General features: G+C 47.7%; 5 protein-coding genes across 19 annotated transcripts; 2 read left to right on the forward strand and 3 right to left on the reverse strand.

The window, feature by feature from the left end:
* Positions 1-31,908: 31,908 nt before the first annotated feature.
* ccdc28a (coiled-coil domain containing 28A) lies at positions 31,909-33,683 on the forward strand. Of its 2 annotated transcripts, none has more exons than XM_068309406.1 (6): positions 31,909-32,407; positions 32,516-32,697; positions 32,793-32,947; positions 33,038-33,060; positions 33,150-33,247; positions 33,285-33,683. In XM_068309406.1, the coding sequence occupies exons 1-5, from the start codon at positions 32,253-32,255 to the stop codon at positions 33,202-33,204; spliced, it is 570 nt and encodes a 189-aa protein (XP_068165507.1). In that variant the 5' UTR covers positions 31,909-32,252; the 3' UTR covers positions 33,205-33,247; positions 33,285-33,683. The 2 variants fall into 2 exon arrangements, with proteins under 2 accessions (XP_068165507.1, XP_068165508.1); XM_068309407.1 differs by having other exon boundaries at positions 31,909-32,136; positions 32,224-32,407; positions 33,150-33,683.
* A 390-nt stretch (positions 33,684-34,073) lies between these two features.
* Positions 34,074-39,330, forward strand: LOC137591508 (epithelial cell-transforming sequence 2 oncogene-like). 2 transcript variants are annotated; one of them, XM_068309560.1, is made up of 18 exons: positions 34,074-34,262; positions 34,703-34,815; positions 34,916-35,078; positions 35,144-35,512; positions 35,589-35,754; positions 35,828-35,956; positions 36,034-36,126; positions 36,207-36,410; positions 36,477-36,685; positions 36,761-36,847; positions 36,924-37,033; positions 37,122-37,269; positions 37,981-38,054; positions 38,235-38,391; positions 38,461-38,526; positions 38,638-38,726; positions 38,890-39,062; positions 39,152-39,330. In XM_068309560.1, exons 1-18 carry the CDS (start codon positions 34,140-34,142, stop codon positions 39,283-39,285), a joined length of 2,607 nt encoding a protein of 868 aa, XP_068165661.1. In that variant the 5' UTR covers positions 34,074-34,139; the 3' UTR covers positions 39,286-39,330. The 2 variants fall into 2 exon arrangements, with proteins under 2 accessions (XP_068165661.1, XP_068165660.1); XM_068309559.1 differs by having other exon boundaries at positions 36,477-36,847.
* Positions 39,331-42,841: 3,511 nt separating this feature from the next.
* On the reverse strand, positions 42,842-74,451 carry filip1l (filamin A interacting protein 1-like). 2 transcript variants are annotated; one of them, XM_068309452.1, is made up of 5 exons: positions 74,306-74,451; positions 65,060-65,369; positions 64,804-64,977; positions 64,535-64,713; positions 42,842-46,562 (listed from the first exon to the last, which is right to left on the reverse strand). In XM_068309452.1, exons 2-5 carry the CDS (start codon positions 65,357-65,359, stop codon positions 43,724-43,726), a joined length of 3,492 nt encoding a protein of 1,163 aa, XP_068165553.1. In that variant the 5' UTR covers positions 65,360-65,369; positions 74,306-74,451; the 3' UTR covers positions 42,842-43,723. The 2 variants fall into 2 exon arrangements, with proteins under 2 accessions (XP_068165553.1, XP_068165554.1); XM_068309453.1 differs by lacking the exon at positions 74,306-74,451 and having other exon boundaries at positions 65,060-65,374.
* A 6,113-nt stretch (positions 74,452-80,564) lies between these two features.
* On the reverse strand, positions 80,565-84,106 carry ftcd (formimidoyltransferase cyclodeaminase). Its single transcript, XM_068309521.1, has 14 exons — positions 83,849-84,106; positions 83,578-83,761; positions 83,366-83,494; positions 83,190-83,278; positions 82,789-82,968; positions 82,571-82,708; positions 82,343-82,474; positions 82,208-82,269; positions 81,638-81,764; positions 81,407-81,568; positions 81,275-81,318; positions 81,003-81,141; positions 80,829-80,924; positions 80,565-80,748 (listed from the first exon to the last, which is right to left on the reverse strand). Exons 1-14 carry the CDS (start codon positions 83,900-83,902, stop codon positions 80,665-80,667), a joined length of 1,620 nt encoding a protein of 539 aa, XP_068165622.1. The 5' UTR covers positions 83,903-84,106; the 3' UTR covers positions 80,565-80,664.
* Positions 84,107-98,429: 14,323 nt separating this feature from the next.
* abi3bpb (ABI family, member 3 (NESH) binding protein b) lies at positions 98,430-119,998 on the reverse strand. Of its 12 annotated transcripts, none has more exons than XM_068309086.1 (22): positions 119,865-119,998; positions 115,715-115,894; positions 112,057-112,125; positions 111,844-111,976; positions 110,310-110,491; positions 110,158-110,210; positions 109,496-109,535; positions 108,911-108,982; positions 108,301-108,375; positions 107,284-107,484; positions 106,689-106,763; positions 105,662-105,727; positions 103,484-103,552; positions 103,281-103,406; positions 102,724-102,813; positions 102,425-102,634; positions 102,234-102,339; positions 101,271-101,350; positions 101,112-101,141; positions 100,875-101,033; positions 100,675-100,797; positions 98,430-100,305 (listed from the first exon to the last, which is right to left on the reverse strand). In XM_068309086.1, the coding sequence occupies exons 1-22, from the start codon at positions 119,953-119,955 to the stop codon at positions 100,190-100,192; spliced, it is 2,346 nt and encodes a 781-aa protein (XP_068165187.1). In that variant the 5' UTR covers positions 119,956-119,998; the 3' UTR covers positions 98,430-100,189. The 12 variants fall into 12 exon arrangements, with proteins under 12 accessions (XP_068165187.1, XP_068165186.1, XP_068165190.1 ...); XM_068309085.1 differs by having other exon boundaries at positions 108,286-108,375; XM_068309089.1 differs by lacking the exon at positions 108,301-108,375.
* Positions 119,999-125,831: the final 5,833 nt, after the last annotated feature.

Here is a 125,831-nt window from a genome sequence, read left to right on the forward strand (position 1 = left end):
CGTTTGGTTGCGGCCCTCCCATCAGAATAGCGTCTTTAAAGTAGCATCATGATCAGGGCTTTTCTAAAGAGGAAAATTTTGTCCATTTTTTTACGTGTTAAAGATTTTGGGCTTAAAAATAGCTGTAAGGCATTTAATTTAGTGTTTAATCTAAACATATTGACTTATTATGGTTGAAAAAAATATTAAAAATTTGATCATAATATTATATATTACTATATTTGTATTATAAATGTTATAAATATGACATGGGGGTGTTTAGTTTGACGTATTTGAACATTTTAACGCCGGTGGAGTTGAAGTTTGAGGCCTTTGGGTAAATAAATCCACCCGACTGACGTCTCAGACACACCAAACGAACCAACAGCACCGCCGTAAAGCTGTCCATTCAGACCGCTGTCACCGCCAAGGCCAATGCAGTGAGTGTGTCTGGGGGGGGGGGGGTCAGTATTGTTGGTAATGGATGTGAAGGGCTTGAAATTGGATGTTATTAGGGCTACAAAGCTTTACGACATATTTACATGGACACAATGGAGGGGAGGGAGAAGGGGAGGGGCCAGTGGGAACATGGGAAGGGGGAGACCTTAAAATCTGTGTGTGTGTGTGTGTGTGTGTAAGACTATACCAAGAAAAAACTTAAAAAAGGGGACATCGGAACAGTTCGTTCATTATCAAACGTGGCGTTTGTCGCTAGCTGATGTAGCGTACGTCCTGATCTCGTAGCTTCGGCCAGAGTCGGGTCAGCTGATCACTTCCTGATGCTTTTCTTTACATTTAAACACTTCCTGCACACCAAAACCAGAAGAAGAGCCAGCTAATGAGGAGGGATGGAGCAACTAGTGGTTAGCACGGTACGGTACGGTAGTGCGCTGCGTGTTCCGTGAGTCTCGGATTTCCGTGAGACACAAAAGTGCTTTAAACAGTCGATAAGAGTGTGGGCAAAGGAAATACCGATTAAATACCTTTAAATTACCGTAAATAATAAGATAAAAAGTTTGTCGTTCTATTGCGGAATTCGTTAATCGCGTGTGGTTCCTGCGAGTAATGAGGGATTACCGTACTTTATATCCAATATGCATTAACAAGGAGCGGGTAACCCCCCTCAACCCCCCCGGGGGTCAGGGACGCAAACTAGGGTGTTATCTTCCGATATTCTACGTCTTGGAACAATATGTTTGCCAAAAATGAGGGTTTTTTTTTTAAGATGTGACAAAAGAAAAACAGAAAGCCAGGAGTAACGGGAGGCGGGAGATGCTGATAAAAAAGAGAGATGGGGGGGGCAGAGATGAATGAATGAGGAGGTGATGGAGATGGGGGGAGAATAAAAAAAAAGTTTTGTTAACAGACTTGAATAAAGGAGAAGGTGCACAGTAGTTATAATACCTCTGCAGATCAGGGCCCGGTCACTCCTTTGGAATAAATGAATAGTAATTGATTGGAGCAGGAGCAGCACATAATGCCCAGCGTGGCTCCTTCACCACCCACTAATCCTGGCGAGGAGGTGATGAGTGCTCCGTACGTAGGTGTGTGTTTTTGTGTCTTAAGTATCAGTCTCAGGCGGCTCGCCCGCTTGAATGGCGCTTGTTTGACAGGCAGACATTAGGCCGTCACGGCCGGCGTGAATAAAAGAGGCTCGGAGAGCAAGAAACATAAAACAGTCATTAATGTTGGCGGCCGGCTTTCCTCTGGAAGAGACAAAGACACGCGTGTGCTCAGCGGCACGCCTGTAGCCAAAGGCGCAGCCTGACAGACAGACGGGCGCTAGAGGTCGGAGGTCACCGGGGCGTCTTTTCTATCCGCCGCATAATAGCACGAGAGAAAAGGTAAATTACAGGGGAGGAAATTAATCCTTAAGATATGCACAGATCCTCAGCGGCGAGACGCGTCTGACAGGAAGCGGCGGGCTAAATTAGCGCTTGTAGCTTCCCACGGCTGATTGCGTTTCGTATTTAGCCACAAATGACAGCGATTACGATGCGTCGTACGCCACCGCCGCGGCTAGGAGTAGCATCGCTCGCTAACGAGAGCTAATTGTGTTGTCCATCAACAGCATGCCTCTGCAGGATTTGGACGTCGTTACGATTTAATATGTCTTGAGGCGGTCGCCGGTCGGTTGCACCTGATGCGGTGAATGATGCATGCTGGGAGCCGGGGTGTGTCGTCCAGGAGAATCCATCATCCATGAAGATGAAGTCGGACGGCAGACAGAAAGAGATAAAACTAGATTTCAGTTGAGCGCAAATCCCACCAATCGTAAGGTGCCTGCCCCAAGCCCCGCCCCTCTGCGACTTCATCTGTCAGTCATTTTTAGTAGTTCTGTTTTCTGTTGGGTTGGTTTCTCTCTTCGACATCCTTCCGTAGGATTTCCAGAAAGTCCAAACGGTTTATTGGTGTCGTCCTAATGAGAGCCGTGTTTGTCCCTTCAGGGGACCCGTAGTCTCCTGTGTGGGCGCTTCTGTCGCCAACAGCGTTAGAAAAAGTTGAGCAGAGCTTTTAGAAAGCTGATGAAAGTGTCCAAGATCTTGTATTCTTTAACTGTAATGGGTGTAATCTTCATTCTAATCATATTTATCCTGGATTTGATCCCAGATCTGGTTTCCTGTCGTTGCGAGGAATTCCAGGAAGTCAACTTCTAATCCCCGCAAAAAAAGATGGGCGCCTCATCCTCACGCTGACATTTTCACAACTCTGCTTTCTTGAGAATTGAAGGCGAGCACTCTGGTAGTCAATTTGTGCTAATCAAACCCGTTTTTTTTTGGCTGATAATCTGTCCTGCGGTGATTCGGTGCAGGTGCCGGGAAACACGTTGGCAGGACTTAAACCTGACGCACATCATCCAAACCGAGGAGCAACTCTGTAGAATATATTCTCCCCGAATCAAAACGGGAGGCTGGGAAACAGACGGGTAATTATGGCAGGAAGCCTTTTATTTAATCTGCACATCAGAACTGAGACGGTAGATTTTGTGCGCCGTATTAATGCAAACCTTTGGGAGTCGCTCCACTTACAGATGCCTGATTAAAAAAAAAAAAAAAAAAAACAGCAATGAAGGATATAAATTATGTTCATCCACAAACTGAACCAGAGTGGCTTTATTCTCCCTTAAAATAACTTTTATTGCATTAAATTACTTATTAAAGCTTTATTTCTACACGTGAAGGAGTCTAAGAAGGAGCGGCTGTGGCTACGTAGCGTAGCCACACGTGCTAAATGATGTTAGAATAAAGACAAGGTGTTTAAATGATTATAAATCATCGTAAATCATAAATAAAGTGAAGATATTTTTTTTTCTGTCCCTTTTTTGTAATAAAAATGACATTTAACAGCTAACCCGAACAAACATGGAGCTTTTAAATAAAGTTTGTCTCCGACACGCGTCGCTCGCCACATTCCGCCCTTTTAGCGTCCGACCTCACAAACGCACGCCGTCTATCTGACCATCGCTGAATAAAGGGCATATCTGAAGGGGGCGGTGGGTACTTAAGGCTATCTGCAGCTAATTCAAGATATGTGAAATTGAAGGGAGATATGGTGGGAGGGGGGGTGGGGGAGGGAAGGGGTGGGGGGTGGAAAAACATCTTGGAAAAGCTTTTAGTTAAATGTAGAAATAGAAACATACGAGAAAACGTACAGGTGTGTGTTTTAGGCGCTTGTGTGTGTGTGTGTGTGTGTGTGTGTGTGTGTGTGTGTGTGTGTGTGTGTGTGTGTGTGTGTTGTGTGTGTGTGTGTGTGTGTGTGACTTTGAGGTGCAGTCCTTGGCACACTGATGCCCCTCCATTATCTGTCTGTCTTCGTCCCTCGGCCTCCTCTGCCTCGGGCTGCTCCCTACTTTAAAGAGCCGTCCAACGGACACACACACATACACACACACACACACACACACACACACACACACACACACACACACACACACACACACACACATTTCCTCTCCTCGCAATCCGGCGGGCCAGGCCGGTTTGGCACGCGGCGTTTGGCTAACAGCTTGCAACAGTGAGGTGACATTTCTGTGTGCAGAGCCGCTCGTGTGTGTGTGTGTTCTTGTGCGTGTGTGTGTGTGTGTGTGTGTGTGTGTGTTCTTGTGCGTGTGTGTGTGTGTGTGTGTTCTTGTGCGTGTGTGTGTGTGCACATGTGTGTTCGGAGGACGTCTGGATTGAACAGACGTTTAATCCTCTTCTCTCTCTTCATGTCTCATTTTATTCTCACAGAAGAAGGACTGATTTTTTTTATCCTGCAGAAAACCCAAATTCTACTTCCTCTCCCCACATTTATTTTGAAAGGGCAAAGGAAGCGTGTGCTTCCGGGTCGAACAGAGCAGGTGATTCTGATCCCAGAGCAGCTTTGACGATTATCTGATCGTTGTGGTTAATGTAGCTCCGTATGGTTCTGTGTGTGTAACATCTGTACAGGACAGCCTGTGTGTGTGTGTGTGTGTGTGTTTGCGTGTGCGTGTGTGTGCATGTGTGTGTGTGCGTGTGTGTGTGTGTATCGACCCTTCCACACCTTGAAGACGCAGCAGATCAGCGAGCCGATTGCCTCACCTTGAGACACGCGGGACGTGGACGTCTCCACCCGCCTAGCTGCTCTCCTCTCCGACCCGCGGGCCGTTTCAAACGCTCCTCTTTCTCTTTAATAACCTCGGCGTGACAAAACGCCGTCACTTGGGTGTGTGTGTGTGTGTGTGTGTGTGTGCGCTGAATGGATTAATTAGAAAACACACAAAGGGCGCTCAACCTCTGGCTCCTCTCCAGCTTCTCTCCATTGATGAAAGACAAGGAGGTTGACTTCGGCGTTCAGGCACCGGTTACTGGTGAGGAATCAGAAGCACTTACCGAACGGCGCCGAAACAAAGCCGCCAAAAGAGTGAGACGCGACATAAAAGGGTTTATAACACGACTTAACCGTTTGAGCGCCAAGAGATTCACCGAGATGGGATGAAGCCTCGTTAGAACCCAAACCGCATCCAGAGATGACTTTACCTGGTTCTCCTGCTCTGTGTGGCGTCAGCGTGTGTGTGTGTGTGTGTGTGTGTGTGTGTGTGTGTGTGTGTGTGTGTGTGTGTGTGTGTGTGTGTGTGTGTGTGTGTGTGTGGTGCTTATGTGAGCTATTTGCTGCTAAGTGGCAACAGCGTCTGGCGGTTTGCCCGGCCGGTTCCCTCCGGAGGGGAGGAGAACATCTTAAGACCGGGAGAAGGAGCGGCGTTCTGTCAATGTTTGGTTTACGCTAAGTGTGTGTGTGAGTGTGTGTGTGTGTGTGTGTGTGAGTGTGTGCAGAGGAAGATGGTTTTCCCAGTCTTTTTGATATTAATATCTTCATTCTGAGCCCAGATCATTTAAATTTCTGCGTTAATCCCTAAGGCGGTCTTGGATCCGCCCACATCCGGACCATGATGCATCAGGGTTGGTTCTGATCCGAGGTCCGTCCTGAGCGTTAGTTTTTGTGTGATCATTCTCATCCATCACACAGACGGATGAGAAGGATCACGCAAAGATGAAGGTGAAGAAGGAGCGCTAAAGCGTTTAGCTCAGGCGCTATCAGCAGCGTCTCCTCTGGTGCATTCAGGGTCCTCAGGAATTCTGGTTTGAAGGTCCGTGAGGCGTTCGGAGACAAGTTCTCGTGTTCTTCAGCAGGTCGTGACGCCGATGGCGGCAATTAAACCTTCAAATCATCTCCGGACAAAATCGCCGCCGCCGCTTCCTGCAGCGACACACAACATGCACACACACCAACAACCTCAGAGCAGAGATGTGACCTTGGTCCAGCCTGGGGGGGCTTCAGCAGATGGAGAGAGGGGCAGAGGGCTCTGGCACGATAGTCTGCGCGCGCGCACACACACACACACACACACACACACAAGCTGGTGGGGTGACATTGTGCGTCGCTCCGACACAATAGCAGAAGGAAATCCAGATTTGGGAACGTCATGATGTTCACGTCTACATTATGTTCTGGAAATATGGACACACACACACACACACACACACACACACACACACACACACACACACACACACACGTTTATATCCTTCAACAGATGCACATCGCAGAGGAAATAAAGGCGGTTGTTTGAAGGCGACAGAAGAATTCATAAAAGGCCATTTGCTCTCGTTCTCCCGTTTATGTGAGGCGAGTTCTTCACCGCCCAAACAAGGTGGGGGTGTCCGGATGGGGTGGAGGGGGGGGGGGGCTACGTGGCTGCATATGTCCCTCCAGGTTGGGGCGGTGCTTTAAAAAAATTTTTAAAACCATCTAACGAGACCTGTCTGCACGCCGACACAGAGACAGGCGCTAAAGCGCTAGCCATCGTTAGCCTCGGAGGCTAGCAAGCGCACTGTTACTCAGCTGCTCTCTCATTGGCTGGAAGTGCTGATGTCATCAATCAGATTTGAAATCAAACGATTGATGTTCGGGTCACGTTAATCCCAACAGCGATACCAAATAAGGTCGTGGGAGTTTCTTATTTTTGACCCGCCTTACGTACAATATTTCGATTAAACCGACCAATCGGGTTACTTATGAGCTCAACGATGGGATTTAAATGATATCATTAATGCTCATAAACTTCCTGTCCTCCGATCCAAACCGTAAACATAATCAGATGTAAATGCGGCGTCTCGTCCTCCTCCGCCGTCCTTGACCGTCGATGTCTCTGAGTGGCTTTTTTGTTCTTCATATTCAATGCTTCAATAGCGGCAGGTCCGAACCGGCCAATGGGAGACCTTGTGCTGAGAACGCTCGCATTTGTCATGCTAAAGGGGCTAATTAGCGGCGCAACCTTCAAAGTAAGAGCGCGGAGATGCACTGGAGGTCAAAGGACTGGAAAAAGAGCAGGAAAAGTAGATGAAGTCAAAAAGAAGGACCTACATTAACGCACGCACACGCGTGTTACGGTGTTAACGTGTGCACGCTCACGCATGTGTGTGTGTCTGTGCATGTGTGTGTGCGTGTGTGTGCTTCCACCACGGGACGGTTGGAGCGGCTGAGATCTGTGCTGGGACGTCTTCCAGATGAATAGATGGCAACGAGCGTGAAGTGGAACCAATTCCTCCTCCTCCTCCTCCTCCTCCTCCTCCTCCTCCTCCTCCTCCTCGGGGCTCAGGTGCTAACACATGGCGTCTCTGCCTCCATGTCTCTTTTCCCTGCTGCACTGCTGCAGGAGCTTCTGATTGGCCGTCGGTCTGAATAGCGATGAATCACTCACGGTGTTCCGAACACCGGAGCTTGCACGCCTACGACCCACCAAGACTGAACGGCCTACCACGCCGTCCGCCCGTGTTCGCATAAAAGCCACCCTGGCTTATTCAAATCTTCTTTTTTTTTATGCTCCTCGGCATTCACACAAGACCCCGGGAATAAATACGAGACATAAACGACCACAACAATGGCGGCAGCTCAAGGAGCATTCAGAGTTTGACTGCAAAGATGGGTCAGTTGACGCAGGCATGAAAGGAGACATGATAACACGCCGCGTGCCGAGGCCGATGGGAGGCGGCTACGTAAATGGGCCCCTTTACAATCGTCAAAGGTTGGCCTGATAATTGTCTCACGGCTAGCTTCCATTCACGGTCCCGGTAATGGCGGCACTGAGCTGGCGTGCACAATCCCAGCAGCTCCTGAAGGCAACACGACCTCCTGGTACACCTGTTGGCTCCACCGCCAGGAAGCCACGCCCACCGGAGGTGAAGACCATCAGCATAACGACCAATCCAGCACGAGCGGACGCCGCAGCGTGGCGAGCGGGAGGCACTTCCTGTGTGTGAGCGGTTAGAGAGAAGTCACGTCCAATGGCGGGGCAGGGATTCCTCAGTGGGTGTGGCTAAACGGTGCAGCCTGACCACAGTGCCTATGGATCCATATGCTCATGTTTCTTCATTATCACACACACACACACACACACACACACACACACACACACACACACACACACACACACACACACACACACAATCGGTCCCGTCCGGGCAGGTCCTGGGGGACGAACCCACTTGAAGGAGTGACTGCCTAATGAGGGAGAAAATCTGTTTTACCGTGGGACGGGGGGGGGGGGGACCAGGGGGCCGGGGTGGGGGGGGGGGGAGCAATCACACAGACTGTATTTACATTACACACGCACTAATTAAAGATGTAATTGACATGAACACGGAATCCTCGGCGCCCCGTTTAATCGCTAACATTTATTTCTCAGCGGTGCCGAGATGAGGAGGAAGTGTTTCACCAGGTCAGAGCAGATTAATTAATGTGATATAAATTTTTTTTTTTCCTTATTTTTTAAATTTTATATTACATGTATTATTAATCTGTACTTGTATTTTATTTGACTTCATTATTAAATCCTATATTTTATAAACTATCAGGGAGGAGGAATTCTGGATATAATTTAGTTTTAAACACACACACACACACACATTATCGGCCTCCAATCAAAAGTATTGATCGTCTTCCCAGCCGATTTATGGCCTTAAATGTTTCCAGACACTTCCAGATGAAGGGGATGTCTCTGTCTTTATTTGAAGCGGGTTTCTTCCCGTGTTGTTTCACGTCAGACGAGTGAAACTCACACCTGGTGAAGTGTCGGTCGTGTCACGCACGAGGATTACGAGCGAGTGTGTCCTCCGATAAATGATCTGTGTTTGAGTTTGGGATCCGTCACTGGGAGAAGAGAGGGAAAACTCCAGGAAAACCCGTCAGTAATCCGGTTCCCAGTGGATTAATGGTGGACTGAACTGGTTCTGGTTGGTCCGTCCAGGCTGAGTCTCACCCAAAACTGCAGGATGGAGGAAGAGATTTATGGTAATGGGATGGAGGGATGCTGTGGAGGTGGACGTGTTTGGGTTTGGGATCAGAGTTGAGACTGATGTGTGAACAGCACTCTATAAAACACACAGATTATCAGGTCAGCACACACAGACACACTCACTGGGCTGAATAAAAGAGGAAGTCCTCACACACAGGAAGAGATGCGTCCGATAACACAAATTAAACGCCCCCCAGGAGGCCAGAGGAGGAGAAAACATTTTTATTGGCTCAACCAGAAGGCGTTTATCCTCCGGAATCATCTCCGCTGCTCCTGTCAACGTGAGCATTTGTTCTGAACGCAGGAAATAGAGTCAAAGTTGCACCTTAATGAAGAAGAGTCAGTGTGGAAGTGGAGTTTCTGTCCCCACCTACTGGTCGGACAGGGAACTACACCGAGCAAAAAACACTTCATCAGGCAGGGTGCAGAGAAACAGGAAAAAGATGATGAAGATGAGGGTCTGAAATCAAATTTGAGGTGACGCTCAGCCTCTAGTGATGTCATATCATCCCAGCGAAATGATTGGCTTAAAAGTGACGTCATGTGTCGACACACTTTTTTAAGCAGTGGCAGGGAAATAGTTGCAAAGTTCACTTTTTTAAGTACAAGTGCATGTGTATGTGTGTGTGTGTGTGTGTGTGTGTGCGTGTGTGTGGAAACAGATGGATGTGATGCTGGCACAGAATCACAGGGAACATCAACAAAGAGATGAACACACACACTGATGCACAAACACACACTCACAACTCCATTGTGCTTATGTGTGCTCCTGCCCGGTTGGGTATTTATATGTTAAACCCTTTTACAGCTGAGGTGTGTGTGTGTGTGTGTGTGTGTGTGTGTGTGTGTCAGTGTGTGTGTGTGTGTCAGTGTGTGTGTGTACGCTACCTGAGGGTGTTTTCGTCATCCCATCATGTCAGCCCTGTGATGACAGGCGACCCCCCCCCACCCCCCCGAGAAGCACGCACACGTCACGCTGGAACCAAATCAAACTGCGTGCTTTTGTGTTTTTATTGTCTGCATTTTTTTTGTTGTTGCATTTTTAAAATTGCCCAACAATCCAAACAGCTTCCTGTCGCCTCTCTGCCTCGGCGGCGGCGGAGAGGAGCATCACATGCAATTAGTCCTTTGTGCTAAAAGCAGCGCGATAAGGCGACTCATTAGCCACCGCTAGGCTTTTACCGGCGGCCGCGCGGACAATGAGCCCCGCCCCCCGGACGACCTCGATGCTAATCACAGGATGAAAACGCCTCGACATTTAAGAGGAGGCAGGAGAGAAGCAGAATAAAGGGATGGAGGGGAGGGGAGGGCAGAAAGGGCAGAAAACAGGTGCAAAAAGAGCAGCGCGGAAATCTGTCGTTACACCTCCAGATTTCTGATGGATCAGGTATCAGCTGAAAGACGTGGCTTTTGATTTATGTGGTTAACCACAACCTGTGATTTACGTCCATCACACACACTTTTATTCTGTTTATAATGTAAAATGTATATAAAAACATTTACAGTCTGGTGCATACATTTATTTATTTAGTCGTGAAAAGAAGAAGTTTATATCTGTGGCTGTTTTTGATTTAGATGTACATGTGTTGTATCGGTTAGCATAATGCTAAGCTAGCCATCAGAGCAGTCTTTAAAAATCAATCAATCAATCAATCAATCAATCAATCAATCAATCAATCAATCAATCGGTCAATCAAGTTTTATTTATATAGCTTGTTTATGTCCTTCAGATACCTGTAGCTAATGTTAGCATGCTTTAGATGTACTTGGGTTGTGTTGTTAGCAAAATGCTAAGCTAACCATCAGTGCAATTTAAAAAAAAAAAGCCTGCTTATGTCCTGCAGATAGCTGTAGCTAATGTTAGCATGCTTTAGATGTACTAGTGTTGTGTTGGTTAGCATAATGCTAAGCTAACCATCAGTGCAGGTTTTTAAAAAAATCAATCAAGTTTTATTTATATAGGTTGTTTATGTCCTTCAGATAGCTGTAGCTAATGTTAGCATGATTTAGATGTACTTGGGTTGTGTTGGTTAGCAAAATGCTAACCATCAGTGCAATTATTTTAAAAAAAACCCTGTTTATGTCCTGCAGATAGCTGTAGCTAATGTTAGCATGCTTTTAGTAGCATCCGGAGACATTGTGTTGCATCCAGAGACGTAGCCACACCTACAGGAATAGGTTTTCATCACTTCCTGTCTTTGCTACCTGTGCCTTCATAACTGGGTCATTTTAATTTTTATTTTATTTAACGTGTGCTTACCCGACTAGCATGTTTTGAGCCCTCGCCGCCCCTGGTCTTGCCGTGACCTGGTAATTTAGCGCTGATCTGATCCCGGGTCAGCGCTAGCAGCTTATGGATTCATGCAAATGGGAATAAATAGCTGCAGCGAGCGTGATTGCTACACGTGTTGTCACCTCGGCGACCCTCACCTCCCCGCTTTCCCGCCGCACATAGCTGGAGTGAGGCGTGATCGCCGGCACACGCGTGTCGGCCTCACGCGTGTCGGCCTCACGCTGTGGCGTTAGCATCGCCGCTGATTAAACACAATGTGGAGACATATGCAAATCACACCACAGCAATTTAGACAAACAAAGCTGGCACTCCTGTCACAAGGAGTCAGCGGGGGGGTGGGGGGCCGTGCATTCCACACACTCAGCTACGTGTGTGTCATCGTCTCCTTTGTGTGTTTTCATTTGTTACACATCACAAATGTGCTCATTTCCACCCAGTCAGTCTTTTTCCAGTTCATTATGGAAACAGTCTCCTCCCCCTCCTCTCCTATTGGTTGATTATTTCCCACCACAGACAAATGGCGGGAAATAGATCGGCGGTTCGATTCCTGCTCCCGCCCAAAAAGACCCGGAGTGTGAGCTGACAGTGGCAGGTGTCAGCTCTGCCGAGGCGCCCTTGAGCAAGGCGCCATCCCCCTTTACAAGTTGCTCATTTCGGCATACCCCTGGTGTGTGTGTGTGTGTGTGTGTGTGTGTGTGTGTGTGTGTGTGTGTGTGTGTGTGTGTGTGTGTGTGTGTGTGTGTGTGTGTGTGTGTTCAGGGCCTGTACACACTAATATATGAATGTGTGAATTACTAACACCAGAGTGTGAAACTAATTTTCCTTTAGGGATTAATTGAGTATATAAAATTAAAAAATAATAATAAATCATTACCTGATCTGTTTCCATGGTTACAAGAATGTATCCCAAAAAAAACTGATAACGGTTCATTCATAAAAATTTATTATCAACTAATGTTAAATTTTTCCTCATGTTTAAGTAACGGAATTAAAATAACGTCTGACTTTCATTCATCATTTAATTCCTGATGTCAGATGGAAGGAAGGGTGGAGAAAGAGGGAAGGAGGTGAAGAAGGAAGGGTGGAGAAAGAGGGAAGGAGGTGAAGAAGGAAGAATGGAGGGCGATGGGAGGAGAGATGGAGGGAGAACTTGGCAGGAAAGGTGAGAATGGTGGGAAAGGCTAAACATGAAAAACGGAGAGCTAGAAGGTCACCCAGCAGACATTTACAGCTGTAACAAGACCGTATGCACACACAGACACACACACACACACACACACACACACACACACACACACACACACACACACACACACACACACACACACACACACACACACACACACACACACAAATTAAACACATCTGAGCCAATGTCTTTGCTGGAATAATTGCACGAGCGATCACATCTGGTGCACTTTGAGATTGAGTTCTGGCTCAATGCAGCGATGGTAATGAGTGTGTGTGTGTGTGTGTGTGTGTGTGTGTGTGTGTGTCCGTCCACTCCAAATGCCACTGCGTTGCTTCACGGGGTTCATCTCTTCATCCGTTTCCTTTTCATCCGCTTATTTGGATTGTTTTGGAACCTGTTTATTTTATTAATATTGTTTGTTTATTTTATTAATATTATTTGTTTATTTCATTAAAACTGTTTATTTTATTACTATTGTTTATGAATCTGTTGTTTGTGCGGACCGATCCACACACAGCTCACGTGACCAGCCTTCTTAAGCAACTCGTGTTTCCTTGCAGGCCGGTTTAGCGCCGATGCTAACGGGTTTGCTCACTCGCCCGTTTAGCGCTGATGCAAACGAGTTAGCTCGCGCACCCATCCAGCGCCGATGCTAACAACTGGTGCGCGGCGGCGCCTGAGGCGTCTTAAGCGCAGCCATTAGCGCCACTTTGTAGGTGTTCTTGCAAGAAATCTTGCAGGCAGATACCTGCTGTCTAATTAGACAGGCAGTACACACACGTCTGCTCAAGGGGAAGCGGTGTGTGTGTGTGTGTGTGTGTGTGTGTGTGTGTGTGTGTGTGTGTGTGTGTGTGTGTGTGTGCAGCGAGCGGGACGGCGCTCCCAGCTAATCATGACCGGAGGCTCAACCTGCTGTTGAAGCACTAACTTGTGACTCGATGGCTTTGTTCACCCCGAAACATCTGGCCTGACCGAAGGCTGTGCGCGTGTGTTTGAAACGCATTCAAGCCGAATGGGCCATTGCTCAAAGAGTGTGTGAGTGTGTGTGTGTGTGTGTGTGTGTGTGTGTGTGTGTGTGTGTAAAGCAGAGGGCTAAGGCGCGAGGAGTTGAACAGCGTCGTGGAAACCTCTGAGGGGAGGCAGGCCTGGAAGCCCCTTCTGTCAGCTGGGCTCTGCAGCGCTTCCCCTCGACTGCCTTCACACACACACACACACACACACACACACACACATACACACACACACACACCCATACACACACACGGTCCCTCCGGACCACCAGATTAAGGCCTGAGTGAGTGTGTGCAAAACAATACCCCAGTGTGTGTTTGTGCAGCCGTGGCTAATTGTGTTCATTTGCTGCTCAAGTTGAGACGGGAGGACACTGAAGGTGTGTATGTGTGTGTGTGTGTGTGTGTGTGTGTGTATGTGTGTGTGTGTGTGTGTGTGTGTGTGTGTGGGACAAGAAGAAAGCATGCTGGGGGAGGAGCAGATGAGCGACCACACAGCCATGTGAGGCCATGCAGGTAATCATGTTGTGTTCGTCCCGTTACACAACGCCGCCGCTTCCTGGACAGGAACACATGCTTTGTCCCACTTAGAGAAGCGAACCCGCGCTGATGTCTTCACACACACACACACACACACACACACATATGCAAATGCCAGCGTGCACACGGGTCGCTTCCCGTCCTGTTGGAACTCATTAGGAGGCACCGTCGGTGAAATGAGACCCTTTGACTCCTGAGTCAGGGTTTGGACGTCGAAGACGTTCCTTTACTTTGTCTTCACCTGTTGGGGTGCGTCCCAATTCGGATTATAATCTAGATGCAAACAGGTTCTGGTTCATATACAGGCTCAAAAAGCTAGATATTTTTCCACAGCAAAAGTTCCTCCATCGTCTCAGGGGTCCATAAAATTAACATTTAGGCTTTTTAAAAACTCGCCGGTTGTGTTTTGGGTCGGAGCTGGAACAATGGATGAATGAGTCCGGTTTAAATCTGCAGTTTTAATTTGGGGCTTTGACCAGAAACAAAACAGCTTCACCTTTTTCACGAGTGGCTGTTTGTCTTCAAACGGCGAACAATGGAGGCCGATTGTTGGTCCAGTAGCCCCAGTGAGACAAAATAGGAAGCAGGGGCCGATCAATGGCAAATAATGTCATCTTAGAAGGTCATACCTGGACCTTTGCGCGCCGTCGATACCAACACTCACACACATACTATCATTACAAAACACAGGGAGAATGCATGCAGGACCTCCTGACATCTTTACAGGTTCTCTAATGATAAAACGACACACACTCAGCGATAGCCTCACACACACCCGGCGCTCGGCTCCTCCCGGCGAAGGAGAAAATAAACAGCTGGGGAGACAAACAGCGAGAGCCACTTAGAGCCACTTAAAGCCAAGGCTCCTTCCCACGGAGAAGCCCCTCCCCCTGGGGCGACGGCGTCCCACCGCCTCCCAGAAGGAGAGAGAGAGGAGAACAGGAGTCGGGGAAGGAAGGGAGGAAGAGAAATACCGCCAGTGAGGAAAGGTCGCCAAACAAGAAGGTCCTGAGGGAGACCGAGGCTTCCTGAGGAGATCCGCCTCCTCCTGGGGGGGGGAGACATCGACCTGAAGACGAGTGACGACACACACTCCATCCCGCTGGGGACGACAACTTCTGATTGTATGCTGCTTGGAGTGGATGAGCTTCAACCAATCCAACGCCAGGGTTTATTTAGGAAGCATCATTGAGATGCGTTCAGGTTCTGTGGGACGTTGGATTCCGATTGTTTCTCTTCAATCTAGTCTTCTTCTCGTTTTGGCTTTTCCCTTCAGGGGTCGCCACAGCAAATCAATTGCCTCCATCTGACCCTGTCGTCTACATCCTCTTCTCTCACACCAACTACCTTCATGTCTTCCCTCACTACATCCATAAACCTCCTCTTTGGTCTTCCTCTAGGCCTCCTGCCTGGGAGTTTGAAACTTTTTTCTTTTCTTTTTATATACTGATTATAATCCCCGCAGGGAAATTAGTGGCGCACTCTAGTTAGTTCAAATCATGCATATATACTGTATACGTGCAGGGCCTGAACACACAAAGACACACACATGGGGCTTGCAGAAGAGGTAGAGTGGCGGGCAGCTCCTTTGTGGTGCGCCCCAAATTAGCAACTTGTAAGGGGGACAGCGCCTTGCTCAAGGGCGCCTCGCTCAAGGGCGCCTCAGCAGTGCTCCGGAGGGGAGCTGACACCTCCAGCTGTCAGCTAACCTCTTTTTGGGTGGGAGCGGGAATCGAACCACTGATCTTTGAAACATTGGACGAACCGCGCTACCGCGCGCTCTACCACTGAGCCACTGCCACCCAAACCCAGCATCCTTCTACCAATATATTCACTATCTCTCCTCTGGACATGTCCAAACCATCTCAGTCTGGCCTCTCTGACTTTATCTCCAGAACCTCTAACATGTGCTGTCCCTCTGATGTACTCATTCCTGATCCTATCCTTCCTGGTCACTCCCAAAGAGAACCTCAGCATCTTCATCTCTGCTACCTCCAGCTCTGTCTCCTGTCTTTTCCTCAGTGACACTGTCTCTAGACCAAACAACATCGCTGGTCTCACCAGTTTTGTACACCTCTCCTTTCATTTTAGCTGAAACTCTTCTATCACACATCACACCTGACACTTTTCTCCACCCATTCCATCCTGCCTGTACACGCTTCTTCACCTCTTTTCCAGACTCTCTATTGCTCTGGACTGTTGAGCCTAAGTACTTAAAATCCTCCACCTTCTTGATCTCTTCTCCCTGTAACCTCACTCTTCCACTTGGGTCCCTCTCATTCACACACATGTACTCTGTCTTACTGCGGCTAACCTTCATTCCTCTCCTTTCCAGGACAAACCTCCACCTCTCTAGCTTCTCCTCCACCTGTTCCCTGCTCTCACTGCAGATCACAATGTCATCTGCAAACATCATAGTCCATGGAGATTCCTGTCTAACCTCGTCTGTCAGCCTGTCCATCACCATAGCGAACAAGAAGGGGCTCAGAGCTGATCCCTGATGCAGTCCCACCTCCACCTTGAACTCCTCTGTCACACCTACAGCACACCTCACCACTGTCTTACAGTCTTCATACATGTCCTGCACTGCTCTAACATACTTCTCTGCCACTCCAGACTTCCTCATACAATACCACAGTTCCTCTCTGGGCACCCTGTCATAAGCTTTCTCCAGATCTACAAAAACACAATACAGCTCCCTCTGGCCTTCTCTGTACTTCTCTATCAACATCCTCAGAGCAAATACTGCATCTGTAGTACTCTTTTTTGGCATGAAACCATACTGCTGCTCACAAATGTTCACTTCTGCCCTTAGTCTAGCTTCCACTACTCTCTCCCATAACTTCATTGTATGGCTAATCGGCTTTATTCCTCTGTATCAGAATCAGAAATTAGTTTATTGCCAGCTACATTAAAGTTTACCACACAAGCAACTTAAGGAACTTGACGCAGTGTCGGGTACATTAAAAGGTGGCAAGACATTGTCACAACTCTGCACATCTCCCTTGTTCTTAAAAATGGGCACCAGCACACTTCTCCTCCATTCCTCAGGCATCTTCTCACTATCTAAGATCCTGTTGAACAACACAGTCAGAAACTCTACTACCACCTCTCCTAGACACTTCCATACCTCTACAGGTATATCATCAGGACCAACTGCCTTTCCATTCTTCATCCTTTTCAATGCCCTCCTCACTTCATCCTGACTAATCTTTGCTACTTCCTGGTCCTCAACAGCCACCCCTTCTAGTCTTCTCTCTCATTTTCCCTGTTCATCAACTCTTCAAAGTACTCTTTCCATCTTCCCATCACACTACTGCAGGTCTTGCCAACCTGTATAGATCAGTCTCCCCCTTACTGTCCAACCTATCTAGGAAGTCATGATGAGACCCTTGTTTGGCCTTTGCTCCCTCTACCTTCACCTTACGCTGCATCTCCCTGTACTCCTGTCTACTCTCCTCAGTCCTCTCAGTGTCCCACTTCTTCTTAGCTAACCTCTTTCTCTGTATACACTCCTGTAACTCTTCATTCCACCACCAAGTCTCCTTATCTACTTTCCTTCCAGATGACACACCAAGTACTGTCCTACCTGTCTCCCTGATCACATTAGCTGTAGTTTTCCAGTCATCTGGAAGCACCTCCTGACCACCCAGAGCCTGTCTTAACTCCTTCCTAAAAGTCATGCAACACTCTTCCTTTTTAAGCTTCCACCATTTTGTCTGCTCTGCCTTCGCCCTCTTAATCTTCCTCACCACCAGAGTCATCCTACACACCATCATCCTATGCTGTTTTGCCTACCAGTACTTTGCAGTCACTGATCTCCTTCAGGTTACACCGTCTACACAAGATGTAGTCTACCCGTGTCCTCCTACCTCCACTCTCATAGGTCACCCTATGTTCCTGCCTCTTCTGGAAGAAAGTATTCACTACAGCCATTTCCATCCTTTTTGCAAAGTCAACTACCATCTGTCCTTCTGCATTCCTCTCCTGGATACCAAACCTGCCCATCACCTCCTCATCACCTCTGTTTCCTGCACCAACATGTCCATTGAAGTCTGCACCAATGACAACTCTCTCACTTCTAGGTATGCTCTGCATCACTTCATCAAAGTCCAACCAGAATTTCTCCTTCTCCTCCAGCTCACATCCTACCTGTGGAGCATACCCACTAACAACATTGAACATCACACCTTCTATTTCTAGCTTCAGACTCACCACTCTATCCGACACGCTTTTTACCTCCAGGACATTCCTAACAAACTCCTCCTTCAAGATAACTCCTCCTCCATTTCTCTTCCTATCTACACCATGATAGAACAACTTGAACCCTGCTCCTAAACTTCTAGCCTTGCTACCTTTCCACCTGGTCTCCTGGACATACTTTCCTCCTCTTTTCCTGTCATAGTTCCAACATTCTCTTCACTCTAATGATTGCATTAGCTTGGAGCGTAGCGTCAGCTCGATGCTAACAGACAAGCTGCTAAACCATGCTAAATGGTGTGTATTTATGTCGGCCCACAGAGCCTCCCCACCTGGTGGGTGGGGTCAATAGACAAATCTACACACATACACACCCCTGCCGCTCCACGGAGGCCAACTGTTAGCATCCATCACCAGGAGGCACGTTCGCCTCGTTTGCACGGATACACACTTCCATGCTGCAAAGTGACAATGTTTTTATGCTCAACATGTAGAAATGCACACACGAGGCCTCAAGCAGTGTGTGTGTGTGTGTGTGTGTGTGTGTGAGCAGGCACACACACACATACACACACACACACACGCAAACACACAAACCCACACACACGACACACACCTTCCCAGCAGACAGGTGCGGGCTAAACGGTTATGAACCTGGCGATCCAAGTTTTTACGGTCAGTAATGTCGTTTTAATGGAAACATCAGGAGCAGCAGGCCGATCCATCTGTGAGGGAGGGGGGGAGGCCATAAAGAGAGGGGGGGACGTAAAAGGGAGATGATTCAGACGGAGGCTGGAACACCAGGAAGGAGGAAAGAGGAGGACGGAGGCGTCACGCTGCCTCCGCCGCTCTGGAGGCGTCTGGTGGATCAGCTGTGGTCGCTAACAAGCCACGCCCCCAACGGCCAATTATCTGGAGCATGGCAGCCAGCCCATACCTGCAAGGTGTGTGTGTGTGTGAGTGTGTGTGATTCAGAGCGTGGCAGCTGTGTCATACCTGCGAGCGTCTTCAGGATGAAGCAGAGGAGAGCGACGGGACGGATGAAGGACGAAGAAGATATCTTCTCCTTCCGCCTCCTCGGAGGGCGGGTGCTGGAGTCCTTGTGACACACACACACACACACGCACACACACACACACACACACACACACACACGCACACACACACACACACACACACACACACACACACACACACACAAGATGATTCCATCTTCCTCCATCCCCTCCTTTCCTCTCACCGTGACCAGAAGAAGTTCTTCTGCACTGGTGCTCCTCCATCCACCCTTCCAAGCAGAAAACCAACACACACACACACACACACACACACACACACAGACACAGACACACACACACACACACACACACACACACACACACACACACACACACACACACACACACACACACACACACACACACACACACACACACACACACACACCAGCAGCGGCCGTAGGGTTCGTCCATCTGCCACCCACCCAGCCCATCTCCCCTCCTGCCCAACATATGCAGCTCTTGCCCTGGGTGGGGCGATGGGGGCACCGGGCCTCGTCCCGGGCCAAGAGACTGGGGGGTTGGAGGGGTGGGGGGGCTGCCCAGACGGTGTGTGTGGGAGAGAGACAAGACGTCTCTGCGTCTCACCACCCATATGGTCGGGCGAGTTTGTTCACACCGGCTCGGTGACCAGCAAGGTCACACCCAGCAAAGGGCGAGCGAGTCCTCGAGCGGGGCGACCGAGGGAGGGAGGGGGGTTGTCACTGAGACACCTCCCTTTATAGTGTCCTCTTTTTCCATCCTTCACTTCCTGCCTCTCTCTCGGCTGAATCTGGCCTCAGGGCATCCTCCGAAAAAAAACCCACGTGCCACTTTCATCCTTCCATCACCCCCCAATCATATAGATAGGTGTGTGTGTGTGTGTGTGTGTGTGTGTGTGTGTGTGTGTGTGTGTGTGTGTGTGTGTGTGTGTGTGTGTGTGTGTGTGTGTGTGTGTGTGTGTGTGTGTGTGTGTGTGTGTGTGAGATGCAGGCTGGACGTTTTGTTCCAGCACCAGCATTAATTACATTAGCGATTCCGTCCATATTTCATGAGTTCTTTCTCGATTCTCTTTCGTCGTCCTCGTCAGGCGTTCCAGGGAAACGCGACGCTCCTGTCAGCATCGGCTCGGATCAGGAATCCCACCTGGGAATACGTCCAGATCCGCAGCGGAAAAGTTCACAGGATGTTTGTGGTTACAGTCGGGAGTTACAGTCGACTTGTGGAGCGAAGTTCAGGAGAATAAAAGAGTTTTAAATCGACAGAAAAAGTGACATGATTTCACAAAAAATATTTTTTTTATCGGTCAGTTTGTCCTAATTCATTTAGACAAAGTTTAAACAACAGTCCCGCTGCAATAATTATAAATAAAAATATTTTACACTTTAAAACAGAGAAACATCAGAAGCTTTTCTTCTGGATCAGCGCTGCAGGTCATGTGACCGATGATGTCACACTGAGAGAAAATTCTCACAGTTTTGTAAAAGGATTCATCTATATATTTATTTTTCTACGTAGAGTCGATCAGAATTATTCCAACCTGAATATTTTATATTTGTTCACTCCGTTCTGATATTGATTATCAACTGATAATCAATGACATATGATGAAGAGTTTGCTCCTCTTCTGTTCTTTTTAATCCGACTGAAGATAAATTGTCACACACACCTGATGTGTGTGCGTGTGTGTGCGTGTGTATGTGTGTGTGTGTGTGTGCTGCGTCTGATGGATCAGTGATTAAATAAATAATGGTAACCTTTCCTGTGACCTTTCCCCCCCTCCTCAACAGCCCCCACCTGACCTTACAAGACCCACATTAAAGACTCTTCCTTCATCTCACCCCACCCTCCTCTTTCTTCATCTCTTTCGCACGACTGTCGTTCTTTCTCTCCTTTTTTTTTTTTTTTAGACTTCAAAGACACTTCAAACTTTCACTTAAATAAAATGGGATTGATGTTATTCTGACTGATGGTCACATGACCCTTGTCAGCTGACTGAGTTAATAAAACCACTCATCTCCTTTCCACCGATGCGTCCGTTGGAGCCCATTTAGCAAAATTAGCTCGAGTTGTCCCCCCCCCCCTTAGCATTAGGCGTGTCAGCGTGTGTGTGTGATCTTTAAGATCTGCAAGTTCAAACGGCCCCTCCCACCACGCCTCGCCACTGAACTCCCCAAGAGGTCGCTGAGACGCCACAATGAGGCTTCGTGTGTGAGTGTGTGTGAGCTGCCACCCTGATCTCCAGCTCTAATACCCCCAGGACCTTTGGTTCTTTAACTGTGGGGGGTCCTGAGCGACACACACACACACCTACACACAGACACACACACACACACACACACACACACACACGCACACACACACACATCTTCATAGGATATCAAAGATTAGACTTCAATCGCTTTTGCCTCTTGAAGTCTTGAAGAACGAACAGCTCAGGCAAAAGGTCAACGCCAACCCGGAGCGCCGCGACGAACCCAGTACGCGACGATAAAGGCGGTGATGAGGAAGAGCAGGCGGGGATGATGATGGGTAAAAAAACGAAGCAGTCAGCCTCATTCCTTGAAGCTATGGCGGCCTGCAGCGGACACATTTAGATGGAACGGAATCCTTTATGCAGACGATGCTGTGCTTTATCTACATTGACCCCAGCTGAGTTGTCAACATTAATCATCCAGGTTTTCACACTCCGACAGTCCATTCTGCACCTCAAACCTTTAAGTAAACTTGCGTATTTCTGCTGGAAGGAAATGGCAACTTTCATAATTGGCAGGTGCAGCAATAATGGAGCGATTTCTCTTCTGCTGCTTTGCTGCAGTTCTGCGCCGCTGAACTTGGTTTGGCCGGCGTTGCCGAGTAACTGATTGAGATAGGAGCAGGAGGCTTATCTCTGAACGCTCGGTGTTTGGATACGTATGATGTCAGACCAGTTCCCATAATGCTCTCGATGCTGCGTGAGCAGATAAGCTCTGGGATCTGGAGGAGGTAGAGTCGTATGCAGGTAGCAAACAAGACACAATTGAAATTGGAGCAAGAGAAAGGGCCGCTTTGCGTTTTGTTTGTTCAAGTGTGTGTTTGTGCGAGTGTGTGATGTTCTTCTACAGCGAGCCTACTTTCGCTTCGCCGGAGTCCCCGAGCAGTGACCGGAGCAGCGAGCGCCGGTCCAAGCACTTGGAAACTGGAACGAGGCGAGGAGGAAGAGAGCATGGATGGGAAAGAAAGGGAGCGGTGCGATGGGGGAGAAAAGAGATGGAGCGCAAAGAAAGGGAGGAGAGGAGGAGAGCGGCGGCAGAGACAGACAGACAGAGCAGCAGCAGATGGAACGGCTCGAAACGGAAAGAACTGACGAACGAGTGGAACCCAACGAAAGGAGGAGAAGTGTTGGACTGAGCGATGAGAGGGAAGGCGAGGCCACCTCTTCTTCAGCACTCCTCCTCCTCTCCCCGTGAGGATGCAGCGTGTGTGTGTGTGTGTGTGTGTGTGTGTGTGTGTGTGTGTGTGTGTGTGTGTGTGTGTGTGTGTGTGTGTGTGTGTTCCTCGTCAGATCTGCCGCGCTTTCATTCGCACACAAAGACGGGACGTGGACGTACCTGGCACCGGGGGGCGTGAAGGAGCTGGCAGAAGTGTGTGTGTGTGTGTGTGTGTGTGTGTGTGTGTGTGTGTGTGTGTGTGTGTGTGTGTGTGTGTGTGTGTGTGTGTGTGTGTGTGTGTGTGTGTAATGAGACACTCGCTCACCTGCCTGGCAGACAAAGGTGCTGAGAGGACGTCCCACTTGACACATTTAACACATGATGGTCTCCTTCCCTCTTTCTTTGTTTCAAATTCCAGTTTATTATAAGGGCAATTAAATAAATATTCTTCATCACACACACAGAGGAGGAAGAGGAGGAGGAGAATGGAGACACATATTATCGTAAAACTCAACCTTAAAACCCCAAGTCTCTTCAATTTCAATGTCTCCACCCGGCTCACCTGTCCCCTGTGGCCGCTGCTTCATCTCTGGCTGCATCACAGGAGGTGAGGAAGAGGAAGGAGATTATTCTAGTTGGAATAAAACCAGGTGAACCTCAAAGGTTCCGTTAGGATCAGCATGGCAACCACCGCAAACAGCTATAAGCCCCACCCCATCATGTTTAGAATAAAGAATAAATAACAATAAATAGAAGAATACAAGAATAAATAACTTTTTTTTGAGTCAGTTTTAATTAAAAAAAAAAACTTTTTTAGTGTTAAGCTGAATAAAACTTTCAGCTTGTTCAAAATGCTTTTTAAACTTTAGAACAAAATACAGATTTCGAGCAGCGTGACCAGACGATGACGTCATTTGCGACATAAAGACGTTAGAAGCGAGTCGATGCTTTTTTTTGTGTTTGGTTTGAAATCAATTTATTTCCACATAATTCCTCCTCTTTGTGGAGGCGGAGCCTAATGAGTGAAATGACTGCGGAGTTTTGACACTGTGGTGAAAATGTGTTCACACTAAAGAAATTGGAGGGGTCTGCAATGCGACACAAACAAACAATAAACAAGGAGGCAAACACACACATGCACACGCACACACACACACGCACACACACACACACACGCACACACACAGCAATCCGCTATGCTGCAATTAGCTTGTTTTAAAGGAAACAAATAACAGTAATTTCAACAGAAGAGCATCCATAACAATTCACCCCTGGAGGGGATCACACACACACACACACACACACACACACACACACACACACACACACACACACACACACACACACACACACACACACGGACACACAAACCTCCATTAAGTGTACTTGAGAGCAGCAGAGAGGGTCAGCTCAGTGTCTGAGTTATTACGCTACTTTGTTCTGCCTCACTGGGGCGGCTGTACCCCCCCCCCCTCACACACACACACACACACACACACACACATGGACACACAAAGAATTTTTATCACCTATCAACACTCAAGGTGCAAATATAAAAGCGCTGGTTAGATAATGGATTGAAAGTGATGAATAAAGGGATGGTGGAGGGATGATGGGGGGGAGGGTCGCTGTCGCTTTGGCTAAAGTTTGCCGCTGTCTCTCTCCCTTGTCGTCCCCCCTCCCTGTGTGGACCTACAACAATGGTGTGAAACATCTGCAGCAGGTAATTACGGTCGAGTCCACGCGCCATCCCCGCAATTAGCCCCGCATCTCCATCTCCCCGATGACCAGTGCATTATCCTCCCTGAGGGGAGTGGGGGAGACAAGATGGGTGAGTAATCTGAGAGGGGCGTAAGTGGTGGGAGATGAGGACACAACGCAATGCGCCTTAACCAAATGCAGCGCGGAGGCGCAGCGGAAAGATGCGTGAAGTGTTGGTAACTCGCAGACACGCTCTGCGGGAACGTTTGGGAACAGACAGGATGAGGGAACGTTTGGGAACAGACAGGATGAGGGAACGTTTGGGAACAGACAGGATGAGGGAACATTTGGGAACAGACAGGATGAAGGAACGTTTGGGAACAGACAGGATGAAGGAACTTTTGGGAACAGACAGGATGAAGGAACGTTTGGGAACAGACAGGATGAAGGAACGTTTGGGAAAAGACAAGATGATGGAATATTTGGGAACAGTCAGAATGAGGGAACATTTGGGAACAGACAGGATGAGGGAACGTTTGGGAACAGACCAGATGAGGGAACGTTTGGGGACAGACAGGATGAGGGAACATTTGGGGACAGACAGGATGAGGGAACGTTTGGGAACAGACCGGATGAGGGAACATTTGGGAACAGACAGGATGAGAGAACGTTTGGGAACAGAAAGGATGAGGGAACATTTGGGAACAGGATGATGGAACGTTTGGGAACAGATGGGTGTTAGTTCACATGAAGTATTTTTCCTTCCTGTCCTTTTTGTGTCCAGCTAAATTTAATCATGTCTACTTCCGGCGATGAACAGCTGAAAGCAGACGACTGAAGCTCCAGACTGACGTCCCCGTTAATTCAGTTTTCGAAACTTTTCCATGGGGGCAGCTTCGCTCCTCTTCGTCCACTGTGTCTTCATTACACGCGTTTGATTGGCGGACACATGAATCTGTGTGCAAGCATGTTTACGTGTGTGTGTGTGTGTGTGTGTGTGTGTGTTTCTGTCTGCGGGTGCATTTTATGATGTGGACTCTTTTTCTCTTCCCGGTCCAGGAGTCCCCGTCAGGACCCTTAGGCGTCCCTGTGCCTGCCTGCCAAAAACGTCTGCATCTCCTGGAGCCCCTGGAGGCGTGTGGACAGCCAAATGTCAGTTGGAGCCTCTACAGAGTGGAGGGGGGAGGTGGGGGAGGAAGGAGGGGAGGAGGAAGAGGAGGAGACAGTGAATTAAATGGGAGACAGAAGTTAAGGAAATGTTGATTCCACTTTGATTGGCTGATTGAGATTCAGTGATTGTTTTGGCAAATTCTGACACAGATGTTGTTCAAGAACCATTTTGGGCCCAAATGGTTCTGTTTAGTTTAGTGTTTTAGATTAGAGAGACAAAATGAGGAAAGATAGGAAGAAATGAGATCTGACAGGATGAGATGAGAACTGACAGAAGAAAGAGTGAGTTGAGATCTGACAGGATAAGTTCTCATAGAAGATAGGATGAGATGAGGTCTGATTCAAGATAGGATGAGAGGAGATCTGATAGGATTAGATGAGAACTGATAGAAGATAGGATGAGATGAGATCTGATAGTAGATAGGTTGAAATCTGATAAATGACAGGATGAGATGAGGTCTCATAGAAGATAGGATGAGATGAGACTTAATGGGATGTATGATAAGATCTACTAAAAGATAGGATGAGATGAGATGAGATGAGATGAGATGAGATGAGATGAGTCAGTCACAAAGAGAATGGACCAATGTGAACAAGGACCTCTCCAGACTAGTTTCTACTGGCTGGTTTCTTCTGACTGGTTCCTACTGACTGGTCAAACATCATATTTTGAAAGATGTAAATTGTGGACGACCAGCGTTTCATTCCAGTCTGGTTTATAGATAGATAGATACTTTATTAATCCCGAAGGAAATTGTACATATCCACTGCTCAGGCATTACGTAACGAATAAATACTAGATTAAACACCAGGAGAAAAAGAAACACTGACATCACAGGACATACCACAAGACATACACTACACTAACAGACACATGCAGCACCAACAGGACTTATATACTAAACTATAACTAAACTATAAACAGTATAAAATTTAAATATAAACAGTTTAAAATTTTAAAAAATTAAAATTAAAAATATAACAGTATTAAATTAAAACATAAACAGTATAAAATTAAAATATAAACAGTATAAAATTAAAATATAAACAGTATAGAATAAAATTAAATCCATTCAACCTCATGCTGACCTCGCCACCTCCCCCCCGCTCCTCCTGAGAGAGTCATTGTACCCCCTGATGGCACGGGGCACGAAGGAGGACCTCAGCCTCTCTGTGGAGGCGCTGTGTGACAGCAGTCTGCCACTGAAGGTGCTCCTCTGCTGGGAGAAGGTGGTGTGCAGGGGGTGGCTGGTGTTGTTCATGATAGCCTTAACTTTAGACATGGTCCTGCTCTCCAGAAGCGTCTCCACAGAGTCCAGGCTCAGCCCGACCACTGAGCCCGCTCTGCGGATGAGTCTGTTCAGACAGTCCATATCTCTTTTCCTGGCCTCGCCACCCCAACACACAATGGCATATGACAGCACAGTGGAGACTACGGATTGATAGAACATGAGAAGGCGCTTAGGACAGATGTTGAAGGAGGCCAGCCTCCTCAGGAAGTACATCCTGCTCTGCCCCTTCTTGTACACATAGTTGGAGTTGAGTGACCAGTCCAGTCTGCTGTCTAGCTGCAGTCCCAGGTACTTATAGTTTCCTACCACCTCCACCTCACTGCCCTCGATAATCACTGGCTGTGGAGAGGGAGGTGCCCGCCGGAAATCCAGCACTATCTCCTTGGTCTTGGAGACGTTGAGCTGGAGCTGGTTCTGTTGGCACCACTCCACAAAATCAGCCCCCAATGCCCTGTATGCCCCCTCATCACCCTCCCGGATACATGCCACTATCGCAGTGTCATCGGAGTACTTCTGTATGTGGCATGTATCCGAGTCGTGATTGAAGTCCGATGTGTAGAGGGTGAAGAGAATGGGGGAGAGAACGGTCCCCTGTGGCACCCCTGTGCTGCTGGTCACCATAGAAGACAAACAGTCCCCCATACGGACGTACTGGGGTCTGTCCGTTAGGTAGTCCGTAATCCAGCTCATGAGGTAGGGGTCCACAGCCATGGAGGTCAGTTTGTCCTGCAGGAGCCGGGGCTGGATGGTGTTGAAGGCTCTTGAAAAGTAAAAGAAGAGCACCCTGACGGCACAGTCTCCGGCGTCCAGGTAGGAGAGCACACAGTGGAGGAGGTACAAGACAGCGTCGTCAACCCCAATCTTGGCCTGATAGGCGAACTGGAGAGGGTCCATAGCACCCTGCACCTGTGGACGCATGAGCTCCAGGACCAGTCGCTCTAGGGTCTTCATTACGTGGGAGGTAAGAGCGACCAGTCGGTGGTCGTTGAGCTCAGTAGGGCGTCCTTTCTTGGGTACAGGGACGATGCAGGAGGTATTCCACAGCGACGGGACCCTCCCCAGCCGCAGACTGAGGTTAAACAATCGCTGCAGAGGGTCCCCCAGTTCCGAAGCACAGGCTCGGAGGAGTCTGGGAAGACCTTATCCGGTCCACCCACCTTATAGGGACGGAGCCTCCTCAGCGTTGTAGACATGTATGTCTTATGTAGACACAGGTCTAAATGTGTTTTAGGTATGTTTGAACATCTAAGTGTGTTTTAGGTATGTGTGAACGTTGAAGTGTGTAGGAGCCAAAATGAATGTTTGTTTGCATTAACTCATATACTGTATGTTCTGTTTGAGCCATATCCCAGATTCACCCCCATCTAGTGGCTGGACTGGAGCATAAAGGTCCAGTCATCCTACCTGGAGGGCGTGGCCGGAGCAGGAAGACATAGTCTTTGACACTCAATGCATAACCCCCAAGCTTTAGATTAGACTGCTCCTCCTTTGTAAAATCTAACTTTATCAGTGCAATCCTTATTTGAATTTAACATTTGATCTTCTGGGCTTTTGTATTAATTTTAGTTTGTAATAAATCTTGGTAAATTTTTTGCTACAAACCTTTGTGGAACTTGGATCATTTTGGACTGCTAGAGAGTCAGACATTTTTGCTCGGCCACCAATGGTTATCAATAAGCCCAAGAAATAACCATTACACAAGTCAAAGACTTTTTCCATCAAGAAAAGAAGAACTGCTTTCAACAAACAAAGAAAGGACTCCATTCGACTAGGAAGTAAAGAACTCCAAGACCAAACGCTGGACTGGACATGGAGAGCTGGATGAATGGATCAGCACATGGCTGCATTGTTTGAGGTGATGTACTCCCTCTATGAATTTCAAAAGCATGCTTTGATACTGGAAAGGAATTAGGGAAATCTGCTATTGGGGTGCATTATACTGTGGATCTGTTCAAATATCAAGAGTCTAATATAGGAGTGGATTGTTTGGATAATCAATACAGTAACAGTTAAAATACAAGTATGTCAGATGAAACAAAGAGAAGTGAAGAGGAGGAAAGCATGGTCTCATACAAAAAGACAGAAATGGAAGAGAGGGAACGTACTGTACGTACAACTAAACTCAGACTTGCCAGACAAGGAAAATTGGCACATATTACTACAAGGAAGAATATAATGGTAGAACTCCATGGAGGATGCAACATGTGTGCAAGAAGTCAAAGAAAATCTTCTTAAGTTTAAACAACTGTGGGATGACTTTAAAACTATACATGAAGCCTATCATGAAGTTTCGACAGAAGAGGAAGCAATTAAGGATGATTGTGAATGGGCCGAAGCCAAATGGGCTTATAATAACAGTTTTCTTTCTTTTGTGCATGAGTGGTTACGTGGGGCCTCCCAACCTGAAACTCAGAAGGAAGTTGCTCCTGAGACAGCTGCTGAGGAACCCAAGTGTGATGAGGAATCCAAGCCTGAGGTTTGCCCTGAAGACAGTGTGTCACAAGTTTCTAATCGTAAGTCCAAAGTAAGCTTCTTTACATCCGCAAGGGTGTTGGCAGAAGCGGAAAGAGCAGCCATCATGACAAAGGTGGCAGCAATGAAAGTACAGCATGACATAAATAAATACAAGCACTGCAGGAGAAACGTGAAGCCTTGGAACTGGAAATGCAGCTAGCTGCCGCAGCATCCAGGCTGTTTTAGGGTTGTTTGATAGTCTAAGAATGTTTTAGGTAGGCTTAAACATCTAACCATGTTTTAGGTATGTCTGAATGTCTAAGCGTGTATTTAGGTATGCCTGAACGTCTTAAGCGTGTTTTAGGTATGTTTGAAAGTTTAAGCGTGTTTTAGGTATGTTTGAATGTGTAAGTGTGTTTTTGGTATGTTTGAATGTGTAAGTGTGTTTTTGGTATGTTTGGATGTCTAAGCGTGTTTTAGGTATGTTGAAGCCCCTCGATGACCCGCTAGTTGTTTTTAACCCTTTCCACTCTGACAGATGAATTGAACCTGACACATAAATCTACTGTCACTTTCTACGATGAAGTGACAGCTGCTCTAACCCCCAGCTTATCCATAATTCCCAGTAGAGCTGCGCACACACCCTAAGCGAACGTCACACGTGTGTGTGTGTGTGGGGGGGGGTCACCATATCGAACAGGGAGGAATCAAATAACATGGATTTGTGCTCCGACTGAGAGAAGCTTTCAGTTGCTGGAAGTATTTTTACACTGAAATCACGATGACTGCGTTAAAATGCGGGAACGCCTCCGTTGGAGAGGCGCGTGAAGACGGAGCGTGTAATTACACGAGTCGCCACTCATTTACAAACCGATGCGAGACTCAAGCAGCCGTGAACAAGAGAGAAGGATGAACAGGGTATAACTAGTATTTAGCTCTCCAAACAGCAGCTACACAGCAATTACCTGTGAGAGATACATGTGTGTGTGTGTGTGTGTGTGTGTGTGTGTGTGTGTGTGTGTGTGTGTGTGTGTGTGTGTGTGTGTGTGTGTGTGTGTGTGTGTGTGTGTGCATCCTCAAACTTCATGGCTGCACCTTCTAAATGTGTTCATCTGCAGTGTTTTATCCTGGTTCACCTCCCTCACGCAGCAAACACACACTCCGACACACACGAGTTCAGGAAGCTGGAAAGAGGGGGGGGGGGAGCATGTGAGACAGAAAAATAATCTGATGTCCCGAGCGGAAGGGTTTCCCAAACATTTCCGGAGTTTGGGAAGTTATTTCCCTACATTTAAATTGTATTCACAATTGGGGGTTTTTTGTTTGGTTTTTTTAAAAAGGTAAAGGATTAAAGAAGGTTTGAGCTTCATAGATTTTCAGACGAGAGAACGGAAGTCGTAAAAATTCTTTGAAAGCATCCCAGTGAAGCAAAGCAGCTGCTGAAGCCGGACTTCTTGGGTGTAGTTTGATCAGATTTAACTGAAAGAGGCCTTAAACATGAACAATCATTCCTGTCGTCTGATTGGGATTTATTTATAGGTGTGATCACTTGATTCCATCAGTAAAAAGAGAAACAAAATGTAGGTGATGTCAGGTCAGGGTTGTGCCACCAGAGCCTGAAATAAAACTAAAAGTCAAAACTAAACCAAAAGAATCCAACAGGTCGATTTGTTGCAAACTGTGATTAATTTTCTATCGCTGATGAAGCATATCTCACACTGTTTTCTTTCCATCTTATAATCACTAACAAGGGACAGAATAATAAAATAAAGTGCAAGATGAAAAGGAGAGCATTTTCCCGTCAAAAGGAATAAAATCAGCTCTTTGTTCCTCGATTCCAGAGTAGAATAGCGTCACCTACAGACCTCCAACACAAACTTCCATCTCCATTCAGTGCAAAGTGTTCAGTGTGCACTAATTAAGGCATGAATGGTGCTGAGGAATTCAATCAAAATTTTGAATGTAGTTTATGTTTGTGAAGGCATACACAGTTAATTAAAATGCAAGAAGTGTCCCTTTTCAGCGCCTTTGTCGCCTGTAAATATTCCGTTAATTAAGATATGAATCAGGATTGGGTGTTCGCTTTGCGCCCCCTTGTGGTCACTGCGGGACACTACACCATGAAGGGGACGATGAGTTTGAGCTGACTCGTTTTAGATATTATAGCTGATTTATGTCCATATGGGAGAGTAAAATAATTTAACATTAATTTTACCACTTGTCTTAAAAATTTAATTCAATATATCCGATAATATTTGAACTGCTAATCCATCCAAGTGCAAAGGTTTGGATTCACCTGTTGATCTATGAAGAAAATACAGAGATGATTGAGAATTATTCTAGTTACAAAGATGACATAAAACTATGCCAAAACGTGTGCAACAGAGAGCTAACAATTTATAACTGGTTTTCTTCTTTGTAAATCAAGTGGGCTTAGTTTTTAGTAATTAAAATGTTAATAGCCAACGTCTTAATATTGCTAAAATAAGATGATGATAAGATTATCTGGGAAAAACTCATTATTTATGAATTCATCAGCGTTTATTCTGCATTAATATGAAAATAGTCCAATATTTCACTTTGAAAAGAAAGTCCGATGTTGAAACGAGTTCCAATTCTAAATCGGAGCAACCTCGACAGCACACTAAGAGAAATGAAAAACTTTTATTACGAACCCATAAACTTTAATGACACAGATAAACTTTTTTTTAATATTAATTTTGTTTGGTTTTATCCAAAAAGTCAAACTTGTTTTTCTATCATCCCCTTTAACTCACTGCGCAGTGAACAACCCTCCACTAATTGGTATGCAGCCATGAGGGCGGTGACGTCACACCAAAACAGGAAGTTTTGGGAGTTGTCAGGCTACAGAACTAGCTTGCGTTACAGACGCAGTGTTCTGTATGTTACGTGTTTGAATGGTGGTGGCTACCTGTCGGTGCTAACGCCGGCTAGCGGTTAGCTTAGCAGCGGCCGTGTTTATCCGGTTTATTTGCGGGTTTTCAACTTTAAACCGAAGTCTTGAGGATTAGCAGACAGGCTAGCAGGTGAGCTAAATGTAGCCCGGTCACGAGCTGAGTTGTCGGTCCGTGACGTCGTTACCTGTCTTCTGGTTACGTCATCCTCCCTTTTAGCTAACCCGACGTTAGCGTAAGATGAAGTCATGGAGGAGCGGAAGCTGAAGAGAAAGAACCCCCGGACCTCCAGCGGCTCGGCGCCTCCGGCTGCGGGCTGCGGCCAGAAGACAGGCGCCTCCTGCGGGGGAGGACAGGGCGGCTCCAGCCACGACCCCGGGACCCAGAAGACCCGGAGCAGGAGGTGCCAGCCGGGACCCTGAAGGAGTCCACCATCCCCCCCCAGGAGGGAAGAGTAGGTATTTAAGATCACATGCAAACATCTGGAGGTGTTTCTGTTTCTTTCTTTCAGGGGGGTGAGGGATAAACCCAGACATCACCTGGGTTTTGGAGCTAAAACCAACCAGAACCAGGGTCCGGCAGCCCCCATCGTCCAGCACTCCTTCCTCACCGACGTGTCGGACGTGCAGGAGATGGAGAACGGCCTCCTGGGGCTCCTCAATGACTTCCACTCAGGGAAACTCCAAGCATTTGGTAAACAAAAAGAACCCGATGGGCTCCAGCGAGGAACCGGGTCGGACCCCCTGCTGATGCCTCTCTCCAACCCCCCCCCCACCTCCTCCTGACAGGGAACGAGTGCTCCATCGGCCAGATGGAGCAGGTGAGGGAGATGCAGGAGAAGCTGGCCCGTCTGCAGTTCGAGCTCTACGGCGAGGTGGACGAGATGCCGGCGGACCGGAAGAAGGCGGCGTCCGACAGCAACATGGACAAACTGCTCCTGAACGTAACCACGCTGTTTTGTTTGTTAGTTCTTTACGAGCTGATTGGTGGAATGGCTTCCATGTTGGGTCACACACACGTTCTCTCTCCACAGCTCGAGGACCTCAGTTCCTCCATGTATCCTTCAGATGTTTCCCCACTTTGCCTCCGGACCAATCAGAACCTCAGATTTCCCCATTTCCTGTTCCTTGACTCTCCTCCTCCAGTCAGAAGCTGAATCTCACCGACTCCCAGGAGATCCCTCGAACCACCAGCGTCTGACCCCCCCCCCCGCCACCTCTGATGAACGGATGGAAGCTTGAGACTGGTGTTCACCAGCGCCCCCTGCTGCACGGGAGGCGCTGGTGAACACTAGTACTGAGTAGAATGTTCTAATTCTAATGAGAACCTTTAGAGGTCAGATTGAATGTCGTATTCTAGTCATAGTACAGACGTTAGATCAACTGTTTGTTTCCTCCGGACCTCATGTCATCCACACGCATACATCCGACATGACAACCGCTCCTTATTGGCGCTTTGGTCCTGATGGAACAATTAAAATATTCACGAACATGCCTTAATTTTTGACTACTTTGCCTTCTGGGTTCTCGACTCGTTGACCTTCAGTTGTGAATCTGATATAATCATCTGATGTTGCAGGAAGTGGTTTGGTCACTTTCCTGTTGGAAAAGAAGCATAATTCCTGTAAAGTGTTTTAAGTGATTTATTTTTTTTGTCTTAATAAATGTATTGTCTCTGAATCTGTTGTCCGTGATTTATAAACCGTCATAAAGGAAATGAGTTTTCATCATCGGATGATAACAGGATGAAACCAGTATTTTTTAAAGCTCCCTAAAATATATTAAATCCTAGTATTTCTTATTTTGCTTCCACAGAAAACACATTTTCTTCTTCTATGGTAGGTCAACTGAACTTTAGATTGGAGTTTAATTTATTTACTAAAATATCTGAGTTTCTTTTACTCATGAAATTATTATAAATAGAACTGTTTTACTGAATGAATTTAGATCCACGCCCCGTGAAGCTGCTTTCTCCTGCTGCACCTGAACGCCTCGCCGCTGTTCAGGAATGTCCATCCGTGTGTTGATGCGTCTCCATGGTAACGGGGACCGGAAAGCGGCTCGACAGCGACCGTTGTCCTCACGAACCGTGACTCCCAGGCTGAAGCAGAAGTCGGTGTTCGCGTGGAGAGGATTATGACGTCAGCGCCGCACTCGGTGAAGCGGTGGCAGCTGAGCGGGACGGACTATGACGTCACGCGGTCCCAGACCCTGTTCAGCACTTGGACCCCCCTGAACCACGAATCCAGCAACCGGCAGGTCAGACCCCCCCCCCCCACTGAATTCGGAACCGACTTTAAATGACAGAAATCCCCCCCACCCCCACCCCAGGTGTCGGGAACGACCAATCAACGACACCGTCTGAGATTTTCACAATAAAACTCCAACGCGACGAAACTTGTTCACCTGTTTTAACTCTTTCCGCTTTTCCAACGAGACGCGGGAGCTGCAGCGGAAGTAAACTTGATTCATTTCCTTTTGATCGATGCATCAAGTTGATTGGCTGAGACCTTTTTTTTGCGCAAGCCCAGGTCACGTGACTGGCGTCCGGTAAAATAGATGTTTGTAGAAGGAAGAGAGGATTGAGGGCAGAAACTGACGTCATTCCAGGCTGGGTTAGAACCAGACACCTGCCTGTGAACCTTCAGGTCACGTTCCTCCCTCAGGTATAAACGTCCCCCCCCCCATCTCTCCCCCAGCTGTTCCAGGAGAGGATGACCCTGGTGCTCCGCTGGTTCGACCTTTGGAATGGAGGTCAGAGGAAACACTTCCTGCGCTTGCTGCTGACGCGCTGCTCTGGGTCGCAGCTCAGGTGAGGCTCCCGTTGGGTTCTGCCCCCACCCCCCCTCCCCCCGCCTCACCTGCTGACCCCGGGGCGTGAGTGAATGTGGGTTTACTTTCCCCTGAAACAGGTACTGCAGGGATTTGCTGACGGAGACACTTCCTGTGACCCGGGTGGACTTCACGGCGGTGCTGCCGCGCTTCCTGTCCCTCTACGTGATGTCCTTCCTGCCCCCCCGCGACCTCTGCGCCGCCGCCCAGGTCAGCTGGCACTGGAGGACCCTTGCCGAGCAGGTGAGGACACAGGAATGCTGGGAGTTGTGAAGGCGTGGCCTGTTTCTGAGGGTGGGTCCCCCCAGGACTGTCTGTGGAGCGGTCGCTGTGTCCGCAGGGGGTGGTTCCTCCCCTACGCCCCCTCCCAGAGGGAGGTGGGGGCGTGGAAGAGCCACTACGTCTCCTGCGTCTCCACGCTGGACTGGCTCACGCCGCGGGAGGCGGCGGAGCGGTACCGATGGGCCCCGAGGCCGGGGGCCGCCACAGGAGCCCAGATGGGGCCCCCAGCCACTTCCTGGTCGTCCAGCGTAGAGATGACCCCGCCTCTTTCCACGCCCGGCGGAGCGCTGGCCTCCTTCACCTACCGGCCCCCCAAGCCCCACGCTGCCGCTCGCGTCCATCAACCCGCCCCCACCCTCCTCCTCCTGCTGTCCAATCGGGTTCCTGCCTACGAGGTAAAGGGCGGGGTCGTCTGGGTGTGACGGGGAGACGCCCGGATGCTGAGTGTACTTCCTGTCGGGTGTTTTCCAGCTGCTGCTGGGCGGAGCCACGGCGGGGGCGACGGTGGTTCTCTACGACCACCGGGGGACGCAGTCGGCGCTGCTCGCCCAGGCGCGGAGGGCTCTCTCTGGGCAGAGGGCCCGGCGGGTGGGGCTCCTGGCTCCAGGAGGGACGGAGGAGATCCAGCTGCTCCACGGTGAGATCCTCAACGGTCCGTCTGAACGCCCAACGCCGCCGGACGCCACTGACGTCTGCTGCTCCACCCTCAGACCGCAGCCTGTCAGAGACCACCCTCCTGACCCCCGATCACAAAGGATTCTGGGAGACGCTGGCTGGATGGGTGGAGCCGGCAGAGGAAGGGGGAGGGATCGACCTCTTCTCCCCTCTGGCTGCGTCAGGTGAGTCGACGGTAGTTGTAGACCACGCCCCCTCCTCGTTGGAGCCTCACCTAAGCCCCGCCTCTTCCTCCTCCCAGCGCCGGGCGTGGCTCTCATCCAGACTCTCTCCACCCTGACCGGTCTGGAGGTTCGGGCGCCGGCGGGTCTCGCCACAGGAAGCTTCCAGAACAGTGAGCCCCCCTCACCCCCCCAGAAGAACCGAACCTGATTGTGTCATGCGCCGGCGTCACGGTTGTTCTCGTCCCGTTAGTCCTGAGTGAGTGGTCGGACGGCGGCGTGGGCGGCGGCCTCCGCAACCGCCCGGCAGCCCCGGCGCTCCGGTTCGTGCGCGAGGACGTCCTGCAGGCCTGGTGCCGACAGGCCCGGTGGATGGAGGGGGCCCTGGAGGAGCTGAGGGCCCTCCTGGAGCCCCACCTGCAGCGGCTCCGCCTCCAGACCAGGGGGCGGGCTCTGGGTGAGCGTGGCGTGAATCTAAATGAACACGTGTATGCTGCCAACTGAGACAGGCCGCTCCGTCTAGGTCACTTCCTGTGGGAGGGGCTCCACCTGGAGGACCTGTGCGTGTCCGCAGACGTGGGCGGGGCTTTGATCGACGGTCTGTCCGCCCTCGCCCAACACGACGAACTCCAAGGCAGGCCACTGGAGTTTCTCGCCAACTTTCTGTCAAGATGGCCCCAGAAGGAGGGCGGAGATGGGCGGAGCCTCCGCCAGACACCTGAGCCGCCGCAGGTGCGAGCTTCATCAGCTCAGGCGGGTGCTGACGGAGGTCATTTCCTGTCGAAGCTCACATCTTTGCATCTCCAGGTGGCGTCGGACTGGAGGGGCGCCGTCGCCCGAGAGCTGCTCCACAGCGAGGGCGTTTACGTGGGGATGCTGACCTCGGTGATGAAGGTGCGACTCCCTCAGGACGTTCACGCCTCAGGAGCCGGGACGCGAGCCGAGTGTGTGTTCTGTGGGCGTGTTGCAGGTGTACCAGGAGCCTCTGACGGCGGCGCTGACCTCCAGCAGGGCCATCCTGGGCGTGGCCGACCTCCACCTCATCTTCACCCCTGTCACACGGATCCTGGAGCTCAACAAGTGAACACACTCGTCTTATCACACCGTCCTGTGTGAGGCCGACATGTGTGTCTGGATACGTGTGTGTGTGTGTGTGTGTGTGTTGTAGGGAGTTTCAGGCGGATTTACGCACCAGGCTGCTGCAGTGGGGTGGACAGCAGTGTGTCGGAGACGTGGTCCTGAAGCTGTGCTCTAATCTCAGAGTTTACAGCAGCTACCTGGACAACTACACCACTGCCCTGCACGCTGTCGACAAGGTCGCAAAGGGAATCATTTCATTTTATTTTATTTTATTTTTATTTTTATTTGTATTTGTATTTTTATTTATTTTATTTATTTATTTATTTATTTATTTATTTATTTATTTATTTATTTATTCATTTATTTATTCATTTATTTGTATATTTATTTATTTAATTTTATTTTAAATTTATTTAATTTAATTCATAATTTGAATTTAATTTATTAAATCAAAATGGTAACATCTATGATTTTGTTTTTAATATCGTTAATTTCATGTAAGTGATTAATTTAATCTGATTTAGTTTTGTTCAATTTCTATTTCCATATCCATACTGGGTTTTTTTTTACATGTCTGATCCATAAAATAATTTTCTTTTTTAAATTTTTTATTTATATTTGTCCTGAACAAACATTTACAGTATGTCTAAAAGTTAATAATTTTTCTGTTAGTTTATTTATTGATTTATTGATTAATGATAACTACTCTGATTACAGATCTTTTTTTATCTGTAATAATTTTGATCAATAACTTGTCTGTTTGCTTGAAGGACTTTAGTTCTGATCATAATCCCAGAGGGGAACGTCTAAAAGCCCAGATGGAATCCTGCCTCATTAAATTTAATTCAAAGTGCTCCATTGAGGCTCCTCCTACTTTTAATTAATGCTCTCCTCCCAGCCAATCAGGAGCCGGTCTGTCCGCTGATACACCTCCACCTGTGTTTCAGTGCCGGGAGGCGAAGCCAGCGTTCCGGGCTTTCCTGAAGAGGGCTGACAGAACACTGGCAACCCACATGCTGAGGTGACCACACACACACACACACACACACACACACACACACACACACACACACACACACACACACACACACACACACACACACACACACACACACACACACACACACACACACACACACACACACACACACACACACACACACACACACACACACACACATCTCTGTACGTGTGTGTGCAGCCTGCAGGAGCTGCTGCTGTGTCCGGTGTGGAGGATCCAGGAGTACGTCACTCTGCTCCAGGCGCTGTCTCTGCACACGCCCCCCGCTCACCCTGACCACGCCCACCTCGCCTCCGCCCTCGACACCCTGCTGCGATTCAAAGACTTTGTGCAGAAGGTGCAGCCCCGCCCCCATAGTGATAATTTCAAATTTGGCCGCCGTCACTTCAGTTGTCTTCTGTTTCAGCTGAAGCGTAACTCGGAGCGAGAGCGTCTGATGGAGGAGACGCAGCAAGCGATCCAAGGCTGTCCGGTGAGACCACGCCCCCAAACATGCTCACCTGAGCCTGGTGTGTCCATGACATCATGCTGCATGTTCATTACATCACACCCTGTGTTCATGACATCACATGTGTTCCCGCAGAACCTCAGAGAGGGGAACCGGCGGCTCGTCACCACTCAGGAGGCGGCGCTGCTCAGGAGCCCAGATGAGGAGATCCCAGACTCACTCAGGTACCCCAAGTCCAGGTTCACACAGAGAAACAGTCCAGGTTCACGCAGTGAAACAGTCCAGGTTCACGCAGTGAAACAGTCCAGGTTGATGTTAGACTCACCTTTGTTCGGATGTGTAAAACATTTTTGTATAGCGATGAAACTACCTGAAGCCTGTTTTCAGGATCTATGAACACGTGTCGGACGTCGGCCTCTTCCTGTTTAACGATGCTTTGGTGCTGACGCGGCGAAACGTGCATCACACACCTTTCACGCTGGCTCACCGGAGCACACACACCTTCCTGGCCTCCGTGGCGCTCACCAGCCTGGTTGTCAGGGAGATCACACACTCACGTTGTAAGTTCTCAACACATGAAAACCACACCGCTGTTCCACGTCGTCCTGCCTCCCGGAGCGTGACACGACTGCTACTTCCTGTCCTTTAGATGTGAGCCACGCCTTCGTCCTAGTGGGTCCTCGCCGCTCTTGGGTTTGCTCCATGGACACCGAAGAAGAGAAAGACCATTTCCTGTCTGTGCTGCGTTCAGCTATCGATTTTGCTTTGACCGGAGGTCAGTGAAGGCACCACGACACACCAGCAGGAGGACAGGAGGTCGGGACGACACTGTTGACTCTTTTTATGTGTAATAAAATACAATTTTTCCATTTCCGAATTTGACTGCGTGAGTCTTTTTTGCCCCAATATGTCAATATAATAAGTAATACGGAAATAATAACTATCTCTTCAGCTGAAGTTGTGCTGAAGATAAACATACCAGGCATGGGTATGTTAAATCCTTTTTAATGTGGAATATAGAGACAAACATCAAAGATACAAAAAAAAAAAAAAACCCAGCCAAAATAGGTCAGGGGTCTAAAAGTTTAAGTGAAAAACTGCTGCAGTGGTTCAATCAACTTTTGCTGATTTGTTAGCTGTGTACTGAATGCTACATGTGGAAATCCATTAAAATCCAGTTTACTAGTTACAAAATTCGGGAATTTTTTTAAAGATATTTTTAATACAAACATTAAACTACATTTAAATAATTTTTTAAAATCATACAGGGAACATTTCTCACATTTCAAGTAGAAAAGAGTCTTTATTGATAACCAAAAAATAGCACAAATGTCACATTTTAAAGGTGATCTCTATGAAGGAGCGTTATAACAGGTGACTTTAACATTTATATACATCATTTTAAAAAAAATAGCTTTCATGTCTAGAAGTCGGAGAAACGCCCGTTTACTCGTGTCCTGGTGAAACAACAGGTTCGCATGTTCACAGCGACGAATTACAACAATCACACAGGAAGTGAACATCAGTGCTAGTTTTAAAACGCTTCATGTGTTTATTTACACCTATTGCATCATCTAAACAACAACATTCACACAAACAACATGTGCAGTCTGCAGAGCACCAAAGAGATAACTGAAGCTACCTCCAAATTTATTTTTATTGTGTTTTATTTTTAGTGTCTCCAAACGTCTCTGTGGGGTTAAAACCACCCTCCTGACTCATCACAGTCTGCGGTTGACTAGGTTTGGGTTGTTGTTGTTGTTGTTGTTTGCTGCGGGCATGCATGTGGGCTGCTCTTTCCCCGGCGCCGGGTGAATCTTGTTCTGCAGTCCCACGTTTGTGCTGTTTGTCCCTCTCAGGCAGCCGTAGCCCTTCGGTTTGGGGATTCTGGTGGGTCCCGGTCGTCGGAATGCTTCTACAGGTATCTAGAGGGAAAAAAACAACAAATAAACAAACAAATAATGAAGCCTGTCTTAAAGACCAGTTGTATGTATGAGCTTTGATCTGATGCAGTACCGGAAACGACCACTAGGTGAGGTCAGAGCCTCTTTTATGAGTAGGGCATGATGTCACATTTCAGTCATTTGACCCAAAGTTCTGTTTTAGAACTGATTTCTGTTGTCATGGAGATAAAACTTCATGTTCTGACATGTTCAGCATCACCTCAGGAACAACACGAGTATTTTAGCTTCTTTAGTACTTAATTCAGCAAACCATTAAAATATAAACGACGACAACTCATTTTCTTCAGTTACATGAAGCTAACATTGGTAAACGAATAAACCAGTATTTAGACTGATATTGATGCCCATTATTAACATGTTATTATTATTATTATTAACATGTTATTATTAACATTTAATTATTATTAACATGTTATTATTATTAACATGTTATTAACATGTTATTCCTGCATGGCCTCCAGGTAGAGAATTGTGTAGATTGGAATTAACTGCTGGGAATTTTCTACTGGACTGGCCCTCATCCTGTTTACTGTAGGTCTGATAAGACATTTCCACAGCTCCTCATTCATTCCCAGCATGCCTTTGGAACTCATGAACAATGATCTGTATAAACAGCCCATACATGACCTGATGTGAACAATTACCCACAGTGCTTTGTGCGTGTAACGGCACTCAGATGTCACCTAATGATGCTTCTTGGATGTCCGCAGACCATGCTCCTCAGTGGTGCGAGTCAGCAGGCGGGCATTTCCTTCTAGACTAAATGTGGTCGGCACGTTTTCAACGTCTTGGTTCATCCTCATCCAAACTGAATATTCCTGCAGCATTCCTGATATCTGTGTCTCCCGACTTTGTATACAAGTCATTTCTGCACCGCAATTTCCCTCCCTGGGTGATGGGGCTGGTATTAATGTCAGAATAAATGGCGCTGACACTTCAAACGGTCCAGAAAACCTGAATGGCTCTGCGTCACGGACCCGAGGTGGAAAGAGGCCCTAATGTGCAGCTTTGTTCTCTCGTATATCAGCAGTGCAGCAGGAGTCCAGCTAAGTACTTCCTCTACCCGGCTCTCCACAATGAAGTCTGTCTCCACAGCAACCAAACACAGCGTTTGTTTTGGTGTGTGAGCCGGGCAGCTTTCCACAGCAGTGTGAAGCCTTTTGTTGGGCGACGGCTCTTTATCTTCCTGCTCCTGCTTTTATTTTGTCTGCCGGTCAAGGTGAGAGAATTCCTCGCCGACTGTTCCCGAGGAAATCCGGCCGATGGCGGTCCAGTCGATGCGTGACGGTTCCAGGCCGGTTTAGTCCTTCTCCTGATGATCCGCTGCGTTCTTGTGAGTCTGCCGCGCTTTGCCATAACAGGAGAGCATCACTTCAGGCTTTTCGATGAAATCCTGTTTGGCTCCCTCTGTGCTCGTTTGATCAGCCTGGCAGCGGCCCGGGCCTGCGGATGCGTCTTGAGTGGGATGGGTAAAGTGAGTCAGGGGGTAATTGAGGTCGCAGACAACAATCCCAGCTGCCGGCTCTTCTCTCCGGTGACGCCTGAATGAATAGCATGTTGTTTGGCGTCTCATCGCGCCCCGACTGCCTGGATCCGGTTCCTCCAGCTGCGCTCCTTCACACCCGTTCAATTTAACGCTCAATTTAATCACCTCCTCGTCAAACACACACTGCTGTGTGTGTGTGTTGGACTTGGGCTGGAATTTGCTACGTTGTCTGAATGACGCACCGAGGCGGTTGTGTCTCCACCAGCATCTGTTTGTTCGTTAGCAGGATTGCCATTGTTTTAAATTCTAAAGTCGATCCAGAAAAGAGATGATTTTTTTGTTTCACTTACTTTACTACGACATTTCCTGTCCCAATCAAGCTCCTCTGATGTTCAGAAAAGCGTCAATATTCAGTTTACACAACTGTAACCGATGCTCAAACCGACCCGTGATGTAACGTTACTGCAGCGGGTCAGATCTCCCCACATCCTCTCCCACATCCCTTCCACTCCTGTTGCACGGCCTCCATCCCCTTGTTAACTCGTTCTGACCCTCAGATTTAATCTATGGCTGACATCCATTCATTAGAGGAAGCAGAATTCAATTTAAATTATAATGGAGCCACGCAACTCCTTCTGCTGAGACTGCTGTCAGTAAATTTGAGCGTTTCTCAGGTTGTCTTGAAGCATTTCTGGGTTTTTATAGTGTATTTTCTGTTGATTTCAGCACCAATCATCTGATTTTCTTTCCCGTACTGAGTCAGTCTCAGACGGATGAGCGATGTAATGTTCAGGGCAATGCCTCGGGGGTTGAGTGTCCCGCTCACGGCCGCCTCAGAGCAGTGGATGGCGGCCAAAGAAAACATAAAGTATGACCTCAGTAAGCTCAGTCTCAGTCCGCTGGAGCCGGGGGAAGATCAGCTCGTCTGTCTTTATTGTATGAGTTCAGTGTCGTGATGTAATCGTGTTCTTAAGCCGTAAACAATCATCTGTTGTTCCACATTTTTATTTATAGACCACTCTAAGTTTTAAAACCGTTCAAGCTGGGTTAATGTTTCGTGGTCTTACATAAGAAGAAATATGACGTCAGTCAACAATTTCAGCTCAAACAATCATTCCCAGAGGGCGTCAAGCATGAACCCAATGGCTGTTCAGACAACTCTGATACAATTAGGTCTAAAACTTGTTGACAGTCTTCATGTTCAAATATCTGATGGGTGATATTTTTACGACACATACATGTTAAAGAGTTTCCACGCATGCACCAAAAATCACCAGCTTTCAGTCTAACCCCAGATTATATTTAAATCATGCTGGATTTAGCGAACAAATTAGCAAACATGGAGGACAAACTGTTCAACGTCACACTTCTTTTTAGCACACTTTAATTCTCAGACAGCTGAACAACTTAATCATAATGCAGAATGCGTAATATAAAGTATAAAAACTGGCGTGATACATCAGTGTGAAGAGTCAGACTACATTACAGTAAGTGCACATGGGTTCACACCTGGTGTTAGGTCCAGTTCAATGTTCTAGTGCTTTGGGTCGGTTCTGTCGTCTCATGCAGGCAAACAGTTGATTCAACATAGAATCAGACAAACGAAGACGGAACCCATTCGGACCCGGTTTGAGCTGGTGAGTTGGGTAACAGCAGACGTGTCAATGCAATGGAGGTGGGGGTGGGTGGGCGGCGCAGGGCTGAGGTTGGGTCAGGTCTCATGGCGGGAACCAGTAGGGATGGGATGGAGGGTTTTGTGGGGTGATGGGGGTCAGTCGTAGGCATTACTTACTGTAATCTGTGACGGCCGTTGGACTGGGGTGGAGGTGGGCTTAATCATGATGCTACTGGTGATTTTGCTGTTGCTCTTGACCGTTGCTGCGCTGCAGTTAGCTAGCGCCGAGGGCCTTTCCTGGAGGTCAGGTGTGTGGCACGGGCTCAGCTTTGGCGACGGCGTGCTGATGCTCTGAATGAAGGGGCTCCCTAAGTGGATGTGGATCTTGTTGTCCTCCGTCGTGATGACGTTGGGCCCAGAGCTGTTGGACCTCTGGACCTGCCAGCTGCTTTGACGTTCCGGGGTGACGCGGAACACCGCGTGGCCTCCGACCACTTCCACTGGCTCCGTGGACAGGGAGCGATCAGGCGTGCCGGTCGTGACCGACACTATTTGTATCGGTGACATGGCCCGTTCTGGTGCTACGGAAGAGTCCGGTGTCATTGCCCTTGAGTATGTAGCCATGGTGAAAGGTGAGATGGCCCGATCCGGGGAGCACGGCTCGTGGGATACCGGGGAACCTTTGGACTTGGTTGTTGGAGAAATGGATTTTGCCGTCGGGGATATGGATGCATTCTGGATGATGGTGATTCTCTGTTTGGGTGGACCTCCACTTGTGGGTATGACGGCGGTGCTGGTGAAGGACGGGGTGTTGTCTGTGGTTGGGCTGGTGATCTCCAGCATGGCCGTGTTGTGCCCGTGGTCAGGAGTCACTTTAATGTGCAGAGGCTGTCCCGGACTGTGGGTCAACACAACGTCTCCCGGCTGGATGTGGTTGCCGTTCTGCCGCGTTGGCACTTTGCCGTTCACCTGATGGGGGAGGTCTTTGTTTTTCAGGAACGGGACACGGGCTCGCCTCATGCTGTTGTTCAGATTGTTCACGTTATTGATGAGCGACGGGCTGCATTTGGTGAGCTGGATCTCGTTGCTGTAGTTGGCGTTCTCTTCCGGTTCACTCTCATACAGTTTCCCGTTCACCACGGCGCGTTCCAGCGGCATTTTGCAGCTTGGAGACAAGAGGTCCAGCGGCTCTGTTTGAACCTCCTTGGTGGAAACGTGGAGATCTGAAAAGCGCCTTCCGTTCATGCCAGGTCGAAGACTTTTGCTGAAGCGTCGGTATCTCTCCAGCTCTCTGGTGAGTGTCTCCATTTCTCTGGCCAGCTCCTTGTTACGGACCTCCTGCTGGGTCAGCTTTCTTTGCAGTGTAGAATGGTCCGTCTTCATGCGACAGATGGACTCTTCTGTCCCCATGTATTCATGGATTTTCTCTTTGAGAGCTGCTACTTCTCTGGTCAGATGACTGGACTTGGCCTCCTCCTCCTTCAGACGTTTATACAGAACATGCTCTTGGTTGCACTCTTTCTTTTCTGCTAGCTGGTACTTGGAAAGCTCTTTCCTGGATATCTCCAGCTCCTCCATCAAGGCCTTGGCCTTTTCTTGCTCATTGGTGAATCTTTTCTCCAGTGATTCAAACTCCTCTGTTTTTAAGAGGTCCCCTTCCACGACCTTCATGTCCTTTAGTTTGCGTCTGAGGCGTTCCACCTCTTGTGTCAAGTCTTTTACTTTATTGTCTTCGTGTTGGAAGAGGTTAGCGACGGGTGTTTTAATGTGCTCCTCTTTGGCTTTGCTTCTCAAGTGTTCTCGTTCAACATTCTCAAGCGATTGCAACCGTTTTCTCATCATATTGATCTTAGACTCCAAGTCAGTGTTCTTGTCTTCTTCGTCCTTCAGCTTGGCCTTCAGCTCATCCCTTTCCTTTGTAGCGCTGCACATTTTCTCCTCCAGCTCGGCCTTTGACCTCAGGGCTTTCTTGCTTTCCTCGATGAGCTTCTCTGTGACAGATGTGACCTTGTCCTGCTCAGCCTGAAGCTTTCCAGTGCTGTTCTGGACCTTGTTCTCCATTTGCTTCAGCTTGTCAGCCATGGCCTTCCTCTCGTCCACCAGCATGACTGTCAGAGTCTTTAATTTGGTGAGATCTTCCTTCAGAGTCAGCTCCGTCTTACCGAGTTGGCTTTCAGCAGCCTCCAGTCCTTTGACTCTCTCTTTCAAGACTTCCAGCTCGCTCGCCAGAACCTTTGAGACCGTCCTTTCCTTTTCCAGGTTACTTTTGAGGGAACTGCATTCCTGCTTGCTCTTGCTGAACGCATCCTCTAATTTCTCCAAGTCTGTAATTCTGTGGTTCAGTTTATCGACTTCGGCCTTCAGGCTCCGGCTCTGCCCGGACTCTTTCTCCAGTTTCTTGTTGAGGTCCCTGCAGTGGTCCTCCATCCGGATCAACTCCTCGTCCTTCCCCTCCATTTCGAGCACCCTTTTCCGTAACTCTTCCAGCTCAGACATGAGGCTCGAGTTTCCACACTCGCCACGGCTAATTTTGTCCCTCAGCTCCTGTAGCTCCTCATCAGCTCTGCGTAGGGTTTTGTTGGTCTCCTCCAGCTCGTCCAGCTGCCTGCTGAGACTGGATAGTTTCTGGCGCAGCTGCCGATTTTGGCCAACCTCGCTGGTCAGTTTGGCAGTCATGGCCTCTTGCTCCTGATGATATCGACAGTTTTGGTTGCGCAGCTCGCCGTCCAATCGTAGCACCTTTTGCTCTTCTTCCTGCAGAAGAGCATTCACTGAGCTCAGCTCCTCCTGGGCTTGCGTAGCGGCGGCGCGCACTTCCTGGACCTTGGCTGTTTCCTGCTTGAGCTGCTCAGCGAGACGTTGCTGTTCATCCACGACCAGCAACGCAAAGGACTTGAGTTTCGTCAGCTCCTCCTTCAGGCTCGTGATCTTTTTACTGTTCTCTTCGTCTTTTCTTTCCTGGTGTGCTTTTTCTTGATCGATTAGGACCTTCAACCTGGAAAAAAAAATAAAAAGAGACCAAATTATCTTCAAGCCAAGACTTAACTTTTACACGTAATTAAATTTTTTATGAATTTTCCAATGAATTTTGCAGCTTTTTTTTTACGTTCCTATGTCAGAGGTGTTTCAAAAACTCTCCACACTTTCTGTCATTACCATGACACGCCATAAACACAATTATTTTCCCTGCTTGTCTGAGGAGGACCAAAGTTTTAATGTCACACAATATTTAACACATCATAAAAAGCAGTAATTTAACTGTCTCAGGTTGGTAGAGTCGAATAGCAGTGGTAACGTCCCCGGTTGCCAGCTAATCCTCCCAGGGGTTGGAAACCTGAGTTACTGCTGTAAATATCGGGCATTGAGTTTAACAATCAGTCATGTTGGAAGAGTTTCCACAGTTATTTGAGGGCGAACCATATGGCCCATTAATTCCTCTGGGAAATAATGGGAACAGACTGGCAGCCAAACGTGGATGTTGACCTCTGGAAATGATCTCATGCTGATGCTGAATAAATAGAATAAAGGAGTTGCCACACAAGGACGCGCTAGTTCCCTTTTAAATGAGGCGCAAACATTCTAATAATAGCTCCTGGTCCTGCTAATAAAACCCACGGCAGGTCCTGGAGAGCCCGGGTTGGTGTTCCTCGGTCTTCATGCCCCACTGGCGCCTCCAGCCCCGGGGGAAGGTATGGCATGACGGCTGCCAGCGTGGAACAATCCTTTAATTAAGGGGTTCCTCCCCCCCATCCCCGTCGTATCTTATACATTTAAAGGAATTCCCCCCGCTCCTAAAGGTAATTACAGAGGCACTAATTCCACAGGAACGCTCCGGTTGCTCGCGTGATGTAAGAGAGGCACGGCAGCCGTTACATAGCGGAGTCGTTTCGCTCTCCCGGAGCGGGTAACGCCAGCAAACGCTAACGCTAGTGTAGGGCTAGGCACCAATAAAGTATTATAAGGCCTTGAAGAAGAAGTCATCATTTGTGTGGGTTCCTTCAGTCAAATGTTTTATCTTTAAATTTAGTGCATTTCACAACTTTAAATAACATTCCTTTTATTCCACTTTAAAGTGAGCCAGCCTCATGATTTGCAGATTTAAGCAGTTGGGTGTTTTCTGATAAGGCTCAAAAGGTTTTCATTTAATGAAATAATAACTTTATTTTTCATCATTTTTAAAGCTTTTTTTTTTTTTTTTTTTTACCAGAAGTTGTTGATTTAAATTTTGTCCTTCCTCCACTTTGGCTGCTATAATAGCTGATAAAACTTTACTCGTCCTTCAGGCTCTTCTCAGTGTGTTGAAAAATAGACTTTTTCCTCAGATGGAAAGCGTGTTTTAAAGTTTCTAAGTGAAACGAGCAGCCAACTAGCCTCTGACCCGTAATCAGTGTTTATTCAATCTGTTATCTGGGCCTGCTGTTGTTCTAGTGATGTCATCAGCAGAAATAGAAAGAGAAATACACTTTGTTCCCGGGCGGGACTGGAAACTCTGTCAATCACTACATTTAAAAATACTTCCAAGTCCTAAACTGAGATTTATTGCCGAGGAACCCAAATATCCCCAAACCCCCGGCGGTGAAATCGTCTCAGGCTCTTCCAGACGCCGTCTGCAGCTCGCTTTGTGGCACATGAGGAAATGTTGATGCTAATCCTCCTCATCCTGGACACACACATTCATTAGGCTTCATTCCTGCAGCTGACCCCCCCCCCCCGAGTATTCATGAGCAGCAGGAGCATTTGTCCTCTGGTATAAATCAGTTGAAGCTACGCATAAATATTCCTGATTTCCATCCAGCTTGGAAAAACATCATTATAAAGGAAGGGGTTGTAAAGTGCTGCACATGAAGCGATGACATAACCGTTTATTACGGGTCACCTTACCACCCACTCTGAACCGGGGTCCCCAGGCCGTCTGCTTCCCCTTTGGAAACGGATGCGTGACCCCCGCCGGGGGTCGTTAAAGCGTCGCGGGGAAAAAAAACGCTGAAGTGCAACTTCACAGAATAGTTTCTCACTTAGAATCCAACGCCGTTAAGAGAGTAAAAGAAACGTTCGGTTGGGAGTCGCACCAGCTGGAAACACATTCCATCAGTCCATGTGCCCCGCCCCCACCGCCGACCACGAGTCATCAGGTATGTGGCTCGTATGGATGTGCGATGTGTCCGTCACACGCGGTGTGGATGTGGGTCGGGGGATTCGTAGGGAGGACGCTGATTGATGCAGCACACAGACTAGATTTAAAGTCCACACTGGCCGAGGGATTTGCCCCAAGAGGGCAATTAATGTGTAAAAAATGCAGCTCTGATATTTATGGACTTCCTGCTGGTTGTAATAAGTTGGGAACAGGGAAAGACATGAGATGCTGACAGCATGCAGTACGTCTAAAAGCCTGAAATACACAGGGATAATCATTGAAGCTGCACTGAACTCCAATTTCCATTTTTATGTTGACCAGGAAAGAATTAATGTGATCAAACACAGCTCAGTAAGTCTCTGAATGAGCTTCGGACTGATAAAAACCGACTGTTGGATGTTGGTTTTAGCCTCATTTTGTGATAAAACATGTAAAAATGTCCCATCAGTCAGTCACATCACAATCACATCAGTCTGATAACGCCAAACCACTCTGAAACCTTTCATTCACACACTTTCTGCCCATAATAATGTTGTCTGAACACTTTAATGCAAATAATTTAAAGCGCTTTAACTTTAACAGAAGCTGGAAGTTGGCGTTGAAGAACACTGGTGAGAGATGGTGCTGCCGGGAACATCTGGACGAGCCCCTCACGACGTTTGAATGTGCCCACCACCCCCAGATGTTTGAAGGTTCCTACCTGTGCTGGAGGTTTTCCTTTATCCCATTACCCCCCGAAACAAAAGCCGACACTCCACTCGTCCTCTCTGCGCCTCTCTCTCTCTCAGTAGCTGGAATGAAGGCATTCCTGCAGCCAGACCCAACAATAAGGGATGTGCTCCCAGCCCGTGGACCATTACATCATCAGCATGTCCTTATATGGGGCTTTGCATGAAGGGGGCGTGGCTGTCTGCATGTCTGAGGGAGCTGTTGGAGCTGAGAGGCGTTTTTCCTCACGTAGGGAACGTGTGAAGGATCTCTGCTCCGACCGGGAGGGCGCCGTGGAGGACGCGACCGTATCTCCTCCTGGCTAACGTCAACACCGATCGCTCAGCGGAGAGAGGAACCGGTTCCCAGAACTTTGGATGAGGCCACACTGATCTGACTCGACATCTAGCTTCACACACCTCACACACACACACCGACATGTTGTCTACACTGGTTTGGATGGATGTGCTCCAGCTGCTGGGATGCTAACATAGCTAAAATGCTAATGAACCTGAGCTACGTTATTGTTATTCTACGCGCTGGAGGGTTTTTTTTTTGTGAGTCACATGACCACAGAGATGCTAGCTATTTAAAAAGAAAGGCTAGCAGCTCATATGAAATTCAGTCCATATATTTTATCCTCACACATTGTTTTCCGGTCTTTATGCTAATTTAAGCTAATGTATTTGCATTAGGTAACTGTTAATAAACGAATTTCGCGATAGAGCGACAAACTATTTATCATATTATTTACGGTGATTTAAACATTTATGAACCCTCCACATACTGATATAAAACCACCTTCTATCTGTATTACCTTTTCCCACACTCTTTTTGACTGTTTAAAGCACTTTTGTGTCTCACATAAGTCCGAGACTCACGAAATGGATGCCGTCAGCCAATAGAAAGCGCGTACAGTATCTCGTGACTGCCTACCAAAAATGCGCGATGAGGTTAAGTCGTGAGCGTTGATGCGCGAATGCGCAAGGGCGCACTGTACATCTCCTACTACAGTGATTACTAGCTGACGTAGCCTACCTGCTAATGGCTACACAAACAGTCTAATGGATTTGTGCTCCGGCGTTCAGCTCTTTATCGGCGGCGTATTGTTCTCACAAAGCCTCAGTGTTGACCTTCATTATCAAACAACTCCTACGTTTCTCACGCGGCGGCTGATGACTAACCGGAGCGTTGTGCTCCGTCTCCCAACGTGTGATTGGATCAAATCCCCTTTTAGGGAGTTTTCAGCTCGGCTGTCAGGGCGTCTCGTTCGTTTCGCACACTGTTTGGCCTCACGTTTGGCGCTAGCTCACGTTGAGTTGCCCAATATGGTGTATTGTTCGTATAAACGTGAAAACGGGAGTCTATTCCATCGCTACATGCCTTGAGGCGCTTCAGATTGAGACTCTTCCTGTCTGCTGCCCATGAAGTAAAAGACATTGTGGGTTAACACACATTTAGACAGTTAGAGGCAGATAGAGACTGACCGGATTGTCCGACCCATCCCCGGTTGCCCCATTGGCGTAAAGGATGTGATTGGACAGACTTGAAATGACAGGAAGCCATCACTATGAGTGACTGGTCTGGTTCCGCCGGCGTCGCGACTTCAGTCCGTTCTTTAAATGCTGACAAACACAGCGTGGGCCAATACGGGTCCGTTTGGCGGTGCACGGAGTCACTGACACAACCCAGGAGGTCAACTAGAAACATGTGGTCTGATGTAAGAAAACAAAACGAGGAGGGGGGGGCAATTAATCTGCCTGTTTCCAGTCGGAGAGTAACGCATGAGGTCAGACGGCTTGTTCACACTGAAAGCACAGATTAATTTCTGGTCAGGATGTTGACATGTTGTGCGCTGGATTGCAGTCGGGGATTGGTTCAACACTCCGGCTGGTGATGGGTTCGCGCTGGATGGTAATTGCCCCATCTGTTATTGATCTCCGAGGGCCGGGGGCCAGAATGACATGGCTCAGCTCCCCGCTGAGACTCAACCCCCGACTCTTTTACGTCTCTTTGGACGGAATGCAGCGAGGTGTCTTCTGTCGTGCTTCTTCGTGAGGGCTTTGGACCCGGCGAACCGCGGTGGTGAGGCGGGATTGATCCCAGACCGTTTCAAACATTTCACAACGTCCAGCTCCAAACCATCCAACCATGATGTATTATATTTCTGTGCTCTCTCCCGTTTCTTTGCAGCAAACTGTTTGCTCCTTGGAACAAACAATTGGGTCATCATCAATCCGATTCTATTTCTAGTCCTGGACGTCTTTGCGTGCGTACTGTACACATGAACCAGATGTCACGGATCAAACACTAAGCCGGCCGCAGAAACGCGTTTGCCGCGACGAGCCTGTGCCAGATGACGGAGTGGTGGCGAGCGTTACGTAACCGCCACGGGATGACGATACCAGCAGGAATGTGGAGATTTGGGCTCGGGTTAGCGTGTGCGGTTCAGGGTCTTCCGGTGTGTCGACATGCTGGCGTGTTCTCTGGAGATGACATTCCAGAAGTGCAGATGGGGGGCTGATCTAAGATGGGGGGGGGTCGGTCAAACCGACTTGATGACTTTAAAGCAGAATCTGGGCCTCGGGGCGTTTGTCAGGGTTAAAGATACCCCACTTATCATCAGAGAGTGATTCCATCCTCGTCTCTTCCTGCCAATGAGGGCAGAAAACCTCGTTTGCCTTCACCTGCCTTTACCCAGCAGCTCCAATCACAGCCCAGCTTTAATGATGGGGGCTTCTTGATCAGAAATAGGTGTGTGCAGAACTCCCTGGGATATTAGGGAAACTTTCTTGGCAACTAGAAGCGAAAATATCCGGATCATCACCAAGATGGAATGTTTCCACCGCTCAAAGTTCAGGGAAGTCTGTGTAGTAATTTTTGTGTAATTAGGGAAACATTGAGCAAAGTTTAGGAAAATTATAAAACTTCTTCTGTGTGTGAGAAAAAGATTATTTTTGATGGAAGCCCGAGCTGTAGCAGGTTCTAGCAGGACTTTGGTGTTTCGGAGTAGGATGTGGGTTTGTGTTCCGACCCTCCATCTGGATCAGCGGAACCAGAAACACTGACGTTCCCCTTCACGACGCCCGAGCTCGCCTCCGGCTGATTACCTGACATACGAGCATGACATCACCGACCCGTAATCCAACCCACATGCCCCCCCACCCCCCCCCCCACCCCGCTCCATCGCTCTGGAATTCTCTCACTCTTTTTATCCGCCCGTGATTCTCGTGTCCACATTCCTGGTTCTGCGTGTTTACCCCGTGTCTTCCCCTCTGTCCGTGTTCGATCTCCTCTGGTTCGCTCGCCGTGCGGACGTTTGCTGACCTTTTATGGCCAGGATGTTTTTTCTTCGTAGCTGTGATGTCATTCGATCCGAATCACTGGGATAGTTTGTTAGAGGTTTGTTTAGTTTTTATTATGTCTCCATGTACAAGTCTAACGAATGAACAGTGAGTTTGGGGTGGACCTTGACCTTTCACCCCCTCCTTTCTGCCAGCTGCAACCCACAGCAGGGTTGTTTTCATCTCCTGCATTTCTCCTCATTGACGTTTGATGTTAACAAGATATTTAAGTCTGACGTTCTGACTGAATGTGTTCCGTCCTCCTCCGATCCTCCACCTGCCTCCAGAAGCCACGTTACATAAAGAGGATTTCGCTCTCATGCAACCTCAATAAACCCACAGAGAGTCTTCGCTTCATCTTCAGCCGGGTTTCCTGTTTGAGCTCTTTTCTGTTTGAACTGGAACTTTCATATTTGAAAACATCAAATATAAAAATGAAAAAAAATAAAAATAAAAAAAACTCATAAAATGACGGATATTTGCTCAGATTTGCCCACAATTCCAACCCATCTGCTGTCGGTTTAAATTCGTCTGATAGATTTTTGCCACCAAACGTTGCCTCCTGAAATGGAACAAATAGTTCCTCAGAGGCATGAAGCTGAAGCACGTCACCCCACCAGCAGAGGGGTGTGTGTGTGTGTGTGTGTGTGTGTGCAGCTGATAATCATTACCCCTCCAGCTCTCTGCGCTTTGACATAAATCGCCGATATTGAAAGAGGATGTTTTGATCGCTGTTTGCACAGACAGGGAAGATTCTGTCGCCTCAGGACCACCAATCCTCTACCAACGATTACACAGGACCAACCGTCCTCCACCAGTGATTACACAGAGCCAAGAGAAGCCAGAACCTGGTCAGAACTATCAAGATCAGAACTAGAAGGTTTGGGATGCTCCAGATCCTGATATCCATCTCTTAGCTCAACTTGAAGGCGTCTCCTTCCAGCCGTCGGAGGGAGGGGTTGAGTCCAGCTGTCAGGTGTATGTGTGTGTGTGTGTGTGTGTCTGGGGGGGTGGGGGGGGTCTGCCTCCTGAGACGCTCTGATGGTTTCCGGACGGATTAGCATCGATCTCCAACCATCAGAGGGTTGCTCTTTAATCTGATTTCAGGAGGCGATTAAAGCCGTGTGAACCCTTATCTGGGTTTCAGCACCTGGATCTACCTGTTGATCCGTCGTCTGGGCGACGAAAAGCTCTTCATCCTCAGTCCTGATCTGCCCCCCAAACAAAGGTTGTGTTTACGCCGTTAAAGACAGGTGCTGTTCGTCACCGACGGCGCTAACGTGTGTTTAAGACGCATCTAAATCCTGGTTCAGCCCAGACAGATTACAGCCAATGGGGTGAAGTTCCAGGTAAATGCATGTGCGACGTGATTGGATGTGTTCTCATCTCTCAGCGCCTGCTCTTCCTTGTCATAACAGCTTAGGGGAAATACACTGAGTTAGACACCCACAGCGGGTCTACCCCTCCTCAGAGATCCGTACCGTACACCGGCGTTCCGACGGATCTCCAAACACAACGGTTTTAGCAGGAAAAAGAACCCAAAGTTCATCCTGACGGCGATAATAAGCTATCATAAGCTTATAGCTTAATATAAGCTGCGACACAACATGGACAGGAAAGGGTTTCAGGTCGTTGTTGGGTTTAAATCCACGACAGGAAGAGCAGCGTCAGCTCCGGTCTTCAACGATCCAAACATGAGCTCAGCTCTCCATTTAACACGTACGCACACTTTTTAATGGTTTCAGCATTCCTGTTAATAGCTTCAAGGTATTTAAATTGCTCTTAAGTGTGTTTCTTTATTTCCCCTCATTTATAATGTCATTTTAAATTTAGCCAGACCTCAGTTGGTCTTGGTATTTAGAAGCGTCCCAGGTCTTGTATAGTCTTTATCAGCCTGGTGCTGCTGAACAAACAACCTTCCTCCTCATCATCAGCAGACTGTAGCGGTTCGCTTCTTCATCCGTCGACCCGTCTGCATCTCTGAACTCTCCAGATGTCTTCCCTCGTCGTTTATCTGGACACTCTTGGCTCCGTTCGCCCGGACCCCCCGATGGCACACCTCATTTTTCAGGAATAATGGCTCACATGTGGGGGGATTAGAGTGACGAGGCAGAAGTGACAGGTGATCTGTTACTTGTATTAGAGGAGCGCTATCGGATTACAGCTAATAAAAAGATTGGTGATGGTTGCGTTTCTTCAGACTCGACGTTGGAGTTGTCAAACGAGAAACAGGTTGTTTCCAGTGAAGCGAGCTCAGAACATATCAGACCCATATGGGTGCAGCTCGAGAACCCATGATGGCAGCAGCCAGACCGGACCCCCGAGGAAACGACAAGGTCGTCCCAAAGATGTCACCCGACTGGTCATTCTCCCAGATCCCCTGAAGACTTTATTGACAGTGTATGACAGCATCTGCCTGGGAGCCACACACACACACACAGGAAGTGTAAACCAGATGGAGTGTGTCCGGTGTGATGGATGTTCCTCAGTTGTGTCAGGAGAACATGTTTTATTCACGGAGAAGAGTCGTCCATCTGTTCCACGTCTGACGCCGACGCCCTTTTGTTACAACTTCCTTTACTCTGTTTATTTAAAACTTCTCCGTTCTTTGTCCCGTCTCCTCTCGGCCACTCTATCACAGCGTTAGGCGAGATGGTCGGTGTGACATCATCTGAGTAGGGGGTGTCTGTTGGGGTGACATCACTCCTCTCCCGGGGGGGCTCTGAGGGGATGGGACCCCATCTGGAATTCAAGGTCTTTCTATTGTCTGCTCATTTCCTGTCGTGGTTTCGGTATCCCAGTTAGCAGTTAGCTGCTTCGGGTTCTCGCTAGTTCTTCTGTCATCCCTGCGTCGCCCTGGGAGACACGGTTGTTGTTTGGTCGCGGCCAAAACGGATTGAATGTAGGGGAACTGGTCTGATCTTGAACTTGCTGCCGTCGTGTTTGAGTCCATCCTGGGTTCCATGGGACGCCTGAACGTTGGACCTCAGCCCGTCTCCAGAGGCGGTGACATCACCGTCTGGACAGACACCGCTGCTTTCACCTCGGTGACAGAACACAACAGATGGCTCGCATCTGGAGCGCGTCCAGAAAGGCATTTTAGCGCCGGAGGGTTATGAGGTCTGAGCCCCGTCCACTGGCTTCCAGTGTTGATGAGTATTTTCTTTTTGGTGGGTCTGGAGAGTTTTTACGAGATATTTAAAAAATGCAAAAACATCTGTTGGCATAGCCGCATAATGTTAACAGAAACTTTAATAGCACATCTTTAATATCATCAATATCCTTTATTAGTGTTCATTTCCCCAGTTACGTCGTATTCATTAACGTTTTAACTGTTGTTTACACGAGGAGGATTATTGTCTCTTTGCTCGACATCCTTCTCCAACACTTCACACCAGGGACGCCGCCGATCCAACAGCAGCTCCATTCGAGTAGCTGGAGCTTAACCGGGGCTTAAGCCCCCACCAGTTACCCAAAGGGACCTGAACAACACTTTGTGGGCCAGTGGCCTTCCCCTCCCATCATGCCTTACAGCATTCTGCTCCCCGAGCCCATGGGTAATGGGAGCCTGATGGGAAAAAAACAAATATCCACTGTTTTCGGGAATATATCACCCAGATGCCAAGTCTGTGTTTCACTCCAGCCCAAGAATTCTTTTAATTTGACCTTCCCAAGCAAGAGCAATGCTTCCATTTAAAATGCAATATTAAAATATTAACGCAGCGGATCCTGTCTGAAAGGAAGCCAAGGCCGAACGGAGCAGAAGAATAGCCGCTAAATCAGATTTTTGGTTCGAATACGAAAGCGGTTCTAATATATGGCTTCTCGAAACGAGAGCTCGTAATTTTCTTTGTTTGAAAAAAAAAAAAAAAAGAATGAGTGCACCTCAGGAATGAGCTCATGCTATACTTAGATTAAATTAGAGAGATCTAGGCTTGGCGTTGACTCTGGTGTGTTCGCTCTTCGTCCAAACCGCAGATACTGAGACTCCTCCTCGGCATGCGTAAACATTACAAGAACCCTTCTTAGATTGTTGGATAGGAGGAGAGAAGATATTTTCCTGTTGGCATTGGGACACTCTAATACATGTGGACTGCAAATAAATCAACAGATTAGTCTTCCTGCAGGGACACGATAAGGAAAACCTCGTATGCAGAGAAAGAAAAGACGTTTCAAGTCACTTATGGCTCTTGTAAGGACATCTAACCTTACTTGTCTCCTTGTGGACACGGATACTTCCCTTTTCTTCCACTTCACTAAGCCATGAGAGGTTCCTGAAACTGGATAGACCCCTTAAACTATTTTTCCACACTTAAGTCATACTCCCCGCCCTCCTCCACCTCCACCACTGCCAGGAGGATTTGCTCATTTTAAAGCCCAAAAACATTTGTCCCGAGATATCAGCCTGCAGACTCCGACAGAAGTCAGATTTTATCGTCCTAATCTTTTCTGACGAATCGCACGATGTGCTTAAATATCAAGTTTTAATCCATCTTTGTTACAAGGGCATAAGGATAAATGCACCTCAGCAGCTCACCGCAACATCAAGATTGGAGATTTTTGAGAAAAACTAATTTGACTGCATAATTTAATCTTGGAAAAATACAGTGTAATTGAGGTTTTGGGGTTGGATCAAAAAGACTGTCTGGAAATGACTTCTAGGAAGAGTGCGGTTCGAAGTTTTGGGCGGAGGAAGGTGAATGTTGTTTGTTTTGCTGTTTTGGCTCTAGAGCCTTAAGAAGTGACTTCTCCACATTGTGGTTCATGAATAGAACTTATTAAACTAGTGTTGCATGAGTGCATTCATTACATCATCTCTCCCTGTAAAGAAATAATCCTCCATTCCTGATATCACCATCCATCACACGACATTACTCACAGATATTTAGCAGTTATGTCTTCAAAAATCCTCAACGTGTTTATGAAACATTTATCGCTATCGAGGGGAAAAGGTGTGTCTGAAACGTTTTCCCTGGTTTTCCCACCCTGACCAGCGCCAGCCATTCTCCTGCCCCCAACCTTACAGGAAAACGCTCTCATCAATCATCTCCGGCACCTTGCAGCAAGGCGGGAGGAAGGCAACCTAAAACCCAACCGTGGCTCCTATTTCCTCCCCTGTATAAGAGTTAAGACCCAAGATGCATTGCGACAGGGTGGTCGCTCTGACAGGTCTCCATTGTCCCCTGCCAAACTGTCAGTCTCCCCCCCCGGTTTTGAATTTATGTCTCCACATCGTGGCTCGATGGCCGACGCCACGCCGATGTTTCTATAGGAATTCCATCGTGATGATAAATGTTGAAAAGCAACAAATAAAGAGCCGTATTTACGAGGAACCCATAACAGTAACTTTAATTGTTCTGTTCGTCAAGGAAAAATAAATTAAACCCTGTTCCCAATAAAACTCCCTAAATAACAGTAACCAGATCCAATCCGATGCTTCCTGACAGAGAGCTATTTTCACTTTTATACAAATCCCATGAAATCTACCGGTGGCTTCAGATGCGGCGACTCCACACGGTGGGTTTGTTGGAGGTAATGGATGACATAGTTTGACAAGTAGAAGGACACCACTGTCTCATTAGTGTGTTTAGCTTAGCTTAGCATCAAAACTTGGAAACATCTAGTCTGTCCTTTTGAGATCTGCATAAAAGTCTGTTGTGAACTTTGATCCTTAACCCAACCGTTTTTAGACTTCCTGGTCGAGGTCAGCAACCAAGACCTCCATAAAATGGTCCGCAGAGGTGATGACATCATCACTGTCGGAATGGCGAGTGATGTTGTTCTTGTTACGGCCTGAAGGCGCCAAGCGATGTCAATCGATCTCATTTTGGGCTTCAGGCTTGTCTTTCTTGGGAGCACTAGACTCCTGGTATCTCATTTGGTTAGAAGTGACAGACCCAAGTCTTAGCCAGTGACAGGAATTCTGGGAAAAAATCTCCCTCAAAAATGGCAAAAATTGTCTTGTTGTGCTTCTCATTCAGCCCAAACAATTCCGGGACACAGTGAAGTGATACTTTGGTTTTCTGGTTCCTGGGCGACACCCAGCTCTGTTCTGGTGTCTAGATGGTCAAAGTTCACATCCGGGATGGGGCTCGTCGTCCCCTTGAGGTCCACGCTTGAGGGACTGGGCAGGTGAACAGAGTCTTTTACCTCAAGCCACAGATTTCAACCAAGTTATTACCGTCAAACTCTCTGCATAATTGCTTGCCCTTAAACTGCCAGTGGAGGCAGTGAGAACTGTTCACCTCGTCTGCTTCTACCTGAGGCCACAGATAATGAACGCTTTTCCCGTCCACCTCCATCCCCTGCGTTTACCTGCAAACCATTCTCCGCCCGAAATAGACTCTTCAGTCACGACTTCATCTTGTGTTATCTCTGAGTTATGACCCAACTTAGTGTCAAGGCTAAATGAAAGTTAAGGCGGCAGTGGGACAAACTGCTAACGCTGCTAACGCTTGACAGCACGCTATTACTTCCCACTTTGTTTGCACAGTGAGGCATCCTTTGTTGGGATCAGTGGCGCTCGGCGGGATGAGAAGGAAGTAGTTTTCCGTAATGTGATAAAGCAAGGCGGAAAACTGATGATCCTCTGCCAAACCGGGGGTCCCGTAGGTGGGGTCGTGTTGCCTGGAAGGCCTGGCTGGACCTCCTCTCGTCCCAGTGGTTCAAACAGGATGTGAGGTCATAACGTGTTGCTGACATCGCTTTTGAGATGACCTAATTCAGTATTCAAACAGTTTGCCTGGTTTTTGCCTTTAGAGATTAATCCCTCGCTATGTAGCATGTATAAACAGTATATAAGCATTAATAGATGTTTATAACAATAAGGACTACTTGACATCGAATGTTCCATGCATCACGTTCCGTGATTTCCTCGTCTTGATGGCCAATTCTCCAGAACATGACATTAGTGTTGGCAGATCCGGGCGGGCCCTTTCCCCGCTCTATATTTCACTCGCTGGCCAAACACCGGCTGCTTCCCAGAGCAACGTCATGCTAACGTTCTCTGCCGTTTCCTCCCAGACAAAGAGGAAAACATCTTTCCTTTGTCGCGTTCCGCCAAGCCGTAACTCAGGAAGGCGTCGAAGGCGAGCGGGAGGTAAATCACAGTGACGACGTCGAGCCTGGACGTCCCGCAGTGAAACGCTTCGCCATTATTCGTTGAGATGTCATGCTAACTCTATATTAGCTGCGTTTTCCCTCCGTGACCCCCGGTCCCCCTCCCTCGGTGCTATTTCCTTTCACAAGTAGAAGATTAGCTCATACATCACTCCTGCAGCTTCCCAGGCACCATCATCATTTGTCAGCTCTCCTGTTTCTCTTCCTTTTTCTTCTTTTGGAGACTCAAGAAGCTCCAAAAACCATTTTAAATTTTACTGCAAAACACAGAAATTCGATCTTTCAACGCAAAACACAACTTCTTCCTCCACTCATTCATCTGTTTTTATTCTAAAAAATACCAAAAAAGGAAAAATCTGTTGTAACATGAAAGGATACGCCGTAAATACTGGATAGAACCAGGACTGGATGCGATCCAACACCCCTGCCTGGGTCTGACTTATTTTAAAGATTTTTTTTAAACGTTTTTCCACACCAATTGTCCAAAACCGATCCAAAAAGCAAGCCACGATCAACACATCTAGAAGTCTCACGCCTGAATTCAGTCCGAGCGCTGCGACGGGAATAGAACACAACATTTAAGGCCTATTTTAGGGTTATGTGTTTTTGTCTTTTTTTTTTATAACTAGTCTAAAAAAGGTTGGGAAAGCAGAAGCAATGGGCCTTGTGGTCGGTGAGGTCTAATCGCTGCATTCTGTCAGCGAGATGTAATCATATGACGCCATGCAGCGACGACGCTGGGCTTAATTACCACCTAGCGTTAGCGTTAGCAACACTAACAGTCTCACACACAGATGCTTTTTCACGCCTGGCATCTGTTTGGCATGATCCACCGGCGAGCGTCTCTCACCGGGTACTCATACTTTCCCGATGGGATAACAACAAGCGGGAACGCCGTCTTCTAACGGAGGTTCCCAGCAGATCTGGGATGACGTCGATCCGGCCTGAAGCTACGGAGCTAAAACAACCAAACCTGCCTGTTAGCATTTAGCATGTAGCCACGCCTTCTGCTCTTATTAAACCTTCTGTATGTTTTTCATTTTAAGTACTTTAAGGTGGCAAATAAAGGAAACCAAAATTAAAAGACTGCTAACAGGCAATAAGGGAATTTTTTTAATCAAACTATGCAACATGAAAATGAAGTCTTTTTTTTTCTCTAGTCTGAAAACAGAGAATTTGGAGTTCAGGTTTTCTTATCTCAGCATCATTTTTCACTGTAATTAGATTTTAGAGCGAGGAAAACCGAATTATTCACATTCATCAGTCTGCAGACGGAGGCGCAGATAAAGCTGTGAGACTCAGCAGCTTTTCAGAGTAACACGCCATCAGGCGTGTTGTCATAGGCTCAGACAGATGAGGCGGAGCGACCGGCTGGTTATCTGACCGGTCGGAACCGGGTCAGGAGCTGCTCGGTCTTTCCAGCCGGGTGGGAGCAGACGCATCAACCAGAGATGCTAGTTCTGCACAACGCGTCCAGAATCGAAACCGCCAGCAGCTTCGCCTGTGATGTCTACCACCATTTGCTCGTCTGATGACATCATATGCCTGGCGCTGTCCAAGCATTCGTGAGTTGAGCGTGTCCACAGAAGACATGTTGGGCTGGGGTTGTGTTTAAAGACCATTTGTTTTGTGTTAAGACGACCCGATCTATATCTGGAAACGACAACGGAGTCATGAAGACACGTTTGTGTTCCTTAACCCAAGTGTTAAGATGAGCAGATCCATCTACTTCAGATTGATTTCCATCAATTTGGAGGTTTGATAACGAACATGGAACCTATTTCCTTCTGGTTTTTATTCAAATGGAATAAATGAGTCGCTTCAAATTGAGGGGCGTGTCCTAAAAACTGATGAAATGCAGCTGAAGGCCAGACGTCACATCATGGCTGGCAGCTAACTCATCCAGACGTCCAGAGGCTAACAGTCCATGTGTTGTTGGAGGGGATGAAGCCCCGCTGCGTCGCTGAATGTGCCACGTCGGTGCGATCTCTGACCTCAACACGGCAGCACGCCGCCCTTGTGTCAAGAGTGTCGGGTCCGGCGGGCGACGCCCACGGCGGCTTTCCTGCCCTTAAAAGGAAGCGTTCGACCCGGGGAACACAAAACGCACCTTCGTCTGGCCGTTTTAACAGCTCGATGATGTAATCCATTCATCGTCACGGGGTGTGCAGGTGTGTGTGCAGGTGTGTGTGGATCAACTCAAACAGGTGGAGGCAGATCCCGATCATGAACAAGGCGGGAAAATCATCCGGACGACTTCCTGCGACGCGACACTGAGAGTTCATCGTTAGGTGAGCCTGCAGGGGCGGGGCCGGATCATGATGACATCAACGGAGAACGTCCGGGGTGCGAGCCACAGAAGTGATGTCGTCTGGCGTGCGGTTGACACAAGGAGGCGTGTCCTGCTAATTGTCACGAGGAGGCGGAGCCGGGTCATGTGACGCCGCGCCCGCAGCTACCGGGCTTTTATCTGGCGTGAGACTGAAGTGATTATCGCTGGCTGTGCCAGTAAATGACGTCAGCGCACCTTCATCCGCGAGCTGTTTTCCCATCACAAGGCTCCGTTTCCACGGCAACCCTTGGTTGTTTCCCCATAAAGGATTAAAAGCATCGGCTAATAAAAGGCAGAAAATTACAATTTTTTAGATTTTTATGGACAGTACTAACACTTTATTGGAGGAAATCATCAAGTGTTGTTGAAGTGGGGGGGTCCGACCCCCCCAGACATCTGACTCTAATGATGCGCACATGTTTAATCCGGCCAAGGAGCCCTGATGCTGCTGTAATCTGTGTTTACACTATAGATTAAAAGCATCGTCGCATGCGGGGTGTTTTGGGCTCGCGTTCTGGTAGCGACGGAAGAGGAAACACGACCGGTGTCGCCTTTAAACGACAAACTAAAGGTGCTTTAAAGGTCATCTCTCGTAAATTAAACCGTGTTGTTAGAAAAACAAAAACCCAACCAATCAGAGGCGACGTCCCTCCGAGCGAACCAAACACCTCTCCGCTCCCGCTGTGTGCGTTTTACTGACATGACATCACCGCCTTCCAACCATCTGAGGTCATGTTTCGTGCCTCCTGCTGCTATTCGGAGGCGTCGCTAGGCTAAGCTAACGCTAGCACTGAGCTCCTCTCGCTGCCGTCCAATCACAAGCCTGGATCCAGCCCCTTCATGCTACGAGTGACATCACAGGATGCAGACGGTTGTAAAGTTTCGCCGCTTAAGTACAAAGGCTTGCAAAGCTGGCCGCCGCCGCGTAGATTAGCGTTGCGTAGCGGTGCATTAACATCTGTTGGTGGTTAGGATGCTCTCACCCCCCCCACCCTCCTTTGCGGTGCCCGCTGCACGATGAGGTCATCGCTCGCGGACAGACGCTTGATCTCCACCGGAGGGAGGCGGGTTCGTCCCCCACCTCCCGCCCTGATTATCATGCCTCGTGGGGCCTTCAGGGCGGAGGTCAGTCTCCGGATTAAAAAACGTCCTGCGGCACGTTAACCCCAGATTAAATCACACAGAGGGGATCCCCAGGCTCCAACAGAAGGAACAGCGTTCCCAGTTTCAGGATAAAGCTATAAATCAAACCCTAACTCCTACCTGCTAACGCTAACACTGAGATTTAAACATAAAACCTGATGTCATGTGACGCGCTCCCATCGGACTCTGCAGCCGCCGCACAAACCGAGCTGCGTTCAACGACTAGAAGACGGATGACGGTTTGAAACATGTGCTCATGTGATCACGCCGTCTGATAGCGAGACACATCGTCTCCGTGTAATCTGGCGTCAGCGTGACGGATGTCCGTCACGCTGACGGATAAATCTCAGGCCTGTCCTTCCTAACGCTCCGCGTGATGAAGCTCAGACCGCCGTGGCTCCGCCCATCGCTCCGCCCACCGCTCCGCCCACCGCTCCAACCCAAACATTCCGCCTCGGCCAGAGTGCAGCGACGCCCAAAACGGGTCACGGGCCGACGTCCAGCTGCGTTTCCTTTGTGGAATCAATCGCTGAGGTTGTGTGTGTGTCGGTCTGTGGGTGATTTATTTCACACACACACACCCAGAAACACACACACACACACACACTCACCGTCTGTGTGTGTGTGTGTGTGTGTGATGTGATATTGCTGAGGAAGCAGTAATCAGAGCGCTGCCCAGTATTTGCCCTCCATGCGACACTGACAGAATAAATCAGCCGTGTTTTCCTACGCCTTTGAACGCCACACAGACGCCCGGCGAGCGTCTCCTGAACCCGAATGGGTTCTGATCCGAACTGGTTCCGTGTTTCCTGCCTTTTTTTTGCTTACGAACAGTCGCAGTGGTTCCATAAAACAGAGATGGAAATAAATCCTGCAGCTTATTTGTGTCTTTTAGCTCAAACTCTTAAGTTAGTCCTGCCTCCGCCTCTCGTCTGGGTCTGGTCCAGCGAAAACGTTTTAGTGGCTTCAAGAATCGTTCAATAAAAGGTGAGGATAAATCCTCCGGATCGTGGGGAAAACAAAGGAGAGGTTTGTACCTGGCCATCCTGACAAACACCTCCTTACGCTCTGATTACGGATCGTTAGGACTGTTTTTGGAGGAGTTGATCCGACCTTTTACGAGCCGCTGTAAACCCTGATCCACGCCCGCTAGAAGCCCCGCCCCACGCCGGACGGCATTGGCTGACCTCTCGCGCTCCTGCTCCAGCAGGTTGGTGAACTCGTCGCTCTTCTTCATGAACTCGCCGTGGTTCCTCTTCTCGTCGTCCAGCCGGTGCAGCGCCTGTTTGTGCGACTGCTCCACCATCAGCAGCTGCTCCAGCATCCGCCGGTGCGTCTCGCGCTGCTTCTCCACCAGTTTGTCCAGCTGTTTGTGGGGGGGGGGGGGGGGGGGGCAGAGACACTATAGTTTAGGCTTGCGTCGGTAGAGCGCGTCCACCGACGGAGACGCCGTTACCTCCTCCATGGGCTTCTCGTAGATGTCCTCCTGGAGGCCGTCGCTCTTGTCCTGGACGGCGTCTCGCTGCAGCGCCTGCAGGACTTTCTGCGGCGTGACGAAGCCGTATTTGGCCTCCAGGAGGGCGATGTCCAGCTTCTCCGCCTTCAGCACCGTGATCACCTCGTCTCTGGCCTGCAGTGGGGGTAAGAAAAGAGGGTGAGACTCCGGGAGGGGGGGGCAAAGGGAGGGTGACTCCCAGGTGACTCCCACCTACCTGCAGCTCTCCTTCCAGCAAACTCAACAGGAAGACCAGGTCGTCTCTGGAGAGGTCCCGGCCCTTCTCCTTGTGACCCGTCTTTGCGGCGCCGCCGCCCCCGCCCGTACAGGTGCCGTTCCTGGCCACGTGGTGATTCCTCTGGATGGTGCCGGTGTCCTCCGGCGGCTCCCGGTGCCGGCCGCGGCGCTCCGCCCTTCCCGAGGGCTCCCCCCGCTCCGCCGATCGCTTGCGGTTGTCGGATCGCTGCCCAGGTTTGGCCTTGGCCACGTCCTCCAGGCTGCTGCTGCGGGACTGCATGTCGGTCTACCTGTCGGGCGAACGGAAGACGGACGCAGGTGTTGTTAGGACCACCAGGTGTCTCGTGCACGTCTGATTCCGATGTGTTTGGGGCCCCCGGAGAAAGATCGGAAAGCGGGGTAATGTGTGAAGGGAGAGGTTGGGATCACGTAGGGTCTGAGGTTCGGTGACATCTGGTTCACGAGTGACTCGATAAATCAGACACGATGAACAGTGAAGCGTCGACTCTCGGCTGGCTTGACAAGTAATTTACGACTTTTTTGGGGATGACGCTGGGCGACGTTTCCAGCAGGAGTGTAATGAAAACCTGCTGAGACTCGTCGTGTTTGATGTCAGGGAATCTGGCGCCGCTCCCGTCAGAACCGCCTCCGAACGAACGCCGCTGCTCCGGTTGGAGATGGTCGGACTCTAAATAAACAACATTCACACACACTTCAGGTGCGGTTTAACCAGAAACCACCAACCCTGTGGGCTTCCTGCTGCTAGACCTCCGGACGCAGGAGTGTTTAACCGTCGTTAAAATAAACCACGGTTACCGAGGAAACGGAACAAACTGATAAAGTTAACTTTATTGCTGCGTCGCCACCGACCCTGCCGACTGCAGCTCGCGCCCGGTCGGAAGACGAAGCCTCCGTCCAGCAGAACCCAGACGGCGCTGATGGGACCCCAGGAAGAACGCCGGCCTCCCGCGGTGTGTGTGTGTGTGTGTGTGTGTGTGTGTGTGTGTGTGTGTCGCCAGTGTGTGTGTGAGGCCCTCTGACAGTTTATGAGTAAGAGCGATGGCGGCGTGACGGCGCTGTGCACACTCTAGGCAGGGCGCCACATGGTTCAGCGCTGAGGTAATTCCCTGCAGTCTCAGGCCGACTGCAGACAGAACTGCTTGCAGTGTGTGTGTGTGTGTTTGTGTGTGTGTGTGTGTGTGTGCGTGTGTGTGTGTGCGTGTGTGTGTGTGTGCGTGTGTGTGTGTGCGTGTGTGTGTGCTAATAGAGTGTATTCAGGACACGGAACGGCGTGTCTTTACCCTCATCGGAACAGAATGTAACCGAGACGCTGCGATCGACGTACGACCGGTCGCCGCGACGACACGACGGATGCACGCGCTCAACTGGGGCAACCAAGGTTTATGCAACGGGGGGGTCATGGACGTGGAATGCCCCCCCCCCACCCCCAACCCACCCCAGCCGCTGTAATTCCTGCGTGAAGTAGCATGTATCTGCTGAATGTCCACCGTGGATCAGAAATACGTCACATAGTTCAGGAGAGGGTTCACGGGGAGGACGGGAAGAACCGGCCTCACGCCGGATCGGTCCAATCAGTGGAGAGCAGAGCCTCTGGTGACCAACCCCCCCCCCCTACCTCCCATAATGCATTAGTCAAATAATGGATTGAAACCAAAAGGCGATGTCCAGAATTTATTAACTGTCAGAGCGCGACCCTTGATGCTTTTTGAAAACGATCCTACACACGCCGTCTTCCCAGAATCCTTTGTGGAGATTCCTTTTTTTCCTAAACCAGATTGGGGGTCTCTTGCACTTGTGTCTCGACCCCCTGCGGTCGCATTTGACCCCGCTCCGGCGTCGCCGTCTGGTGAATCCAATCGGACCGTCGCGACGTTCTGTCACCGACTTCCTGCTCTGTCTCCGAGTGGCGATCAGAGCCAGGAAGTGACGTCATGATTTACTGGAGGATTGGAAAATGACGGCGCCACCCGCTGGCTGTCAGAAGTGTTTCTCTCAGGTGGCCTGACGTTTGGATCCCGGAGCTAAATGAGATGATTGATACGTTACAGCTTCAAGCTTTACGGCTTGCTTTAGCTGAGCCGTTACTGGAAGCCGTTGGCGGTTTGGGTCGTCTAGTCTAGGACCACCGAAGCTTCTCCGGCACCGACTGGGTCAAAACACTCCTAAAACTTCACATCACACATCTGAGCACTTCAGAAAACAATACTTTTGGATCAACTTTGCAACTGATGGGACTCCGGAATCAAATCCATCCCAAATCTTGAGGAGCAGCTTTTTTTCGCGACGATCCATCACTGACGGCTGGAGCTCTTTAGCGATGACATCACCTTTTCATGCGAGCTGGAAACGCACCGAAGGGAGGGCCGTTAAAGTTGACGAGGTGAAAGGTGAGGAAGCAGGTGTGCAACGAAAAACACACACACACACACACACACACACACACATATAATGCATGGAAACGCATGCAAACAGCAGCCTGTGTGGACGGTTGGTACACACACACACACACACACAGATTACAGAGTGGATTCCTGCAGGCTGACATCACGCCGCTGTCGATATGATTGAGGGGAAGAGAGACGCGGATCAAAAGAGGGCGAGAGAGAGAGACAGAGAGAGAACAGGACGGGAGGAAAAGATGGAGAAGACGGAGGAGCAGCAGTTTATCCTGCGCGGGATCAGCTCGCTCTGCTCACTGTACACAAACACAGCATTAAATCATCTCGCGTGACGGGACGGGAGCGTCTGGCTGGCCTTCACTCGTCCTCAGACGTGTTTCAAAAGCAAACCCGCTCAAAAAACCACTTTTTTACTCAAAAAAAAACAAAAAATGCCAATGGAAAGAATTAGTCTGATAATTTATTGCTTTTTCTTTTGCACAAATGTCCAAACTATTGTTTCAGCTAGCGCCCGGTCGTTTTAGTCTGAGGTCATGTGGTTCCTGAAAATGAAGAAATATTGCAGAGAATATTTGCTTTCTTGCACGAGGAGATGGAATCGCCCGTCGGCGACTAAAAGTCCACCAGCTGATTGTGTCGCCTTTAAATGGAGCCTCCCATGTGGCGCGATGCTATCGCTAAGCTAACACCGGTGCGTTTGGGATGGCGAAACATCCGTTTGAACGTCTTTCACTCATCACGGTCAGGCTGGTTTTAGAGCTACTGTCTGGTTTTCCATCTGCTTTAAATGTAACCCGCAGAACCAGCCGTACATTATTCACACATCCGGATTGATTAATGGCGATCGTGCACATCACTATTCATCGTGTTTTACATGAATGCTCGCTCACTCCCTGAAAGGCCAAAAGGACAGGAAGTGTAATTAAAGTTCTGCGGTGATTTAGCTTCGCACATGAAATCCAAAATAACACGTTTCCTTTTTTTTTGTGTGTGTGTGTTTTCTTTGGCGTGTGGAGCGAAACCGTCGCGACGTTAGCTTGATGGTGATGAAAATGAGTTCATATTAAGCATTTTTAGCCTCGGCGGCGCCACTACGAAGGATAACGAGTTAATAATAATAATAATAATAATAATAATCTATAATGTAATCATTCGGGTTTAGGTGGAATTCGGTAATCATTCGGGTTTAGGTGGAATGGAGGTGTGACCTGTTCCTGCTCGCCTGGCCCCGCCCCCCGATCCATCACTCTCACCGGCGCCACGCCTTGAGAATGATGGAATGTCCTGCTGGAGACGCTTCCGTCACCTCGCCGCTAACAGCGGGGGGAAATATTTACAGGTGGTGCAGGGGTTGCCGTAGCAACAGGCAACGATCAACATTCGTGCCCCGCAGGTCGGACGAGGCGCCGTGAAACCGTGGGAGACGCTTCCTGTGATTCGCCGCCGATCGCTCGGAGGGCCTGCCGTCTGAGGTGACGCAACCGCAGGAAATCCTGGAATTCTGACGGCATTTGTTTCCTTCATCATCATCTTCATCATCATTATCTCATCATCATCAGCTGCTGCTTCATTGTAGTTCCTCTTCAGTAGGAACCAATCAGGTTTGATTTGGGGGCCTAGATTCACATCCACTATCGACTTTCGTGCCCCCCCGCGCTGGCGCCCCCCCCCCGCCTGGTGTCATCAGGCCGTAACCGTGTCCGTTCTGGAGCAGGTGATTATATTTACTTTCGCTCCTGCATTTTAAAAACTTCCTGACCTCCACCCACCATTTCAGAATATTTTCCAGCTCCCTCTCTGCCCCCCCCCTTCCAACCCCCCCACCCCTCCAGTCCCCCTCAGGCAGACGTGACACAACAGATCCAATGGTAGGGAGGTGTGAATTACTCCAATCATCTGTCAGCACCAGGGCCACCAACGAAGAAGACAAATCACCTTTGTTAAATATTTATGTTAACTATTTAAACACAAAACAAGCCTTTGATTTACATTTACCAATAAATAAAACTTGTACTTTTAAACATTAATATTTAGAGATTTTCTTCTGAACCCTGGTTGTAAACGGAAAGGTTAAATTATTTTTTATTTTGATTAATTTGATTTTTACATTTTTAATGTATATTCGGTGCTTTTGACAATTCCTCCGTTCGGCCAGCAGATGGCAGCACTCGTGTACATTTTGCCTGCAGGAGATTTCATCCATTCTGTCTCTAATTCACCTTAATTGCTTTTTTTTTTTGTACATTTATCCTTTTCTTTTGCCAGTTTTTTTAATTTTGATTTTGAGAATTAAATCAAAGAAGATGAATTGTAGTTAGAGAACAGGAAATGGAAAAAAATAACATTCGGCACAATTGAACGAGAAATTGTGACATTTACGTCGAAATGAACTTAATTAAATGCCAAATTCTTACGGCGTCAGCCGCTCAGGCGGGTGGTCGACGTGAACGGTGACATCGCCATGGTGACGACTCAGACGACTGACCCTCAGAAATCAGCATTCGTTCATCCGCTGAAGGTACGCCTCATCTTGTCCCCACTGAGGGCTGCTGCCTGCCTGAAACCGGATCCGTCCGGCGGCCTGAACACACCGGGCTAAAATTAGGGGTCATCCAATCCCCAGGGGGGGGCTGAGGGAAAGTCTGGTCCAGGTCCTGTTTGCTGGGCCGGGTCAGAAGCAAGAGAACTCATCTGCTTTGTCATTTCTCATACGCTTCAGGATCCACCTATAGATTCCTTCAGTTCCCTTTAAGCTCCGCCCCCAGCGATCGACCCCCTTATCTAAACACTCCTTCCACATCCCTACAGGCTCGCTGTTCTCCAGGTTGCCCAGCAACCGTCTCACAAATACTGGGGTGACCCCACCCCCCCACCTCAGCTGTTTACAAGTCAAACGGCGGGTATGAACGGTTTGTATGCATTTATTAAGACCCCCCCCCCTTATCAGGAAAACATGTTACACGACCGAAACAAGGAGCTGAAAGGAGGTAAAATGAGGCGGAAATAAAAGCAGGCAGAAAGTCTTGAAGGTTCCTCATCTCTCGTCTGTAAACTTCTCATTCCGTCCACACAGGAGAGGATGGTGACGGTGATGATGATGATGATGCTCCTCTTCCTCCGTCTTTAACATTCAGCGGCTGAAGCTTCTCGGAGCGATGACTCATGCTGTTCTTCCCGCCGCACCTCGCTGACGTTCTTCATCCTCCACGCCGTTGAGTCACCGGTGAGGGAACTACACTTCCCTCATTTTCATTCAGGCGGCTAAAGGCAGCCGCTTTTGAAATCCAAGCTGCCGGGATGAGCTGCAAAGCTGCAGCTATTGTGGCTTAGCCCCCCCCCCCCCACTAAACCCCCCCGATGAGTCATGATAGCAGATGGGTTCTCATCCCCATCGACATGAAGGGCCGTTGGAGCCTCATCCCAGCGGCGTCCCGCCAAAGAAAATCACGCTTCGCATGAATCCCGCCTGATGTTTCCCGCCGTGGGGGTGCGCCGCCGCCGTAGGGGTGCGCCGCCACCGAAAGCGTCTCACTTCTCTTAGATCGACCCCATCGGTAAGCGAACCACAGGCAAAGCGGCAGCGCCCCGCTAAGCTCAGCGGCGTTCATCGCCATAGCAACGGGAAACAGAGAGGGGCAACAATGCTCAAAGGGGAGCATCCTCCATGCGTCAGCTTCTCTGCTCCGGTGCAGATTTAGCGTCAGGCTGCCACCTGTCATTTCATCCAATCACGTCGCGTATTCCAAGAATTCCACAACCGAAGCCGAGGACGCGCCGCAGAAATAGCAGCGAGATGTCAGTCGGTTTGCGTCGGGGTTGGCGAGAGGCGCAGCTAGCAAACAAGCTAACGGAGAGAGGTAGCTGGTTAGCATTAACGCCGTCTCTCATCCGGTCAGAAATAACTTTTCCTGCTTACCTCTGTCCGTGTTGGCTTCTTCCCTTCATACCCTGTTGTGCTACGCTAAGCTAAACTAAGCTAAGTGTTTTTTGAACCTGACCTTTGACCCCGCGGCACATCTCTCATTCTGCTGCATCATGGAAAGCCGTGGCCTCGTGCACCGGCCCGCCGAGGAATCCGCTCGTATATTTATCACAGAGCGCCGGCACTAAATAAAGGCACGGCGATGACGCACCGGCAAATCAACGAATGTCAACGACCGCCGTTAACGGTGACGGGACACGGAACGCAGACGCCGTGACAGCGCTTTATCGTTCGGTTTGGTTTTTCTTTTTACTTTTCCATTCAGTAAAAGGAAAACTAACTAACAGCTTCTCTGAATTTGCAGACTTGTCAAAACAAAAAACGGACTGGAGCTTCCGGACTGGGTTTGGGTTCGCGTCCTCCTCCCAGCATCCGTCTGTCACGGCTCCACGCCGCGCCGTCGCGCTCCGAGCATCACTCACATCCACGCCTCCGCTCGCGGCGCCGCAGCAAATCACACGGCTTGAAATATTGATGCGCTTCTGCTGAGGAAACGGCAAATAAAAAGCAGCCTGAAGATGAAGGAGGTTGTTTGATCACATTCAGGAAGTGCTGTCCCCTTTCAAAATAAAGCGCGTCACATCTGAGCAGCTTGTCTTCCTAAAACAGACTTTTCCCTTTTTATAGCCCCCCCATCTTTCGGCCTCCCAGGCTTGTCTTTTTGCTCTCATGGGACCGGGTTCTGCGAAAGCACCTTCCAGCTGATCCGCCGCCACCCCCCCCCCCCGCCCCTGGTCAAACCCATCCAACTTATTTTGACTTGACAGCAGGAGGCGAGCCGTGACAGAGTAGTGGCGTTTCTCTGGTGATATATATATAGTGATCTTTTCCCAGAGCTCTTAGCGGTCGGTATTCTATGAGAGAAACTGGATCCCCGGGGCCCAAACGAGTTCCCGTCCCCGCTGCCAAACGCCATGTGGATCCTCAAGCCCCTGCTCAGCGTGGACCGGTCGACCCCGCCTCAGAACCAAACCACGCTGAAGACCCGTCAGGACCAGTGGATTCTAAGATGGTTGTGACGACCAGCCAACACCTGCAGGCGGCAAACAGGGCATGAAGCGCCCAAGTGAGGAGCATTTTCACCCGCTGCACGAAACGAACGTTGACCTTTGACTTGTCAGTTTGCGGCAAGAAAAGTTCAAATAAGTGCAAACGTCCAAAAATTAGATGGTAATTTCAGTTTGACATTTTTTAAAATTCGTTTTTTTATGTCCTCACGCTAAAACGCGACAAAGAAATTAGATTCATGAATTCCTCGTTTGCCGAATGTGAGAGGAATAAACTGGGAAACTTTTCAAAGACTTTCTCAGGAAAATTCAGCCCAAAGAGAATGTGAAAGCGTTCAAATCCCACCTGAAACCTGTTTGATCCGCTCTTTATCGACTAGTCAGGGCTGGATTTTCTCCCCATTGAGGAACAGAATGCCAGATTCCTCTAATCCCACCTTCAAACTGGAGGTGGGATTAACAGGAGTCTGGATTAATGATCTCTCCCCCACTAGCCCCAATCTCTCAGTCACCCCCAACACGATGAAGATCAACAGACGTCACCCGAGAGACGCAACGGGATTGGAGATCTTCCACTTCCTGCTTCTGATCCAACTAGTTGCGAATCGTCTCCCAGAGGAAGAGGAGGGTCATCAGCGACCCCTTCCACCCTACACTTCCTGGACGCCCTGCTGGGCGTCGGCATCCTCCCGTGGTTACGGAGACAGAAGGTTGCCTCTGACGGATTACGACGTCACGCCTAAAGCTGCACCTGGAGTTGCTAGCGTCCATCTGTCAGCCACACGTTGACCCCCAGCAGGGGGCAATTCTTCAACACCTGTTCTGTTTAAGCATCGGGGGAGAAAACTTTACTTAAAAGGCACTTTGTTTAAACTGCTTCCTGCGTGGTGATGATATTTGCGGGTTAGGCTAATCCTTGCTCTCGCTAACCTTCCGCCGGGTCAACCGCCGCATGCCAACACGTCATCGGACGGACGGACGGATGGACGGATGGCGGAGCGGGACGACCCGTCTGAGCATGTGCTAATAGTTTAAAACCTCCCGTCTGCGCTTGACGATAAAGTCACAACGCTGCTGCGTGTCCTTTTCTGCCATGTTTCCAAACTGAGACATGAGTGCAGGCCGTGTAACTTGACCCCCCCGCTGCCGCCCCCCGCCCTCACCCATCCGGCCTCAACTTAGACACCGCTCTGGGTTCTCATGCACACGCTGCCCTTTGGAAATTCCCCGGCGGCGACCAATCCGAGCCGTTGTGCGACGAGCCGTCCACTCGGGTCGGTGTCGCTCATGAATCATCGCCGCGGCTCTGAAGTGTTGCCCCAGTTGACCGAGGGGAGTGTTGCCCCTGCCAGGGCAGGATCGGGTTCTGCCCCCGTCAGCAGAGGCAATTGGAAAAGCGTAACTTTTTAGCTCCAAAACAGTTTGGTGTCCCAACCGGCAGGACGGTTTGAGGCCCAGCAGACAAACCCTGTGACCCACGAGCAGACATTCCCTGAGACCCGAGCTGATGTTCCCTGTGACCCCCCGAGCAGACATTCCATGAGACCCCAGCAGACGTTCCCTGCGACCCCCGACCCCGACTCTAATCTCTAAATCCACACAACCTTGCAGATTACATCCCAATCTGCGAATCCACTCAACTTCCCACGGTGACCGGCTGCTGCCAGCTGCACCTGGGGACCAGACGGAACGCCGTGCAGCAAAGTTGCCTCTAAATGTTTGAGGCGTTGGGGTTCCTGGTCTGGGCTGTGAACCCAATCTGACAGACACCAGAGGGAATCCAGCATGTTGTGGCTTCACAGCCCATCCAGTCTTACCTCTTTCGCCCTCTGCTTTTCCTCTGCAGTGGCGCCGGTTCTGGCTCCAGCCCGCCGGCGTTGACAGAGCCTGATCCGTTATCCTAAACGTTCCGTTATCTCGTTATCCCGCCGGCGGTGGCGTCCTCAGCCGGCCCCCCGTACAATCCAGGTGGTGTTCCAGGCAGGAGAGGAGAAAGAGGAGCTTCCCTGCAGACGGAGGGAGCTGCTGAGTGTGTGTGCGTGATGGGAGTGTGAAGACAGACTGTGTGTGTGAGACAGAGGGAGAGGGAGAGGGAGGGGGAGAGGGGGAGAGGGGGGAGAGAGAGAGGGAGAGGAGGGGGAGGGATACGACCTGCCACGCAGATATCAGCCCCGCCGCAGTTAAATTTAAACCCCCGTCCTCTCTGACACCTTGAGCCCCCCCCCCCGTCAGAACACACGCAGTGAGACGCAAGCAATGTGTGGGGAGCATATGGTCGCCTCCCTGAGTGTGTGTGTGTGTGTGTGTGTGTGTGTGTGTGTGTGTGTGTGTGTGTGTGTGTGTGTGTGAGTGTGTGAGATAATTGTTTAACGTCTTGCTAGAAAATTCAAAAATGATAATGACCCCATAGAAGTCAGCACAAGGTGTTAGTTAACGTTTGAGCATTGGATGGCTAACAGCAGAATGCTAACGCATTCCATGACACCATGGGTTCAAGGCCCGAAGTGTTTGAAACAGGAGTGAAGCTCAAGAAGTTTAAGATTCAGTAAGTTAATTTAGATTCAATGAAGGAAATGAAGATAATTATTAGCTGTGATTCTCTTTAAATACTGTCCTTCTTGCAAAATGTATTTGTAAATATAAGTTGTATTTATCCCCATTTATATATTTGAATAAACTCATTTGAAAAGTCTCACGCCGTCACCAACTCCACCCACTATGTGTCAATCAAGCGCCCAACCAATCACGTCAACAATACGGCATAAGGCATCTACTATGTTAGGAGAAGAAATAACTATACATGGACTTCCCAGTTAACATAATTTTTGTGTCATAACTGTTCCAACAATTTTCATGTTTTTGAGCAGAAAGTCCAAACAGCAGGAACGACACAGAAAACAGCGACGAATTCTGAGTGAAACTATCTGGCTAGCACCAACAGTCTGTCCAGCTATGGTTTACGTTTGGAATGGGACAATCGATGTCGTATCCAAAACGCTCCTCGGGCATCTGACAAAAATGGTGTCTAAGTAACTACATACAGTTCTGTTCATGTAGTCAGCTAACAGAGCTATCACTGCTCTAAAATTTCTTTTCCACTTGCTCTTTTGTCAGGGGCCTTTTCCTTTAACGTTAGCTCCTTTCCCAATCTCACCATTAGTTAGCTTTCCTTCTCCAGTTAGCCCGCTAACATTCATCTACGGCTTTGCAATGCCTGCCCAGCGCAAACGAATGTAAGATAAAGAAAAATAGTCCGTATTATCTATAAATATAATGAATAGAAAATAGAGAATTATTAAAAATTAGGATAATAAGTTTTTTGTTAATTAAAGGGAAGGTGCCATAAAAAGAAATATGAATGAAATAAAAGTCAGAAAGTAGTGCAAGTTAAATTATTTGATATAAAAACATTTCATAAATAAGGGAGACACATAAAAACAAGGCAAGGTCATCCCAAACAACTTTCAGTGTTTTAAATACATAATAACAACATACATAACACAAGGTCTAGGAAAATTTACTCGTATATTTCTGTAAAGGCTGGAAATGTCATACATAAAAATGGACTGATTGATTAATTGATTGATTGATTGATTGATTGATTGATTGATTGATTGATTGATTGATTGATTGATTGATAGCTAACAGGTACCTATCATCTAATGGGTTGCTGACAGATAGCTGACTGGTAGCTAACAGGTAGCTGACAGGTAGAAAACAGGGAGCAGGTAGCAAACATCTACCAGGTAGCTGACAGCTAGCTAACGGAGCTAACAAAAGCTGACAAGTAGCTAACAGGTAGTTGCCATGTAGCCAACAGGGAGAATAGAGCTAACAGGTAGCTGACAGTAAACGGGTAAAAACAGCTAATAGGTAGCAGAAAGGAAGCTGACAGGGAGCAAACAACTAACAGGTAGCTAATAGGTAGCAGACAGGTAGCAAACTGGTAGCTAACAAAAAGCTGACAGATAGCTAAAAGGTAACTAGCAGTTAGAAAACAGCTAATAGGTAGCAAACAGGTAGCCAACAGATAGCAAACAGCTAACAAGTAGAAAACTGCTAATAGGGAGCAAGTAGCAAACATCTACCAGGTAGCTGACAGGTAGATAAAAGGTAGCAAACAGCTAATAGGTAGCACATAGGTAACTAGCATGTAGCAAACAGAAAAGAGGTAGCTGACAGGTAGTAAACTGATAGCTAACAAAAAGCTGACAGGTAGCTAACATGTAGCAAACATAGCTGATAGTTTAGGTAACAGGTACCATAAAGCTAACTGGTAGCTGACAGTAAACATGTAGCTAAAAGGTAGCAAACAGCTCATAGGTAGCAGACAGGTAGCCAACAGGTAGCAAACAGCTAACAGGGAGCTGACAGTTAACTAGAGAATGTTGGTCACGAAAAAAAGGACTGGAAACAGATGAAAAGTTCTTCTAAGCTTTATTACAGAATATTCCGGGCACAGAAGTCTTACAGGTGAACGATCCAAGGCTCATGTGCAAAAAAAAATCATAATTCACACACAATTTTTATACTCATTCTGGTAGGTGTCAACTAAACATGGGGTGGTCTGACTCTCATCCTATCAGAAGGGGAAAATGCAAGTTGTTTTCCAGACTCACACCTTCTGAACGAGTCGATCGCTTTACGTTCTGTGCAGGCCCGCTCTGCTATCTTGCAGCTATGATGCTCCCACCACAGAACAGCTTCATATCAGCAAAAGATTATTTCGAAGACACACTCGTTGCACAAAACAATGCTTCAGTGAGAGGGCACAACTAGAACTAGTGCAGTGGTAGTTTATCATATATGTGCATCAGGAGCTAACAAAAAGCTAACAGGTAGAAAACATCTAACAGGTAGCTGACAGGTAGCAAACTGGTACCTAAAAGGTAGCAAACTACTAACTGGTAGCTGACAGGTAGCTGATGGGTAGCTTAACAGGTAGCTGATGGGTAGCAAACAGCTAACACGTAGCAGCCAGGCAGATAACAGAAAGCAAACAAACATCTAACAGGTAGCTGACAGGTAGCCAACTGGTAGCTAACAAAAAGCTGACAGGTAGTAAACAGGTAGCTAAAGGGTAGCAAGCAGCTAATAGGTAGCAGACAGGTAGCTAACAGAAAGCAAAGAAGAAGCAGACAGGTAGTTAACAGGAAGCAAACAGGTAGCTGACAGGTAGCTAACTCTAGAAAACAGCTAACAGGTAGCTGACAGGTAGCTAAAAGGTAGCAAAATGGTAGCTAATAGGTAGATGTCAGGTTGTTGCCAGGTAGCCAACATCTAATAGGTAGGTAGGTAGGTAGGTAGGTAGGTAGGTAGGTAGGTAGGTAGGTAGGTAGGTAGGTAGGTAGGTAGGTAGGTAGGTAGGTAGGTAGGTAGGTAGGTAGGTACTTTATTACTCCCGGAGGAAATTGCATATATCCACTGCTCAGGCATTACATAACAAATAATACTGGATAAACACCAGGAGAAAAGGAAACACTGACATCACAGGACATACCACAAGACATACACTACACTAACAGACAGGCACATGCAGCACTAACAGGACTTATATACTAAAGTATAACTAAAATATAAACAGTATAAAATTTAAAAATATTACAGTATTAAAATATAAACAGTATAAAATAAAATCTAAACAGTATAAAATTGAATTATAATATATAACAGTATAAAAAATAAATAAATAAATAATATATATATATATATACAACAGTATAAAATTAAATTTAAATTAAATTAAATTAAATCCCTATTCAACCGCGTGCTGACCTCGCCACCTCCCCCCCGCTCCTCCTGAGAGAGTCATTGTACCCCCTGATGGCACGGGGCACGAAGGAGGACCTCAGCCTCTCTGTGGAGGCGCTGTGTGACAGCAGTCTGTCGCTGAAGGTGCTTCTCTGCTGGGAGAAGGTGGTGTGTAGGGGGTGAAGGTGTGTAGGGAGAAAGGTAGCTGACAGGACGCAGACTGGCAGCTAACAAACAGCTAACGGGTAGCTTACAGATAGCTGACAGTTAGCTAACAGTTAACAGGAACCAAGTAGCAAACAACTAACAGGTAGCTAACAGGTAGCAATCAGGTAGCTAACTAAAAGCTGATAGGTAGCTAACAAGAAGCAAACAGGTATCTGACTTGTAGCAAACAGCTAACAGGGAGCAGGTAGCAAACATCTAACTGGTAGCTAACAAGTAGTAAACAGGTACCATCGTTAGGCACTCACAGCTAGCTTGTTTTAGCAGTCGTCAGGATGGCGGTCCTAAACTGTTGGACTGTCTGGTCTCTCTTTAAAGTGGAGCCTACGCTTTGGGACTCAACTTAAATGAGACATTTTAAAAGCTGAAGCCAGTGGACAGAAGTTCTGCATTTGTTTAGATCTTCAGGGATTTGAAGAACTTTTTTTTAAAGTTTTAGACATGCTGGTAAAACTTACTGCGGTGTGGTTGTCCTGCTGAGCCCCTCACATCGTTGTGTTAGATCACATTTCCATATTCAAGCTGGGTTTGAGTCCCATCAGTGTTTTGTCTCTCTGTTAGCAGGAACAAGAATGCACTAGGAAACACTCTGTGTCCCTGGATGACTGTCGCTGGTTAAACACACACATTTAAAGGTCTTCTCTCCATCTTCTCTCACCACAGATGATAAACCCCTAGAGATCCGTAATGGCTATTGTCTGTAGAAATGACACTCGCTACACTGTGCAAAGGATGCTGGGTAAAGGGAACTTGGGTACAGTGCACATTTGTACAAACATGGACACGCAGGAGAAGCTGACGATGAGGATCATCAGCGATGAAGAAGGAAAAAGATGTGTGAGACACCTGCTGTACCTGGACGGCGCCCAGAGGATGAGTCCCCTTGAGGCTCTGCAGCCACGGCCCCCTCCCAGCCTCACGACTGTGGGTCTATCTCAGTTGATCCAGAACCAGCAGCGAGTACAGGTTGGGTTGTGAACGTGGCACTCGGTGCTCATTGTTGGAACTAACCCACCACGCTACCGATTCCTTCACACTCGCACCTTTTCTCCGCGCGTATTTGTCTTTGTCATTCAGGAAACACCCTGAAAAATGATGGGAGGAGTCAGACTTGAACCTATAATGTCTGCGCACCTGCTCAACACCATAACGAGCTGAGTTACCTGACTCCACACACAGAAAGTGTGTGTTTGCCAATTTCACATTTTCATTTGACCAAAGATCTTAAAGAAAATGCTGACTGCTGGAATTTGATCCTACATCCTTTGACAAACACCTGCTGAATAGAGATTATCCTACTGAGCTATTCAGGAGCTGCAGCAACACTGGTTGGATGTTATATTTATTATTCTTGGGTTCTGGACCCGAGTTCTGGAGTTTGTTTCTGACGATGAAGGTAAAAATAACTGATGTCTTGGTGTTCTGTAATTCCAGGTGGACACAGCTAATTGGACGGACTGGTAAGATAAAATAAGATTTAGATGGCACCCAGCAGTAGCTCCTCCCCTTACCTGCCTTCAGCATGAGCTTGGTTTCATGAGTTTGTGCTGATTAATGTTGAACCAAGTAATCAGATTATGATCCAGAAAGTCTTCCATGTCTTGAGGTTTTCCGTTGATGTCAGAGAAATGAGAATAAACCCAATTTGAACTCTGACTTCTGCTCCTCTACTTTCTCAACACTCCTGAACCTCATGGGGTTTGAACCTTCAGCTCTGGAAGCTGAGACAGTCGGTATTCGAACCTTCTTTCCAGGTTTAAAAGCCAGAGCTGAAATCTCTTTGGTGCTTCTATTAACATCCTATTTATCATTGATGTTGAAAAATCATAAAGATTGGGATTTGATCCTACAACCTCAGAAGTGATGCCTAAAGATGATCCTACTGAGCAACGAGCAGACGCCAGAGGTTATTGTTCACAACAGTTTGGAGACCTTCTAAAGGAATTTGATCCTACAACCTTCTGATCCTCCTGAGCTACTAAGGAGGAGCTGATGAGTTTGGTTGGAGTGTCAAGAAGCTAACTGATGGCTATGTAGACTTTTGGGGGCAATACTGCTAACAGTAAAAAAAAGAAGGTTAATCGATCAACAATATTTGATGACATTTCCTGTTTTAATTACGTCGGTACAAACGAAACACACAGACACACGTCTCACTGTTCACACACAGTTTACACTGGGTTCGGATCTAAAGCAGGTTTCACTTCCTGTCGTCGGCGGCGCGCAGGACGGCAGCGGCGCTGTCTTTGGCCTCCTGCAACAGCTCTGAGGCTCTGGCCTGAGTCTGGAAAATGAACAAACAGGAAGTCAATCACAATCACGTTTATTGATTAGACTTTGAGCGTGGTTTGGAGCAGAACCCACCGAGAGCCTGAAGGCGTCGTCCGTTACGTCCTTCAGGTTGATGGAGATGTTGTAATACGCGCCGAACGCAGCAGTCTCCAACGCTTTAGCCGCCACCTGAATCAGACACGAACAGAAGAATTAATTCGTCGTCATGTGCCGCCCAGCTGATCAATAACCAATACGTTTGATCACCTGAGCATCCGACTTGCAGGCGATGTTTCCATGGACGACCAGTTCTTTGAGACTCGGCCAGAGGGTGTTGATCTTCTGGGCCAGACCCAGTGGGACGCCAACGGCTTCCCGCAGGCCCTCCTGCATTGCAGCGTCTCGCCTGGCAGACAAGCATCAGGGTTTAAATGCTCAACCTAACTCAGGAGTTTTATTTCTAGTCTATTTCATTGTTTTTTTATTCTCTCAATCTGTAGATGTGTTTCATTCATGATCAGACTCCTCTGCAAAAGCACCTTGTCTTCTCCTCAGCCGTGTTCTTCGGCATTTTCAGCGCCGCCTGCAACAAAACGAGACAAACGGATGTCAAACCCTGGATCTGGGTCTGGTTCCATTCTGAACATGAGTGGAAGTGGGTCACGTTTCACCATGTAGCCATTGAAGGCGGACGAGTCTGCGTCCACGGCGAGCAGCAGCTCGTTCATGGCCTGATGGAAAGGCGGGATCAGCCTCCTCATCACCCCGTCCAGGTTCTCAAACTGCCGCTTCCCGTAGGTCATCTGACCCACCATGGCGCCCAATGCCGCCCCCTGCAGGAAACAGCGGTTAGCATGGACGATGCACGACACGCTCGTTGAACGTCAAGAGTGTCATTGCACCAGAACGGCGATGGCGGCGGAAACCGATCCTCCGCCGGGAGCCGGCGTCCGGGCGCCGACGCGCCGAACGAAGTCCTGCAGGGACAGGCACACCAGCCGGGCGTCGTCCTGCGGCCTCACCATGTACCTGCACAGGTGCAACAACTAGTTAGAACCGCATTGATCTGAATGTAGTGAGTGGAGATGACCACTAGGTGGAAGCACACACCAGGAGGCAGGATTTCTCTCCCCATGCAGCTTTTAAACCTGACTTTAAACGCATGACGTCGCTTAATCTCACTAAAAATAATCATTGTCATAGTGAACTTTATTGTCAAATGTACCATATATGCACGACATATAGCACAGATGAAATATTAATTAACTAAGTGTAAATTTTGAGAGAATCAACAAATGCAAGAAAAATACTTCAGATCCTACAGGACATGTGAGATTCCAGATCACAATCTTCTCCAAAAGGAGTAAAAATGGTTCAGTTAACGGAAGTGTGTGTTTTGATCGTATTGGTGTTCTGGTCCAGTCGAATCGTGTTCATGTCTGTAAATCCGTTCACTTTGTGGATCAACTCACTCGATGATTCTCTCCTTCGGGTTGAACGGACCTAGAGAGTCCAGGCCCAGTTTACTGACCACCTGAGAACAGAACCAGAGAGGAGTCACTACTCTGCCACCGAGGTTGCTCTGATTATGGTAATAGCTTACTGACCAGCCGGACTTTGTGCTGCTCTTCCACAATGAACAGTCCGTCCCTGCGAATGTAGAAGTCAGCCGAGTCCAGAAGAGCCTTTAGAGGAATGAGACCGACAATCTGAGAGCCGACCACCGGCAGCTTCAGGTCCTGGGGTCACAGGATGAACGTTACATCATTAACACAACAAGAAAAGAGAAGAATGATTGATATTCAGGTGTTTTATTTTGAAGGTTGACCTCTGACCTCGGCGTCCTTGCAGACTTCCTCATATACAGTGTGCAGTGGCGTCAACTCGTAGTCCAGGATGTTGGTGGACACCTGAGCGATGTTGGCCTCATCCAGGAACCAACCAATCCCCTGGACCTTCTTCAGCAGGCCGGGCTGACCCCGACACAGAGGGGTCACAGAGGGGTCACACAGGGATCACAGACGTCGTGTGGTTCCTCTGGCGCTGGACTCACCTGGTCTTTGCTCCGACCCTGCTCCCTGATGTCCAGCGCGATACGGTGAGCCTGCTCCTTGGTGCTGATCAGGTTCACATTGTAGGCGATGAGGAACTTGCGGGCACCCGTTACTGTGGCGCCCCATGATGCTACGAAGGAGGCAGGACCGAAGTCAGGGGTCCATTCATCTCGCTTCAACTGGAGCAAGAAATAATAAATCACCTTATTTTTATACTTTGTCTTCTGACTTTTATTTTGAAAATACAAGGAATAATCAGTTTTCTCCTTTTAAAATAAAAGAAACAAGAATCAAGAACAGCTGACCTCTGATTGGCTGACTTCTGACTGGCTAACATCTCATTAGCTGACTTCTGATTGCGTCTCGTCAGCTGACTTCTGATTGGCTGCTGATGTCTCACCTTCTCAGGTAAAGCTTCATATTCTCCAGCACGAACTGATGGGAGATTCCTCCTGACTTCCTGTCGAGCTGCTTCCCCGTACAGATACACTGTGAACAGGAATTAAAGATTGTCACGTGTGTACTCTTGTTGTGTACTTCGTTGTGTTTTTATTGATCACTTGATTTGATCGTCACCGGGCACGTGCAGCATATCTGCCAGCTTCTGTCCAAACGCGTTTGCGCAGTTGACGCAGTCGTCCATGGTGACGTTCTGGACGGGGATGAAGGGACACACGTCCAAAGCTCCGGTCCGTGGATGTTCACCTGCACAGGTAACACACACACACGCGTGCGTGTCAGGTACCGTCACGCGTTACGCGTCGGTGCCGCGTCGGGACGGCTCTGACCTGAGTGTTTGCGCATGTCGATGAGACTGAAAGCTTGGCGGGCTGCGTTCAGCGCCCCCTCCACCACCGCCTCAGGGGAGCCCACGAAGGTGTAGACGGTCCGGTTCGTGGAGGCTCCCGGGTCCACGTCCAGCAGGCTGCAGCCGGCGGTGGCGCTGATGGCCGCCGCGATGGCATCGATCACCTGGAACAGAGCGATGATAGGCTGGTCACACCTGAGGCAGCAGTTCCAACAGAATCCATTGTGGAACGAAGTCGCGACGTCACCCACCTCTTTGCTCCGACCCTCGGAGAAGTTGGGGACGCACTCCACGAGCCGGGCCATGTTCTCCCGCAGTCCTACCGAAATCCTACCGCATCTGTATGTAGGTCACCTGACAATCATTACCGCTTGTCCAAATATATTATTTGCAGGCGCAAATAATCGCGCACGCTTCCAGCGCCTCCCACAGAGAAACGCCCCCGTCACGCGTGAAGATTCTGGGTCCAAATAAAACGGAAAACTGGAACCTGATGCTGGATATAGAATTTACTTGATTGATCAGATCAGAAGCTAAACGCTTTCACGTTCCGTACTGATAAATTATTGATCGCAGCTAAAAGTCTGTTTGGGAGGCCAGAGGTCAAAGTTCAGAGTCCTGTGGTAACCTGTAACGGTCACGCCCACTTTATTGATTTATTTTAGGGTTTCTCTGGAAGAAACGTCAAAAACCAGATTCAAAATGTTCACAATTTCAAGTTTTGAGGAAACAAGTTTGAAAGTGAAATCTGAGCTTCAGAGAAGCAGCCTCAGCTTCGGGGTTTAAATGGATGACGTCACAAGCTGTCTCACGTGGTTAATCAGCTGGTTATCTGACAGCTGATTGGTTCAGAGAAAAAGCAATCAATCCGCCCCATTGTTGATCACCGAGACTGATTGACCAACATTGTTTGAAGACAGATGGGAGTCATTGATCCTGACTAGAGTTTGATCTGATCAGCTGATCACATAAATGCACAAATGATGGTTCCAGAAAAAGGATGCAGAATACCTCGAAACAAGTGTAACTTTGAGATGTTTTTTGTAACTTTTCAAAATTGAAATAATAAAAATATATACATATATGTATATGTATATATACTGTGTATATATACACACACACACACACACACACACACATATACTGTATAAAGAATATATTTAAAGAGAAAAATTACTATATTTAAAGATTTAAGTTGAATTTTAATTCATTTAAGGTGAAATAAATATTTTTGAAAAGGTTCGACTGAAGATGAAAATTCTCCAACTTTAAAATAAAATCAAAACAGAAAAGTAAAATCTCTTTTCCAGCTTCACTCCCAAAGAATTCAAACATCATGTTTTTAACTGAATTCATCAAATATCAGAATGTGCTTGGACATGTTTCTGGTGGTTAACTGATGTTTAACAAGTTCTTCCAGTTGGTGAGCAAGTTACCAGTTCACCCGATATGCCACTAGAGGACGCTTACGCTCCAGAGAAGATGGTCACTGCGTTCAGTGTGGAAAGTAACTGATCACAACTAGTCCACTACCAGTCAGCTACTGGTCCACTATTGGTCAACAAATGGTCAACTACTGGTCCACTACCAGTCAACTACTTGTCAATCACTGGTTAACTACTGGTCTACGACTGGTCAACCATTGGTCAACTACCGATCAGCTAAAGGTCAACGACTGGTCAACTACTGGTCCACTACCGGTCAACTAATGGTCAATCACTGGTTAACTACTGATCTACCATTGGTCAACTACTGATCAGCTAAAGGTCAACGACTGGTCAACGACTGGTGAACGACTGGTCAACTACTGGTCAACTACTGGTTAACTACTGGTCAACTGAAGGTCAACTACTAACCAACTACTGGTTAACTATTGGTCCACTACTGGACAACTACTGGTCAACGACTGGTTAACTACTGGTCCACTACTGGTCAACTGCTGTCCCCTGCTGGTCCACTACTTGCCCACTTATGGTCAAAGACTCCTCGACTACTGGTCAACTGCTGGTCATCTGCTGGTCAACAACTGGCCAACTACCGACAACCACTGGTCAACTACTGGTCCACTACCAGTCAACCACTGGTCAACGACTGGTCAACTAGGTCCACTACTGGTCCACTACTGGTCAACAACTGGCCGACTACTGGTCAACGCTGGTCAACTACAGGTCAACAACTGGCCAACTACTGGTCAACTACTGGTCAACTAAAGGTAAATTACTAGCCAACTACTGGTTACCTATTGGTCCACTACTGGTCAACGACTGGTCAACTACTGGTCAACAACTGGCCAACTACTAGTCAACGACTGACCAACAACTGGTCAAAGACTGGTCAACTACTGGACACCTACTGGTCAATGACTGGCCAACTACTAGTCAACGACTGACCAACAACTGGTCAAGTACCGGTCAACAACTGGTCACCTACTGGTCACCTACTGGTCAATGACTGTTCAACTACTAGTCAATGACTGGTCAAGTACCGGTCAACAACTGGTCACCTACTGGTCAATGACTGGTCAACTACTAGTCAACAACTGGTCAACTACTGGGCAAAGACTGGTCAACTACTGGTCCACTGGTCATATGTGTCAATAGACATCAAAGCTGTGTGCAAACAAGCTGCCATCATGTCTGTCTTGAAGTCCAGGCTCATAGCTTCTGTGACGGAAGAAAAGAACAATGTCACTCCATCCATCCTCGAAGGTGATCCGTTCCTACAGCGACAGACGACTTGTGGAATAAATATTAATCATGTTTCCGTGGAAGAGGAGCAGCTGTGGGTTGGTCAGGGCCGCTCCAGCTGATCCCGGGTCAGCTTGATAAACGACTCCCTCAAAGCCCTCTGGGTAAAACACGTCGTCGTAGGTTGGATGATTCTGACCGATCAGCAGTCTGGTTTCCTGCTGAGTTGGTAAATGACTGTTCTGATGTTGGTAGGTCTGAGGAACGAATCAGGAGTCAGGAAGGCCTCAGTGAAGGTGGCAGGATGGACACAAAGCCAGAACAGCGTGGACTTAAACCGGTTTACCGGTGTAAAAATGTTGTGTAAATGTTTTCTTGGTATTTATTTAAAACCTGAACAGACTCTACCGATCCTTCTTGAAGTGGACCTCCTGCTCAGGGGGGTTTGATTCCCCTGCAGAGGTGTGGAGGTAGGACTGGAGGGGACCGTCTGGAGCAGGTTAACCCTCCTCTGATTGGAGCTCTTACAGGAAGCAGATGTGGGGTGGGTCATGGGGGGGGGGGTTCTCCTGCTGCTGGTACTGTAAACTGCCCCCGTCCTGGGGCAGATTTCAGAAAACATATTTCATGAGAAAACAAAATGAACAGTTCTCTTTTTTTTCAGTCGTAGCAACATGAGAACGGCACGTTAAACAGGCGGCGCTGGTTTGGTCTCTGACGCCATCAGTCATTAACTCGAACTCAGTCCCCTGTGATTTATTAAATCCCGCTTAAAGCGATGATGTATTGTAATTGTCAGTGTTTCTGTGTTCGTCCGTCTGTCCGTTAGTATGTCCACCAAATATCTTCTCAACCGTTGCAGATAGAAAGATGAAACAAAAAGCACATTACTCCGGCGGCAAAGGGGATGAAAAAAGAGGATGACCTTGACCTTGAGAAAACTAGGTCAAAGTCAAATTTCAACTCTTGTACATTCAGGAACCAAATAAGATAGAAAGACGAGGGAGAAGGCTACTGTGAGTAAGACCAAAGATCAAGCTAGTGCTTTGATCAATGACAGTAGATCACAGCACTAGCTTTGATCTTTGACCTGTGCAAGTAGGTCAGGGTAAAATTTTGAATTCACAGGTGTCGCGGGATGTTGAAGTGTGTGACTGCATTGGTATTAGTTTACCCTCTTTCTTGCTCTCTTGGTTTCCCAGCATGCACCTGGAGCAATGCAGGTCATCTGTTGCTGAATGTAGAGAAAGATTCCAGCCAGCAGACGAAGCTTTTTAAGTCTCTGATCTCAGAGTCCATTCAGGACTGCAGGGATTTAACAGATTTCATCATCGCACTTTGAAATCCGTGTTTTGTCTCGTCTGTCCGGCCCGCCAGCGAGGAGGCCGGTCCAAAAGAAACGCTTCAGAGCAGAGCCAGACACCCGAGACCAAAGGTTATCAGATGAGTAGGAACGAGCCCTCAGATCCCACTGGGGAGGAGAACAAAACGCATGTCGTCACCCTGGACAAGGAATAGCTGAGTCATGTTCTGGTTCAGCCTGCCCACATGAACCCGAAAGACATCAAAGCCATGTCAAAAACACGTCAAAGAACACATCAAAAACACATCGGTCACATAAAAACTGCCACTGTGCAGACAATCACGCGTCAAGAAAGGAAGTTCTGTCACACCTCCAGGACTCAGTCACACCTGTAAGACTCTATCACACCTCTAGGACTCGGTCACACCTGTAAGACTCTATCACGCCTCTAGGACTCGGTCACACCTGATACACTGGGGTTCTTTTTCTGGGAATTGATTATTTCATGTTGCGGTTGATTCAAGGCAGACGATCGATTAGATGACCTGCTGATGTGAGTCTAATCTGAGTTTGATCTGAGGCTGATCTCGGGCTGATCTGGGACTGCAGACGCTGATGCTGTTACGATCTTTAATTGTTGATATAAATCAAGAAACTGGACTGTCACCTACTCACCAGCAGAGAATCCTGACATGAAATTGACATGAAATCTATGAATATTGACGATCCAAAGCCCAAACGTGAAGTCAACGGCATTCATTTTCTGTGGATTCCTTCTGCTTTCAGCTCTAAAGCTGCTAAATATTCCATTTCACCCTAAAAACACCAACAGATGTGACGCTCAGGGACGTGATGCGTTTTCTGTGATGTCTTGCAACATTTCCTCTCTGGCTGCTGGAGGTCTCTTCTCAGTTCCCAGCTGCATGTAAACCGGTCCGGCTAATTAACAACGTGTGTGACTCAGACCTGCCAGAACCAATCAGGGGTGGCGTTTCGCAGGCCGGTCGGTGAGCGGTGGCAGCGTTTCGGGGGGGGGGGGGGGGGGGGAGGGGAGAGGACTTCCAGGCTACGTGGAGCACTGAGCAGTCATCAAGTTTTAATGTGACTAACGGCGATGAGAGCAGCAGATTGGAAACACGTGAACATGTGACCGGTTGGTGGAGATAAAGACAGACAACAAACGCACACACCTCCCAAAGCGAAACACATCTGGACTGAGGTGCGTTCACTACTTTAGAAGACCGCCTCCTTTTCCTTCGCTTCATCCGAGACGGAATCTTCAGCCCCGAAAGAGAGGAAACACGATCCTGAAGCCGTCTGGACCCGAATCAATAATTCAGTGAAGGATGTGATGAGATGTGAGCTGAATATGTTTGAGTTGTCCGTGACAACCCGACCGCGTCGGCGTGGGCCGAGCTGAGCGTGGGATCAATGGCGGCGGCTCATCGGGTGTCGTTTCTGCAGCGATCAATCACTTCCAAACATCACAGGTTTCATTTCCTCGCCAGATTGAGCGATTCCCGGAGTGAAATGTGACGTGGAGCTGCAGGATTTCTGTCGGCAGCTCCGGCGGCGGTTCTACTTGATCAAGCGCGAGGCGTTGGATCAAACCTGCCTCACAAATCTGCCGTCCAATCGGCGCTGCCAGCCATCAGCGGCGTTCCGCATCCGTAAACCCCAGGAATCACACAGCAGGAGGTCTGGAACACCTGGACTCTGACACGTGTCAGCACCGCCGAGCGTGGCTCGTCTCATCGCGCCGCTGCAACGCAGCCCCCCCAGGAGGCCGAGATGGCGTCCAGACCCGGGGGGGCATTCAGCTTCTATTTGCAGCTCCGGGAAGCAGATTTGATTTGATTGGTGCGAAACGTGTCGTTTCGTCAAGGAGGCTCAGCTGCTGCAAGCGATGAGGCTCAAAGAGTCACAGCAGCGTTTGTGAGGGCTTCACATGTCAGGCCACACGTGAGCCAAGGGGGGGGTGTAAGGGGGCGACGGGGGGGGGGGGACATGCCCGCTGACGTCCTACAGGCTCTTCTGTTTAGCCTAGCTTAGCATAAAGACTGGGAGCAGGGGGGAAGTGTTAGCCTAGACATGGGAGCTTCATAAAGTACGGTAATCAGATTACATTGCCACTGCCACAGAATGATTCACTCCACAGCTGAGCCGCTGAAACCGGAATTAATCCAAGATGGATGTTTGACACGTTAGGCCCTCAGGTGGCGGCGGCGGCGGCGGCGGCGGCTCGATGCCCTGCTGTCGTTTTCCTCCAACTGACGGCAAAAATCATTTAAAGGTTCATGAGGTGGAAAATGATGAAGACACACCAGGAAGAACACGCCTAACTCCAGGAAGAACACGCTTTACACCAGGAAGAACACGCTTCACTGCAGGGAGAACACGCGTCAGTCTAGGAAGAACATGCTTAACTCCAGGAAGAACACGCTTCATACCAGGAAGAACACGCCTCATCCCAGGAACAACACGCTTCACAACAGGTAGAACACGCTTCACACCAGGAAGAACACACTTCACACCAGGAAAAACACGCTTCACTCCAGAAAAAACACGCTTCACTCCAGAAAGAACATGCTTCACAACAGGAAGAACATGCTTAATTCCAGGAAGAACTCGCTTCACAACAGGAATAACACACTTCGCAACAGGAAGCACACGCCTCACAACAGGAAGAACACACATCACTCCAGGAAGAACACGCCTCACAACAGGAAGAACACACATCACTCCAGGAAGAACACGCCTCACAACAGGAAGAACACACATCACTCCAGGAAGAACACGCCTCACAACAGGAAGAACACACATCACTCCAGGAAGAACACGCCTCACAACAGGAAGAACACACATCACTCCAGGAAGAACACGCCTCACAACAGGAAGAACATGTATATAAGCTCTCTCCATGTAACAACGCCCCCCGCCCCACCCGCTGTCTCTTGCGTAACCGCTGGGGGTTTTCCTCGTCTAAATGAGGAACAGACCTGGACCTGCAGCAGCTCTATGAATGCGTCCAGCTCACGTGAGGCCCCTGTGGCCCCTGGGGGACAGACTATTATATTTTAAAAGTGTTTTTGAACTGATTCCTGGGCCCGTAAAGAGCTTTCCATTGGCGGGGGTGGGGTGGTGGGGTGGTTTACTGCCCTCAGGTACGTCCAGGAGCCTCATGGCGGTGACCACAACACTCCACATCGACCTACTCTGGACTAATCAGAACCACACACAGACCGGCCATCGGCTCCTCGGGGGCCGCCGGTCCCGGCAGGGCCACAGTTATCCATGAAGCCCCCTGACGGCCGGGACGCCACGTCCAGTCTCTGCTCAAACAATCAGCTTTTCTTTGGCGAAGCTGCACGTCTGCTGAAGCAATCAGGGTCCTGGACACGGTGGGGCCCGTTTGGACGGCCCCCGGTGGCAGAACCAGGGGCCAGCGCTGATTAAGCGGAGTCTGTTGGTTGGGGTTCAGGCTTTTGTTTGAAACTCAGAGGAATATCTCCATGAGAGCAGATGGAGAACAGGAAGAGCACTGGAGAGGCTGCTCAAATCATTCTGAGGGGGAATATCGCTTTCTGTGGAAAAACGAAGAAGCTGTCCAGTTGGATCAGAAACGTCGCGCCGTAAAGCACCTGAAATACGTCTCAGAGCCTGCAGCTCGCCGTTTCTGTTCCTGCCCTTTATTTATTAAACCAGCTGCTCGCTAAAATGTTCACTGTGACGTCTTCTCAGTCCTCGTTTTACCCAAGTCTGAAAAAAACGGTTGCACCTGAACACACCATCTCCCCTCACGTCGCTCTAATCCCAGTTTACACTTATTCCTGTTAAATTTTTTGCTTTTTTTTTTTTTTTTTTTTTGCGCAATAAAAAAATATGACAGTGAAGTTATGACATCACTCACTATTTTAAAATCTTTTATTTTGTATTGAATGTGACTTTCATTGTGAAGCAGCTCAGAGAGCTTTGGGATCGTCTGGACGGTTGACCAGGTGCGTCCGACGGGGCTCGTCTTTAACGGACCCGGGCGTGACGAGGACTCTGGTCCCAGTGGGACCCGAACCCAGACGGCCCGTTCTGGGTTACGCAACCCGCTGTGATGGATCGCAGCCCTCTGCTTCGAGGACAGACATCCGCTCATATTTTTTCCCCACATGGACTCCGTCCTCGTCCACGTGGCGAGAGGTGAAGGAGCACCGGTCTGGTTTTTCTCTGACACCTCATCCACGTTTCATCCGTGTTGTCGGAGGAGTGAGGGGAACTGGTTGGATTTCATGAGGGTAACAGATGAACGACAGAAACAGACTTAAGGAGCTGCCGGTTTCACCTCAGGATGCCATGATCAATGACATCAACGAGCACGGCTCAACTTCCTGTTGTTCAAACACCAGGCAGTAACAACCAAGAAGCCTGACGTGACGGGGTCGGCGTTGGTTTACAAATAAACAATATCTGGTCATAAAATGTTAGTTGAGAGTGTAAAGTTAGAGTTTGACCTTTGACTTATGTTTGACGAAATTAAATCCCACTCCACCTTATTTCCTGCAGCGCCTGAACGCCCCATGCTCTTTCGAAATTCACGTCACTGTATCAGAGGATGAGAACAAACAACACTCCAGCGTGAAGCAATGTTCCCGTCCTGAGGAGGTTGTTTTCCTTCATCCCCGGATGTTGAAAGTCCGATTATCTTTAAATCCTCCACCAGATAAGATAAAACCCCCGACTGGACGTATCGGGCCGGGACATCACCAGAACTTCTCTGTGAAAGCCATTAAGACAAGGGAACTCATCACCGTTGACTCGGGTTATCAATCTCTTTCTGCAACCCTCCCGACTGGAACTTCCCCTCTCCTCACCCCCCTCGTTTTCTCCACTCGCCTCGGCCAAGTCTGATTCCTCTAAAACAAGGGAATCCCAGGCCGGAGGCATTCACATCATAACTCATCCGTCTGGTCCAGATTGCAAACCCTGGAAGAGACCAGGAGGACCGAGAGCCAGGTTCCGAACCCAATCCATGCTGATGTATAAACAAAACACGGAAAACCGGAGCTCACATGAACGTATCACGCGTTATCATGGAGGAAAAGTGGCGTTCTGATGAGGATACAAATAAATGCTCACTCAAAGGCCCAGAAAGTGCATGAAACATTCACATGCTACGCTAAATGCTAGGTTAAATGCTATCTAGCCAGAGTGCAAAGCTGTTTGATTTATGTTATGATTGGTGAGCTCCTCCACCCCAGGAGGTCACCTACGGAGACGGACCTCCTCGGATCCTTGTCTTTCCCCATCCTGACAGGTCGTTGTTGTTCCGCCGAGGTTCAGCCGTTAATTGTTTCCGCAGCAATCCGGTGACGTGCATCAACTCCGCCTGAACGTTCCACAGGACGTCCTTCGTTTCTGAGTGAATGTTCTTTCCTTGTTCTCCGTGGATGTTTGGATGAACCGTCGCTGCTCCCGGCGCTCGGCAAGGGGTTCAGCCTTCATGCTACCCTAGAGACGTTCTCCTGCACGTTCTCTGACCGTGATTTGTTGTTTCAGGCCATGCTCCGGGGAATATCGCTTCCGAAAGGTAAGCAAGGAGTTATGTAACGCAGGATGTGTAGGATGAGAGGATGGAGTGGTAGGGGGGTCTTTGTCTCGAGAACGATTTAAACAAATTCCGTCGTTGTTCGGCTGATTTCCGGGAGTCAGGTCTGATGGCGATGCCTTCAGGGCTCCAGGGTTTGTGAAACAGATCTCGTTGAAATTGGATCTGTAAGTATTCCAACCAATAATCTGTCTGATAAGAATTTGAGGACCAAATCCCAGAGATCGAGATCATCCCAACAGTTTTTGGGTTTCCCAACAGGCTTCATGAGATAAAGAGCAGAGGGATCAAAACCAAACGTTTTTGTTCCTTCAGCTCAGCCTGGAAACGCTTCACCTCCTCTTCATCTGTCTCCGTAAACACAACATCACCTGATCTGCTTCAATCCGGTCCCTAATCGGAATGATCGGAGCGCCGTGTTTCTGATCCCCAGGATTTCTACCCTCCCAAACTGAATTTTGAATCTGGAGGAATGGAACGTTTGACTCCGAGTTCATGTCAGCTTGTTATCATGTTTGAAAGACGAGACTCCGGCCAAGAATGTCCGTCAAGACCAAAAGAGGCCTTGGAGAATTACCCACAATCCCCCTGGCTGGCTTCAGATTAAGCTGCTGGAGGTGGAGATGGAGTGTTTCCAGGTGTGACTCCTCGGCCTTGTGTAGACCAGAAAAGGACCAGTTCTGGGTCCTGGTGCTTCTGCAGGAGCTCATTAGCGCAACACGCTACTAGCTTAAAGAAACGACGCAAGGCGGGAAACTGAATCTGGATCTGCTGGACGTTCTGGAAGTTCCGCGTCTTGAAGTGAATCGGAATATGTGTTCTTCCTCAGGAGGACGTTTTCCTTCCACCCGAAGGCTCGTTGGTTGTCGTGATTCATCTGCAGCATCATCACTCTAAACGACTTCGTCACCGCTGACCCTTGTCCTCCGGCGCCGTTCAGGTTTCATCACAATAAAAGCCTGGAACTAAAGCGCCCATTCGCCTATAAATCAGAGTGGATCGACGATGGTCCGGGAACCCAAACGTCCTGTCAGGTGTGATGTCATAGGATGGGAGAAAAGGTCAAAGGTGCGTTAAAGCAGAACACCTGATTGATTTGGTTTAGGTTTGATTAGGTCCTAATCACCAAGGGGGAGGGGTCTGATGAGGTGGGTCAGGTATCTGGTGCTTCTAGGGTTTGTTACATTCATCCACCGCCACCAACTTCCTCCATAGAGAACACCTGAAACCAGGGGAGTGTCATTACGTCAAAGGTCACGGTGGACGCTTGAAGGGTGTTGTTCCTGGCTACTTGTTTTTTATTTCAAACACAGATGTGTCACCCGCTCAGGAGGCGGAGCTAAACAGAGCAAACACTGGACTCCAGCTCCACATAATCCATAGATGATTTGGAAATATAACGTCATTACCTGAAGGCCACAAACACACTCATGTCCAGCTTTACGGTTGTTCTGTTTGGAAAAAGCTGAAGCTCAGTTTTCGTGACACCCCCTTCCTGCTCGCGTTATTTACTGCGCGTTCAAAGCGGACTCTGGTTTTGTGTGATTGGCGGCCCAGGACATGGATTTACCATCCACTGGAAGAACTGGTCTTGGGTTTGTCCTGTGTTGAAACAGCTGGGGGTTGGGGGGAGGGGTGGTTGTGGCTCCCCAGGGTGCAGCGGTGCGGTCGGGCGTGAAGCGGCGTGATGGACGGTAAACCCTTTTTTTTTTTTACCTGCTCAGAGGCGACGCTTCGATGGCTTCATAAATGAAAGTCAGACGGAAAGAATTCAAAATAAACTTTATTTACTCAACCCGTGCTGACGGAGAGGCAGGCGGAGCATCACGTGGCGTCCATGAGCTTCACGTGGCGTACGGTCTGGGCGGCACACCTAGACGAAGAATCAGAATTACATTTTACGTCGTTGTCAGTGAACCAAACATTAGACGGTTGTTCAGGGATTTGAACAGAAAACCTTAAACGGGAGTCGACGCCTATCGACCTGAACGCCGCCGCTCGTCCACCATTCACAGCCATGTCATAATTTCCTGCGTTTAGCTGCACACTCAGACATTCGCATTTTGGAAACCTGTTTTCTCCATCATTTTTTTACGAGACCGCGAACACGCCACCAACGAGGCGTGTTTTCTCTGCGGCGTAACCATGGTAACCGCTAACTCCATGTCAACAGTACGGTTTCTGCTCACACGCTATTTCAATCCGTCCTGATGTCATTTAGCTGTGGCGGGGACCGCCGGCGTGCAGAGTGGTTGCCACAGCAACCAGTCACTAAATTGGGCCAATTAGCTTGTAAATTGGACCCCTGTGTCGGTAAACGGTCGCTTTCGTTGACGGTTGGAGGTCGTCGCTCCTTTAGTTTGACCTCCAATGCCATTTGAGTGGCATCATCATCCACTATTCAGAACCATCGCCACGCAGCCGTTCATCCACCACAAAGAGGATAAAGGTCGATTTTATCGCTAGATTTTCTGATTTCACTGTAGGATCCACTACAAATGTTCCTCCTGGGGGATTTGGAATTGTCACGTTGGACCTGTCTCGTCGGACTCATCTAGTCGGATTTGTCCCGTTGGACTTGTCTCACCGGACTCGTCTTGTCGGACTACTCTCTTTGGACACGTCCCGTTGGACTCATCTCTTCAGACTCGTCTCATCGGACTCGTCTCACGCTTCTCGTCTTTCCAAACGCCAGAAAATCTCGTTTCACACTTGTCGGACTGAAGCCAGCGCTGCGTCTCCCCGTTTCTGGAGAGCGCACAGATAAACCCAATCCTAACGTTAAAGACTAAAGACTGACATCATGTCGTATGTTCACGTCCTGTCGCCTCGACCCCAGTGGGTCACAGAAGACGGGTCACATGATCATTTAGAGGTCTACAAATGAGAAGAAAGTCTTTTTCTGAGCTGCTGATGACGACTAAAGTGATTATTCTTAGTTTCACCTCCATCATAAAGCCATTACCTCACTGACCAGTTCTCCATTTGCTTATTAATGGAACGTTGTAGTTCCCAGTGGAACCGTTCACGCGTTACATAACGGTGTGAAATTACAGCTCGGTGCTTTTATTCTGACGAGATTTCCTGCCCTTATTTTCTTTTTTCTCCTCCTCTGCGGTGAATAAAGCTTCACTTCGCTCCTCACCGAGTCAAGAACTTGTCACATTCTTTCCCCCCTTTCTTGAAATTATGCATCAGTTGCCATGGCGACGGCGCACAAAGCCCATTTTTGCCCTGCGGTTGTACGAGAAAGTCCCAACGGCCGTCTGGAAAAGTGATGTCATCCGTCACGTCGCTGCTGGTGCTTCGAAGCGGGGCTGCGGTCAGACCTGTGACGCTGGGGATTGTGGGTAACACGAGGATGGAGAAGGGGCTGCAAACACAATATCGTACCCCCAAAATGTTCTCGTCCGTCAATTTAATGACTCTGTGTGTCAGAGAGGAATGTGGAGCAGTTTTCACAGACCTCCATCACTTACGGTCACGTTTTGAGAAGAGTGTGTGTGAGTGCAGAAAACACACGCTCAGATGTTCGAGTTTAAACTCACACACATAAGTCTGGGTTGTGTGTGAAGAGAATAATTATCCTGATAAATAATTCAAGTGTTAGTTTTAATGTACAAAAGTAGATCTGGTCAGTTTAGGCTTCAAACTTCTTCACTCCACTCAGCTGGGGTAAGAATGCGGAACTCTGACACACACCTGATTTAAACTCCACCTTCATGATTCAGACCCACAAAACAGGAAACACGTTCATGTCAAACCTGTCTTTTTACATCTTAAAATCCTGTTTTGCCATCCTGTTTTGTCCTATTATGAAAAACATTCTTTTTTAGGTCTCTACATATACATATTGATCGTCCCTAACCCTACCAACTCTTAGAGTCTGGAAAACAAACACTTCCTGCATCAATAAATATTTTGAATCTTTTGGAATTCATGGCTGGACAACATGACAAGGATCCGTTTGGTCACAGCTCCCATCTAGACGTAACAACCGGAGTGATTGACAGAGTGATTGACGTATCCTGAGCCACATTGATTGATTGATACATCCTCTCCATGGTCATGGATGGAGTTCCTGCTAAGGAAGCAGTGTGTGGCAACGACCTGTGTCAAAGCTACACAGTGAAAGTTCCTCACGAGCTGTTGAAGTCAGTTAGCATTTGGCTAACTAGTTATCTCAGAAAGCAGCAAAAGTCAGAATAAAGAAAATTTAAGAATGAAGATCGATAGATAGTAATAAATAGAGAACAGATAATAGAATAAATGTGTACACAGGTATGTGCAGTTTTTAGCGTCCTAGCTTCATTAGACTGCACAAGTTTAGCTCCCTGGTGTTGTTAGCCAGTGATCTCTCATTGTCCATGATGATTGTCGGGAAACAAAGCTTTAATTATCTCCTGTCTGTAATTATCTGTTGTCTCCACTGATTTCTATTCCATTTGCAAACACTGTGTGTTTTTTTTCCACAAATCCTCCGCAAAGTTTACTGGCTGTTCTCAGTTCGATCAGCCATTGTGTTTGCACAATGAGCCATGAGTCTTTGTCTGGCTGAGTGAGAAAGTAGCTCCATGAATCCTGTAGAAAAATTAACAGTTATATTATGAAAAAACAAGAGTGAAAAACATGACAAAAATAAGGGGAAAATACTTAGTAACAATGTTACTGAAAGTCCTTGACTAGCGCTCAGCACAGCGGACAGAAGCACGCAAGTTCACGTGGCACATGTAAACAAAATGCAATTGAACCTGAGGGGGTGGGGGGACATTAACACGGAGCATTTCGGGGCGGAAGTGATTTTATCGAAAAATTATCAAAGATAATGAGGACCAAAAATTTCAAATACAGTGTAGTTGGACATCTGGCAGCTGAATGACATGAATTTAAAAAAAAGCAGAACATGAGACCTTTAAATAATGCGCAATGTTGTCAGACTTTCAACAGCGCTGAAACCCATTGGTCCACCGGATTGGTGGGCGTGACTCAGAATAATTCAGCCAATTAGATTTGCGGTTTGCAGTCAGTTTTATGTATCTGCTTCAGATTAACATGGACGGCCTGCAGTGACTCTGATAATGTGAATGTTGGTTGTCACTGGATCATTTACTGGGTTCCATCCCGGTGAAATAAATAGAACCACTCACGCATGTTCTGGAACCAATTGAACTTGTCCAATTTCATTAAAATTGGGGTCGGACTATCAAATAGCGCTCAGTTTCATGTGGAAAACAAACACCCAACACTTTTTTTAAAAAATAACAAACTTCTTTATTGTGGGAAATATAGAAACAAACATATGTAGACATGAACAAAACAGCCTCATGGTAAATTCCTTCCTGCTAAATGCTATGCTATAAAAGGAAATGGTTCATCTTTATTGAAGGTCTTTCAATCAGCTGCTTTTATTGATTAGTTTAATCAATAACCCACTGGTGTGACTGGTACGGTGATGGTTGGTGGCGGGCAAGACAAAGCTGCCCGTTGTGGTTACACATTAATTAATTATGTTTTCCTGGCTGTCCTGAAGGTTTCGATTTCTCCAAGGTCCATAAATTTAGTTGAAGGAAGAATCTTAAGTTGAAAATTGCAGTGATTAGAGACTGAACTAACCAGATTGCCAAGAAGGGACTTCTTTGGTCCAAACCTCAGACTAAAGAAAGAAGCTAGTTAGAAGCAGACTCCCAGCTCCAGTTTGGAAAATGTGTCTATAACAGTTTACATTGGTTAAAAAGGGATATAAATAAAGCTTTTTAAATTCAATATGTTGTTAACTGCCACTGCAAGTGCTACTCATCAGGCTGCGCTGTTCGCTGTTAGCCGGTTGCCTGTTTTACCATGAGGCAATGGGAGGAAGAAGAGCACAAGAAGTTCAAGGCGAGCCAAATGCGTCTGCAAAAATGTATTGAACAAATACCTTGTCTCCATATACATATAAATACATTTCTGTTGTGCAAATTACAAGTGAAGACAACTCCGAGTCGCTGGTTTGAACACTGAGACGCAGGTGGCTTTGGTACCAGACATCTGGTGTTGGACATGAATTGGACAGAACAAAACTGGAAGACTAAGCACTAAACTCAATCATAGATTCACAACATTTAACCAGAACAACAAAGTCAACCGGGTTTTATCCTCAGGGTCTGCAGTCGTACTCTGGTGTTCATGTACTCATGAAATAAAAATGTAAAAAATATTTTCACACATTGCACAAACAAAACAACAGACAAAACATTAAAACTGGATTTTTGAAGTTGATTTTTTGGAGGACTGCGTGGCGTCGGTGGATGTAACTTGTTTTGGCGCATTGATTGGGGTGAAGCGTGGGAGCGGTAAGAACCTCCACGCCGACTCCAGGATTCGCTTTGTAAAGAGATAATCCACTGATTAGAACCTGCCAGTGGTTTTGATGTCTTGGCTGCAGCAGTTCTTCTAGACGCTAATCCGCCAGCAGAAGACTGGTTTACTGGTGAGCTGCCAATGAATCGATATACTTTATTAATCTAATCCAGCATTGGTGTCTACTTAATCTGTCTTTATGGTCGTAAAGCACCAGGGGCGTCTCTAAAACATCGGGCGCCTCTCGCCTGTCGGACCGCGTGAGGACATGAAATCAAAAACCTTTTGATAAATAAAATCTCACACGATATGAATACTAGTACTCAGGGAGCCAGCTTCCCTTTATTTCCAGACAAATAAAATATATCTAGCGTGAGTTTGCTAACCCGACAAGCTGCAGAAAGGAGCCACGCCTCCTCGTAGCTTCCTGTTCTACCACTTTAGCCTTGTTGCTCGATAAATAGTCAAGATGCTGCATGTTTATATGCATATTTTTAAGAAATGCTCTCTTACTAAATTCCCTGACGAGTATGTCCTGTACATATTTTTACAGCACCTAAGGTGAGGCAGTTCAGAGGTCGGACAATTTCTAAGGACCCCTTCTGTCGCTGTCCCAGCCTGGGTGACAGCTCCTTTTGCGGGCGTCTTCGACCACGAGTCAGTCAGATCACCATTTGCCTGGGATGGGCGTTCCGCACTCATACCATGAGACATAGTTGGCATGGGAGTGTCCTCCTATCTGGCCGTACTGGACGGGCTCCTGGCGAAGCGCTCGGTAGAAGCCTGGAGATGGAAACACAAAAGGTGAGAAAGAATTCCGAAGTTCCACTGAAGCAGAAACACTTCGGATGCACATGTTAGCAAGCGTTTCTCCATTAGCTCGTTGGCTCATTGGCTTGTCAGGAAGGATACTCTAAAAGCTTCCTCCAGGGATAAATCCAGTTACTTTTGACAAGGAATTCTGATTGGTTTTCTCCAACAGGAGGTCCAGAGAAGAAACCATGTCCAGCACATTTCATGGGTTTTCAAACAGTCTTGAAACTGGATATCTTGCACATGTGCACAGGCTGATCAACACATTCCCCATTACAACAACAGCTGGGAAAATATTTTTCCAACACTTTCCAGGAGCATAAGAAATAACGCGTTTACCGGGTCTGGGCGGGAGCTGGTTGGCTGGGAGCTGCCGGCCCGTTCTTCCATCGAGGAACGAATCGACAAACTGACAGTGATCCTCTCCGAAGCCGGACAGGTCTCCGATGTTGTAGAATTTACCTGCATAGTAGACACAACATGGATGGATCAGGAGGAGGTGAGCTCTGAAGTGAGGCCACAACCCGAACAGAACTCACCGTTGAGAGAGTCACTCAGGTAAATCTTGTACCTAAGCGAGTTGCAGATTTGGACGCCGACAAACTTGCGGTACCAGGTCCTCTTTACGTACTGTTTGCCGTGGCACTCAGAGTAAGAGTCCGTTTTGAAGGGGAACTGAGTCCAGATGGCATCTTTTCCTGCACAAACAAGCAGGCTTGATGACGACGTATTGACAGACCGCAATCACATGGAGGATGATGAGGAGTTGATCTTACCTGAAACGTTCTCGCTCACTCGCGGATCCGCTAAAAGCAGAGAAACGGAACCAGAGTTTAGCAACTAGAAGCAAACAAAATCTGTAATGTGTCAGTTTAAGTCACTAGACTTCCTGTTTCCTCCACAACAACATGGTGCGAGTCACGTGGTCTTTGTACCGGATTCCGTGTTGAAGGACACCGACTCGCTGAGAGGACCCGTTCCCAGCTCGTTCTTCGGTTTCACCTTGAACTCGTAGCTTCCAATGGAAAGAGAAAAGAAGTTGAAGGGAAAGAACAGAACCCAGACCAGTTGAGTTCTGACAGCACACATGAGGGTACTGCTTCAGAGGAGTCATTATCAGTGCCGGATGTCGATTGGAGCCCTTTGACCATGTGGTAACTGCATATTTCCTCTGGTAAAAGATCTGAATACTTGCTCAACCGCTGCTTCTTGTTTTGCAGACATGCAACATACTTTTTTGCAATGGGGGAGTTCTGATTTCCAGACCTACGCTGAAGAATCTTCACATCCCGGCACTTAGATCTGAGCTCCAGAACAATGTGATTCAGTCTTACATTCAAGCCAGACTTCATTTTTAACCACTGTCCTTCATGCAGCCTCATTAAACCATCAGCGAGAGCGACGGACAATACTCTGCTTATTTTTAGTCTGTGAACGTCTGGCTGCGGCGGTCGGCTCGAACTCTAATTGCTCGGCTGCCTCGGCATGTTTGGACAGCTGAAGGCAGCGCGACTGGACCTCCGTCTGAGCGGGAGGCAGCCGACGTTATGTCAGACGTGAACACGCAGGAATAATTCAGGAGCTGCAGCAGGAGTCCCATGTGGGGCCCCGAAACGGCCCTTCACAATAAAGCTCCTTTTTATAGACTTTTTGATGTCATTTGTTTTTAAATGTTACCCAGTGAGTTATTCTAGCGTGATACAGGTCAGGAGTTTGTTCACAACGCCTCAGGATATTGGAGCCTTTAAGAGTCTTGGCTAATAAACAGAACTGGCTTGGGATTTGTTCAGAACTTAAATGTTGAGGTCTTGGCACCAACTTAGGTTTGGATTTGATGAGAACGACTTACAGACTAGAGCTCTGCACAGACGTGAGGGTGAACTGAAAGTCAAGCATACCTGCTCTCAGGTTTGAGGTTCTCCACAGCCGTGTGGGTCTGGTTGGTGGTTAGGACTGAAACCTGCTCGCCGTCAGGACCTTTGGCAGTCGAAATAACTTCATACTCTAAGGAGAGAATCAGGAGAAACAACTCAACCACCAAATTCAGCAGAAGGCCTCACAGCTTGTTCTTTCTGTTTGCGCCTCATACCAGTGGTGTCATTGCTGGGTTTTTCCCAGTCCAGGATGACGAAGGATGGGCAACCCTCCACTGTCACCACAGTGATGTTGGAAGGAGGAGTTTTGGGTGGAGCTGTCACGTTGGTCTCGCCAGGTTCAGCTTCAGGGAAGTAGTTGAGCGACGAGGTGATGGAGCAAGGCTCGTCCGGCTTCTTGCCAGTTTGGTAGACAACATGAGGCGCTTTGGGTGGATGACGATCGATTAGTCACAAATTGCTTGACAGAAACCAACAGGGTTTAGGTTTTCAGCTTAATTTCTTGTCCACATACCCACATAACGTTTCTTGCCCAAAGCGTCAATTTCTGAGGATGGCTGTGGTTTAAATAGCTCGGAGTCTTCCCAGGTTTCCTGTCGGCTGGCTGAGCAAAGAAACACGAACAGAAAATGTTACGTTTGTTTGACTTTTTTTTTATGCTATTTCTTGGATGTAAAATTCTTGAAAGCTTTTGTGAGTTCCAACAATTTAAAATAATACGGTGTACATTTCCATAAAAGTTCAACTCAGATCAAGGAATGTCCACCTGGGACAACCAGACGCTCATTCCTTCTTAATGTTTCCTGCACTCTATTATTAGTCAAAATCATGGCGTGGCAGCTCACTGTAGCTGCCAAAAATTAGAAGGAAATTAGCTAAAAATGATATTCCTGGTTCCCAAGAAGCATGAAATAGAGGCTCTCCATGGAATGGACCAATGAGTCTCAAATTGTTCTTGTGAGGTAAAACATGAATAAATCAGAGAAGCTTTCATTAGATAACGTTAAACCATTATGATAATGAAATGATAGCTTGTTGTATTAGCTGGAATTAAAGTGGGTATCGTCGTACCAGTCGTTGTAGGTGTAGGTGTTGTGGTCTGTTTCCGCTCCGGTTTGGTTGGTTTGGCAGTTGCCGGTGGTACTTTGGGTTTGAGGATCGGCAACTTCTCCGTCTGCTTAAAGTCCTTCAGCTTGTCTAAAGGAAAATGTAAAAATACATCAATAAAATGAATTGTGCTTTTAGGTGGGAGGGGGGTCCAGATCTTTTCCCACCTGTTTCTCCAGGTTTCCCCACCATGTTTGGCTTCTTGTTGATCGCTATGGACGGACGAGGGAGGGTACCTATAGGCAAGTAAAAACAAGTCAATTTTATCCACCAGCCGCCTTTCCCAGAATGCAGCCTTTCATTATGAATGAAGACATTAGTGACAAAGACATCTCTGAAAGGGGACCCCACATGGGAACCAGTGGAATACTCCTTTAGCCTGTTTCTTAACATAAATATCTGCTTCCAATCAGATTCCATCTAAAGGAATGAATCATCAGTGTTAGCTAGGTGCTACTCTCCTGTAAATTCTGTGTTGGTCCTGAGGTGGAACTCGATATCTATCTCAAAAACGCAAAACGAACCTGACAACGTGGTCAAACCTAACGAATCAACCCAACGATTTCCCCCCAAATCCACCGTAGATTCCGCAGTCTACAAACTGCCTTCAATTACACCCCCTCACTTCAGGAAGGGCCAAAATTCTTTACAATCAAGGAACTGACCAGGTTCCAGAACTAAATGGAGTAAATGCATATCCAAAACACGAGAGATGACGGAGTCCCGAAACATTTTAGCTCCCGACTTTAAACAATACAAACGCATTCCGTTCAATCAGTGCCATGTAAATACGACACGGTGCCAGACAGCCTGTGGCGCTGGTGCGTTGGTGAACATTTGTTGATCCCATGAAATCATTTCATCCTCACAAAACATTTTTGGTTTCCAGGGTAAACGTTCTATTATTCTTGAATATGCGGACATCAATTAGGACTCCACTGTGGGCAGTATGCATAATCTTATTGAAAGACAGTCTTTTTTCTGCAAAGTCGTCATGGAAACTGTAGTTATAGATCATGCAATGCCTGCTGATTGCACTGCCAGTCTAAATGAAATAAATATTCGTATTTATTTCAGCTTTGTGGGTTAAAGTCGCCTGGTGCACACCATGCCGCTGTTGCGTGAGGGCTTTGTAAACATGCCTTCTCTGCAGCAGCGCGTCTGAAGCTTATCACACTTATAACGCAATCAAGCGAGAAGCGAAGGCCGAAGCGCCCCCAGAATTTAAATGAATCCAGACGCGGGCATTGTCATCATCACTGCAGTGAGCAGCAGCTCTGTGAAAGTGAAGTTCTTAGAGAGTAAGGTCACGATCGGGCGAACAACTTTTCCACATGTTTCCCAGAGGCTCTGCTGAAGCCGTCAAGCTGATGGGAGATTCGCCTCTGGACCAATCGCGTAGCTCTGGAGGCGTTAGCACCTCTCAGCTCACAGCGTGAGTCTCTTCTGGTCCAAGCGGGACGGATCCGTGACTTTACCAACCGTGAAACCGCTGCTCAGCGGTGGGATCGAAAAGACCAAACACCTCAGGCGTCCTGTTGAACAGGAGTCGCTCTCTAGCGGTCCACCCTACACTCAGGGAGCATTCCATTGTTTTGCATTTTAATCCCATCATCTGAGAATAATATCTGCTTCTGTTTGCTTCTCAGGACAACCACAAACAAAATGTTAAATCAGAATCTGATCTTTGACCACATTTAAATCTGAAATTCACGACAGACATACAACAAACTGGGCTGATACATGCACAAAGTTGATTCTAATACAAAAAAGTCTTTTTTTTAAAAACGTATTTTCATCATTATAATATCTGAGCTGTTTTGAAGTCATTCTGTCACTTAGTACACTTTAATAATATCAGGAATAACAATCCATGCATCACTAATGTTAATATACTTAGAATACAAACAGATCATCCACATAAATGTGCACAAAAATATGACGATGGCATATTTTTGTGTAACTAGCAGCATTTTAAACGGTTATTAGACTGAAATGATGAAGACAGGTCAGTAAAGGACCCCCACCTCCACACCCCACCACCCATCACCAATACATTGACCCTGCTGCTGTTACTGAACTTACGTAACCAGCCAAATAATCAAACATCTACTTGATTATTTGAAGAAGTCAGTTCAAGAAGTTTTGCTGGAAACCTGCAGAAGCATGAGTTACAACAAAAGATGACATGGAAGGACAGATGGAAGAGAGGATGGATGGATGAAGGCAAGTATTAATGAACAGAACGGATGGAGACACCAACATGAGCCACGGTGGAGGTGGAGATGCTGCAAAAGCAACTGAGGCCGGATGTGAAACAGAAAGTGGCAAGCGAGATCTTTTACCCAGTTGAGGTCTGGACCACAAGGCTGGTTTAGGTGGGGAAATGCCCCGGTGAGGCTGCCGGTTGACTGTTGGGAGAAAAACGAGTGTTACGGAGGGAAAGGAGGATGAAGTTTGTGAAAAATGAACCCGACACTAGAACAACCACTCAAGTCACGCCGGAGTGTCTCCGAAATGAGCGTTCAGATTCCAAATCAGTCCAATTAGCACGGAATTATAACGGATAAGGAACCCAACCATCTGACTGGGACACGTCTGACATGGTTGTTCCAGTGAGAGGTTAACTTATAAAGGTTTGAAAGGGAAAGAAGAGTCAAACAGTTTGAGTGTTCATGACTGAGATGAGAGGAGAGACATTCAAACATCAATCAGAATCCAGTGACCAACATCGACCCGATCATTAAACCCTCAAATCAGCAGCATCACAAATCTAAGCCTGAGTTAAAACCAGTTGATTCACTTTACTGACCTGTGATCTGTTTATTAAGAACATAAGTCAGGTGTAAGCTTTGTATATTAAAAACAGAGGGAAGCACATTGTCAGAAAGGACAGAGAGTTCATAAAAGACATTTCTTTTGCTGCCTTGACCTAAAAGACCAGAAGCAGTTGCAGGACCGGTCTACAATCCAATCTCATCTTTATCTCAGTTGCCAGTCAAGCAAACTTACAGCAGCCTGGAGCAACGGCGTTAGTGATGGACCGTTAAATTTAATGGAACCCCATGAAGAAATGAGATTGATGAGGTCATGATGAGTCTCTCAGGGCTCACAATCTTGGGAAACTACAGTCATATAAATGTTAATGGCGCAACCATGACTGCAAGATTGTGTGCTGCATGCAGACCTGGGTGGTCACGAATGGATGGAGTAGATGTAGATGGTGCAGCTCTAGAATGAGCAGCCATTCCTGTGGACCAAAAGTTAATCCGGAAGGCGAGTGGAAGCTCAAGGGTCACAGTCGACAGCCAGAAAGAGCAAGACTGCCTCTAACTGCAGGAGAGAGGAAGCGTTTCATGAGGTCACTGTTACCCCAGTTAGACTTGGCTCTCTCATTGGCCAGAGCCGATTTCAGCAGCGATGATCCTTCTGGCGATTTGCCGAAAGCTGTGTGGGAAAGAGATGCTTTAAGGCTAGACATTTATTTTGGTTTAGACGGTCCACAATCTGTTGGAAGAAAAACAATCCAAGTTGGAAGAAGGTGCTTACCAAATCCAAAATCCTCTGCATTTTGAAAGCTTTACTTAAGCTTCAAATGTTAAAGAACAGCTAACCGATACTAAATAAAATTATTAAAACCAATTTGAATTTCTGCTATGAGCACTAAATTGCGGGTTTTCAACACGTCATTCCTGAACTCTCAGCAAAAGAGCTCGGTTTAACTGTTTGCCGATGACACTCTAATTTAGAATTCTTTTAAAAACCAAACACATTCCGTTCAATGCGTTTGGTTTCAAAAACCAAATTTTCTGAAAATTTGGTAAAAGTCAAATCTTCTGACATTTACCAGAAGATCTGGTAAATGTCAAATTTACCAGATCTTCCGATTTCTAAGATATGCTAACAGTATGATAAAACATTTAAATTAAAAAAAAAAGGAAAAGCAAAATTGGTGGATGGAAATTACCAGCAGGATTATAAGACTTGACGGGTGCTTTAGTGGGCTCCTTATTGGCCTGTCTGTGATGGTACTCGCCACTGGAGGGGAGTTTAAGTAGGGGGGAGGCAGTGGCAATGGCCGAAGGGGCGTTGGTGGGCAGGAGTTGGGGGGCAGCGGGAGGAGGAGTCGCTGGTCGATGGGTGTCGTTTCTAAGAGACTTTCCGTAGTCTGGGGTGAGAGAGCAGAGAGGATCCGAGATCATGGGAACAGGATAGTCTTAGATTTGACTCATTCGTCATCTCCAAAACAGAGATACGAATGCACGTCAGTGAAAAGATAAACTGACCCTGCCCTCTTTCCCAATTACAAAATAAATCCAAAAGATTAGGATTTGATCCCATAATCTCGCACCCCATAGAAACATAGAAAGGTCCTGAAGACATGGTTTTAGAAAAGACAGATGAAATGGGTTTTTGGGGGGATTTTGCAGAACGACTTGTGTTGTCACTCCCTAGTGGGAAGATCCAACAACGTCTGCGTCTGAACTGGATGACATGCAGTCCTGCATGCATGCATGGATAATGGCCTTCAAGTAGCAACCAGAACAAGGACTGAAGGTAGCGACAGATAGAGGAGGAAGCTAACGCTAGCCGCATCACAGGTGCTAAATGCTCAGTATGCACTGGTATTTCCAGACTGGATCCAGATCTGTCGAATAAAACAAACTTTTGAGGAAAGGTAGAAAAGATAGAAACAAGGAAACCAATGGTTTCAGATGCACAAACAAAGCGTCGCTGCAGTCACATGACCTTGGATCAAAAACTAGCCGCGGCTGCGCTCGGGGTTGAACTTACTCTGCGCCTGACCTCGTATGGACTAACTGGACTCAAGGCATGCTAACATGCAGCCAATCGCAACAGCTGCATGTCCCAGACGCCCCGCCCCTTCCCCAGGTGCATCATTGGGCCCAGCCGAAGCAGGTAAAGACAGGCTGCGGATAAAGCTGGATGATTAAGAAGAGAAAAGGACCTTGGTTGTTGTTACCGAGTGACGCATGAGGCCATTGAGGCTCAATCGAGTCGGGCAGAGGCAGCGTTTCCTGCTGGCTCTCGGGCGTGGCTGTGGGAGATAACACGTGTGGTTGAGAGGGAATCAACGTGAAAAGTGGTGAAAAGTGTTTGTTGGTTTTGGAAGCAGCTGTTAGACGTCGGGCTTGACTGATAGATTCCACAAAACAAATTTCATTACAAAAAATACCTAAAATAAGGATGACCTCATTGGTGTGGACTGAACCCACTCCACTATCAGGACACATGATCCGCCAACAATGGGAATTTATAGAACAGCGGGTAAAAGGAAGTAGTTTAAAGTTCATCAAACATCAATCACTCGCTGTCAGTTTGTTAAACATGGCTTCAAACTGCATTTTATACTAATCCTAGTTATTTTGGAGGCTCAGCTAAGGCGATTTTCCAATCAGTCAAGCCCGACTGGGAAGATATGTGGTCCCTGCAGCGCTGAAGGGAATAAAAAAGAAGTGACAGGTGAGTGTTGAGAGCGAGCGTGTGTGTGTGCGTGGGTGTGTGTGCGTGGGTGTGTGTGCGTGGGTGTGCGTGCGCATGATTGTGTGTAGAAAGGAAAAGGAAATAATCACCGAGGGTGCGAGGCGCTCCGGGGAAAGCTGGTTTTCTGAGGAGAGGAGAGAGACGAGTCCGGTTGTGCAGAGCTGTGAAGGAGACATGGAAACATTGCAGGGAATAAAACAAAAAACAGGTGAAAATGAGGGATTTAAACCAGTGCTGAAGGCCGTAAAACACCGACTTCCCCACAGGTAGCACCAGGTGATGGAGTCAGAGTGAATCGAAACCAGATGGTGTGAACTGGCGGATGTTGTGAAACCGCTCAAGCATTCGGTCTTTGAACATTGAACAATTTAAATAGTGAAACTATCGGTCGTTAAGCAGCTCGGTCTGCATCACAATCATTGATAATCCTAATGTGATTGATCAGCAACAGAGCGTTCCAGCAGCGCTACCCATCCTCATTAACCAGCCTGAACATGCATGACGTCTGTCAGAGGTTCTTTTCCCTAATTTTATTATCATCACCTCCAAACCAGATGGATTACAGCTGGATTACAGTCAAAGCGTCCAGCCTGTTCTTACCTATACAGCTATTAAACGACAAACACTGTCTAGACAAGTTTGGTAACACTGTAAGGGAATGGGAGAAGTCTTACCAGGTCGAGGCGGGAAAAGAGCGTGTGGACCAAGAGGTTTCTGAAGCAGAAGGAAATGGGTTTTAGTCTCACATGATGTCAAGTAAAGTTAAGGTAAAGTCTTCAAAATGAGTAAATCAACGCAGAAATGTGGCTCCTATTATTTTATGTTGGATTTATACTGAAACACACAAACATATCCGCTAATTGTCTGCTAATATTGGCAGCTGCAGGCCTCCATATCCACTTTATGGCGTGAGAAAACCACGTGAGCGCCTTTAAACACGTCCGAGGTGATGGATGTGATGTGAAACAGGAACGGCCCGACCTTTGACCGCTTTTAAGGCCGAACACATCGAACCATCTGTCTTCTAGGAGATCTGCGTTGCAATACATGCATGACTCAGACTACATACATGTGCTGAGAATGTGTAACACGCATCACAGGGGGCCCATGGGAAGCCGCACATGACAGAGACATATGAGATCATTACTGCGAGGGGTTGGACCAGCCTGTGTGGGTCTGGACCAAAACTTCTAGTACACAAGTATTTAATTTTAGAATTTAGATGTGGAACACTGAACTAAATCATTACAACTTCTAATTAAGAAAAGCTTGTCATAAACAATAAAGTGTTTTGTCTGAAATGATTCACATGTGTGCAGTGCACCAGGTTACATACCAACGGCTTTGCGAGAGGATTACGCAGCTTTAGGGGCTTCTGCACATTCTTATCTGAAATCCAGTAATAAGTGGATGAAAATCAGAGCATGTCCTTGTTAGACCAGATTTTAATCCCAGTTCTTGGTTAAACGTTCTAACAGAAATCCTTACTGCCCATGTTGGTGTTGTGGATGACTGGTTTACTCCATGTGCTGCTGCGCTCGTCTTTGTTGGACCGGACGCCGAATTCGTAGGGCGTGTTGGGCTTCAGGTTGTCGATGACCGTGTCGCTGGTGGGACAAGTCTGATAGTTCCATTTCCTGTTCCTCTCCCTGTAGCGGATGGTGTAGAACCTAAAGAAGAGTGGAGGTATAATTAAAGGTAAAAAAAACTTCTACGTCCATCAGGCATAAAGAAACACAAGAATCACGCCTACACTGTCTAAAAGGGGTTCCTCAGGGTTCTATCCTTGGTCCCTTATGTATATATTACTTTTCCTTTGGAAATTGATTGATTTTAATGATTGAAAACTCATAATAATTGATGATACTGAAATTTACAGTCACAAAAATGGTCGTGATATAACATATTTTCATGTTTTGATTTGTATTAGAACGGTGATAACTGGATTTTTTCCAGCTGAGTGTGAAGTGACCCCAAAGCAAATGTTCAATTTTTCCTGTTGAGTCTGAAAGTCAGAAATAAATCCATTTTTCAAAGTTTCCATCACCATCAGCTTTTATGGTTCGAGTCGTCGCTCTTCTGGCTTACGGCATCCAAAGAACAACAAACAAACGACATCTTCAAGCCAACAAGTCTTCAGCCGAGTGTTTTCTCTCTCGGCGACCTCAGTGTCTCCGTAAAGGTGTTGTTAATTCTGGAGATCCGCCAATCCTGTCTCATGAGATGTCAAATGTGAGCCAGCAGCCAAACAATCTGAAGAAAGCCGTGATATTAAGTTTTAATAAGAGACACGGGGAAGCAGAGGATGCCTGGAGCCAGATTTCTGATGGGTTCTTTAATAAGGAAGGACGATTTGATTGGCAGAAGCAGAAGACAAGAAGGGTTGATGGAAAGAAGGGATTGATTTCGGAGTTAAATAACTCAACATATACGGATGGTTCCAAAACAACAGCAGCAGAGTTTGGAAGATTTAAATCAAACCGTTCATCATTTTTATTGGTCGAGGGCAAGAATGCGTCTTGTGAAACATAAAGAAATGTTCCTCAGCGGCCGTAAATTCAACTGGATAGAGGTATAACTCTTTCATGTTCAGCAGACCAGTGACGCCCTGTCATCCTAAGGATGGAAGTCTTTGCACAAATGGGTTCCCGATGTATCGTCAACATATGTGGAGTAATTGGAGATTCTGGCAATCCTGTTGGGTTGATGGCTGAGCCACCGTATTTCATTTTCAACTCAGATCAGACTCTTTTTCACGGCTGTGGCTTCCTGTTCCGTTTGATTTGTCGTTGCGTAATGCCCGAAGGCCTTGGTCTGTTTCAAACTAACGGGTACAAAATGTCCTCCACACGAAAACCCCCGGCCACATCTGAAAAAACCACCTAATCACAGTAAGGTGGGAGGATTCATTAGCTTCAGGAGCTAAAATAATTTTTTATGCAGCCAACAAAAAGTCAGGTAGAAGATAAATTAAGTAATTATTGCGAGTTTCGACATAAATGTTTCGTCCCCCGGCTCTCACCCATCCTCCAGACACTCGTTCATGATGTTCCCATCATAGGGCGTCTTCAGGTAGTTTCCCCAGGACAGCAGCACCGCCGTGGGGCTGACAGAACCGATCACCAGGTGGAGCGGCTTCTCCAGGTTCACCTTCCCTGTGCACACAGGTGAGAACAAAGTGACGCTCCCTTTCGGCTCGGACCAAGATGAGCCAATCAGGAGGCTGCTGCTGTACCTGTGCAGTGTTTTTTCACGTCGTTGACCGGGATTGGCTGGACAGCCACCAGGTACTTGGGCTCTGCATCTGTAAGAAAATTTGATTACAAGATTAGACCCAATTTGGATAAGAATGTAAAATCCATCTGTTCTACGTCTGTTTTACATATAAATGTTTATTTCACATTTTTCAGCATTTAAACGTTTTGTTCCTGGAAATTCTTCTGCCTTTATTACTTCAAAATGTTGTCACCTGTGTTCGTTTGCCTGCTGGTTGTTTCTTTGCAGGATAACTACCAGACAGACTTCCATGAAACAGATGGAAGGTTCTGGCCGAGTTCTGAAAGAACCAATTATATTTTGGTGCATATCTGGATAATGGGGCAGATCATTAGGAAAAACTCCTGAACCGATTTCCACGAAACTTCGCGAAGGGTTGGGCCGCTAAAAAGACATAATTGTACATGATTGCTTGGACTTGGCGGGGTCTGACTGCCATTTTTGTCTCAGACGGAACCAAAACCTGATGTCGGCGCAGCTTCCTGATGGTTTGGTTCAAAACTTTTCTGCTTCTTCATCTCTCGAGGCCTTTGGGAAGTCGTTCGGCTTGATTTGATTAATCTCAAATCAGACGATGATGGTGTTGTCCAGGACGCATGAATAGATTGGGTTGATCCTAAATCAACGTGAGCAGACGAACAGAGTCTTGGAAAGCAGAAGCTACTGATGCACGTGTCTCAATGGGGCCCCCATTAGCAGGCGTCGTGGCCAATTCAGAGAAATTAGTTTAATCAAGAGCCGGACCGCCGGACCCCACAGCTGGCTGCCGCACAGCTGGATCCATTTCGCCAGAGATAGACTTTAATACTGTTTATTAATCTGATCCCTAATAATTGTTTAAACTGGACAGATGTGGGATGAACTCTCAGCCTCGGCGCCTCCAGTCCAGACAAACAAGTTCCAAGCTTCATATCTCAAACCAAACAGTTTATTAACAAATAAATGGTCGAATAACCTTCATGCAGAGTCTCTTTTTGATTGAGCCAAAGCCACGTGACTCCAGTCGACATTGATTCTGATTAAAACAAGACGCCGCGGTGTCGACTGGTGAAGCTGCTGCTAGAAGTAGCGGGACAGAACGTACCGTATCGTACAGCTGCAGCCGAGTGGAACCGCTCTGCAGGACCGAGAACCATGCCAGGAATGCCACGCGGTGACAATGATGATGACGAAGGCAGTCGAACCCTCCCACCCCCCCAGAGCGGAACACGTGTGAACGATTACACAGGTTGGCTCATAATCGTCAATCCTGCTCTGAATGAAGGAGCTTCTCTGTTGGTCGCCGCTCAGCTACAAGTTCAGTGCTAAATATGTTAGCGTTTAGCACTGAATGCTTAACACACACGTTAAAGATGCTTCAGCGCAGGATATATAAATCAGGCTGACATCCATTAAACTTCCAGGAAACTTAACAGTAATGGATGGAAAATCTCTCAGGATTGGTGGACGTGGCGGCCGAGGCGCTCAGCAGCATTATGGTTAACTCTGCAGGTGTTAACCGGATTAACTGAAGCTAAACAAGGAGATTATGGGAGGAAGGATTGACAGGTTATTGGCTGAAAGGTCAGAGGTCACGCTAGGTTTTTACCACAAAAAAAGGTTTCCGACCGCCAGACGCCCACGTGATAAAAGTGAACGCTGCACGTCACGTGTCTGTTCAACTCAGGTCGCCTTAAAAGACTTTCAGAGGTGTCATTCATTTCGTACGCTTCAAAGCTTCACTGGCAGGTGAAGACATGCCCCTCCCACCCCACTCCCCCAAAACCCCCCGTGACCTCATCAATCACCTGGAATAACCTGGAAAGCCCAGCAAGCCACTGTTTGCCTTCCTTCCTCTGTTTCTGTTCTTGGAAAAATGAATCAGCTGCGTATGTCAGGGAGGTCGGGGGGGTTAAATGCAGCTGACAGCTTTTATTGACTTTGTTTGGCAGCGACTGAGTCGATCGACAATATTAGCGCTAAACACACCCTGAACCCAGGATGAAAAACGAGCCAAGATTAGGAGATAGGACGGCCGTCATGAACCGACACGTTTTCTCTCGTCGCTCAATAATCTCTCCATGACTCGCTGACTGAATCCCGCTGAACTGAATCTTTATTGGCTCATAGTTAATCGGGACGGAGAATTTCTGAACAGTTCCGATCCAAACGGGTTTCGGTCGTCTGATTGTAAAGACATGAAAACGTATCCCTTGCAGAGGAAGCAGATATTTACTGAGAAAACTAAACACCCCACTGTGGTCGACGACCTCGTCCTGGCCGCTGATGAGGTAAACACCCGATAAAGTCGCCATGGCGACGCCTACAGCATTTGATTGGCAGATGACCCGCGATGATAAAAGCGCTGAGAGATGAGCGACAAAAACGTAGAGGTGGATGACATGAGAAGTCTCCCTGCGCAGATCAAACTTCTCCTTAAGCTAAACTGTTTATATCTGTTTGCCATTTATCATCCGGGTTTAATTTACCCACAGAGTGGAAACTAAACAAACCATGGAAGACCGACTGCACTTGAACGCAGCGCGTCACAGAGCCAAGAACCCATGGAAATCCCATAGTTGAATTACTCAAACAGATTCGGTAGATGTTTGGCTTGTTAGCGATCTGTCAACCAAGCTAAAGCCAAGTTTGGACGTATTTAATCAGAGTGAAAACTTCCACTCCGCTCTCATCAGGAATAAAACTCCCTGCAGTTCTTTAGACTTATAGAAAAACAGAAACACAAGAAATCTCCCCTAAATATTTACATTCATGTCGATTTATCAACCACAGCTGACCTAGTGTTTAAAAAGTTGATTTGTTCCGTTGGATTTTGGTGCAGGTTCTAGACTGGATGCCCTTCCTGACATTAGGGGATGCTGGGGGGTTCAATATCCTCCAGGATGGATCTACTGCATGTCCTCCCTCATGAGAAAAGAAATAAAACTCACAGCTGATGGAACGTGAAGACAAATACTGAGCAGACTCAAGTTGTCAGTAAATGGGTAAAGACCCGTCGACCAAACCGTCCACATTAGGGGGGTTTAAATAGAACAAAAGCTGCTCTGTTCATCCTCTTTGGGAAGGAAAGCAGCTCACAGTTGATAGAAGGAGCTGCCATGATTCACCCCCAGAGTGCAAACAGTGAGCCTCCAGAGGAAGCGGCGCTGAAGGACGACTCTCAGCAGGTTTTCTGTTCACGCACACGGCTCCGTGATAACTCGATATGTCGAGACGGGATGAAAACTGTTGGACAAACGTCAGGAGTGGATCGGAGACACCTGCTGCCGCCGCCAGATCCTCGGCTTCTGGAGGATTCTCACATTCTGGTCCCCCCCCCCACCCTCCCCTCCAAGCATTTCTGCAGAAACTCACTGTTTTCCCACGAGTCTCAGGGTTTAGACATGGCGGTTTAGTGGTTGCATACTCTGAAATGTTATCTGCCATCCCAGAAGAAGAGAAAGCCTCAACATATTTCTCAAGTTCCTGCAGAAAATGTTGATAATGTTCATTAATGAGTGTCCAGAAGGTCCGACATCGCCCTAATCTGGGTAGACGTGGACCTGTCGGTCAAAGCTTTCTCATTATAAGGTGAGTAAACACAGAAATGTCCTCCTGAGGATTCCGTAGAGTCTTACCCATCTCCGTCTCGTACGGCTGTCCGTTCTCCGGCAGCTGGATGAACTGCTTGGAGAACATGCTGCTCCCATAACCCAGGATGTAACCTTCCAGCTTCACGTCTGGATTGGGACGCACGAACTTCATCACAATGGTGTCGCCGGTGGCGTTGATTCGGACCTTCATGTTCTGACGCCGCACTAAGACGAAGAAAGCGACACGGAAGAGTCATGAAAATCACTCCAATAGTAATTTTTGACATCAAAATATGATAACACATTCAAGGAAAGAAAAAGCATGAGAGAGAAATGAAGCTGACTTCATTGATGTTACTCTTTATCATTATTATTCCTAATAATTTGATGTTTTGTTGTGTTTTCTGGCGTCGATCATCTAAACTTACAACAAAAATTCAAACATCTAAATTATCTGAAAGTTTTTCAACTTTTGTTTAATCAACTAAAAAAATAGATTTAACATCTTTTGCTCCTGGCTCTCATATCAGGCGTTAAATTGTAGAATTAAGGTCCACAACAATAAGGTTATTTTAAATTAGTGTGTAGTTAGTAAAATAATGGGATACTTCTGCACGTTGTTGTCGTTTCCTGTCAAGTTTTTCTTTCCATGCCAGCGAGTTTCCAGATTTTTCAACTTAAGCTGAGCCGTTCCGGTCGCATTAGAACAAATTTTAGGTAATTGCAAAAGAAACACTTCGACAAACGAGGCCAATCAGCCAGAGGGGGGAAAACTTGAGCCGCAGGATCGTCGACTTGTTGTAACATTCCTCTTCCTGTCGGAGAAACAATAACTTCAGACATTCAGACGCTTGTTTTGGCTCAGAGGCTTCGGGACCACCGTGGCGTTGGATAAAAAAGCTCCTCTGTGCCGCCATCTTTGGTTTCACCCTCATCTCTGTAAACCGGAACTGATCGATGGCTTGATTAGAAGGAGCCAATGCTAATTTAGCCAATGCTCCCGTCGCTGGTTGATCCGACCACCAGACATGAATATCTCTGGCTAGATGCTAATAAAACTCACCACAGATGTTAATGAACAAGTAATTGATCCATCTGATATCAATTATCCTCTAGCACCATCATCAGCTAAATATATGGAAGTCAAATATCAAATATCTGCAGAACGCAACGTCTAAAATTGGCCTCTGCTTTACATGTTAGCATTGCCTTTGTGAGCATGTTAGCATTGCTAGCATTAGCATTTAGCTAAAAGCAGCAGCAGTGTTTGATTTATCAGATGATTCACGCCTCCTTCTTCCCGTTTGTCTCTCCAAACTGTCTGTGGATGTCTACAGAACTGTACATTCTGTTCTGTTGGAAGGACGGCGCTTTGATTTCATTTCCTGCTCCCATAACGCCGAAGATGGATATCTCATTTAGCAACCAAACCCTCCACATTTCTGCTTTTGTTGTCTTTTTTCCTTTACTTTTTACGATTTCCCTCGGAGGTTGTGGAACAACACTTGTGAACACGGCGTCCAAGCAGCAGATGAACCCACGTCATGGTCCACTTTTAAAACTTTAACAAGTACAGAATGTTTCAGTCCCACACGGGTTCCTCAGGAACAATAAAGATTTTTATTTTTCCATGGCTCAGAGGCTGGGATGGTGAGACAGAAACCCACAGCAGTCACAGATCAGAGGAGGCATATGAATTCACCTCATTAAAATATTGATAATTACTATTATGATTGCAAGACGTGGTGAACAATTAATAGATATGATAGCGGTCTGACTTCAAATATCCTGCAGAACTCGCCTGAAGACACAAACGGGTCAATCCCAGACTTCAATGCAGCCTATAAATAAATAATGTCTAGAAAAACAGCCTCTAAAATCACATCAAACTCTAAATTTCCTCATTAAATCCCCCAAAGCATCACAGGAACTCTTCTGTCCTCCTCGCCATGTGGAACAATCCGACTAAGCAAAACCACTTCTACGACACGGCCCAGTTTGGCTGCAGCTAATTTATTCACTTTCACCACCAGACTGAAATCTTCAGGTTCTTAAAGCACTTGGAGATCCTTCATGTGGCTGAAAAAGTTCATCTCTAACTAAGGATCCTATCGATTATGTTTTGTAGTCGACAATATACAGATGATGCCATGCTCTACAGATCACACCAGGATCAGGATCAGACCCTGATCCTGGTTCCTTTAAGGGATAAACTCCGCCTCCTGAGCTGTGTTTGTTTAGCTGATTAACCGCGTGCAGCGCCTCGGGCGGCGCCGTGGACAAACAACCAGCTGTAATCACGCATGAAGGCCTCCTGCTGCAAACAACACAGAAGAACGTTCCTTTATTAGAGGAGCGTTTTCAGGAGAAACACGGGTTCGGATCTGGACTGCATCCTTCTTAACCGGAACGTTTTTTTGGGATCCGTGTGGGAAAAAAGCCTGCAGAGGTCAACGTGCTGGACATGTGTAATCATGCTGCTCATTCTTGGCATCGCCACGCAGCCTGTCGAAGAGTTTCCAAAAGCAGCTGATTAAGTGGAGGGGATAAAACACGACATGAAAGACACCAGGGGCCCCTCCTCCAACAACCTCCTGTTTTACACAGAGGGAAGCCGTCCCTCCTGAAGCCTGGATAACGTCTCACTTTGTTATTTAAGGTGGACGGCGGCGGCGGATGATGCACAGAAGTCTTCATCAGGATCCTGCACTGGATCTTCACTGAAATATTTAAATATGGTGATTGTTCTGCAATCCTGCTGCTCCACATTACACCCACAACACATTCTGACACAACACACAAGACAGAAAATACCACAAGGACTCCAACAAGCACACAAAGGCCCTCTGTAGTGGAGGGTACACAGGGTTTGACTCCACACCAGCAGGGGGAGCTCCCCATGCTCCTCCTGCGGGTTCCTACAGTGGTGAACGCTGGACATTTAATATCCCACAGACAGGAGATAGCAGCTGTTTCTGTTTCTGAGCGATACACAGGAGAGGAAGTCTGGACAGATAACACTGGAAACACTGGCGTCGCACCAGGCCGCTCACCCGGACCAGAACCCAGGTTCATTCCGGACAATTTCACTTTGGAAGCAAAGACTGTTTGGAGTCGGCAAACCCTGAAAGCCAATCTGTGTGGATTTCCCTGAGGGTTCCTGAGGATCCGCCCCTTTATCCGGATTGGCTCCTCCCTGGGAAGGTGCTAATCCTTGCTAGAATGGGATTACGTGCTGGGATGAGGAAGCATATGCTATGTTTTGTACATCGTGTCCTTCAGATCGGTTCTGACTGTAAAAACGTGAGGAGGCCAACAGCTGGCTGTGGGCGTGTCCTTTGGGAACCTGCCTCTCTTTAAAACAGATGAGAAAACAAAACAGCATTGAATTCTGATTATGCATACATTTTTAAATTCTTTTTGTCACATTCGAGCTTCCATATCTGAACAAACCTCAAAACACTGAGAGATGAAGGCAGCCAAAAAAGAAGCTGCTCTGATCCCTCCACACTCTCTCTTTCTCTGTTGTTCTTGGCTTTCTCTCGACCACTGAGACAGTCGTGCGTTCCCCCTTGATACGATCATTTTTCACGATTATGTCAATCAGACGGATAAATTACAGGTTCAACCATGAATCAGCCCCCATCCGGCAGAGCAGCACGTGCCCCGAGGGTTCAACGCACCGCCGGTCGACATCCGACTGAAAGCCAAGCCCACGTCAAAGTGCATCCAACAGCGCGTCGGATTTCAAACAGGAAGGGGTCATGTGAACAAACTGCAAAACATTGCAGCCGAAAGCGACGAGTCAGCAAAAAAAAAAAAAAAAACAGAATCAAACCAACACCTGCAAAGCAAAACCTGCACAGATTGTCACCGGTATGGAAGCTAAAACACGGCAAAACTGATCGACGTGAATAAAAAAATTAAAAAACAAAAAATCAGTTGGCATTTCGTATTTCCGCTGCAGAGAGAATCAAACTGACATTTTTGTTTAATTTCCCTTCGTGCCACTCAACGTGGGATTTAGTCTTAAATTTTAATTCCATCAGGTCAAATATTGTTTTAACATTTTAGCAGGTCGATTCTCTGCAGCCTGAGCACATCTTTCCTTCCCACCGTGCTTCACGTCTAAATGTCAGCTTTTGCTCTACTTTCCCCTCTCACTCACACCCGTCTCCTCTCCTCATGCACTTGCCTCTGGTCCTCTGTGCAGGGATGCCGTTGAGGTGAATCGTTCCCACCAGCAGCAGGACGAGGACCTGGAGGAGGACAGCGATGCTCGCCATGACCCTCAGAGCTTCAGCTTCCGGGCGTGGAGGACGAAGAGGAGGTGCTGGAGGATGAGGAGCGACCAGGAGCTGCACAACTTCACTAAGAGTCTTAGGACTTGTTCAGCCGGTGGACGTCCTCGGTGTGCAGAGGTGGACCACCGGAACGCCAGCATCTATAGCCTCTGCAGGTGGGCATGGTCTGGATGACATCATCAACCCCCTAGAATGTCTTCATATACTGCACCCCTCCCTCCCTCTCTGTCTTCCCTCCCTCTTTTTTCCCTTCTGGAACTCAAACACAAACTTTTTTCTTTTCTTTTTTTCTTCTCTCGGTCTTTTACTCTCTGCCCTCTCTCTCTGTTTTTTTCATCACACACACCTCTTATCCTCCTCCTCATGTTTCCTCACTCCTCCCTTTTTTCTTAACGTGTTGTTTTCCACATGGGCTTCGCTGTTTATAGCGCCTCGTAATTCAGGCGTTCAGACTGCACTCAAAACGGTTTTAATCCACATTAATATGACATGAATTAAAGCAAAACCCATCTGATGTGAACGTTATTCTTCATCATATTTTGTTGGTTGTTCCTAATGGAAGGACTTCTTTTTAAAAAATAAACGACTCATTGTTCTGCTGGAACCCCCCTCACGGCTCCCCTGGGGGTCCTCAGAGAGGGTATTTATTTTCCTATATTTTCCCGTTTTGGTAGCTTTAAATCTTTTTAATCATTTCTTCACAGCTGTTTTATGTCTTTTGCAGTTGTTGTGCATGTTATGTGTTTTGCGGTCCGACTGAGTGCTTCTGCAGACTCTTAGTTGTTGTCTTGCAGCCAAATTATGCAGCAAATTGTCGCTGTTCTGCATCAGCTCTTGCCTTGTGTCTTTAGCTGAATCGTGTTTACCTTGTGTGTCCGTCGCTTTCTAACAGTTCGGTGTATCTCTGTGGTTTTTTTCTGTCTCGTTGTGTTTGATATTTTTTAATGCTTTTGTTTTCTGTCTCCATGTGGAGGTTTTCTATCACTTTCTAGCTATTTGCGCTTCTTTTTGTGATTTTTTTACCTTTTTTGTAGTTGTATCATGCCTCATTGTAGTTTTCACTCACCTTTAGAATCAAGTCATGTCCATTTTCCGTCATATTGAGTTTGTCTTTGTGTTAGTTTCGTCTGTTTTCTGTCACTTCCTGTCTTTTTTGTGCCTGTTTTAAATCATTTGTTCGTCTGCAGTCATCGAGACACATCATGCATGTATTCCTGGAGCGTCTGTGATGATAAAATGTCAAAATGTTCACCTATCAAGAGTTTCTGCAGCCTCTGAATGTTGCATTCATATTTTTTAATCATAAGCACATGCATTTCTTTTTTTTTAAAATCAACCCTTAATTTGCTGCTGCAGCTTCCGTTCAAACTGTTTTGAGTTCACAACAAGATCCAGCTGCAAATCAGACGCCTGCTTGTGTCGAGAATATAAGGTTTGGAACGACAGGAATGAAAAGAATTTCAATTCACCGTATGTCTTGAAAAGACCTCAACAAATTATGGTTAAGTGTGTCTTTCAGTGAGCTGTCCAGTAAAACACACACACACACACACACTAATTACCCAGCAGGAGTGTGTTGGGGTCGTTGAGGTTTGGTCCATGTGCTTCAGAGCGGCCCAGGAGATCCATGATGGGAATAATGAAACACCACAACATCACATCCACACACAGAGACCCCACCCGCATCACAACACATCCGCCCGCTTCACACGTGCATGCTGGGAATAACTGCAGAGCCAAAACCGCTGACATGTTTTCTCCGTGTTGGAGCGAGTTACAGGCTGAATGGAGTAATGATGATGAAGAGGAGGTTGGGGAAAGGGGTGGGGGTGGGGGGAATTCTCCCACTGGCCCTGGACTTCGTGGGCGCCGTTGGTCCAACACGTGCCGTCACATGCGACAGGATGCAGGGAAGGAAAAAGAGGGGAATGTTCGCGGGAGCGCTGCACAATAGGACAAAGGAGCAAAGCTGTAAATCAACTCTGCAGAAAGAGCAAAGCGATGACAGATGGTCATCAGGTTTCGTCTGCAGGGAAAACAGAGAGAGAGTCGACTGTGACAGAAGGGAACGGAGCCAAGACGTGGTGATAGGCGCTGAAATACAGCTGCAGCAAAGACGCTTTATTACCCACGCTGCAGGTAACCACGCATGGAGTCCAGACTGCGTGACACAGCGCCTCCAGTGGCCAACAGCAGCACTGCAACGAAAAGATTAGCCACCTCCCGGCCAGAGTGTTAACATGCTCCCTGATAATTATTATGCACAAAATTCTTTATATTAAATATCATGTCTCCCCGGAGGATTAGCATATTTGTAGCATTGATTAGCAAAAGCATGCTAACCTTTTTTTGCAAAATGCTAGGTGAGCGGTAGCGTAGCTAAAATGTAGAGAGCGTGACATTTAATTAAACGTGCAGAAACAACAGCTTTATTCTTGACGTCACGTGACAACAGGCTAACTGTTGAGCTAAGCTAAATGAAAAACAAACGTCTGTAGCGAACGCGCGACGTGCAGGAAGTGGATTAGCCTTCGATCTTGTTTCTTTCTCGTGCGGAAGTCGCAGCTTTAAACAGGCTGTAAAGAGTCTGACAGCTGCAAAACGACAAGCTGCAGCACGCCGCCACCAAAGCCGGCGCTCGCACGAGTCTTCAAGCGCTCCCTCCTCTCTTCTCCTCCTCATGCATTTGTAAAGCTTGTTTTTTTTTGCCGGCGAGCAGCAGAGCGGCTCCTCGCCTCGTCCCCGTAAAAAAAACCTAAACGCTCCCACATCAAGCGGCGTGGCGGCGCGGGCGCGCCTGCGCTCATTAAGAGCGCTCTAACTGCAGCTCGGACTCCTAAACACCCTCACAGCCTCAGGCTCAAGGCTGCCACTAAATTCAGCTAATTAGGCTAATGAGCCTCACACTGACAATTAGGCTAACGTGCTATCGTTATTCCTGCGGCTAATTACAAGACGACTCAGACAGAAAATCTGTCCTTTTTCCCATTTAAAAGGAAACTTTAATGAATTTACACATAAAGTTGGTGTTATTATCACTGTTATTGCTCATTATAATAATAAAACTTCATTTCTTTAACACTGAGCAAGAATATCAGATAAGTTTGACTCACCTTTACGACAAAGTGCTTTGCACTAAATACTAAAAATGAGTACATTATGGTATTAAATAGAGTAGTGTGAAGGACAGCGGCAGCGTTCACACCTCCGGCGTGAAGCGACTCAACAATGCAGCTGTTATTGCAGCGCCAGCAGCTCCTCCCTCATGACCTTTACTGTCACTCTGCACCCAACGCCATCCAACAAACCACACAGACCTGTGCAAAAGAAAAAAAAAAAAGCCTCCACTGTGGTGAAATATGTCACGAGTCGTTCACCTTTAAGGTTTTTAAAGGTGTGTTTATTGCAGGGATCAAACCGATACGTCAAAATGAAGCCAACAAACAGCTTGAAACCATTTATCACTGCAGATACCAGACAATAGAAGCTTCTTTTCTGCCACACTTTGCCATCTCTCTCCGTCCTCATCCAACCAATCAAAAGGGCAGCCGCCATTGATTCGACGCGCCACAGGCCGCCGCCGCCGCCGCCTGCAGCGCATCACGGAGGTGAAGAGAACATCCAGCGACGCTTACATAACCCGTGTCGGGCTGCTCCTGTTGGACAATGCTGGCTTTGTCCGGCCTCAGGCAGAAGCTGCAGGACTGGAAAGCAGCAAACTTATAAACCGAACACATTATCGGATTCTTAAATTTAATCAGGAATAATTATTGCATCATAAATCTAAGAGGGGGTTGACATTATAGCAATAATTAAGAGGTCTTAGTGCATTTTACAAGGTTGTTAATGCTAAAAGACCCATTAAATTGATTTGTTTAACGACTCCTGACCTTCATCTGGACTCAATTTAATAATTAAAGTGTTTGTTTTACTTTGAAAATCCAAAGTGACCCGACTTGCTAAGCTAGGCTAATGGATGGATGGATGCAAACGTCTCCAGGTTGTAGGAGAGCTGAGAATCCGCTTCCAACTGCGTCCGCTTACTTTTGTCCACACCTGCATGCTCTGTTTAGCATGCAGCAACGCTAACATTAGCATCACTTCAAAGATACGTGTGGAGTCTGCGGGAATCCGACCAAGGTGTGACCCCTCCCTAGGCGTGAGGGGACAGGGGGACGTCGGATGAGATGTTAGACAACAGAGGAGGAAAGTCAAAAATAGCGTTCAGGAGCCGCTGGGAAACTGGCAAAGCGAGCGGGAAAACGATGACGCCTACTTGAGCGGCGGAGGAGTCGGTTTCTGAGGTTAACCAAACTTGTTTGGGAAGGATCAGCCAAACCGTGCTGTAAACATCCAGCGATGATCCTGCGCCACAACGGATCATCACCAGCCTGTAAAGGTGTCAAAAACAAACCATCAGTTCAGTTCTGACACCATCAGAAAAAAAACAAACAAACGCACCACTTCCTGAGCCGTTAGGCGGTTAGTTGGGTTCCAACACCACATCAGAATGTTCACGTTGTCACTGGTGATCGAGGCATTCATTGTTCCAGGTGCTGAGTCACCTGAGGCGGGAAAGCGTCCGCACCTCGGCGGGTTTCACCCGACGGGACGAGCGGCGCCGTCATCAACAGAAGGTGATTTATGGACCCGGATCGAACAAGTATAGACGCTACGTTGCGGCACAGGAGAACGACTTTTCCAAAACTCCCATTAGAGGCTCTTTCTCTTCTCCCCTCGCCGCTCGGCTTCGGCGGTGATTTGGAAAGTGTTTGCAGATGTCGCCCGTGCGGGCCCGAAGCCACCGTGTCAGCTCCCCCACTTGGAACGTCTCGGATTTGGAAAGCCGAGCGGAGAAGAGGATGGCTTATTTTCCATGCCAGCTTACATGAAGAAAGGCTCTGTGAGGGCCGCGGAGGACAGAAAGCCTCCTCAGACCGTTTCTATCAAAGTAATCCCGCTCTTCAGATGGCGCTGAAAGACAGAAAGAAGACCAGGAAATCCCCCAAAACACCAGATTGTACTGATCCTACAGTCGTGTTCCGCTGGAGGTCTGAAGCTGCTCAACATCAGGGAAATCTCATCAAAAATGTCATCAAATACCGCTGGTCTCGCGTCTCTGCGAGCCGTTGCCATAGCAACAAATGGATGAAATAATAACAACAAAATGAAGCTCTGAGAGCGACGCGGACCGTTCTTCTAAAGACCCAACAAGATGTTCTGAAATGTTCTCAGATCACGCCGCTGCAAAATCGCGAGATAAATGAGTCGGACGAAGAGGCGGCGGTCACGCTTGCAGCTCTGCGAGGCAGAACTGATGCTAAGCGCTAACAGCACACAACAAAGAAATGTGGCTAAATGCATGCTAGCCTTTAGTTGGGCTAAAATATCTCAGACTTTACAATCTCAACGTCTGTTAGAAATCTGGTGCCTACCGCTTTGCCCAATAATCAGCACAGCTGCAGGACAAACAATGCTAACAGTTAGCTTGAAGCAAACTAGATCATAAACCAGAGAGGAATTGATTGACGTCGCTTCTGCTCGTACAACTCAAACTTGTTTCCCTGCAGTTCAGTTTTTCTTGAATATCTGAGACCCAAAGTGAAAACAGCTGAAATCAATAACTGATTAAAGCTGATTTGAAAATGAAAAAAAAAAAAGAAGAGCTTTTACCCCCACAAAGGTATCTTTTCCATGACTGCACCCACACTGAAAAACACTCCTACAGCTGAATGTGGAATCTGTTTTCCTTTTTTTGTGTCTAGAGATTGGTCGACGCAGAGAAAGTGAAGCAGATGTTGTTCGGAGAAACGACTTTCTAAGTACGGAGATGACTCGGCTTGGGTTCAGTGGTGGAC

Source organism: Antennarius striatus, chromosome 24 (assembly GCF_040054535.1).
Source record: "Antennarius striatus isolate MH-2024 chromosome 24, ASM4005453v1, whole genome shotgun sequence".
Taxonomy (NCBI): Eukaryota; Metazoa; Chordata; class Actinopteri; order Lophiiformes; family Antennariidae; genus Antennarius; species Antennarius striatus.

Bases quoted from the DNA above. Each gene is read 5' to 3' on its own strand.
- filip1l (XM_068309452.1), bottom strand. From the start codon at position 65,359: ATGCAGTCCCGCAGCAGCAGCCTGGAGGACGTGGCCAAGGCCAAACCT. The intron at 64,714-64,803 runs GTAACGGCGTCT...CCCCACAAACAG, and splicing joins ACGAGAAGCCCATGGAGGAG to CTGGACAAACTGGTGGAGAA. The intron at 46,563-64,534 runs GTCAGCCAATGC...TTTTTTTTCCAG, and splicing joins CTGGAGCAGGAGCGCGAGAG to GTTGAAGGTCCTAATCGATC.
- LOC137591508 (XM_068309559.1), top strand. From the start codon at position 34,140: ATGACGTCAGCGCCGCACTCGGTGAAGCGGTGGCAGCTGAGCGGGACG. The intron at 35,957-36,033 runs GTGAGTCGACGG...TCCTCCTCCCAG, and splicing joins CTCCCCTCTGGCTGCGTCAG to CGCCGGGCGTGGCTCTCATC. The intron at 38,055-38,234 runs GTGACCACACAC...GTGTGTGTGCAG, and splicing joins CTGGCAACCCACATGCTGAG to CCTGCAGGAGCTGCTGCTGT.
- ccdc28a (XM_068309406.1), top strand. From the start codon at position 32,253: ATGGAGGAGCGGAAGCTGAAGAGAAAGAACCCCCGGACCTCCAGCGGC. The intron at 32,408-32,515 runs GTGCCAGCCGGG...TCTTTCTTTCAG, and splicing joins CAGAAGACCCGGAGCAGGAG to GGGGGTGAGGGATAAACCCA. The intron at 32,948-33,037 runs GTAACCACGCTG...CTCTCTCCACAG, and splicing joins TGGACAAACTGCTCCTGAAC to CTCGAGGACCTCAGTTCCTC.
- abi3bpb (XM_068309085.1), bottom strand. From the start codon at position 119,955: ATGGCGAGCATCGCTGTCCTCCTCCAGGTCCTCGTCCTGCTGCTGGTG. The intron at 108,376-108,910 runs GTGATTATTTCC...TATCTCCCACAG, and splicing joins CGGAGCGCCTCGCACCCTCG to CCACGCCCGAGAGCCAGCAG. The intron at 107,485-108,285 runs GTCCTTTTCTCT...CTCTCACCCCAG, and splicing joins ACTCGGTAACAACAACCAAG to ACTACGGAAAGTCTCTTAGA.
- ftcd (XM_068309521.1), bottom strand. From the start codon at position 83,902: ATGGCCCGGCTCGTGGAGTGCGTCCCCAACTTCTCCGAGGGTCGGAGC. The intron at 82,709-82,788 runs GTGAGTCCAGCG...TGTCGGGGTCAG, and splicing joins AGGGTCGGAGCAAAGACCAG to CCCGGCCTGCTGAAGAAGGT. The intron at 81,569-81,637 runs GTGCAATGACAC...TGTTTCCTGCAG, and splicing joins CCGCCGCCATCGCCGTTCTG to GGGGCGGCATTGGGCGCCAT.